Source organism: Nicotiana tabacum, chromosome 19 (assembly GCF_000715075.1).
Source record: "Nicotiana tabacum cultivar K326 chromosome 19, ASM71507v2, whole genome shotgun sequence".
NCBI classification, from domain to species: domain Eukaryota; kingdom Viridiplantae; phylum Streptophyta; class Magnoliopsida; order Solanales; family Solanaceae; genus Nicotiana; species Nicotiana tabacum.
This window is the reverse complement of record NC_134098.1, coordinates 23,880,102-24,024,280: the sequence shown is the minus strand read 5'-3', so window position 1 is coordinate 24,024,280 and position 144,179 is coordinate 23,880,102. Positions and strand designations below refer to the sequence as shown.

Below are 144,179 nucleotides of genomic sequence, written 5' to 3'. Positions count from 1 at the left end.
TGTCCCATTTTCAGTTTTTGGCGATTTGGAGCTCGGAAGTGAGGCGATTTTGGGTAATTTTTAGAGGAAACAACGGGGTAAGTGTTCTTAACTTAATATTGGTTAAATTACCCGAATCCATGGTTGTTTTTATCATTTAATTGGTGAATTGAGTTGGGAAAATTTTAAAACCCTCTTGGTTTAAATTGAAGGTTTGAGTGTCGAGTTGGGATCGGATTTTGGTAAAATTGGTATGGTTAGACTCGTGGTTGAATGAGCTTCCGAATTTTGTAAATTTTATCGAGTTCCGAGACGTGGGCCCCACGGGCAATTTTTGAGCTAATTTTCGGATTTCTATGGACTGAAACGAATTATTTATGACCAGATTCGAGGCATTTGGAGACCAATTCACGAGTAAGTGACATTGCAGAATGAGAATTTCGTGGTTTAAGGTAAGTAACGATTGTAAATCAGGTCATGAGGGTATGAAACCCCGTATTTCGTATCATTCTACTATTTTGAAGTGACGCACATGCTAGGTGACGGGCGTGTGGGTGTGCACTGTTGGGGAATTGTGACTTGGTCCGTCCCGTAGCAACTGTAAAGTTGCATACTTTGTCGAAACCATTTGATACTTATATGTTTTAGAAAGAATTTCTTTAAATTGCGCTGAATGCCATGTTTGGGCCTTGTGCCAATGCTATTTGGACCCTTAGGGGTTGTTTCGTACCATCCTCTCACTGTTTTCAATTGAAAATCTATACTCAGTCATGTTTATACTTGTTTACCACATAACTGAGTTTTATGACTCTATTTTGATGCATATAAATGTTGTTTTGGGAGAATGCCCTGTTTTACTGAAATGCCCGAGTGGCTTGAGGGGTTTATGACAGAGTGAGGCCGAGGGCCTGATTTGTGAGGATGAGTGTGGATCGGGGCTACCCGCCTGCAGCATATTTATGACTGAGTTAGGCCGAGGGGCTGATTTGTGAGGATTAGTATGGATCAGGGTAGCCCGCCTGAAACATACTTTATTATTATAGCACGTGAGTTGTCCGGGCAGATTATAGCGCTTGGGCTGAAGGAGCCCCTCCGGAGTCTATACACACCCCCAGTGAGTGTAGGTACCTAATGAGTGCGAGTGCCGAGTGCCTGGTGCTGAGTGACTGGGAGGCATGAGTGATTGTAAGGTATGCCCGAGTGGCAAGAGTTATTGTGAGGTATGCCCGAGTGGCACGAGTTATTGTGAGGTTTGCCCGATGGGCTGTTTATGAGTGATGTTTTGCCCGAGGAGCTGTTTATGATTTCATCATTTCTTTTGCTCACCTTTGCATTGAGCCGTGGTTTGAAAAACTATTGGAAAAATATCTTTAAATGATTTTTACTGGAACCGGGTTTAAATGAGATGATTTGATTCAAACACAGATTTTAAAAGCATGTTGTACTTTCTGAGATTTCATGATATGAACGTTGTATGCTTTATTGCTCGTCACTACTGCTCAGTTTTTATTTATTGTTGTTACTTATTGAGTTGGCGTACTCACGTTACTCCATGGACCTTGTTTGCAGATTCAGGTGTAGCTGGACATGGTAGCAGTTATTGAGTGTTCTGGTTGCAGATTTGTTTTGGAGATAGTAAGGTAGCTGTTTGGCGATCACAACCCCTGATCTTCTCCCTCTTATCTTCCTCTAGTTGTATTTAGCTATTTTCCAGGCTGAGTTAGCCTTGATATTGTTAGACAGATTGTAGTAGATGCTCATGACTAGTAACACCCTGATGTCGGGTTTTTCTTTTCCGCACTTCTGCTTTTCTTTGATTTGAACTCTTTAAATGGAGGTTTTATGTTAAATAACCTTGAAATTTTCCTTGAAATGAAATATTGGTTTGTTTTGGAAATGAGTCAGCTTGCCTAGTTCCACGATAGGCACCATCACGACAGAGGTTAGGTTTGGGTAGTGACAGATTGGTATCAGAGCCTAGGTTACATAGGTCTCACGAGTCATAAGCGAGTTTAGTAGAGTCTTGCGGATTGGTACGGAGACGTCTGCACTTATCTTTAGGAAACTCCACATTCTTGAATTCTTGTCATGCGAATCTATTGATTCTAGTAACTAAACATCTGTTGTTTTATTCTCTCACAGATGGTGAGGACTCGTGCTACCGGTCAGGAGGTCCAGCTACCAGTACCACCAGCCAGGGCTGCGAGAGGCCGAGGCCGTAGTAGAGGCCGTGGTAGGGGGAAGAGGTGCAACCCGTATAGCAGCTGGGGCAATACCTATAGATCCACCGGTTGTCCCATATCAAGACCAGGTTCCAGTTGTTGATGCACCAGTTCAGGCATCACCTGTGCCTATTATGATTCCAGGCCTTCAGGAGGTGCTAGCTTAGATTCTGACAGCGTGTATTGGCCTTGCTCAGGCGGTCTCTATTTCGACGGCCGCAGCCACTTCTCAGGCCAGGGGAGGCACTCAGACTCCCATCGCTCGCACACCCGAGCAGGTTATTCAGGGACTTCAGACATCGGAGGCATCACCAGCCCAGCCGGCTGCTGTTGCTCAGGATTATATGGTTCCTGCTATACCTGAGGATGATCAGCGTAGGCTGGAGAGGTTTGGGAGACATCAGCCACCACCTTTTAGTGGCACAGAGAGAGAGAGAGAAAGGATGCTCATGACTTTTTAGACAGGTGTCAGAGGATACTCTGTACTGCTGGTATTTTGGAGACTTGTGGGGTCTCATTCACAACCTTTCAGTTTTCTGGGGCTGCACTCAGATGGTGGGAGACTTACGAGAGGCGTAGGCCTGTTGGCGCAGGACCCCTTACTTGGCAGCAGTTCTCCATCGTCTTTTAGGATAAGTTCGTACCTCGATCCCGTAGAGAGAAGTTGCGCAGATAGTTTGAGCGGCTTCGCCAGGGCGATATGTCTATGACACAGTATTAGATGCGATTCTCTGAGTTGGCCCATCATGCTATATGGTTAGTTCCCATGGACAGAGAGAGGATCATGAGGTTTATTGATGGCCTCACTTATCAGCTACAGTTGCTCATTATTAGGGAGCGGGTTTCGGGTGCTACCTTTGATGAGTTTGTCGACATTGCTCTGTAGATTAAGATGGTTCGCAGACAAGAGAGGGTTGAGCAGAAGGCTAGGAGGCCTCGTGGTCAGAGTGGATTTAGCGGTGCTCCTTTTGGGGTCAGTTCCAGCACGGTAGAGGTCGTCATTTCAGATAGGCTCGGTCAGCTCGGCCATTTCATCGGGCTGCATCATCTGGCCATGGTTCTCACAGTTCTCATCAGGGCTACTCATCACTTAGTGCCCTTCCAGTTCAGAGTTCGTCCCGTGCTCCACTTGTTCAGGGCTTTTCCATACCATGTTCTTCTACCAGTCATCCCGGTGCTAGGGGTTCCTTTCAGTTTCCGCCGCTAGCACTAGGGAGTTGTTTTGAGTGTGGGGAGCTTGGGCATATGGGGAGGCAGTGTCCTCGTCATCATGGAGGTCTATCTTAGCAGAGGAGTCAGCCTACGACTATAGCACCAGTTACCTCACCACCTGCCCAGTCAGCTCGGGGTAGAGGTCAGTCAGCTAGGGGTCGCCCTAGAGGTGGAGGCAGATCAGGGGCTGGTCAGGCCCGTTTCTATGCTCTCCCTGCCAGACCAGACGCTATTGCTTCTGATTCTGTGATTACAGGTATTGTGTCAGTTTTTCACCGAGATGCCTCAGTATTATTTGACCTTGGTTCCACGTATTTATATGTTTCCTTGTATTTTGCCCATTTTTTGGATATGCCCCGTGAGTCCTTAGTTTCATCTGTACATGTATCTACTCCTGTGGGCGATACTATTATTGTGGACCGCGTATATCGGTCATGTGTGGTGACTATTGGGGGTCTGGAGACCCAAGTGGACCTTTTGCTGCTCAGTATGGTCGACTTTGATGTGATATTGGGTATGGATTGGTTATCTCCATGTCATGCTGTTCTAGATTGTCACGCTAAGACGGTGACATTGGCTATGCCGGGAATTCCGAGGGTTGAGTGAAGCGGTTTTGTAGATTATGTACCAAGTAGGGTGATTTCATATTTAAAAGCTCAACGCATGGTCGAGAAGGGTTGCCTATCTTATTTGGCTTTTGTGAGGGATGTTAGAGCAGAGACTCCTGTCATTAATTCTGTTCCGGTGGTACGTGAGTTTTCGGATGTGTTTCCTGCAGACCTGCCGGGCATGCTGCATGACAGGAATATTAACTTTGGTATTGATATGGTGCCGGGCACTCATCCCATTTCTATTCCACCGTATCGTATGGCACCGGCAGAGTTGAAGAAATTGAAAGAACAGCTTCAGGAACTCCTTGATAAGGGGTTTATTTGGCCTAGTGTGTCACCTTGGGGTGCACCGGTTCTATTTGTGAAGAAGAAGGATGCTTCCATGAGAATGTGTATTGATTACAGGTAGTTGAACAAGGTTACAGTCGAGAACAAGTATCCTTTGCCTCGTATAGATGATTTATTCGACCAACTTCAGGGAGCGAGAGTGTTCTCCAAGATTGATTTGAGGTCCGGTTATCACCAGCTGAAGATTCGGGATTCAGATATTCTCAAGACAGCTTTCAGGACCCGATATGGCCATTATGAGTTCTTGGTAATGTCTTTTGGGCTGACCAATTCCCCAGCAGCGTTCATGCATTTGATGAACAGTGTATTCCAGCCCTATTTGGACTCATTCATCATTGTATTCATTGACGACATCCTGGTGTACTCTCATATCCAGGAGGAGCACGCTCAGCATTTGAGGGTTGTATTGCAGAGATTAAGGGAGGAGAAGCTTTATGCAAAGTTCTCCAAATGTGAGTTTTGGCTTAGTTCAGTAGCATTCTTGGGGCACATGGTGTCCAGCGAGGGTATTCAGGTGGATCCGAAGAAGATAGAGGCGGTGCAGAGTTGGCCTAGACCGTCCTCAGCCACGGAGATTAGGAGCTTTCTTGGTTTGGCGAGTTACTACCTTCGCTTTGTGGAGGGATTTTCATCTATTGCATCGCCCTTGACCAAATTGACCCAAAAGGGTGCTCCATTCAGGTGGTCGGTAAGTGTGAGGAGAGCTTTCAGAAGCTCAAAATTCCTTTGACCATAGCTCCAGTGTTAGTTCTGCCATCAGCTTCAGGTTCTTACACCGTGTATTGTGATGCCTCAAGGATAGGCATTGGTTGTGTTTTGATGCAGGAGGGTAGGGTGATCGCCTATGCCTCACGCCAGTTGAAGACCTATGAGAAGAACTATCATGTCCATGATCTTGAGTTAGTAGCCATTGTTCACGCCTTGAAGATTTGGCGTCATTATTTGTATGGGGTTCATTGTGAGATCTATGCTGATCACTGGCGTCTGCAGTATCTGTTAAAGCAGAAGGATCTTAATTTGCATCAGCGGAGATGGTTGGAGCTTCTTAACGACTATGATATCACTATTTGATACCATCCGGGGAAGGCCAATGTGGTGGCCGATGCTTTGAGTTGCCGGGCAGAGAGTTTGGGGAGTTTAGCATATCTTCCAGCAGCAGAGAGACCTTTGGCATTGGATGTTTAGGCCTTAGCGGGCCAGCTTGTCATATTGGATATTTCGGTGCCTAGTCGGTCGATGCTATTTGAGTTATTGTGGTTCGGCTGACCAAGTCCGCGCACTTCATTCCAGTTGGTACTACTTACTCTTCAGAGTGGTTGGCTGAGATTTACATCCGAGAGATCGTTCTCCTACATGGTGTTCCAGTTTCCATCATTTCAGATAGGGGTACTCAGTTAACATCGCAGTTTTGGAGGGCCGTGCAGCGGGAGTTGGGTACTCAGGTTGAGTTGAGCACAACTATTCACCCTCAAACGGACGGGCAGTCCGAGCGTACTATTCAGATATTGGAGGACATGTTGCATGCTTGTGTCATTGACTTTGGGGGTTCATGGGACTAGTTTCTGCCACTTGCGGAGTTTGCATAGAACAACAGTTATCAGTCGAGTGTTCAGATGGCTCCGTACGAGGCTTTATATGGGAGGAGGTGTAGATCTCCGGTTGGATGGTTTGAGCCGGGTGAGGCTAGGCTCTTAGGTACAGACTTGGTCCAGGACGCATTAGATAAGGCGAAATTGATTCAGGAGCGGCTTCACACTGCGCAGTCTAAGCAGAAGAGCTACGCGGATAGGAAGGTCCGTGATGTGTCTTTTATGGTTAGGGAGAAGGTTTTGCTGAAGGTATCACCCATGAAGGGTTTTATGAGGTTTGGGTAGAGGGGTAAGTTGAGCCCCCAGTTCATTGGGCCCTTTGAGGTGCTTCAGAGGATAGGAGAGATGGCTTATAAGCTTGCCTTGCCACCCAGCTTGTTGAGTGTGCATCCAATGTTTCATGTTTCCATCCTCCGGAAGTATATTGGAGATCCGTCCCATGTTTTGGATTTCAGCACGATTCAGTTGGAGGGTGATATGACTTATGATGTGGAGCCGATGGCTATTTTGGATCGGCAGGTTCGAAAGTTGAGGTCAAAGGATATAGCTTCAGTGAAGGTGCAATGGAGAGGTCAGCCTGTGGAGGAGGTCACCTGGGATACCGAGCAGGAGATGCAGAGCAGATATCCACGCCTATTCGAGACTCCAGGTATGTTATAGACCCTTTCGAGGACGAACATATGTTTAAGAGGGGCCCCATTTTCCCCATTTCTACTTTTTTGTGTTATTCAACTATATTATGTTATATCGGGTTAGTTGGTTTGGGTCCGGGATGAACTCGGAGTGAAATGAGACACTTAGTCTCATAATTAAAAACAAATTGAGTTAGAAAAGTGGACTGGATAAGGACCTATGTGTAAATGATCTCGGATTCGAATTCTGATAATTCCAATAGCTCTGTATGGTGATTTTGGCTTAGGAGCTTGTCCGGAATATTATTTGGAAGTCCGTAGAGGAATTAGGCTTGAAATGCCGAAAGTTTTATTTTTGAGAAGTTTGACCGGGCGGTTGACTTTTTGATATAAGGGTCGGAATCCTATTCTGAAAATTGGAATACCTCTGTTATGTCATTTATGACTTGTGTGCAAAATTTGAGGTCAATCGGACATGATTTGATAGGTTCCGGATTTGATTGTAGAAATTAGAAATTCCAAAGTTTATTAGGCTTGAATTGGGGTGTAATTCATGGTTTTAGTGTTGTTTGACGTGATTTGAGGGTTCGACTAACTCCATATGATATTTTAGGACTTGTTGGTATAGTTGGTTGAGGTCCCGAGGGGCTCAAGTGAGTTTCGGATGGTTAACGGGTTGGATTTTTGACTTAGAACTCTGCTGGAATTTTTCTGACGCACCATCTGGTTTCCTTCATCACGTTCGCGAGTGGAGCCTCGCGTTCGCGAAGAGGAACTGAGAGGCTGGCATATTTTCTCTTCGCATTCGTGAAGAGAAGCACACGCTCGCGAAGGGTGAACTGGGTGTGCATCGCGAATGCGATAGGTGTTACACTTTCGCGAAGAAGAGAGGAAGCAACCGAAGACCCCAGGCAATTAGTCTACGCGTTCGCGTAGAGGGGTGTGGCGTTTGCGTAGTGAGAGGGAACGAAGCATCGCGTTCGCGATGGGTTGAACGCATTCGCATAGAAGGCATTGGGCAGAGGCATTTTTGTGCTTCGCGAATGTGAGGGTGATGTCGCATTTGCGAAGGAGGAATTTGGACGGGAGCCATTTATGTGCTTCGCGAACACGAGGCATTGACAGCGTTCGAGAAGAAGAAAAGTCTGGGCAGTGAGTTTAAGTTCTAAAAATGGGACTTCATCCCATTTTCAGTTTTTGGCGATTTGGAGCTTGGAAGTGAGGCTATTTTGGGTGATTTTCAGAGGAAACAACGGGGTAAGTGTTCTTAACTCAATATTGGTTAAATTACCCGAATCCATGGTCTTTTTTATCATTTAATTGGTGAATTGATTTGGGAAAATTTGAAAACCCTTTTGGTTTAAATTGAAGATTCGAGAGTCGAGTTGGGGTCGGATTTTGATAAAATTTGTATGGTTAGACTCGTGGTTGAATGGGCTTCCGGATTTTATAACTTTTGTTGAGTTTCAAGATGTGGGCCCCACGAGCAATTTTTGAGCTAATATTCTGATTTCTATGGAAAATCATTATTATCTTGTGGAATTAATTCCAATGAATTTTATTGACTGAAACGAATTATTTATGACCAGATTTGAGGCGTTTGGAGACCAATTCACGAGGAAGGGACATTGAAGAATAAGAATTTCGCGGTTTCACGTGAGTAACGATTGTAAATCTGGTCCTGAGGGTATGAAACCCCGGATTTCGTATCATTCTACTATTTTAAAGTGACGCACATACTAGGTGACGGGCGTGTGGGCGTGCACTGTTGGGGAATTGTGACTTGGTCCGTCCCGTAGCAACTGTAAAGTTGCATACTTTGTCGAAACCATTTGATACTTATATGCTTTAGAAAGAATTTCTGTAAATTGGGTTATATGCCATGTTTGGGCCTTGTGCCAATGCTATTTGGATCCTTAAGGGTTGTTTCTTACCATCCTCTCATTGTTTTCGATTGAAAATCTATACTCAGTCATGTTTATAATTGTTTACCGCATAACTCAGTTTTATGACTCTATTTTGATTCTTATAAATGTTGTTTTGGGCCAAATGCCTTGTTTTACTGAAATGACCGAGTGGCTTGAGAGGTTTATGACTGAGTGAGGCCGAGGGCCTAATTTGTGAGGATGAGTGTTGATCGGGGCTGCCCGCCTGCAGTATATTTATGACTGAGTGAGGCCGAGGGCCTGATTTCTGAGGATGAGTGTGGATTGGGGCTGCCCGCCTGCAGCATACTTTATTATTATAGCACGTGAGTTGTCCGTGCAGATTATAGCGTTTGGGCTGAAGGAGCCCCTCTGGAGTCTGTACACATCCCTAGTGAGCGCAGGTACCTACTGAGTGCGAGTGGCGAGTGCTGAGTGACTGGGAGGCATGAGTGATTGTGTGGTATGCCCGAGTGGCAAGAGTGATTGTGAGGTATTCCCGCGTGGCAAGAGTGATTACGAGGTATGCCCGAGTGGCACGAGTGACTGTGCGGTTTGCCCGAGGGGCTGTTTATGAGTGATGTTTTTCCCGAGGGGCTGTTTATGATTTCATCATTTCTTTTGCTCACCTTTGCATTGAGCCTTCGTTTGAAAAACTGTTGGAAAAATATCTTTAAATGATTTTTACTAGAACCGTGTTTAAACGTGATGATTCGAATCAAACAATGATTTTTAAAGCATGTTGTACTTTACTAAGATTTCATGATATGAACGTTATATGCTTTATTGCTCGTCACTACTGCTCAGTCTTTATTTATTGTTGTTACTTACTGAGTTGGCGTACTCACGTTACTCCGTGCACCTTGTGTGCAGAATCAGGTTTTGCTGGACACGGTAGCAGTTATTGAGTATTCTGGTTGCAGATTTTTCTTAGAGATAGTAAAGTAGCTGTTTGGCGATCACAGCCCCTTCTCTTCTCCCTCTTATCTTCCTCTAGTTGTATTTAGCTATTTTCCAGGCTGAGATAGCTTTGATATTGTTAGACAGATTGTAGTAGATGCTCATGACTAGTGACAACCCGATGTCGGACTTTTCTTTTCTGCACTTCTGTTTTACTTTGATTTGAACTCTTTAAATGGAGGTTTTATGTTAAATAACCTCGAAAATTTTCTTGAAATGAAATATCGGTTTGTTTTGGAAATGAGTCAGCTTGCCTAGTTTCATGATAGGCGCCATCACGACAGAGGTTAGTTTTGGGTCGTGACAGGAACGCTGCATTCATGCCTGTAGGTATAGATAATCAGTTTGAAGAGCCCTCATAGTAGACGAGATTGGCATTCAGCGAAGGATTGGTAAGACTCCACCTCATTCGGAGTGCATCCGAGTCTATGAGTCATCGTGTCAGATCTTTGCTACAGACTTATGGGTAGGCCGGAACCCTGTTCCATTTGATGTCAGATAATCTTAGACAGAGGTTTATTTTGTACAGTATGTTAGAGGCCTTCACGGCCCATATGTATTCACGTTTTAAGAAAAATGGTTCACCGATACAATGATGCCCACTTATAGTTATACATTATGATTTGTGGCCATGTTGGCCCATGATAGTTATAGCAGAAAAACAAATGAGTTACACAGTGGTTTGCTCGGGCCAGCACGGCACCGGGTGCCAGCCACGCCTCCCCAGGTTCGGGGCGTGACAAAGTTGTATTAGAGCGGGTCGTATCCTAGAAACTCTACAAAGTCATGCCTAGTAGAGTCTCACTTATAGGTGTGTTGTGTGCCACACTTATAATTGAGAGGCTATAGGGCATTTAGAAAATGTTACCCTTCTTTTGTTTCCCGATTGTGCCACAGCACTGAGTCATAAGAAGGCAGTATAAAGTGGTCGCGAGATTTTGTAAGCACCAGAGGTGCAAGTATTACAGTAGTTCTTTAATGCGTAATGTGGAAGTAAGGTTATGAGAGAAACAGCAGATACGATGCGAGATTGAAAAGTAAGAAAGGTAAAGTAAAGGTGAAGAAGGTTCGAGATGCTCAACTACAAAAGGTTGTGAATAGTCGACACTTCAGATATAGTTTGGGTTTTAGTTTAATTTATAGAGGAGACCCTAGTGAAATATTTTATAAATCTCTAAGAGTTAACATTCGAGGACGAATGTTCTAAACGGGGGAAGGATGTTACATCCCGTATTTTTCTACAGAGGATTTGTGACCACAAGACCCCTTAAGTTTAACAACTTTGATACAGTTAGATACATTTTGATATGATATTTATATGAGTGGAACATTTTGTAAAAAGCTTGAAAAATATGATTTTATATAGTTATTAATATTACTACTTTCGAATATATTTTAAACTATACACATGATATGAGTAAGTTTATGATATTTTCTTTATTGTAAAAGATAGAAATTATTTTCTCACAAGAAAAGAAGGTGATCTTTTTACCATTTTAAGAATTTAGCGTACGAAAATTTGTACTCTTTATATGAGATTAGGAAAATTAGAAGTTGAGAAAAATATATGCATTTTTACATGGATATTTTGATGAAATAATAGTGTATGTATTAATTTTATTTGGTACTTTAAGTTATTAATATTTTAATAGTAGTATTTTATGTAGCTTCAGATAATTCTTAATTATGCGGATACTTAGGTAATTAATAATTTTTAGTGGGAGATTAATTAAAATCTTTGGATAATTATTAGGGGAGGGAAATAATCCACGTGGGATTATGAGAAAATGGCAGCAAAGTGCCAACCATCCTTATGTTTAAGGATGTGGTGGCATCCATGCACACTTTTTGGTTGAAAGATATGATTAACAATGCATTGCAAAAGTCACAAATTAAAAGTCTTGCCAAACAATATTCTCTTGCCACTTGAGACAGGCATGGATTTTTCTCTCTTTATTATTTGTTCCCTCTAAATATTTGTTCATTCATAAGGAAACTATTAACGAAGCCTTAATAAAAGGAAACATCATCAATTTCAACTTATGTTGCTGCTTCTCTGGAACACGAGCCAGGCTATTTGGAATATTTTTTCAATCTATCTCCCTTTTATTGCCATCTTTTATGCCAGCACATTTCTATTTTGAGTTGACGTGACCAAAGTAGCAATCGAAAGTTGGGATTATAGAGCACTGTAAAGAAGTATTTTAGGGTAAATAAATATGAATAAGTAAGATAGAAACATGCATGCACCGCAAGTTTAATCCTATAAGAAGGATTAATAAAAAAGCAAGATTTAACATAAAGCAAAGGCATTTCCTGTGTAATGGTGACTATTATGTGTCGGGTGAAGCTTCAACAAGAAACTCACATGAAACTATCGCATAATACAAATGGGACGAGTAATTTTAAGAGAATCGGATCAGGTATGTTAAGGCTATCCCTTCTTTCTTTTGGCATGATCCAAGTTACAATATTTAAACGTAATGCTATTCCATAATTGGTTCTACTCTTAGTAGTTAAGGATGTATATGTTCTTCATTCACGTAAAATAATATTCAAGCATGTCTAAGTATGTATCTAGTTCCTTATTGAGGTAGTTGATAAAGATGTTAATGTTTATAATATAGTAATACATGCATCTTTATGCATATTCAGTTACCACCGGTTGGGCAGTTATGTATTATTATTTATTGTCGGTCGGGCAGTCATACAAATTTATCACCGAGCCACGGCCGGTCGGGTAGTTACCACTGATCAGTTGGACAGTCATGCATCATGCGATATGGATAATAGAAATAGTCTCAAAGGGAAGTATTATATATATAAGTATATGTATGCATATACGGTGGCACTTCAGAGATTCAAGTTGATTCTTGTATGTCGTTAATTAATGTTGACTTATGGTTATGTTTCAGTTTTGCCTTACATACTCAGTACATTATTCATACTGACGTTCTTTTGTTGGGGACGCTGCATTCATCCCTGCAGGTATAGATAATCAGTTTGACGAGACCTCATAGTAGATGAGATTGGCATTCAGTGAAGGATCGGTAAGACTCCACCTCATTCATAGTGCATCCGAGTCTATGAGTCATCGTGTCAGATCTTTGCTATAGACTTATGGTTAGGCCGGTACCCTGTCCCATTTGATGTCAAATAATCTTAGAGGCTTTGTAGACAGAGGTTCATTTTGTACAATATGTCAGAGGCCTTGACGACCCATATGTATGTATCTTTTTAAGAAAAATGGTTCACTGATACAGTGTTGCCCACTTATAGTTATACATTATGAGTTGTGGACATGTTGGCCTATGATAGTTACAGAAGAAAAACAAATGAGCTACACAGTGGTTTACTCGGGCCCGCACGACACCGAGTGCCAGCAACGCCTTTATAGGTTCGGGGCGTGACATATGTCTACAAGCCTCTACTGATAGATGTACTTTGATCGGAACAGGGCACCGACCTACCCATAACATATATACATATATACATAATATGTCCACAAAACCCTAGATCCGGCAACTCTGAAAGACGTGGAGATTACCGATCAAGCTGAACTCGGGCAACACCTACTAAGGAGGTCTACTCCTCTGTCTATCTGAACCTGCATGCATGAAATGCAGTGTCCCCAGAAAAGGGACATCAGTACAAAATAATGTACCTAGTATGTAAGACAATAAAATAACTTAATGCTGAAACTCAACTGATAATATAATAACTGAAAGTAACTGGAGTCAAAGATGATCTGGAGATATACTTACCTGCTGATACTGACTCAACACTCTCAATATAGTAATTAAAATAATATCCGGCCTTATAAGGCTCGGTACGGGTAACTGCTCGTCCAAAGTAGGCTTGCTCATAGGCGCTCGGCCATACTAGGCTAGGTATCTCGGCCATTCTGGGCTCGCTCATAGACTCTCGACCATAGTAGGCTCAGTATATAACTTGCCATCTGATCGGAGGTTGACCAATAGGGGACTGCCCACCAATTATAGCTCAGTGGAGATGAAAATACTGTAATATTGTATATATATAGACCCTATACTCTCTTGACTGAAGGAAGACAATACATAACTGAATAGAAAGTCCCAATAAGGGAGAATACTGTAACTTATGAGACTAGGATAATGTGAATAAATTCAGGAATATGAACTTCTCTTTATGTCTCCTTATCAAACACATGTACTTATGAGATCATGCCAAAATGAAGGAAACATTTAGCCTTAACATACCTTATCACAATCTTTCCAATCATAAAATTGAACTCACCTCTTTGCACCTTAATCTACAACAATGATAATATTACTATCATTAAGTTACGAAGGGTACACCTATAGCACAACTAACGACTAGCTTATTTTATATTAAAACGAGCAACATCTCCCCTATAATCCTTACTTCCTCCAAATTCAAGATAACACAAACAACACAACAACATAACAATATAAACATATATACATTATTTTTCAACCTTATATACACCACAAAATACTACAAAACAGACCAACACACCCTTATCTCTTCATACAGAAAACGACCACCGTAGTAGTGTCAAACAGCCCGAAAATGTTACGACGAACGACCAGTACACCACCTTCATTTACGTGGTGTTTCTCCACACCCTTCCTCCTCCAAATCTCAATAAAATAGTAGTAAAACATGCAATCCAACAGCAAGACATAACAGTCCACAAAACAGTCCGCTATAAGTGAATAACTCAAACTCATGGCTTCCGATCTCCGTCCCGTTAGTTCTTACAATTATAGAACGACTTTCCATACATCTCCAGTAGAAAACAAAGGATGGAAGAGAGAAGTAAACTTACCTTATTTTTTGAATAACTCAGCTCCTATCTTGGTTCTTCAAACTCTAGATTTTACCTCCAACTAGAACTTGAAAAGGAGAGAGAATCAATTAGGGTTTGTGTGCAATTGTTGGAAGGATTTTTGCAGAGGTTTAGGTCTGGTTATTGTAACCTCTTATCCGTATATTATATGAACGAAATAGACCTTGAAAATGTCTCTTCGGACGACCCGAACTTTCCCATTTTCGGACTCGCATTTAAGCAAGTAGGTGACACACCTACTTGTCACCTAGCAGATTGCGGAGTCTCGCAAAAACGCATATATCTCTCTGCTCCAATGTTGTATTGACAAAAGGTTTAATGAGTTAGAAAATAGACTCATATATATTCAATTTTATGGTTGTAACACCCTGTAACTCTAACTATATTGGGAGAAAATTGCAGTTACATTTGACCCAAATTTCAGCAAAACTTTTGAACGTAACTTGTGATGACTTTAATCGAGTTTTTTTTCACAACTCGCTTGAATTTAAAACATAGCACACGACTATCATAACTCATAACATAATATCCTTATCATGTTAAGTACCCTAGTCTCACCCCACAAGTATATGTTATAACATTCCCAACTTGTCGACTTTCGACGAAACATTTCTTCAATTCCTTTAGCTTCTGAACCTTCCAACCCTCTTTGTACATGTTGTTCGTAATCTTCAATATTTGTAGTCTCAAAGGTAACATGATTAAATTACTTCATATACTTTCAAAGATGATCTCATTTTTGGTCCTACATTAGTTTGCTTACGACGCACTTTTACGTACGAAAATATAGGGTGTAACACAATCACTCAGTCATCCGAGTCACTCAGTCCTCCCAATCACTCAATCCTCCCAGTCACTCAGTCGGCACTCGCACTCGTCACTCAGCATTGTATGGTACCTGTGCTCACTGCTGGTATGTCAGACTTCGGAGGGGCGGATCCTGCCCAAGCGCTAATATAAAGCCAATATGGCTTGAATTAATAAAGCCTGCTATGGGGTGCAGCCCAATCCCATAAATATCACTCACAATCAGGCCCTCAGCCTCACTTAGTCATCCTTCTCTCCAGTCTCTCAGCCTCACAAACCTCATGCCAATCAGCCCAATAATGATAATTGCAATTTAAGCAAATACCTCAACAACAGAAATTACCTCAGTGGGTCCCAACAGAATAAGCCTATAGCCTAAGCATCATTTCTAAAATGGATCACAACTCAATTATTGTAGAACCGAGAAATTTCATAGATAGAAACAAGGTTAGGTAACTACACAGTACCACAGAATCAACCGAGTCATAATTCACACGGTGCATGCCCACACGGCCGTCACCTAGCATTTGCGTCACCTCAACCCCAAACATGCAGCACGTATATTTAGGGGTCCATAGCCTCAATACCAAGTTTAAAAGGTTTACTTACCTTGAATAAGAAAAATCTAATATCGAACAAGCCAACAATACTCTTGAAATGCCATCCCATGTGTACCGACCTCTGAACGGCTCAAAACTATCCAAAAGCAACTCAAGAACATAAAATAGTACCAAAAGAAGCAAAGCCAATCGATAAAGGTGGAACCTTTAATCAAAAGCCCAAAGTCAACCAAAAAGTCTAACCCAAGCCCGCATCCCGGAACCTGACAAAACTCACGAAAACCGACAACCCAATAAATTACGAGTTCAACCATACTAGTTTTACACAAATCCGACTCCGAATTGATATTCAAAACTCAAAATTTCACTTTATGAAATTTAAGACAAAACCCTCCAAATTTAACTTTGAAATCATCAATCAAATGCCAAAAAGGAAGATGGGTTCATGAAATATAAACAATACCGCGTATAGAACACTTACCCCAATCCATGTTGTGAAAATCGCCTCCAAAATCGCCCAAATCCGAGCTCCATAACTCAAAATATGACCAAATGAACAAACCCTCTAGATTATATGCTTCTACACAGCTGTTCTGCCTTGTTTCATATGCCAATAGATGCCAAAATTCACATTTGATGCCTCCAATGGATTTCTCGTTAAATTCCAGACAAGTTAGGTTTTTGAATCACTCCATTTGACCTTATAATGAAAGAGATATATTGGTTTAAATATTTGGAAATAGTGACGATTTTTAAATACGAATTCAGTGGCAATTTCTTAATTAGTCTGAAAATTCTGGCAACCAAATTCTTAGTATAATGACCATAATTTCCTCATACGATGTCGAACTTGATGATTTTAGTTGCTATGGTTCCAAAATTACGATACATATATAATGGTTTAGTCGAAATACAAATCAAATGTCATTTGCTAAATATGGTAACCTCTCTCCAACAACGATGATTGTTCCACAAAACAAGCAAGAACACGGCTAGGCTCTGAAACATCCAATCGCACAAACTAATTGGCCAAGGCCTGAACATCCATGGCTAGTGGCCTCTTTACTACCAGTAAATATGCCAAACTGCCCATACTCTCAGATTTCCTACTTAATGCATCGACCACAACATTGTCCTTCACTAGATGATATAATATGATGATACCATAATCTTCCAGCAACTCTAACCATCTCCGCTGCTGCAAATTAAGATCCTTTTACTTGAACAGGTGCTGGAGACTCCGATGGTCGGGATAGACCCCACAATGAGCATCGTACAAATAGTGCCTCCAAATATTCAATGAGTGAATAATAGCTGCCAATTCTAAATCATGCATAGGTTAATTCTTCTCATGAACCTTCAACTACCGGGATGCGTAGGCAATCCCCCTACCATCTTGCATCAACATCGCACCAAGACAAATACGGGATGCGTCACAATACACGGTGTAGATGCCAAACCTGTAGGGAACACTAACACTAGGGTTGTAGTCAATACAGTCTTGAGCTTATGATAGCTCGCCTCACACTTGTCGGATCATATGAAAGGAGCACCCTTCTAGGTCAATCTAGTCAAAGGTGCAACAACAGACGAGAAGTTCTCCACAAAACAACGATAATAACCTGCCAAACCAAGAAAGCTCTGAATCTCAGTAGCTGCAGACGGTCTAGCCAACCCTGAACTACCTCAATCTTCTATAGATCTACCTTGATCCCCTCGCTAGACACCATGTGGCCCAAAAATGCTACCGAATCAAGCCAAGACATACATTTGGAGAATTTAGCATATAGCTTCTTCTCTCTACAAGTCTGGAGCACAATACTCAGATGCTGCTCATGATCCTCCTGGCAGTTTGAGTACACCAATATATCAGCGATGAATACTATGATAAATGAATCAAAATATGGTTAGAACACACTGTTCATCAGGTGCATAAAGGTTACTGGGTCATTGGTCAGCCCAAAAGACATCACAAGAAACTCATAATGACCTTAGCGGATCCTGAAAGCCATCTTCAGAATATCTGAATCTCGAATCTTTAACTGATGATACCCCGACCTCAAATTAGTCGCTGAGAACACTTTATCACCGTGAAGATGGTCAAAAAAGTCAACAATGAGCGGTGGTAGATACTTGTTCTTAATTGTAACTTTGTTCAGCTGATTGTAGTCAATATACGTCCTCATAGTACCATCCTTCTCCTTCACAAAAAGAACCGGCGTCCCCAAGGGTGACACACTAGGCCTGATGAAGCCCTTATCAAGCAACTCTTAAAGCTGCTCTTTTAATTCTTTCAACTCTGCTGATGCCATATGATACGGAGGAATAGAAATGGGCTGAGTTCCCGGCACCAAGTCAATACCAAAATCAATGTCCCTGTCGGGTGGCATGCCCGACAGGTCTGTAGGAAACACATCTGAAAAGTCCCTCACTACCACAACTGACTCAACGGTAGGATCATCGGCACTAACATACCTCAGAAAGGCCAAATATGCCAGACATCCCTTCCCAACCATCCACTGTGCCTTGAAATATGTAATCACTCTACTAGGGACATAATGCAAGGAACTTTGCCATTTAACCATAGGCAACCAGTAAGTATGAGTACATCATGGTCGGTAACCAGTAAGTATCATGACTAACCTCGGTGGACTAGTGACGAGGTACAATTCAAGACATCTACTAGTCAAAATAACCTATGTAGTATAGAAGTATAAAGCTAATAATGGAAATAGGAATCAATGAATGACAACAAGAATCAATATATGATATAAACAAACAAAGTAATAAGAACACAGTGAAAGTACCATTGAAACCAAATACGGAAAATAAATAACAACCAATTAACGAAGCCGTTCTAACACAAGTTTCGCAACGAAATTACTCCGGGATACCTCATCTAATATGTAACGACCCGACTAGTTGTTTTGAATATTTGCACTTCGCTCAGTAGTTTGAGGGCATGAGTAGCTCCGTATGATGTATTATGACTTGTATGAATTGTCGGTTTTGATTTTCAGGTGTTTCAGAATTAGTTTGGAAGAATAAATTTCATGTTTGAAGCTTTAATGTTTGAAGAGTTGATGAAGTTTCACTTTTTAGTATTTGATCTCGGTTTTGATCTACATTTGGATATTTCTAGAAGGTTTCGGCGCTAATTGGCGAAAGTTAGAAATTTGAAGGTTTGGAAGTTCATAAATCTAACCGAGAGTTGACTTTGAGGATATTAGATTCGAATTGTGGTTTCGGGAATTGGCTTAGCTTCGTTATGTCATTTGGGACTTGTGTGTAAAATTTGAGTTCATTCCGAGTTGATTTGATAAGTTGAAATTGAGGTGTGATTCGTTGTTTCGATATTATTATGTATGATTTGAGGTCTCGAGTAGGTCCGTGCTATGTTATGGGACTTTTTGGAATATTCGGGTATGGTCCCGAGGGTCTCGGGCGTGTTTCAGATTGATTTCAGACTATTTCTTCTTCATATCGCATTGCTGGTCTCTGTTAAAGTCTGATGCACCAAACGTTCTTCGCGATTGCGAAGTAGGTAATGCAATCGCATAGAGGAAAAATTGGAGCAAGGCCGTTTCTTAATTGCAGTCGCGATTGGAGGGCTGCGATCGCATAAATTATTGTTGGATATTGTACACATTCGCATAGAGGAGGCCGCATTTGCATAGAGCTGAGGTGGGAAGCTGGGAACTGGAATATTTTCAATGCGTTCGCGTAAGAGGTGACGTTTTTACAGAGTGAGGGAGCCTGTGTGTTTCGTGCTCGAATTGTTTAATTCGCGATCGCGTAATGTATTTATTGGAAGCAGTGTTGTTTGTTCTTCGCGATTCATTAATTCGTCCAGTGAATATAAGGTACTCTATTTCGGAGGTTTTGGCTATTTTATCATACCTGATGGAGATCAAATTAAAGCGAATTTTGAGGCAATTTTCACCATATGGATTAGGGTAAGTGTTCTCTACTCGGTTTTAATTATATTTCATGAATCTATCTTCATTTTTGGCATAGAGTGAATTTTAGAGTTTTGAACATCGATTCGGAGTCGGATTTGAATTAAACTTGTAATGTAGAACTCATAATTGAATGGATTGTTGGATTTTATGAGTTTTGTCGGGTTCCGAGGTGCAGACCTGGGTTTGAATTTTTTGTTTACTTTGGGATTTTGAATAAAGATTCGACCCTTATCAATTGGGTTTATTTCCTTTGGCATTATTTGATGTTCGTTAATTACTTTTGGCTAGTTTCGAGATGGTCAGATATCTGTACGCGCGGGATGGCATTTTTGGACCATCGTTTGGCTTGGTCCGTGTTGGACTTGACTTGTTCGAGGTAAGTAACTCATCTAAACTTGGTGCTGAGGGTATGAACCCCTAAATGTACATGATACATGTTTGGTGTTGAGGTGATGCACATTCTAGCCGACGGCCGTGTGGGCGTGCACCTTGTGATTTGTGACTCGGTTATTCCAGTGGTAATGTGTAGTTACCTAATCTTATTTGTATCCATCAAATCTCCACGTGCTAGAGTAATTGAGTGTGATCCATGTTAGAAATCATGTTTAGGCTATATGTTTATTCTATTGGTCCCCACTGAGGTCATATTTGTTGTTGAGCTATTTTTTTAAATTTCAGTTACATACTCAGTCATAGTCATTCATGGGCATATCATATCTTAGTCTCTGTTACAATTTATTGATATATCACATCATCATTTTTGGGTTGATTTTCATGACATTGTGAGACCGAGAGAGTGGAGAGATTGATGGCTAAGTAAGGTCGAGGGCCGAGGGCACGCCACAACATACTTTATCATTTTGTGCGACAATTGGCTTATTATAGCGCTTGGGCTGGATGTGCCCCTCTGGAGTCTACACACCCACAGTGAGCACAATTTTAATGATTTTTTGGCTGGATCTGCCCTGTGCAGTGTTGAGTGAGAGTGTTGAGTGACTGTGAGGACTGAGTGACAGTGAGGATTGAGTGATTGGAAGGACTGAGCTAGTTTGTTCACTTAGAGTATGCATATGGTTTTATCACTTCATTGTATTACAGTTGGCATACATACTTAGCGTGTAGGCATTGAGATGCATTACCTCGTGCTTTATGGTATAGTGACACTCATGAGATTCACATGTGCATTGACATGTAGGCATAAAGATGTACTTTCCTCATGTCATCTGATAATGAGACTTCTTAACTGTTGTTGAAAGTTTTTTGGGAAAATCACAGCTTTCTGACTTACTCACATTTTTTTGAAATTACGGTGAATGATTTGGTATTTACTATTATACTTGAAAAGCATGCTTATTTTCCCGTAACTGTGAACGAGTTAAGCATCATATCTCTGAGTTATTTCTTATACCACTTTTATTAAATTATTATGAAGTGTTGCTGGTTATTGGTTTTGGACTCTAACCTTTGTCCCAACTCGTCACTACTTTTAACCTAAGGATAGGTTTGTTACTTATTGAGTACATGGGGTCGGTTGTACTCATACTAAACTTCTGCACCTTGCGTGCAGATATTGGATGCAAATGTTGCTGTGTATGGATATTTGTAATCGGCTTACCTAGTAGGATGGGTTAGGTGCCATCACGACTAGTTGGATTTTGGGTCATGATAAGTTGGTATCAGAGCTATAGGTTCATAGGTTCTACGAGTCACGAGCAAGTATCTAGTAGAGTCTTGCTTATCGGTATGATGACGTCCATTCCTATCTTCGAGAGGCTACGGGGCATTTAGGATGAACCTCTCATCTTTCTTTCCTTATCGTGCGAGTTCGATTCAGCTTGAAGCGTAACACATTGAATTCCTTCCACGCACTGGTATACGCATGTGAGCACTCGATATCAGTTGTGCATCAACGGCTTATGATTCAATGGATGAGGTGCGAGATATGATTTATGTGTGCTGATGATGGGCTAATCTAAATGACTTGAGGCCGAGTTTTGGCTATAGCTTGAGCACGGGGATTTCGGTTGTGTGAGCACGTACTTTTGGACTTATAAGTTTGGTAGCTTCAGATGGTTTGAATATGACGAGAAGAGTTTGCTTATGATGTAAAAAGGACTATTGGGTGCTTGATTTTATTTTGGATGTGATGTATAGTCTCGAGTAATGAGTGTATTGAATGATCTTTCATGTTATTTAACTATGGAACAAATTAGATTCTCATGGCTTGTTGATAAGTTTGGACTCAGGAATATTGGGTGATTGCGTAGTAGCAGTGACTGTGAAAAGGTATAGAGAGATGTCACTTTGAGGCTAACCAGGCGGTTATCACCTACGGGGTAATCTACGGATGTGTGAACCTTATAATGTTGTGTGGAGGATTTCTTTTCTACTAGTGGGGTATATTTGGTCAATGTGAGTTTCGATTCGTTGTAATAGTTGACCCGACCGTCACGAGGATGAATGCGAGATTTGGAGATGATTTGAGTTATTAGATGGTTTGTGTTACATGAGCTTATGAAGGATTTAGTTGAATCTCACTGTGGTATTATGGCAGTAATAGGGTATGGTTATTGTAGGTTATCAGATATTTTATTCCATGGCTTTGAGCCAAGTGGGGGAGTATGCTATCAACGAGTTCATTACACGGTTATGTGTTGTATTGGTTTCGGTTTGAGGCATACTTGTACATCAGTTATGACTTGCAGAAGCTGGTGTTGAGGATGACTTAGGCAAGGAAATTTCTGGATCCATGATTTATTACACTTTATGGGTATATGAAAATCATGGAATGATTGAGTTGTTATTTGTGAAGGATGTAGTGCGCATGGAGTAGGAATTTGCTCGATCATTTAGAAGTGTGGATTACTTCTTTGGGTGTCGTCATAATAATGGGGCAAAGGTCGTTCGGCCCATTTGGGTGGTACAACTGAGATTCGAGTAGATTAGATGACTCTCGAGAAGGTTCTAATGGGTTCAATATTTATATGGGACAATTGAGAAATTTCCAGATTTGTATATGGGTAGAATCTGAGATTTACATTGAATGGTGTTAAGACTCATGGTATTTCTATGTCATTATGGATTATACATTTCAGTGTAAGGAAGGTGAAGGAAACGGCTTTAGACTCACAGAAGGTATTTCTCGATGATTTCTACCACGGTTCGAGGTGGGTATTTCTTACTAGTGTGAGAAACATGTTGCTTATTGGGATTTTCTCCTGGATGAGATAAAATGGAAGGTTTCCGATTGACCGGGCTTGTATTATTCTTGTGACTCGGAGTTGATTATGAGATTCTCATACTTTTCATATGATGGCATGATAGATGAGGTGTGGTTTGAGATTAGGATTTACATGTGCAAGTATATGATTCGGTTCAAAAAGGAAGATCATGAGTTTATGCAGCACATACGATTTAGGATGTTGGCACTAATTGGTATTACCTGAGTAAAGTATGCATTCTTAAGGGGCAATGTGTTTTGACTTACGGATGCTTTATTAGTATTGCGGTACTCGCATGGTTGATCGACTGCTGATATTCAGATTTTTCTTTGTGGCACGGAAGAATCATAGAAGTATTCCTTGTGAGATGATCGTGTTTGAGAGATGTGGTAGACATTTGGGCGGTGGAGTTGGGATCAGTTATGGTGATTCATCTGTTCTATGGATTTGGAGGCCGGGAGTTCTCAGAAGCAGATTGTTTCGTGGTTGTGGACTGTGAAGATGTGGCCAAAGCTAGCCAGATGATAGTATGTTTTATGGTTAGGCCGTTGCGAATTTTTGAGGGTTAATTATCTATTTGTGGATGGCCGGAGTTGATTTGGGGGCCCATTGGTAAGCCTAATAAGGATGTGTATCCTACACCGAGTTGGATTTGTTGATGCAACACATTAGCGTTGAGGGGTGAGTCATTCAGTTAGAGTTGAGCTTGTTCGTGTTTTGATGTGTTCTATGAGTTACTCTTCTATGCTATGAGGGGTTGTGATTTGATGGCTTTGGAACGACTCTAGGCACGTTCGAAGATGAACATATGCTTAAATGGGGGAGAATGTAATGACCCGGCAGGTCGTTTTAAGCATTTGCACTTCGCTCTGTAGTTTGAGGGTATGAGTAGCTCCATATTATGCATTATGAGTTGTGTGAATCATTGGTTTTGGTTTTTAGGTGTTTCTGAATTAGTTTGGAAGAATGAATTTCATGTTTGATGCATTAAAGTTAGAAGAGTTCACCAAGTTTGACTTTTTAGTATTTAACCTCGGTTCGGAGTTTTGACGGTTCTGTTAGGTCCAGATGGTGATTTTGGACTCAGGCGTATGTTCGAAATTGCATTTAGATATTTCTAGAATGTTTCTGCATTAATTAGCGAAAGTTGGAAATTTGAAGGTTTGGAAGGTCATAAGTTTGATTGAGATCTGACTTTGAGGATATCAGATTCGGATTATGGTTCTGAGAATTGGAATACGTTCGTTACGTCATTTCAAACTTGTGTGAAAATTTTGAGTTCATTCCGAGTTGATTTGATATGTTTTGGGACGAGTTTTTGAAGTTAAAAGTTAAAAGTTCATTTACGTTTGAATAAAGGTGCAATTCGTCATTTCGTTGTTGTTATGTGTGATTTGAGGTCTTGGGTAGGTCAGTGTTATATTATGGGACTTGTTGGAATGTTCGGACATGGTCCCGAGGGGCTCGGGCAAGGTTCAGATCGATTTTGGACCATTTCTTCTTCATATCGAATTGCTGGTTTCTGCTGAAATCTGGTGTACCAAATGGTCTTCACGATCGCGAAGTAGGTAATGCGATCGCATAGAAGAAAAATTGAAGCTAGGCAGTTTCTTAATCGCGGTCGCGATTGGAGGGCTATGATCGTGTAGCTTTGAGTTGGATACTGTACGCATTCGCATAGAGGAGGTAGCGTTTGCATAGAGCTGAGGTGGGAAGCTGGGAACTGGAATTTTTTCAACGCGTTCGCGTAAGAGGTAATGTGTTCGCGAAGTGTGGGAGCCTGTGTGCTTCACGTTCGCAAGGTTTAATTCGCGATCGCGTAGAGTATTTGTTGGAAGCAGTGTTGTTTGTTCTTTGCAATCGTGAAGGTTGTTCCGTGATCGCATAGAGTATTTCAAGGGCTGTGCATTTTTCTTCTTCGCGATCGTGATGGTATTTCAGCGATCGCGATTCATTAATTCGTCCGGTGAATATAAGGTACTCTATTTCGGATGTTTCGGCTATTTTATCATATATGGAGCTCTGGGGCTCGGATTGAAGCGATTGTTTAGGCGATTTTCACCATATGGATTTGGGTAAGTATTCTCGACTCGGTTTTTTATTTTATTTCATGAATCTATCTTCAATTTTGGCAATTGGTTTATTATTTCAAAAGACAAATTGGGGGGTTTTTGTCTAAAGTTTGATAGAGTGAAATTTCAAGTTTTGAATATCGATTCGTAGTCGGATTGGAATGAAACTTGTATGGTAGAACTCGTAATTGAATGGGTTGTCGGATTTTGTATGTTTTGTCGGGTTTCGAGGTACAGGCTCGTGTTTAAATTTTTGGTTGACTTTGGGATTTTGATTAATGATTCGACCTTTATCGATTACGTTTGTGTCCTTTGGCATTATTTGAAGTTCGTTAGTTACTTTTAGCTAGTTTCAAGACGTTCAGTGGTCGGTACGCACGTGATGGCATTTTTGGAGAATCGTTTGGATTGCTCGGTGTTGGATTTGTCTTGTTCGAGGTATGTAACAATTATAAACTTGGTGTTGAGGGTATAAACCACTAAATATACGTGATACATGTTTGGTGTTGAGGTGATTTACATGCTAGCCGACGGGCATGTGGGCGTGCACCATGTGAATTGTGACTCAATTATTCTAGTGGTAATGTGTAGTTACCTAATCTTATTTGTATCCATGAAATCTCTGTGTGCTAGAGTAATTGAGTTGTGATCCATGTTAGAAACCATGTTTAGGCTATATGTTTATTCTATTGGGGCCCACTGATGTCATATTTGTTGTTGAGCTATTTATTTAAATTTGAGTTGCATACTCAGTCATACTCATTCATTGGCATGTCATATCTTAGTCTCTTCTACCATTTATTGATATATCTCATCATCATTTTGCGCTAATTTTCATGACATTGTGAGCTTGAGAGACTGGAGAGAATGACTGAGTGAGGCCGAGGGCCTGATTATGAAGACGTTTATGGGATCGGGTTGCACGCCACAACATGCTTTATTGATTCATGCCATGATTGGCTTATTGTGGCGCTTGGGCTAGATTTACCCCTCCTTAGTCTGCAAACCCACAATGAGCATAGCTCCAGACACCCCCAGTGAGCGCATGTACCTATTGAGTGCGAGTGTTGAGTGACTGTGAGGACTGAGTGATTGGGAGGACTGAGCTAGTTGATACACCGAGAATATGCATATGGTTTTATCACGGCATTGTATTACATTTGGCATGCATACTTGGCGTGTAGGCATTGAGATGCATTATATCATGTTGTACGGTATAGTGACACTCATGACATTCACATATGTATTAACATGTAGGCATAGAGATGTACTTTCCTCAGGCCATCTGATAATGATACTTCTTAACTATTGTTGAAATCTTTTTGGGAAAAATGACAAATTTCTGACTTACTCACATTTTTTGAGATTACGGTGAAGGATTTGGGATTTACTGTTATACTTGAAAAGCATGCCTATTTTACCGTAACTGTATACGAGTTAAGCATCATATCTCTTAGGTATTTCTTGTACTGTTTTTATTATATTGTTATGAATTGTTGCTGGTTATTGGTGTTGGCCTCTGACCTTTGTCCCAGCTTGTCACTACTTTCAACCTAAGGTTAGGTTTGTTACTTATTGAGTACATGGGGTCGGTTGTACTCATACTACACTACTGCACCTTGCGTGCAGGTATTGGATGCTGATGTTGTTGTGTATGGATATTTGTTAATTGGCTTACCTAACGAGTTGGGTTAGGTGCCATCACAACTTGTTTGATTTTATCTCGTGACATCATAATCACAAGTCACGAGTCTCAAACCACAAATCATATGCTCGCGGCACGTTGGGCCCACAAGTCTAATCACAACGGCACAGACAATTCACGTGCCAAATATCTCAATCCGCCCTGCACGATCACAGCCTCTCAATCACAATCCACCCGGTTTGGTCACAGGCTCAATATCACCATCCGCCTGGCATGGTCACACGCTCAATATCAACATAAAAGTAGATAATACAAGAATACAAGGGCATGATCAATGAATGTTATGTTTCATACTACTAAATTAATATAAATGGCATGCTATAGTGTATGCTTGTGCGAGTGTGCTATTACAGCCCAAATCAACAAGTAATATCAAAGACATCGAGTAGCTCATTAAAAGCAACACAACAAGTCATGTAAGGTGTATGACATTCACAAGGAGGATCACACTTTCACATGAATATCGACAAGATAATGCCCCTAGGCCTTCACACATCATCCTTGACATTGCCACCATTTATCTCTCTGTATTGATAACATCATAACACAATAGTCATCCTTATCTCTCCGCCCAGACATTTAACATAAAAACAACCCGTATCACTTCGATAGCCACCCGTATCACTCCGCCCAGATAATATCATTAGCCACCCTTATCACTACACACACTCATCAACAGTGAGATGCCACCCTTATGATCCGCATAACAATAATTAATCCACACAACAAATTCACATGTGCTAACATCACAACAACACGTCATTTCAACTCGTTCCACAAGTGCCCATGGGCCACAACCTCTTAACAACAACAATAACAATATCACTAAAATGCATATCTCACGGCTCAAACACGATATGTACAAAATCTCAATAATAACGAAATGAACGGGGAAAGTAACTCAACAATGAACAACACATCATTAAACAACAACTTCAACTAAAATAGCTTACTGACTTTCAATAACTTCAACTTCAATTAATTGCTTAAGAATAAACTCAATAATAAAGGTATTTCCATGAAATGGCAAACTTCAGTTTCTAGTGTATGTAATAAGCTAACAATGAAAGAGATGGAATGAAGTAGCAACTACATCTAAATGCATGAGAATAAGCCGGCAACAAAAGGATATGACGTAACAACAATTTCAATTATGAATAACTCAATAATAAAGGGAGTCACATAATGCTAAAAGATTTAACAACTTCAAATAAAGTGTATAAGAGTAAGCTTGACAAGTAAAGGATATCACATGTGCTAACAACTTCAAATAAAGCATTTGAGAGTAAACATGACAAATAAAAGATATAACATGTGCTAAAAATTTAAAACGAATACATGAAAGAAGCATAAGAATATAAGCCCGAGTACGAACCCGTCACCTCGCATACACGACTTTCACATAACACAAATAGCACAAACAACTCAAATCCTCAGGGGTAGTTCCCCCACACAAAGATAGGCAAGATACTTACCTCAAAAAAGCCAAACCAATACTCTTAAATGATCTTCTCGTGTAAAACAACCTCCAGACCACTCAAATCTAGCCAAAATAAGTTAATATCATAAATAAGAAAACACAGGAAACAATTCTGTATATTAAAGCTTCGATCTTTAACGAAAACTAACAAGTCAACCCCGGGTCCGCACATCGTAACGCTACAAAACTCACAAAATCCAATAACCCATTCTGATACCAAAATTATCCAATTACGACTTCAAATCCTCATTTTACATTTTTGAAAGGTTTTACAAAAATCCCCAATTACTCCAATTCAAATCAATAATTTATTGATAAAAAATAGATAGAATCATGAAATATAATCAGATCCGGGTAAATAACACCTACCCCAATCCAAAGAGTGAAAATCCCCTCCAAAATCATAACCCTTACAGAAATTCCCTTGCGATCGCGAAGAATAAAACTCATCATCTACCAAATGTTCTTTGCGAATGCGACATTCAGGTCATGAGTGCGTTGACCACACAGCCAGCCACACCGTGATAGTAATCTCTCAGTCGTGAATGAGGTGAACAAATCACTGATTCCCCTTCTAGCTTCCCTTATATGCGATCGTGTAAGCCTGCATGCGACCGCGAAGACAAAGGTCCCTCGAGCTTAGCGAATACGGTCGCCTCCTCAAGACCATGAAGAAAAAAAATGCCGCCTCCATATAAATCTCTACACGAATGCGGAGGTGCAGTTTTGAACGCGAATAAGAAGACACCACATGACAGAACAACAATCTAAAACATGATAAAATGGCCCGTATCCCATCGAAACACACCCGAGGCCCCCGAGACCCCATCCAAATATACCAACAAGTTCTGTAACATAACGCGGACCTGCTTGATGCCTCAAATCACATCAAACAATATCAAAACTATGAATCACACCTCAAATCGAAGCCTAATGAGCTAATGAACTTTTAGCTTCTACAACTCACACTGAATCACATCAAATTAACCTAGATGATAGTACAAGGTGGAACCAGATCAATAAGAGCATATACATCATGATATTGGACATTCAATATACCTAGGACAATATCTGGAGAAGCCTCTACACTCTGGCGACCACTCATAGCATAGAAACGGCTGGGTCCTCCTGAACTCTGCGCACCATCCCTAGCTGCACCACGCCCTGCTGGTGCTGGAGTGCCTCGAGCTGGAGGGGGTGCTGGAGATGTAGCAGCTGCAGAACTGGATGGGTGTGCTGTGCCCCTGCCCACACCCTGGCGGGATACATGACACTCCCTCTGAATATGACCCCTCAATCCGCACCCGTAACATATAGGTAGGTCCATGTAGAAGATCCCCAAGTGCATCTTGCCACACCTGGGGCATGGGTGCCTCCGCTGCTGCTGGAATATCCCTCCGGATCGGCTCTGTTGGTAGGGTCCTCTAGTGCCCCGATTAGACCTAAAATGACTCCCCTTCTGCTGACTGTGCTCCACTGGCGGTGCACTGGCTGAAGACTGAGCAAAAGACTGGGATGGCCCTCAAAGTTGTTCGCGGACCGGGCCTGCCTGTTACCTTCTCGCTCCATTCTGTTCTTCAACTTACGATTCTCTATAGCTTGAGCAAATGCTACCACCTTCCCATAGTTCATATCTGAATTAAAGGCACCTGTGGTGGCCTCATTGATAACCAAGGGGCTAAGGCCCTGCACAAACCGGCGCACGAACACCATGTGATACTTTCACACACTCTTACCACCTTTTTCAAGGTTCTCAAACTTTGTGGCATAGGCTGCCCTAGTCTCGGCAGCCACGAAATGATCTATGAAAGGGTCAGCAAACTCTCTCCACCTTGCATAGGGCTCCCCTCCTCCCGAGAGTCCTCCCACAGCTCAAACCAAGAATAAGCCACCCCTTTCAGGCGATAGGAGGCCAACTTCACTCCCTCTGTCTCAGTAGCGCGCATAACCCGGAGAGTCTTATGCATCTCATCAATGAATTCATGTGGGTCCTCCTAGGGATTAGCACCCGTGAACACCGTAGGATCAAACTGAAGAAACCTTTTCACCCTGGAACCAATAGAATCAACTTGTTGGCTAGAAAAAGTGGGTGCAAGATTTGATCTCTGGGTTTGAGAAGCCAATATCTGTGTCAGCATCTGGATAGCTCCCCTAAGATACCCGTCGGAACTACCAGAAATAAAAGTTGGGGCTGGAGGTGGAACCAGAATATCAATTAGAGGAACCGCTGCACCCACAATAGGTGCAGAAATTGGTGTGGCATGGTCAGGTGTAGTGTAAGCAGGCAGTGTAGCAGTCGGGGGATTATCCTCGCCCCTCGGGTATTCACCCGCATCATCAAATAAATGGTCAACTACCGCTCCTGAGGAGGCATTGGCTCTTTGGCCAGTTTTTGCTCTCTTCGTAGGGGCCATGTACTGAAAGTTAAAGGAATGCACGAGTTAGAGGAGGAACAGTTTCACAATCCGTTTCATCGCACGATCTAGAATGTCAAAGAAGGGTCTTATTCCAAAATGTCCAAGTAGCCTCCAACTTATAGATGTGGTCGATAACACCGATAAGAAGGACTCTTCTAGAGACGGCTCCTAGACATCCTAGGATACTTTAAAACCTTAGGCTCTGATACCAAATTTATCACGCCCCAACTCGGGGAGCGCGACCGGTGCTCAACCGAGTGAACCCGGCCGAGCAAGCCTCCTAGATACATTCTACCCCATACTCGCTCATGGAGAAAAAGAGATGACATATATTCATTAATTAGACAGTTGGGAGATCATGAATACAATACCAAAACCTTTATATTAGTTTCTTCATCTTTAATATCTCACACTACACACCTTTTTATAGGCTAAAGTGGAATAAGTGATTCATTCAAACATAAACATGAATTGTTTTACTTCCCCCAACATCGACATACCACGCACACAATGTTAACGGAGCCTCTAAAAGATACAAAGATGTACAATGATAGTGCCGGCAACAAGGCTCCGGCTATACCTCCAAACATGATAACAAAATGTACAAAAGATACATGACCCTGGAGTGAGGTGGGGCTCACCAAGTCTTCTAGGAGGAAGGTGTACTGCTATCGCTGATCAACACTACCTGCTATGGAACCACCTGCATCCATTTAAAGATGTAGCGCCCCTGGCAAAAGGGATGTTAGTACTGTCGAATAGTACTAGTATGTAAAAACTAAACACCATCTCAATAGAATGAATAACAATACAAGGGGAACAGTCAATAACTCAACAAGAGCTTCAAACAATAATTAAACTTCAAATAAGGATCACATAAGATCTCGAGTCAATTTCACAATACCGATGTATTCTTATACGGAGTTCGGTCATGACCCGATCGGCTAGGTCGTCTCATTTGACACATCAACCATAACCATAATTTCATCATAATTTCCAGCACAATCACCACCATGTGTGCGACATGGCATCCGATCATGGCCCGATCGGCTAGGCCGTCTCATCGGAGACATTACCTTTTTCAGTCGATCATCATACATCATACTTCTTTTACATCCTTTCAATTCATTGGACTAGTGGCCACAATTATAAGGTCATTCTTGGCACTTGGCCGTATTTTATAATTCTAGTTTCCCTTTTTCACATTCAAACATCATATTGTTATCAACACCACTAAGGCTTCCCATTCAAGACATTAAATTCACATATGAGCAATTTAAGAATGTTAGGCACATAGAGGCTTTTCATACAATTTGGCATAACAACCTTTATTTCGATCTTGACATGAAGTCTTAACATTTCTAACACATATTCTACATTTTGAACACATGCTCAATGACAATATGACATGATGAAGCATTTAGAATACACATTGAACATACATCCTTCAACACAAACACATTAGGAATATAATATTCAATTTGGGACTTACACCAATTACATGAACACCGTGGGATACGATTCTAAGAAGAAAGGGGTTTAGCCAACATACCTCAATTGAGCTTCCTTTAAACTTTAAAAAGTTTCGGAATTCTTAGCAACTTCAATCTATTTTAAAAATATAACAAGTTGGACCAAAATTAGGAAGATGGTCATGATTCTAGCTCATTTAAGCACATTATCAAATACTAGGTGTGCATTAATGTTTTAAGGCCCTTTTGTGGAATCCATCATTCCCCAACCTATTCTCTACCATTTTTAGCTCACAGCCTTCCCACATTTTTTGATTACACATGCATTCAAGATAACAAACCCCATACCCAAGAATTGTCTTTCTAATTACTCCCCTTTTAGTAGATTTTCAATATTAAGAGCTATGGCATAGATTCTTACCTTTAGGATGAAGACTTCTTTGTTAATCCTCAATAATTGAGCATGAATTGATGGATAATAGGTTGAAGGTTACTCCCCCACTCTAAGAACTCCTTCTCACTCTAAGAATATCAGGAATATGCTCAAAAAAGGACTATGGCATGTGTTTTAACAAAAATGTAGTATGACATGATGGCAGAATGGATATGCGGTATGTATATCGGCCAGATAATCTAGTGCCAAAAACCGGAAAACAATCTACCAGTGTCTGCGGTAGATATGCGGCCCACATACCTATTATGCGGTCACATAATGCGTAGTAGAACCTCCCTCCGCAAAAGTCCAAGGCTGATTATGCGATCAGAGTGCGGCCCGTGAAACGGTTGTGCGGTCGCATAACTGGCCGCGAAATTGACATAAAAAATGGCCCAAATAACTGCTTAACTCTGCGGTCATTCTGCGGCCCGTTGAGTGATTATGCAGCCGCATAATGGGCCGCAGAAATGCCTATTTCTGTAAAATCTTTTCCTTCAACTCCCCAGCGCATTATTCAATCCAAAAAGTCTGAACACAACTTTTAGGAAAAATTTCACGGGGCCTTACAAATTCACATCCACACCTTGAAGCTCTACTATAATACTTGCACCTCTGGTGCATACACATTCCGGCAGGAGCTTCATATTGACTTCTTATGAGGCTGGTAGTCTTCTAACTGACTTTATCGTAGAACCATTATAGAATATGGCCATTGTACTATATCTTTTGTACATCTAATATCAAGAGTGATTTTGCAATGTTCTGAATCACGATTTCTATAATTTTCTGGATCTAATAATCAGACTCCTGATTTACTTAGCTGATGTAACTCGTTAGTTTAATATTCTCTCTAGGCCATTAAGTAAGCTTAAGCTATCTTCCAATCTACAGCTCAAGGTATTAGTTATTACTTTAGCCTTTCGTGGATGATATGGATCATCCGCGATATAATATTTTAACAATTCAAGCCTTTGTCTGTGACATGAACTCAATTCTTTCTTTTAACTTATACCAGAGTCTCCTATAGATGTTTGAATGTCATCATATATGTTGCATGGATAATACTCCAAAATCTTAAGTGCGTTCATAATGTAACTAACTCTGGGTCATTGATCGAATAATTCCTTTTGTGCTTTCTCATCTTTTCTTTAAACATAAGCAATTACTTTTCCTAGACGTTCTGCCACTTGCTGTATAAATACTTGGCTTATCTTATAACCCTTACTCACCTTGCAATAACCCTTATTATACCAGGGATAACTGAATTTCTTATGCGTGAGGGTGATGCCTAGTGTAACTAGCAAACAGTCCCTAAAGCTTAACTCTGCTCGCAGTGCTTGCTTTAGGGAAATGTCTTCCTGAATGACCTTTAAAGGTAATTCTTCTGTCGTCCATTCTATTAATGACGGAACGCGGTCTCTGAAATTCCCACGATGTTGACTATTAACAAATCCTCTAGTCCCTAATTCATGTTCAGTATTATCTTGTTTACTAGCCCATGCTGATCTTTATTACTCCAGGGGCATTACTTAGCCTTCTAGTAATCACGCTGTAGTCACCAACTCATTTCTCAAAGTGATGGTATGACTTTATGGCTTATACAGTTTTATTGTCTCACGGTCCGTCACCTCTTGTCTTTTCCTTCACTTGACTATAGACTCTATCATCCTATCATATTTTAATTTACCGTTATCACCCATTTATCTCATCTTACTCATGATGTTTCATTTACTCTCTTCTTATTCTCCTGCTAACATGTTTGTTTATCACTTTATTCTGAAAAACATCAACAAAACATTCTTTCCCTTTTTTTTCTCCCCTTGCTCCATCCAGTAGCTCCTTGGGTCGCCTAACATCTTCACTTTACTAGGAATGGGAGCCATACTAATGTAAATATTTATCCCTTCTAGGATTTCGGTTCCTGTCTTCTAAATTTTTTGAATATTCTAATATTCATATCTGACTGTACTATTTAGAGTGCACCGCCTGGGTGTCTCACAATGAGATATATTATCACATTTACAATATCCTTCGGAAATGTCATCTAAAAATCCATTCACAATTTTAGGTTACTCTAACCCCAGTTGCATCCTGATATCACATCATTCTCTTGAACTATATCTGTTAACTCCCAAAGGGTGAGATAAGTATGACCAATTGTACATACCTTTGTTACTATTGAAGGTAACTTGAATGCTTATATTTCTCTGCCTGAATTGTAAATACTGATAATCTCCACTAACTGGGTACCTCGTACCCTCCTTCACCTTGCTTTTGTTACTTGTTGAAACTTATACTTCTACCTTTTGATACTACCATGGCCTCCTATTCACGGAATGTGTTTGATATTCCTATCTTAGGGTCTTAAGACTGAAATTTGCAAATTTGGTATGCACTATCTAATAGGGCCTCAAATAGGGCCACGTCGTCAAGAACTCTCTCTCTATCAGTGCCCTTATATGTTGTCGTATAATATTGTAACTTATGAGACTAGGACAATGTACATAAATTCAGGAACATGAACTTCTCTTTATGTCTCATTATCAAACACATGTAGTTGCGGGGTCATGCCAAAACAAAAGCAAGGTTTAGTCTTAACAGACCTTAACTCTGTTGACTCCTTAATACCTTCCAAGAAATTTATCAAACAACTCAACTCAATCTACCATAGCATAAGTAGATTCGAAATGTGCTGAGTAAAGGTTAAGTCTGCAACTTAAACTAGTGGCTCGTTTGTGTAAATTTTGAAAGCATCTCCCCTGTAACAAGGGCCTCCTCCAATACCATATACCAACAAGAACAACCAGAGAAATTTAATAAGAACAACATCAACAATATGGTACAAAATATTTCATTAACAAGTCATAAACATATACGACGAGCGGCAAGCTCGAACTAAATCCCTTTAGCATCCTTCAACCCCATTATCATTTTGAAAATGTAATGAAATAAGGAGAAAGGTGCACTATTTTGAAAAGGTAAGAGTCACTTGAATTGAAAGAGAAAAAAAAAATTATTGTATTGTTGTGAAAAATATTCATTGATGAGTGGTGACTCCTGCTGTAATTATGCTTATAGAAGTGGGAGTTAATTTAAAATGATGTTAAGGTGGAGTATGGTTTGGCATAAGAGTGGGGTTTTGAATGTGAAATTGTATGTATTAAAGTGCTTAGGGAGGTGTATTCACCCTTATATCTAATTGTATCCTACCCATCCTGCAGCCTACCTTACAACCAGTTAAAGTCCTACTTGATCCTTGACTGAATGAGCTCGATTAGTTGAGTAGTACACTACGAGCAAGCCTATGGTTCATCCTTTGTGGCATATGAGTGTTATTTATGAGAGTGAGTGAATTCTTTCTTTATTGAGTTCCTGATTGTGGTTAAATTTTATGGTATGTGGAACTACTCTCTACAGTTGTGAGGTCACTTGATTCATGAATGAAAGGTAATGTCGTTGACCTCTGTGTTAGAGTAAGTGAGCGGGCTATAAATAATGCGTGGTGCTTTTGAGTCGAATCTTGAGGCGACGATGTTATGCTAATGTGCTTAGTCTATTTTAAATACTCTTGGTTTAGTGAGTTAGGGTAGTTGCTAAATAAGGTCGTGTCTATATAAAATATGGTTTGATTTCTCAAGTACAAGCAATAGTTTATGTGTGGGGTGTTGATGGTAGGATATAATCTCGTGTTTTAGTCACTTATTACACTTCAATTTACTTCACTTTAATTGAGTTTGATCTTTAATCGCTAGTGTTTTGCACTTATTGTATGTTTTATGCCTCGTAGGAGTGATTATGTGTGATTTTGATGTTATAGAGCTAATTCGAGTGATTTGGACCTTTGTAGTCTGAATAAAAGTCTAAGGGATTAAGTCGGGATCACGTTCAAAGGTCGAGGACTACATCTGGACATCAAAAATATAGGAAAAAGCTAGACTTTGAGAAGCTTCCACAATCGCGGCGTGTGGCGCGCCTCGGCTGCACAGATTTCCTGAAGTCTGTCAGAACAAGATCTATGAAGTTTCCCAGAATCGCCCCGCATGGCGCGTCGCCCCATGCGGCGCGCCTGTGCAAATTTTACAGAGTTATTATCCCAGTTCGCGCATGAAAAGTTGTTTTAGTCTGGGCCCGACCCTACTTAGTATAAATACATGTAAAAACATTATTTTATGGACTTTTGATACATCTTAGACCTAAGTAAGCCAAGTAGGAGGTGGAGAAGCAAAAGCTCAAGGATTTCATCATTCAATCCTCACTCAAGACAAGGGTTTGGATTATTTTATGTTTTCCTTTAACTTAAACATTGTTATAATGAATTACTCCATATCCTTGTAGTAGTTATCTTTAGGGTTTGATGGATTTAGTGTATTGACACTTGTTTGTGGATAATTAACTCTAGTTTTATGTATATTTTGGTGGATAATTCACTTGTTCATGTAATCGAGAGAGGCATAACTTGTGATATTGTTGCATTATATTTAATTTGTTGAAGTCATTAATTCTTCTTACTAATCGGAAGAGGCTAACTGAATTGTTGATTAAACATAGTTAGGAGGATAATCGAGAGAGGTTCTCCTAAATACCAATCCACTACGAATTCTTGCATATCTTCATGTGCATAGAGTTGGTTCATCTTGTGAGGTTGAAACTTAATCGAGAGAGGAGTTTCTACTAATCAATTAAACTAATAACCAAGTGAATTTGAGAGACTCACTTGAACTGTAGAAGTGAATTATCTAGAGTTAAATCCCAAACATTTATCTTGCACCTAACCTATCAACCCTATCTTCTCCCAATTGATAACTTCCTTTGCTTAATACTTGCGTTGATTGTCATTTGCCAATAGTATAGATTCTTAGTTAATTTTAGTTTTAATAACATACACCTAAATTGTTGATCATCTTGGATAGCAGTCTAGCCCTGTGGATACGATATTTTAATTTACTATATTCGACTAGGGAGCATATTTTAGTGTGTGTTTTGCACTCGTCAGTAGTATACGAAGGTTCATAACAAGGTTTCAGTTGACATGAGATTTGCTACAATTACCAGGTTTGTTATTGAACAACTATTGTGGTCGAAAGTTATTGCTATGTGTATCTGGGTTTACTCGGAATATCATGTGATTAAAATTGGGATATGTGTACGGCTTGATGCAATTTGATTAAGACTTATATAGTGTGTAGATGGGAGAATCGGTCTAATAATGAGTTTTGGATGTTCTACGCGAAGGGTAAAATGGGCTGGGGGAGATTTTGCTCTACGCGAATACGAAACCCTGGTCTCAAACTCTAAGCATTGGAGGGCCTGCTCTACGCGAACACGACTAGTCACACGCGAACGCGTAGCGTTAGATAGGCTGGACGAGGGAGTTGAGGTAACTCTACGAGAACGCGAGCCCAATCTCGCGAACGTGGAGGTGAGGCAGGCTAGACCTTCGCGAATGCATGGAATTAGTCATGATCGCATAAGCCAATTAGGCCATGCCCTTAGCGAATGCGTCAGGTTTCACACGAATGCGATGAACACCTAACGTTAGTGATTTAAAACAGTCCTAAAATGGGATTTCTTCCATTTTTGATAAACTCTTCAGTAGACCTCGGCCTAGAGACGATTTTAAAGAGAAAACTCAACACAATTTCATAGGTTTGTACACATTAAATCATTTTCTTCCATTTCTAACATCACCCATTAATTTCTAGTCCTAATCTTTGTTCTTCCATGGTAGAAAACTAGGGAGTTAGGGAGAATTGAGGGTTTTTGCAAATTAGCGATTTAGACCTCAAATTGAGGTCGGATTCCGAAACTTATTACATAATCGGGCACAGGGGGTGAATTGGAAAATGGATTTTGGTCTGAACCTCAGGTTTTTACCAAGCGGGACCGAGATCGATTTTTGTCTTTTTTGGGAAAAGTGTGGAAATCCTAAATTTATGCATTGTAATTAATTCCTTTAGCAATATTTGACATTGTTGAGTCAATTGTGGTTAGATACGAGTGGTTTGGAGACAAATTCTAGGGGAAAGGCTCCAGTAGAGCTTTGAGTCGACTTTTAGAGCGAGCTAAGTGTCGTGGTCAACCTTGACTCGAGGGATTAGGATTTGTTCGCCTATTTGCTACTTGTTTAAATGTTAGATACAACATATATGTGAGGTGACGAGTACTTATGCGTTATTATTCGGTTAAAGCATGCGGTTAGGACTTGTTTCTTGTCATTTATTACTTTCTTTGACAATGATATCCATGCTTAGACTAGTTAATTATTAAATTGATCATTCTTTCTGCATTTATGGGCTATCTATGATAATTGGATATTATTTCTGAAGAAGTGATCGGTGTTGTGGAACTATTGTTGACATAAGACTTGATCTTCCTTATTCTATCTCCCTGTTGTTATATGTTTATTTTTACATGGTTTGGGAGAGTGTTAATGCATGAAAGGTGATGTCGTGACGTATTTGAGAGTTAATGCACGAAGGGAGATGTCGTGCCGTATTTGAGAGTTAATGCACGAAGGGTGATGTCGTGTCGTATCTATTTTTCATGATTAAATTGAGAGTAAAAGCACGAAGGGTGATGTTATGCCGTATTTATCATCTTATGGTGAGATTGAGAGTAAAAGCACGAAGGGTGATGTCGTGCCATTATTACTATTTCATGGTGAGGCTGAGAGTAAAAGCACGAAGGGTGATGCATGCAGTTTTATTCATTATGTTTGTTCATTTTATTGATTAAAGCTTTATTGACTATTTCTTATTATCTTTCCCTGTTGTAGTTATCGTATCGTGTACCCCTTTCGCATGTCCCCTCACACTAGTACTTTTTAATTCTTTATTTTTTGTTATGTTGTACATATATTTCTGTATGTATAGGTTTATTTATGTGGGTGTCCTGTCATAGCTTCGTCACTACCTCATCGATGATAGGATCGACACTTACGAAGTGCAATGGCTCGGTTGTACTCATGCTGCGCTCTGCACTTCTTGTGAAGAATTTGGTACTGGTCCAAGCTGTACGTGAGGCGTACCAGCTCGAATTGGCATTTGGAGAGTCGAGGTAGAGCTGTTGGTGCCCGCCGAACTTGAAGTACCCTTCTATTTCCCCTATTTACTGTTCTTTTCATTCGTGACAGTTGTATTTATTTCAAACCCTATTTTATAGAGATTCTAGAAGCTCGTGAACTTGTGACTCCAGATCCCGGTTGTACATCGATATTATTTGTTATATGTCATTTGTATTCTGTTTTAATTTATTTTCGGCTTAATTGGTTTTACTTAATTGATTTGATTGAAATTCCGGATCGTGAGCACTAAGTTACTTAGGTCTCACGAGTCACGAGCAAGCTTAGTAGAGTCTGAAGGATTAGTACAGAGGCTATGAAGTTTAAGAAAAAAATTCACTTTTATTCGTTTCTGTCGTGCGGTTTCATTCTAACATTGCTGATTGAACTCTTCTATTCTTGTCCTCCTGCCGATGGTGAGAACACGTTCAACATCTTCAGCTGGACAGCAGCCAGAGCCCCTAGTGGCAGTTCCTACTAGCGGCCGAGGACGAGGCCGAGGTCGCGCCATAGGCCGAAGCAGTGGCAGAGGCAAAGCTCAGTCTAGAGCTCAAGCTGTAGGACCAGCAGTGGAGCCTCAAGTAGATTTTGATTAGGAGGTTCCAGCTCAGACTGTACCTATTGGACCAGCTCCGGTCCCGGAGGGGTTCATCGCCACCCAGTGCTTCAGGACGCTCTAGTCCGTTTGGTGGGCCTCATGGAGAGTGTGGCCCAGGCCGGTGCATTTCCTGTGGCACCAACCGTCTGTCAGATAGGGGGGTGCACAGAATCCCACTACTCACACTCCGGAGTAGATGGCTTCCCAGTATCAGTCTCCAGCAGCACTATCGGTTGGGGTAGTTCAGCAGATGTTGCGGTACAGGCAGTTGATAGGCCCGCCATGTCTTCTGAGGGCTTATTGAGATTGGGCAAGTTCACAAAGCTCTTCCCAGTTCACTTCAAGTGATGCAAAACATGGGTATAGTTGAGACCAATGGGGTCGATTTTGTTGTATTTCAGATGACGAGTTCGCTAAGAGGTGGCAGAGAGATTACATGTTGACCGGCCTAGCTGGGTCACCTACACTTACTTGGGAGCAGTTCTCACGGCTATTTCTAGAGAAGTTTCTCTCTATCACTTTGAGAGAGGAATACTGCAGGCAGTTCGAGCGTCTCCGGCAGGGCAGTATGACTGTTACTCAGTACGAGACTCATTTTGTTGATCTAGCCCGTCATGCTCTTCTTCTGTTTCCTACTGAGAGAGAGTGGGCGGGGAGGTTTATTGATGGACTCGCTCACCCTATCAGGCTACAGATGGCCAAGGAGATCGGGGGTGAGATTTCCTTTTAGACGGCTGCTAATGTTGCTAGGCGGATCGAGGTGGTTCTTGCTCGGGATAGGCGGTAGGGGTTTGATAAGAGGCCTCGTCATTCCGGTGGGTTCACTGGCGCCTCATCTGGAGACAGGGGTACTTTTGGTAGAGGCTATCCTCCAAGGCCGTATCATTCAGCGCTCCAGGCATCTCATAGTGCTTCAGGTGGTCACGGACCCTCATATGTCTCATCATGATCAGCTAGCCTACAGTACACCACCAGCTCCTATTAGTGCACCTCCGCTCCAGAGTTATCAGGGTGGTTACTCAGGTCGACCGGGTCAGTTTCAAGGTCAGCAGTCACAGCAGTCGAGGTCCTGTTATACTTGTGGGGACCCGAGGCACATTGCTAGATTTTGCCCTCGGGCACGGGGCAACTCACAGCAGCAGGGTACTCGTGCTGGTTCCGACACCAGGTGATTCACCGCCTGCTCAGCCATCTAGAAGTAGGGGTCAAGCAGCTAGAGGTCGAGGTCAGATTGTTAGAGGTGGCTTTCAGGCCGTTAGAGTTGGAGGCCAGCCAGTTAGAGGTCATCCCGGGGATGTGATTTGGAATGGTGGGGCCTAGCCCCGATGTTATGCTTTCCCATTCAGGCATAATGCTGAGTCATCTGACACTGTTATCACAGGTATTGTTTCAGTTTTCCATAGGCATGCTTCAGTTCTATTTGATTCGGGCTCTACTTATTCCTACGTCTCATCCTATTTTACTTCATATCTGGTTGTGCCTCATGATTCTTTGAGTGCTCTTGTGTATGTGTCCACACCTGTGGGGGATTCCATTATTGTAGATCGTGTCTATTGTTCGTGTGTGGTTACCATTGAGAGTCTTGAGACTAGCATAGATCTCTTACTTCTCGATATGGTAGATTTTGATGTCATCTTAGGTATGGATTGGCTGTCACCTTATCATGTTATATTGGATTGTCACGCCAAGAAAATGATCTTAGCTTTACCGGGGTTGCCTCGATTAGAGTGGAGGGGGTCTCCTGGCCATTCTCCCAGTAGGGTTATCTCTTATGTGAAGGCTCAGCATATGGTCAAGAAGGGGTGTCTAACTTATTTGGCTTATGTCCGCGATACTAGTGCGGAGGTTCCTTCCAAGGATTCAGTACTAGTTGTTCGTGAGTTTCCAGAGGTGATTCCTGCAAATCTGTCGGGGATGCCACTCGACATAGATATTGACTTCTGTATTGATTTGGCTCCGGGCACTTAGCCCATTTCTATTCTGCCATATCGTATGGCCCCGTTAGAGTTGAAAGAATTAAATGAGTAGTTGCAAGGTTTGCTTGATAAGGGCTTTATTAGACCTAGTGTATTGCCCTGAGGTGTGTCTGTGTTGTTCGTGAAGAAGAAGGATGGGTCGATGAGGATGTGCATAGATTATTCACAGTTGAACAAAGTCACCATCAAGAACAAGTATCCATTGCCGAGGATTGATGACTTATTTGATCAGCTTCAGAGTGCCAAGGTGTTTTCGAAGATTTATTTGACGTCTGGCTACCATCAGTTGAGGATTAGGATATCTGTTGTCCCTACGAGAGATTTTCGGACTCGATATGGGCATTATGCATTTCTAGTGATGTCATTTGGACTGACAAACGCCCTAGCAACATTTATGGATTTAATGAACCGGGTGTTCAAGACCTATTTAGATTCTTTCGTGATTGTGTTTATTGATGATATCTTGATCTACTCCCGCAGTTGAGAGGAGCACCAACAACATCATCAGATTGTGCTTCACACTCCGAGAGATAGCCAGTTGTATGCCATGTTTTCAAACTGCGAGTTTTGGTTGGACTCAGTCGCTTTCTTGGGGCACGTAGTATCGGCATAGGGAATTCAGGTGGATTCTAAGAAGATAGAGGCAGTTCAGAACTTGCCTAGACCCACTTCAGCTATGGAGATCTGGAGTTTCTTGGGTTTGGCGGGTTATTATTTTCGGTTTGTGGAGGGGTTTTCGTCGATAGCAACCCTATTGACGAGATAGACTCAGAAGGGTGCCCCATTCAGATGGTCAGATGAGTGTGAGGCGAGCTTCCAGAAGCTCAAGACTGCTTTGACTACATCACTAGTGTTGGTGTTGCCCATAGGTTTGGGAACTTATACGGTATATTGTGATGCATCGCATGTTGGGCTCAGAGTAGTATTGATGCAGGATGGCAGGGTTATCGTATATGCATCGCGGCAGTTGAAGGTCTACGAGAAGAATTACCCTGTTCACGATCTAGAGCTAGCAGCCATTATTCATGCGCTGAAGATCTTGAGGCATTACCTTTACGGTGTGTTGTGCGAGGTTTTCAAGGATCATCGGAGTCTACAGTATTTGTTCAAACAAAAGGATCTAAATTTGAGGTAGAGGAGGTGGTTGGAGCTATTGAAAGACTATGATATCACCATCTTCTATCACCCCGGGAAGGCCAATATGGTGGCCGACGTCTTGAGTAGAAAGGCAGCGAGTATGGGCAGGCTTGCGTACATTCCAGTCGGTGAGAGACCGCATGCATTAGATGTTTAGGCTTTGGCCAATCAGTTCGTGAGGTTGGATGTTTCAGAGCCCAGTCGTGTTCTAGCTTGTACAGTCGCTCGGTCTTCTTTGTTTGAGCTCATCAGGGAGCGGCAGTATGATGACCCTCATTTGCTTGTCCTTAGGGACATAGTTACGGTTGGAGATGATGGAGTTTTGAAGATGCAGGGTCGTATTTGTGTAGTGCCGAAGGGTAGGTTTATCTCTTACCTTAAGGCATCGAAGATGATCAACAAGGGGTGTATTTACCATTTGGCCCGGGTTACGGACATCGATGCTGAGGCACCTACATTTGAGTTCGTGCCAGTTATGAACGAATTTCCAGAGGTATTTTCTGATGAGCTCCCTTGGATCCTACCGAATAGGGAGATTGATTTTAGGATCGATGTGATGCCAGGCACACAGCCTATATCCATCCCACACTACAGAATGACGCTGACAGAGTTGAAGGAACTAAAGGAGCAATTGACTAATTTATTAGAGAATGTTTTCATCCGAACGAGCATGTCACCTTAGAGCACACTGATCGTTATTGCAAGGAAGAAGAATGGGTAACTGAGAATGTGTATTGACTATCGGCAACTCAACAAATTCACAATCAAGAAAAAGTACCCAGTTCCAAGGATAGATTACTTGTTTGATCAATTGCAGGGTGCTAAGTAATTTTCCAAGATTGACCTGAGATTGGGGTATCACCAATTGAAGATCAGGGAGCAGGATATTCCAAAAACAGCATTCAAGACCCAGTATGGGCACTTTGAATTATTGGTGATGTCTTTTGGGCTAACGAATGCATCGGCAGCTTTCAAGGACCTTATGAATTAATGGTAGGCTATAATCTTGTGTTGTAGTCACTTATTACACTCTAATTTACTGCACTTTAATTGAGATTGAGCTTTAATCGCTAGTGTTTTGCACTAATTGTGGGTTTTATACCTTGTAGGAGTGATTCCAATATATGTAGGTGTTATGGAATGAATGCAAGCTATTCTGGAGCTTTGAAGTATGAGTAAAATCCCAAGGAATAAGTTGGGATCGTGTTCAGTGATTAATGGACAATAGTGCACTTAACAAGAGAAATGAAGAATTGAGCAGGAGGCCACCCAGGTGCACGAGCGCGCATTGGGCGAGCACACCTCCATGTGCACGGCTGCACACGTCCTATTCCGGGAATTGTCGTATTTCGTGTAGGAGAAGGTGTTTCAATTTGGGCCCAGCCCTATTTGGTATATATACATGGAAAAATGTTATTTTTTGGACTTTTGACATATCTTAGACCTATGGAAGTTAAGGAGGAGGTGGAGAAGCAAAAGCACAAGGATCTTATCATTCAATCCGCACTCAAGACATGAGTTTGGATTATTTTATGTTTTCCTTTAACTTAAATATAATTGTGATGAATTGCTCAATATATATGAAGTAGTTCTCTTTAGGGTTTAATGAATTTGGTGTATTGATATTTTTTGTGAATTATAACTCTAGTTTATGTATTGAATCATTTTGAATGTTTTAATTGTTGCACCTATACTCACTGGTTCATCTAATCGAGAGAGGCATAACTTGTGATATTTTGGCATTCTTTTTTGTTGGTTGAATTCCTTAATTCTGCTTAGTAATCGAAAGAGGCTAGTTGAATTGGTGAGTAAAATTAGTTAGGAGGATAATCGAGAGAGGTTCTCCTAAAGACCAATCCACTACGAATTCTTGCATATCTTCATCGACATTAACTTAGTTCGTCTTGTGAGGTTGAGACTTAATCAAGAGAAGAGTTTCTTCTAAACGTTTGAACCAATAATTTAGTGAATTCGAGAGACTCGCTCGAACATTAGAAGTGAATCATCTAGAGTTAAATCCCAAACATTTGTCTTACACCTATCCTATCAACCCCTATTTTCTCCTATTCATATCTTCCATACTCACTTTTGTTCAAGTGTCATTCGTCAATAAGTTAGACTCTTAGATTATTTTAGTTTTAATCACATAAATCTCAATTGTTGATCATCTTTGACAGCAATCAAGCTTTAAACTATGAAAATATTATTTAACTCAAATCCTTGTGGATACGATACTATATTATACTATATTCTACTAGCGAGCTTATTTATGTGTGTTTTGTGCTCGTCAGATTTTGGCGTCGTTGCCGGAGATTAGCAATCAATAGTGTTTGAAATAGTTTGTAGTGCTAATTCAGGAGTGTTTCCTTTTATTTTATTTTTCTATTTTTACGTTTGGTGTTGTTTGACTGTGCGCAGGCTACAATTTAGATTGGTGCATGACTCGATCTTCTAGGAAAGAAGTGCTACCATACATACCAGAAATCGAGAAATAACTGCGACAGTTGAGGAAGGAAAGGAATCTCTCTGAGGATATTGAGAAGGTTGGGCAATCCTCAACCAAAGAAATTATGGCTAGAGATAATGATAATGCTGATTTGGCTGCAAGAGAGGCAGCCCAGGAAAGAGAAAAAGCTGCACGATATGCTGAGGAACCAGCTATTAGAAATGCACAACTTGTCTATGAAGAAGAGAGGGGTCGGAGAATTGCTCAGAATCAACCCTTGGGTGCAGACCATGTTGGAAATATACCTCCCGCTGCTGGGAGACCACTTGGTGATTATGCTAGACCAATCTACAACCAAGGATTATCAAGTGTGAGACCACCTCCATTTGCAGCTAATAATTTTGAGGTGAATAAAGGGTTGCTCCAAACCCTTCAAAATAGTTGTGTCTTCATAAGAATGATGAACGAAGATCCAAACAACCATCTGATGACACAAAATGCAATTTACTTAAGGGCATTCCCCTTCACACTCAAAGATGATGCTAAGCAATGGCTTTGAAGCTTGCCCCAGGGATCAATTAGAACATGGGAGGAGAACACCAGAAAATTTCTTGATAAATATTTCTCCTCAGCTAAGACGGGCAAATATAGAAGAGAAATTCATAACTTCTACCAGAACAAGACTAAAATCGTGTTTGGAGCATGGGGGAGTTTAAGGAGATAGTGTGAAAGTGTCAACATATCGCAATTGAACTCTGGATGCAACTCCATGACTTTTGGGATGTACTGACACCGACCTAATGTAGAAGATTGAGAAATGCAGCGGGAGGCCCGTTGATGAAAAAAAGTTTAGAGTAGATAGTCACAATTCTAGATGAGTTATCTGAAGATGCAAATCAGTGTCCCTCTGAGAGTGCTGAAAGAAGATGATCGATTTGTGTTCACCAAGTTGATGCTAATACATCTGTGCATGTACAACATTATGCGATGGCCAAAGAAATAAGGAGGTTGACCTTAGCCTCGAAAGAAAGCGAGCCTCATGCAGCATGTGATATTTGTGGAAAAGGATACCCTACTCATGAGTGTCAAGGCTCAATTGAGGACGTGAATGCTATGGGGAATTATAACTTCAATGCAATGGGTCAGAAGCACCCCGGTTTTTCATGGAGTGCACCTGGGGGTACCTCGAATGCGTGGCAACAAAACAATCCTAGATTTCAGGGACAAGGAGCTTTAGGTTTCCAAAATCAGTAGAGGCAACAGTTTCAGCCTCACTAGCCAATTCAATATGTGTTAGAAGATCTGATTAAGTCTTTCATTGTCAATACAGATGAGAGATTAGATGCTCACGGTGCAGCTATCAAAGAACTTAGCACTGGTTTATGAAACGTGGAGATGAAAGTGGGACAAATTGCAACTATATTGTCTGAGAGAATTTCAGGAACTCTCCCAGCCGATACTGAGAGAAATCCCAAAGAACCGGTGAATGTTGTGACCTTGAGAAGCAGGGCAAATGTTGAAGGATCCTACGTGATACTTGAAAAAGAAAGTGAGGAGAAGATGAAAAGTGAAGTTGATAAGAAGAAGAAAGGCAAAAAGGGAGTTGAGAAACAAAAGGAGGAAACTTCAAGAAGGGAGGAATCTAATGAAAAGAGCAAGTACATGCCTGCTCTACCTTTTCCCCAAAGGCTATATATAGAAAATCTGGACAAACAATTTGAGAATTTGTAGATATGCTGAGATACGTTAATGTAAATTTGCCATTCACTTAAGTTCTCTCACAAGTGCCAGCTCATGCCAAATTCTTGAAGGAGATTCTTACAAAGAAGAGGAATATAGAAGAGACCTTAGTAGTCAAGATCACATAGCATTGTAGCGCAATCTTTCAAAATAAACTCCCACAAAAGTGTGGAGATCTAGGGAGTTTTACTATACCTTGCTCTTTAGGAACTATTAACTTTGATAAATCTTTATGTGATTTTGGTGCCTCAATTAATCTAATGCATTTGTCAATTTATAGGAAGCTAGAGAATGAGGTTGGAGAGATAAGGTCTGCACCATTATCTTTGTAGATAGCAGACAAAACAACTTTGATACCTGAGGGGATAGTTGAAGATGTCTTAGTTTGGGTAGATAAGTTCGTATTTCCTATAGATTTTATAGTGGTGAAGATAGAGGAGAACAAGGAGATACCCCTAATCTTAGGATGACCATTCTTAGCAACGGACAGAGTAATATTATATATACATGATAGAAAACTCATGCTTAGAGTTCGAGATGAGACAGTGACTTTCGAGATAAATGTAGAAACGAGGGTGAAAAAAGAGAAGCCAACTACAAGTGTAGAGTGGAAAGTGAAGAGTTTGAAAGAGAAAGATCCAGTTATTGAGAAAGATAACGGTGGGATGTACCCCAAGAAGGCCGAGAAGAAGTTTTCTGCATGGATGTGCGCACTATTGCGGGCGAGAAGGATGGAGCCTGACTTTGATTCAAACCCCGACTAGAGATTCTGGGAAGTTTTCTCTACCTTATGCTTTTTAATTATGTGTCATGGGGACATGCCACAACTTAAAGTGTGGGGCGGGGGACAATAGTATGTTGTATGTATGTATATTAGTTTCCTTTCCTTTTGTTAGTTGTAGTAGTTAAAAAAAATATTGAAAAAAATGATAAAAGTTTTAAAATCTTTGATTTTTCCCGACGATGGCTATGATTCAACTGGTTTCTTGAGGGATTAAGTCAAAGGAAAAAGACCAAAAAGATTTTCTTTTGTTAGGTAGTGTAACAAGTCACCCTATGATGTGGTTCTTTTCCAAGAGTTTTTATTTGAACTAGGTTTAGTTAGTTTTTTTAGAGAGTAGGAAATCTTGTGCTATGAGTTGAATTGAAGAAATATCTCTTGAATTTGTTATGCCTTGAAAATAGTGAGTGCTTTAGTTGTGATGCTTAGGCTCAGTTTTTGACTCTTGTATAAGTACCTTAAACTGCATGATCTTAACCTTGCTTAACTGCTTTGACTAGAGTTCTTGATAATCATTCTTGAATGACTTATGTGCCATGTGTGTGTGAGGTTTGTGTCATTCTGTGCATTGGATTTGATGTCTAAAACGTGTCCCCTGTGTTTGCAAAGCCAAATAGTAGTTTTATTCAGTCTTGGAAGTGATATATGTGTTTCTTTGTTAAGTTAGTTATATGCTTTTACCTACCTAATTGTTATGTATCTTAGTTAACCCCTTTGAGTCTTCAATCTTGTTTATTTGGCAACAACATTGCAAGCCTTACCCATTTGTTTGAATTGATCATCTATTTGAATCTTGTACCTCTCTTGAGCACTTGAGATTGTTATGAACTTTGTAAAAGTTGAAGTGTGGGGTGGCTGGTTTGGCTTTTGAGTGGAACTAATAAAATAAGGAGACAGGCGCAGTAGTTTGAAAAAGTAAGAGCCACTTGAATTGAAAAAAGGAGAAAAAAAAGTTGTATTGTTGTGCAAAATATTCTGTGATAGTGGTGACTCTTGATGTAATTGTGCTTAAAGAAGTAGGGAGTTAATATATATTGATGTGAAGGTAGAGTATGGTTTGACATAACTATGGGGTTTTGAATGTTAAACTGTATGTATTAAAAGTGCTTAGGGAGGTGTAGTCACTCTTATATCTAAATGTATACTACCCGTCCCGTAGATTATATTACAACCAATTAAAATCCTACTTGATTATTGAATGAGTGAGCTTAATTAGTAGAGTAGTACACTACGGGCAAGCATATGGTTCATCTTTTGTGGCATATGAATGTTGTTTCTGAGAGTGAGTGATTTCTTTCTATCTTGAATTCCTAATTGTTCTTAAACTATATTGTGTGTGGAACTACTGTCTATTGTTGTGTGAGGGCACTTGATTCATGAAGTAAAGGTAATGCTTGACCTCTATGTTGGAGTAAGTTAGCGCGTTATAAATAATGTGTGGTACTTGCGAGTCAAATTTTGGGGTTAGGATGTTACGTTATTGTGCTTAATCTATTTAAAAGATTCTTGGTATGAAAAGTTAGTAGAGTTGTTTAAAAAGTTCGTGTCTTTATAAAGTGTAGTTTGATTGCTCGAGGACGAGCAGTGATTCAAGTGTAGGGTGTTGATGGTAGGCTATATTCTTGTGTTTTAGTCGCTTATTACACTCTAATTTACTGTGCGTTAAATGAGATTAAGCTTTAAACGCTAGTGTTTTGCACTAATTGTGTGTTTTAGGCCTTGTATGAGTGATTCCGAGATATGTAGTTGTTATGGAATAAATTCAAGCTATTTTGGAGCTTTGAAGTCTGAGTAAAATCCCAAGGATTAAGTTGGGATCGTGATCGGGGATCAACGGACAATAGTGCATTTAACAAGAGAAACGAAGAATTGAGCAAGAGGCCACCCAGGTGCGCGAGCCTACACTAGGCGCACATGTAGAGCAGAAACTGCCCAAAGTGCATGCTCATATGCGTGAACACACCACCATGTGCGTGGCCGCGCACGTCCTATTGCGAGAATTGTCCTATTTCACGTAGGAGAAGGTGTTTTCATTTGGGCTTGTCCCTGCTTGGTATATATACATGGAAAACGTTATTTTATGGACTTTTGACACATTTTAGACCTAAGGAAGTTAAGGAGGAGGTGGACAAGCAAAAGCACAAGGATTTCATCATTCATTCCTCACTCAAGACACGAGTTTGGATTGTTTTATGTTTTCCTTTAATTTAAACATATTTGTGATGAATTGCTCCATATCTATGGAGTAGATATCTTTAGGGTTTGATGGATTTGGTGTATTGATATTTGTTTGTGGATTATAACTAGAATGTCTACTATATCTTTGTCTATACTAGATGTGCGGGGGGGACCAAAAGCTGCAGTTGTGTCCCACATCATCCTCGCTTCATCGTGCGATGACTTGGTCCATGACTATTATGCTCAAACTCTTGGATTCGGTAAATGCAATGGGCATGGGGTCTTCATTGGCTCCTATCTTCCCAAAGAATGCTCCTTACGATTGACGGTCATGCTCATCTTGGACTTGGCTGTGCCCTTTGGGTCGGCCATGCTCATGCGACGCCGAGGTCAATGAGGAATGCTACATGGTTGATCCTGCCAGTAGTCATATGCATGTCTTAAAGATTAAGCCATGCATGTGTAAGTATGAACAAATTCATACTGTGAAACTGCGAATGGCTCATTAAATTAGTTATAGTTTTTTTGATGGTATCTACTACTCGGATAACCGTAGTAATTCTAGAGCTAATACATGCAACAAACCCCGACTTCTAGAAGTGATGAATTTATTAGATAAAAGGTTGATGCAGGTGACAGAGAATTAGGATAGTGGCCTACCATGGTGGTGACGGGTGATGGAGAATTAGGGTTCGATTCCGGAGAAGGAGCTTGAGAAACGGCTACCACATCCAAGGAAGGCAGCAGGCGTTCAAATTACCCAACCCTGACACGAGGAGGTAGTGACAATAAATAATAATACCGGGCTCTATGAGTCTGGCAATTGGAATGAGTACAATCTAAATCCCTTAACGAGGATCCATTAGAGGGCAAGTTTAGTGCCAGTAGCCGCAGTAATTCCAACTCCAATAATGTATATTTAAGTTGTTGCAGTTAAAAACCTCGTAGTTGGACTTTGGGATAGGCCGTCCGGTCCGCCTTATGTGTGCACCGGTTGTCTAGCCGGTCCACCTTAGGTGTGCACCGGTCGTCTCGTTCCTTCTACCGGTGATGCGCTCATGGCCTTATTTGGACGGGTCGTGCCTCCGGCGCTATTACTTTAGAGAAATTAGAGTGCTCAAAGCAAGCCTATGCTCTGTATACATTAGTGTGGGATGACATTATAAGATTTTGGTCCAATTACGTTGGCCTTCGGGAACAGTGTAATGATTAACAGGGACAGTCGGGGGCATTCGTATTTCATAGTCAGAGGTGATATTCATGGATTTATGAAAGACGAACAACTGCGAAAGCATTTACCAAGGATGTTTTCATTATTCAAGAACGAAAGTTGGGGGCTCGAAGATGATCCAATTTTGTCTTAGTTTCAACCATAAACGATGTCGACCAGGGATCGACAGATGTTTTTTTTTAACTCCGCCGGCACCTTATGAGAAATCAATATTTTTGGGTTCCGGGGGGAGTATGGTCGCAAGGCTGAAACTTAAAGGAATTGACGGAAGGGCACCATAAGGAGTGGAGCCTACGGCTCAATTTGACTCAACACGGGGAAACTTACCAGGTCCAGTCATAGTAAGGATTGATAGACTGAGAGCTCTTTCTTAATTCTATGGGTGGTGGTGCATTGTTGTTCTTAGTTGGTGGAGCGATTTGTCTGGTTAACTCCGTTAACGAACAAGACCTCAACCTACTAACTAGCTGTGGGGAGGTATCCCTTCGCGGCCAGCTTCTTAGAGGGACTACGACCTTTTAGGCCGTAGAAGTTTGATGCAATAATAGGTCTGTGATTCCCTTATATGTTCTGGGCTGCACACGCGCTACACTGATGTATTCAACAAGTTTATTGCCTTGGCCGACAGGCCCGGGTAATCTTTGAAATTTCATCGTGATGGGGATAGATCATCGCAATTGTTGGTCTTAAACGAGGAATTCCTAGTAAGTGTGAGTCATCAGCTCGCATTGACTACGTCCCTTCCCTTTGTACACACTGCCTGTTGCTCCTACCGATTGAAAGATCAGGTGAAATTTTCGAATCACGGCGACGTGGGCGGTTAGCTTGCCGCGATGTCACAAGAAGTCTATTGAACCTTATCATTTAGAGGAAGGAGAAGTCATAAAAAGGTGTCCGTAGGTGAACCTGCGGAAAGATCATAGTCGAAACTTGCAAAGCAGAACGACCCGCAAACTTGTTTAAACAATAGGGAGTGGTGCGGCCGAGGTGTTTTGACCTCCATCCACGTGGCTCTCTCCTAACCCCAGCGCGCGCACTAGCATGCGTGCCGGGTGAATAACCAACCCCGGCGCGGAAAGCGCCAAGGAATACTAAATATGAAGCTTGCCTCTCGCACCCCATTCGCAATGCGCGCGAGGGACTTGTACTTATTTTGAAACAAAAATGATTCTCGGCAATGAATATCTAGGCTCTCACATTGATGAAGAATGTAGTGAAATGTGATACTTGGTGTGAATTATATAATCCTGTGAACCATCGAATCTTTTAATGCAAGTTGCGCCCGAAGCCATTAGGCCGAGGGCACGTCTGCTTGGGCATCACGCATCGTATCGCCCCTGTATACCGCGCCCAGACTCATGGTCGTGGGTGGTGTCATGGGACGGATACTGGCATCCCGTGCGCCGCGAGCGTGCGGTTGGCCTAAATGTGAGTCCACGACGACGGACGTCATGACAAGTGGTGGTTGAAACTCAACTCTATTAATGTTGCGGGTCTAACCCGTCGCATGTTTGGGCTCCTCGATACACCACAACGGTACCTAGTATGTATCAAGCCTAACCTCGATAGAGTAGTAATGAGGATATGTCAAGACACCTACTAGGATATAAAAAAAATAATGAAAATGTACTAACAAAAAGTAATGGAAAGCGGAGCAATAAGTCATATGAAGCAAGTTAATAACATTGACTAATGAAAGGATCTTAAGCATAGAGATAAAATAAGGGAAGCAGTTGAAAAGAACCATAATGTTCATATACAGAAAATAACCGATGGAACAAGGAAAAACAAATCAACAAGAAGTGTTCCCACCAAATAACTCTCTGCAACATGAGAAAAACAATAAGAATCACAACGAGGTACCGCCTCGTATTCACATTTCTTAATTTCAATCATAATCTTTGGTTATTCTGCCGCATGATCCTTAAATTGAAATGGTTTCGAAAATATTTTTCCCGAAATAGCTACAAGCACTTTATCTCACCTTTTGACGCCGCATGTCTTCACGTAATCCCCTTACAAGAAACACACGGATAAGTCCCACCTTATACCGCCGCATGAACATTAAACCCTAATCTTATACCGCCGCATGCGCGTCAATATCACATCACAATAACAACTCGCACCACAAGTGCCCATATGTGACAACTTGCCAATAGTCAACAATATCAATGTTTCCACAACAATAGCCCATGGCTCCACCACAACGTGTACAAGAATTTCAACAATAACAATGAATGTAAATTCTTAACAAGAAAGATGTCTCAACAACTAACACTTAGCTTCAACGTGATAAGCGCTTTCTCAACTTAACCACCAATGTCTCAACACTGAGAAAGATATTGCGTAAGCACGACACTAAATAATAGAACTCACAATAAAAGAGAAAACATACACCGATGACTTCAAATAGGGATAATCAACAATGAAAGTGATAATATGTAACAATGACTTCAAGTAATGATAATCAACAATGAAAGAGATAACATGTAACAATGACTTCAAGCAATGATAAATCGACAATAGAAGAAATAATATGTAACCACAAAAGAGGCAAAAGTTCAACTAAAGCATAAGAGCCAAATAATGGGTAAGATGTGAACAAGTGTGAACAAAGTTATTTAAGGCATGTAAGGATAGACTAACACATGTAAGAATAGGTTGACTACAAAAATTTAGAACATGACATGACAATTCAACTAAAGCCTGGAAAGAGTCTAAGTAGCTTAAACCGGTCAAATACCACATATAACACGTGTACCCGCTCGTCACCTTGCGTACACACCCTTCACATAATACAAATGACACAATCAATTCCAAATCATACGGGGTAGTTCCCCCACACAAAGTTAGGCAAGATACTTACCTCAACTAGGCCAATTCAACCCTCGGAAATAGCTTTTCCACTAACATTCGCCTCCACAAGGCTCAAATCTAACGAAAATTGACTTAATATCATCAACCAATGCAAGGGAAGTCAATTACAATAGATAAATCCATGATCATTACATTTTTTCCAAAAAGTCAACAAAAGTCAATATGGGGCCCCCTGATGAAAATCTTGGTCCAATGATAGATTCAGACTACCCACGACCCCACGAGTTCATATATGGCATTTGCGAAGCCAGTCTCCATCGCAAATGGAACTGTTTTATCGCAAATACGAACTACCCCACTACTTGAGCTACTTTGAAATTGTGAGCCAGGTATCACTACCTGAGGCCCCCCTACTAAGCTCGCAATTGCAAACCTGGTGTTCGCAAATGTAACACTACATGCACTAGAATTTTCACCTTCAATTCAAAACCTTCCAAACACATGTCTGAAACTCATTCAAGCCCACAGGGCTCCAAATCAAACATCCACACAAGTCTAAAAATATCATACGAACTCCCTCGCACGATCAAAACACAAAGATAACATTTAAATCTACGAATCGAATACTAAAATGCATGAATTTCAAAGTAAAGTTCAAGAATCTATAGAATTACAACTAAACGTCTGAATCCTCCTAAATCAACTCCAAATGTAACCAAATTTTGCAGTCAAGTTCTAAATAGCATAACTGACCTATTTCAAGTCCCAAAATAAAATTATGTGCTCGATATCTAAATGTCAACATACGATCAAACTTTTCAACTTCAAATTGCCATATTTCGGCAAAACAACACAAATTAACATACGGACTTCCAAAATTAATTCGGGGCATATGCCCAAGTCCAAATTCACGATACGAAACTATCGGAGCCATCAAACACCGTTTCGAGGTCGTTTTCACAAAAGTCAAAGTTTGGTCAACATTTCTAACTTAGGCTTCTAAGTCAAGAATCAAAGGGTCCGAATCAACCTAAAAGCTTCCTGGAACAATACTAATCAACCCCGTAAGTCATAAAATCATAAACATACATGTGTGACGCATAAAAGGGGTAATGGGACGCAATTACAGAAAATGACCGGTCAGGTCATTACACTTAGCAATGAATTTGGAAAGAAAATCCTCTTCAAATATCACCTCTATGGAGCTTAGGGTTTAAAAAAGGTGTACAATGAGCTAAATCCCGATTTTCCCTCTTTTACCCAGTTGCAGATGTCGCATTTACGAACTTTTTTTCGCATTTACAAACTTTCTTTCTCAGTGTATCAGACCTAAAGAAGTCGCAAATGCGAAACCACAACCTTCGTAGATAAATTCTTCGCATCTGCAAAGCTTCCCAAAATACCAGTGGTTGCAAATGCGACCAACTTTTTTTCAAAAGCGACACCCCCTCCTTCGCGAAAGCAAACCTATCCTCGCTAATGCAAAGTCTAGACTCCAGTCCTATATTTGCAAATGCAATCAAATGACCGCAAATGCGAGAGTGACATCGCAATTGCGATATCCGCAGGGTTGCACCCGTTGTTCAAAAATCATCCAAACTTTTTCAAAACTCATCCAAAACTCACCTGAGCCCCTCAGGCACCAAATCGAACTTACACACAAGTGTGATAACATCATATAAGCTCGCGCGCTCACGCAAATCACAAAAGTAATCTCAAACAACAAGAATTGATCATCAAAATTCAAGATTTTCAAGTTTAAAATCAAATTTTCTAATTTTTCATACAATACGCCGAAATGTGCTCGGGTCACACTGGAACCTAACCAAACATACAAAAAAGTCCAAAAATACGACACGAACATACTCGAGGCCTCAAATCACACATTATAACATCAAAACCACGAATAGCACCTCAAATCGAACTTAATAAACTTTTGAACTTTCAACTTCCAAAACATCATGTAGATCATATCAAATCAACTCGGAATGACCTCAAACTTTGAACACAAGTTTCAAATGTCATAATGAACCTATTACATTTCCCGCAACCATAATCCAAAATTGATATCATCAAAGTCAACTATTGGTTAGACTCATGAATAATCCAAACCTTCAGATTGCCGACTTTTGCCAAATAGTGCTGAAACATTCTAGAAACATCCAAATGTAAATTCGAGCATATGCACTGGTCCAAAATCACCATTTGTACCTAACGGGACCATATAAACTCCGATCCGAGGTCAAATGCTCAAAAGACCAACTTGGTCAACTCTTCCATGTTAAAGCTTCGTATTTAAGAATCATTCTTCCAAATCGATTCTGAACCACTCGAAAACTAAAAGTGATGATACAATCAAGTCATAATACACTAACGCATCTTCTCATGACCTCAAACTATCGATCTGAATGCAAATATTCAAAATGACCGGTCAGGCTGAAAGTAGTTACGAGCTAGGCAAGGTCCAATATTCATTTCCAACAGCCAATAACAACAATAACGGCATAATATCGACAAAAAAAAGTAGCTCAAGTAATATCAAATTCAACCTTTTCACAATAAAAGGATAAATAAGCATGCTTTTCAAGAATAACAGATAAGGGACAAATTCTTCCACGGAAATCAATTAGAGATGGTTTTATCAGTTTAACCGTGATTCCAAATTTTACATATCATGTACCAATTAGCATGAAGGAGGAAACACAACCCTACATCTGTATGACAAGTATACAAGCCAGAATCAACAATATGGCAGCTAAATCATCCAGGATATGAAACTTAGCATTGTATGGGTGCCTGACACAAGTCCTTTACCAAGCACATATACGACACATGTGCCTGGACCCATAAGTTAATACTTGACTCTGGATGGGAGAGTTCTAGCCCAAGCACTAATCGGATTGATGTCAATGATCAATATCACTTAGCCCAATATGGGGAATGGAGTATGTGCCTCATAATCAAAACCACTCGGTATGAGGCCTGGAACACGCGTCACCTCAGTAATAGTATAAAATCTACTTTATGGCCCAGGATCAACCATCAACCACTCAAGTCTTAAATGTGCTCATCTCACAATACTCAGTTCAACCCTACGTATAAGGGCACCAAAAAGATATGAGATAACATATAAAGAATTCACATAGACAAAGATGTAATACGCAAATGTAAAATAATGATTTAGAATATGACTTCGGTTAAGGCAAAATAACTCAAAATAGGATGGATAGCCCTATCATGTCTCATATAAATAAGCACATAGCCTAGACATAATTTCTAATATGCATAATCACTTATGTAGTCATACAAGCGCAGAAAATGCGAAAATAACGATGCATGATAGCACATTATAGCCTAAGGTTTATCTGGATCATGAAAAATCCTGGTGTATGCATATACGCATGTCACATAGCACGTGCGTCACCCACAACATGTATCAAATACCATAGCCAATGGGAAAGTTACCTTCAAACCAAATTTATACAAGTTACTAACCTCGAAGCACTTGAATTAACACTATAAAAATACCTTCTCACGGAAATCAACCTCCAAACAACACGAATCTAGTTAAATAACGTAACGACCCGATCAGCTATTTTGAGAATTAACGTCCCTTTCGGTGGTTCAAGGTCTCGATAAGCTTCATATTATGTGTTATGAGTTGCGTGCATGGTAGACTTTGGTTTTCAGATGATTCAGGATCAATTTGGAAGAAGGATTCTTGTTTTATAAGCTTAAGCAAAAAGAGTTGATCGCAATTTGACTTTTATGTAGACAACTCCGAAATAGCTTTTTGATGATTCCAATAGATTTGTATGGTGATTTCCAATAGGTGTGCGTCCGGATTTGGATTAGGAGGTCCGTAGGATAATTTGAAGCATTTTGGTAAAAATTGGAAATTTGAAAGTTTGAAATATTCATAAGTTTGACCGGGAGTTAACTTTGATGATATCAAGTTAGGATTTTAGTTTTGGGAGTTTGAATAGCTTCGTTATGTCATTTTGGACTTATGTGAAAAATTTGGGTTAATTCCGAGTTGATTTGTTATGTTTCAGCACGAGTTTTAGATGTTGGAACACTTGAAAATTCATAAGTTCCATTAGAGGCGCGATTCGTAATTTTGACCTTATTTGATATGATTTGAGGCCTCGAGTAGGTCTGTGCTATGTTATATGACTTTTTGGTATATTCTAACAGGGTCCCGAGTGCGTCGGATGACAGACGAGGTTCGAATCATTTTGGGTCATTTTTGGTTAAGGCTCTTGGCAAGACTTCTGGTGTGGTCGCACCTGTGCACCATTGGGCGCAAGAACCTGGGCTGGTTGGAGAAGGCCGCAGAAGCAGATGCTAAGGCGCATCTGCGAAGCCGCAGAAGCGATGAGTTAGAGCGCAGAAGTGAGTTGGTTACGCAGAAGCGACCTGTGCCTCGCACCTGCGATTGCGCAGAAGCGGAAGAAGTTACGCATGTGTGAGGGTTGGCTGTTGAGTGGAAATCCGCTGATGTGGGAATTTTCTTGCAAATGCGAGTGCACAGGTGCACAAATCCTGTCCGCAAAAGCGAAAATCCTAGGCAGAAACATATATTCGGGGGTTTGAGGTTTTTTAACATTTTTGGATTTTGGAGTTCAATTTGGGCGACTCGGGAGAGAAATTTCACCACGTGAATTGGGGTATGCATTCTTGACTCGCTTTTGATTATATTTTATTTATTAATCTTTATTTTCGGCATTTGTTTATTGATTTTGAAAGAGAAATCGGAGGAATTGTCTATACTTTCATAAAATAAAATTTTAAGTTTTGAGCATCGATTGGATATCTGAATTTAATAATTTTTTTATGGTTGGATATCAAAATAAGTGTTTGGGTTTTGTAAATTTTATCGGGTTTCGAGGTGCATGCCCGAGGTTGGCCTTTTGGGTTGGCTTTTTAGTTTTTATTAAAGATTGAAGTTTTATTATCCGAAATTATTTCTTACGAGTTTTATTTATGATTTAAAGTTATTTTGGCTACATTTGAGCCATCTGGAAGTTGTTTCATTTGAGAAGGTCATTTTAGAATATCGGTCTAGGTTCTTTAAGGTAAGTATCTTGCATAACTTTGTGTGGGGGAACTACCCCTTAGGATTTGAGTCGTTTGTGCTAATTGTGTCATGTGAAGGCCGTGTACGCTAGGTGACGAATACGTACTCGGGCTTATTTGTGAGAATTTTACCATTTTAGGCTCCTACGTTCTTATGTCCATTAAAAAATGAAGTTGTCCTATCAGGATAAATCCCAAACATACGAAATTCACCAATATGTGTCTTATGTGAAGTTGGTCGATTCGTGTTCTACCCTTGTTGCCAATAAACTCTTATGTGCCTTAATTAAAGTTTTCGCCTCTCTTATTTCCATGCTATCCTTTCCACAATTGCTTACCCTTGATTGAACTTGTTATTATCTTTTCCGCAACTACTTACCCTTGATTAAATTTATTATTGTATTTTCTGTAATTGCATACCCTTGATTGAATTTATTATTATCTCTTATGTAATTGCTTAAACTAAATTGAAGTTATTATTATCTCTTACGTAATTGCTTAGCCTTAATTGAAGTTTTGTTATCCCTTTTTGTTGTTGACTTATCCTTATTTGGAATCGTTGATTCATGCAATCTCTTTTATCGTCGAGTTGTACATAGTTGGAATCATTGCTGCACATTATCTCTCCCCTTGCCGAGCCATTCTTGCTGAGATCGTTATTCCTTGTTGTATCTTTATTTGTGTGCTCGTTCTTCTATTTCTTTGTGTTCTGAAGTTTATATGTTGATTTAGTTGGCGTACTCTCATGTTATTGTTGTTGTTGCTGTTGTACTCAATGTTGTTGAGCCGAGGGCTTTGCGTGGTTGTGGTACTGAAATAGTTTTGAAGAAATGTTGTGGCATATGGGCACATGTTGTCAAAGTGATTTTATTGTGTTGTTATGTTTTGTCACACGTGGTATTGTTAAGAGGATTGTCATGGTGTTCGCACGTGAGTTGTCTGTGCTATTATTTTTATATATATTTTCACATGCGGCGTGACAAGGTGGGCTATATATGTGGTTTGCGCATGTGGAGAGACAAGATGTGAATATTATTATGCCCGTGCGGCGAGATAAGGCAGGTAGTCTCATTATTATTGCGCACGTGGTGCGACAAGGTGGGCGATGTCGGGGAATGATTTATGATGACTTTGGAAGTGGGGGCATTGTTATTGTTGAAATTTGTGTAGTGGTGTGCCTACCTTGTGTGAATTATACCTTGTACATTTTGTGGAGATCGTTTCTTATGGTCATTCATTGTCTCCACTCTTACTTGTTGACTTGAATTATGATAGAACACTTGCACAAGCATGCACGTAATTAATGACCCATATCAGTTTAAGAAGACGAATCCTGATGTTATTGACCATTTACATGTACTCTCGTCTACTTGCCTTCTCTGGGAGAGTTGTTATATAGGCACGTGAGTTATACGTGCGATCATGAGTCATTGTTATTGTTGGCACGTAAGTGATCCATGCGGATATTAGATATTGTCACTCTCTTGGCACGTGAGTCGTCCGTGCGGTTATTAATTGCAATGTGGGCACAAGATGCCAAGTGATTAGGGTTCATGAATTGGGACCCGTGATTTATGATTATGAGGTTAGGTACCTCGTGGAAATTCTTAAATAAATCTTGTGTGAAAGCGACTGTTCTTCTCAAGTTGTTACGCGATTTCCTTTATTTGATTTCACTGGACTTAAAATGTGTTCAGCTCACTCTAAAGCATTATTACTTGTTTGTCCCTGCTGCTAATTGTTGCTCTTAGTTTCCTATTACATAATTTTGTTTTGTTATTGTTGTCATGCTTAGCTCTATATTGGTATTGTTCCCTGTTAGTCCATATTTATACTTGTTTAGGTTGTTTAGACTAGTATGAGTGTTGACTGTCCCTCGTCACTACTCCACTGAGGTTAGTCTTGATACTTACTGGGTACTGCTGTGGTGTACTCATGCTACGCTTTCTGCGCTTTTTTGTGCACATCCAAGCACTTCAGAGTTGGTTGAATACTATCTAGCTGTTCGGGGTTACTGTGGAGACTCAAGGTAAACGTGTCATCGCATTCGCAGGCCTCGAAGTCACCTTCTGATATTGTATTGTACTGTCTATTTCTTTTTTTTTTCAGAACAATGTTGCTTAGAAGACTCTTCTAGTAAGCTTAGTAGAGCTTATGACTTATACTACCGGTTTTGGGATTATTGGTTTGTATAGAAAATGTTTGTTTCATATTTAATAGTTGTTTGTTGAGTTTGACACTACTTCAGTACGTGTTAGGCTTACCCAGTTGCTAAGACTAGGTGATATCACGACATCCTACGGAGGATAATTATGGTCGTGACAAGTTGGTATCAAAGCTCTAGGTTCATAGGTGCTACGAGTTATAAGCTAGTATAATAGTGTCTTTCGGATCGGTACGTAGACGTCTATACTTATCTTCGAGACGATACGAAACTATTAGGACAATTTCACTTATTTCATTTCTATCATGCGAGTTTATTAATCTCGGAGTTTGAGCCTTTGTCAATCTATTCTCTCACATATGGTGAGGACATGAGTTGTAGTTACCAATGACGTTTCCCCCAGAGTTAGTGTTGCTAGGGGCCGGGCAGAGGCAGATGATGAGGAGGAGCACGTGCTGCAGCTACGGCACTTGTTAGACCAGCAGTTGAGGAGCCTCCAGTAGCTCTAGTTGGGTGACAGGTACCGGAGGCGCCTGTAGTTACCCCAGGACTTCAGGAGACTTTAGCATAGTTCGTGAGCATGTTTGGCACATTAGCCCAGACGGGGTTTATTCCGGTTGCACCAGCTACTTCACATACCGGGGGAGAAGCCTAGACTCCCGCCGCCCGTACTGTTGAGGAACGAGTCCACATTGGTCGGATCCAATGTGTCATGCCGACACAACCTGTTGTTCTAGTCCAGCCCATAGTTAGGGCAATAGCATACAAGGAAGAACAACTTTGACTTGTGAGGTTCAATAAGTATCACTCTCCTACTTTTAGTGGTTTGGCTTCAGAGGATGCACATGGTTTTCTAGAGGAGTGCCACCACATTCTCCGCACTATAGGCATCGTGAAGAGAAGTGGGGTTTCTTTGAATATGTTCCAACTTAAGGGAGCAGCATATCAGTGCTGGCAAGCGTACGAGTTGGGTACACCGGCCGATACGGCTTCACTTTCATGGACTCAGTTTTCAGAGATGTTATTGAGAGAGATTGTTCCTCAGACCCTTCGGGATGCATGGCGCGTGGAGTTTGAGCCGCTACGCCAGGGCACTATGTTAATTTCAGAGTATGTTGTTATATTCAATGAATTGTCCAAGCATACACCTGCTTCGGTTTCTACAAGTAGAGAGCGAGTCTGCATGTTCATTGAGGGGCTCAGTCATGATATCTGGTTCATCATGGCTCGGGAGTTGGAGTCGGATATTCCATTTAAGCAAATAGTACAGACCGTATGCCGAGTAGAGGGCATGCGCGACCAGGAGAGAGAGAACATACGGGGTTAGTAAAGAGAGGACAGGGAGGCTAAGAGGCCTCGCAGACCGGGAAGATCTACTGGTCCCTATTTTGGAGGCAGGGTACGACATGGTAGAGCTTCTATAGGATAGCTAGTTCAGTTTGCACTTCAGGTTTCGCACGGTGTTTGAGGTATCTATGGGTCTCAGGGTACCCGAACCGGACAGCTTCCACAGCCATGCCAGTGGAGAGGTTGCTTTGAGTGTGGAGATACCAGCCACATGGTGAGATATTATCCTAGACTCCACACAGATGTGTCACAACAGGATATTCACGCAATGAGTTCTGGTCCAGTTGCTGATATCCCTACACTGCCAGCTTGGGGTGCAGGTCAGGCGAGTAGTAGTGCCCAAGAGGTAGAGGTCCGGCCCAGCCTGTTGATGTACTTTCGACGGGAGGGCTGAGGCCACTGCTCCAGATGTATGGTTTCGATTTTTATAGAGGAGCATCATTCTTATTTCGATTTGGTTATGCTTATTGGGGTGAATCCTCATACTTTGCCTCACATATGTGTGTGTTTCGTGATTTTGTACTCTGCTTATGTGTTTACCCCTATTGGGAGATTCTATAGTGGTAGCCCGTGTCTATCATTTTGTTTTTATTTATGATTGAGAGTTATGAGAATATGAGTGAATTTCTATTACTTATTACGATAGACTTTGATTTGATTTTTTATGGTTTGATTACAATTTGGGATTTAGATGCTCTACCGGTATTGGGGTTCAATATGTGTTGTGATTTTATTTAGCGAAATTGAATTGGTTGAAAGATTTTGGTTGGTACGATGTGTATACTATTTGTGATTCAGAATTGAGGATGAGATCCTTGCATTTTCATGTGGTTTGATATGTTGAACCGGGCTACGTGCCACGGTGGAAGTTATATCTGGATGAGATCCTTGTGATTAGTTCATGTGTTTTAATTCTAATTTGTGAAATTGATTCGTAGTATGGTACTGATATGGGGTTGCATTTGTCGGGCTTGTTTGATAGTTCTCTTATGTGTTTTTCTTTGCATGCTTAGCCATATTCATGTTGTGCTTATTCGGTTTTAGCTTACAAAATTTATGCCCAGGTGGCGTTGAATGTGACTTGATAATTCGGGTGAATAGTTATACGGTCTTCGTGTTTCTTGCATCGTTGTTAGTGTTGTGGAGGTCTGAAACGATGTTTTAGGTGAGATGATGTTATTCCCCGGTGCTATATTTGATTATGGGTAGCTATTATGGCCAGAGTTATTGTTATGGGCTTATGTGTGACGTGTTACTATGTGTGATTGTACCGTTTGGGTGTAGGCATGACTTGTTGTAGCTGGTTGAGGCTGATACTGTGTGTGGATGTGGGAGTTGGGTCTTTTGGAAATGATTGGATGGTGAGAAATTTGGTTCTAAGGTTTACTAGTGTGGGTGGAAGGAATAAGTTTCAATTGCAGTGGTGTTGTCGGGCCTATGTGGATTGGGGTGACATGGGATCAGCGCGAGTATATGTATGATGAGTACATTCATTGATTTGATGACTTCAGAATGGTTCTTGGCACGTTCGAGGACGAACGTTTGTTTAAGACGGGGAGAATGTAATGACTCGATCGGTCATTTTGAGAATTAGTGTCCCGTTCGATGGCTTAATGTCTCGTGCAGCTTCATATTAAGTGTTATGACTTCCGTGTGTGGTAGAGTTCGGTTTTCAGATGATTCAGGATCAATATGGAAGAAGAATTCTTATTTTATAAGCTTAAGCGGTAAGAGTTGACCGGAATAGGTCTTTTGTGTAGACGACTCAGAAATGGCATTTTGATATTTCCAATAGCTTCATGTGGTGAGTTTGGACTTAGACATGCATATGGATTTGGATTTGGAAATCCGTAGAATAATTTGAAGCATTCTTGTAAAAAATGGAAATTTGAAGGTTTGAAAAATTCATAAGTTTGACTAGTAGTTGACTTTGATGATATCGAGTTCAGATTTTGGTTCCGGGAATTTGAATAGATTCGTTGTGTCATTTGGGAGTTGTGTATAAAATTTGGGTTCATTCCGGGCTGATTTGTTATGTTTCGGCACGAGTTTTGGAAGTTGGAAGACTTGAAATCTCATAAGTTTGATTCGAGGCGTGATTCATAATTTCGACGTTATTTTATATGATTTGAGGCCTTGAGTAGGTCCACGTTATGTTATAGGACTTATTGGTATATTCGGACGGGGTCCCGCATGGCTCGGATGATTTTCGAACGAGGTTTAGATCCTTTTGGGTAATTTTTGGTTAAGGCTATTGGCAAGACTTCTGGTGTGATCGCACCTGCTGATCATTGGGCGCAAGTGTGTTGCGCTCGCAGGTGCGGAGAATGGGAATACAGAAGTGGAAGCCTGATAGGTTGGAGAAGGCCGCAAAAGGGGATGCTAGGGCGCATCTGCGAAGTCGCAGAAGTATTGACTTAGAGCGCAGAAGCGAGTTGGTTGCGCAGAAGCGGAAGAAGTTCCACATGTGCGATTGTTGGTTGTTGAGTGGAAATCCGCAGATGTAGGAATTTGCTCGCAAATGTGAGTGCGGAAATACATGCTAGAAGCTTATATTCGGGGGTTTGAGGTTTTATTCACATTTTTGGATTTGGAGCTCGGATTGGGCGACTTGGGAGAGGAATTTTACTACGTGAATTGGAGTTTGATTATATTTCATGTATTAATCTTTGTTTTTGGAGTTTGGTTATTGATTTTGAAAGAGAAATCGAAAGAATTGTCTGTAATTTCATAAAATGAATTTTTGAGTTTTGAGCATCGATTCGATATCGGATTTTGATAATTTTGTATGGTTGGACTCATATCAGAATGAGTGTTCAGAATTTGTGAATTTTATCGGGTTATGAGGTACGTCTCGCGGTTGACTTTTTGTGTTGACTTTTTAGTTTTTATTAAAGATTGAAGCTTTATTATCCTGAATTGTTTCCTACGAGTTTTATGTATGATTTATAGTTATTTTGGCTATATTTGAGTCGTTTGGATGTTATTTCACTAGAGAAGGTCATTTTAGAGTATCGGTCTAGCTTCTTTCAGGTAAGTATATTGCCTAACATTGTGTGGGGGAACTACCCCTCAGGATTTGAGTCGTTTGTGCTAATTGTGTCATGTGAAGGTCGTGTACGCTAGGTGACGAGTACGTACTTGGGCTTATTTGTGAAAATTTTACCATTTAAGGCTTATAGGTTCTTATGTCCATTAAAAATTTAAGTTGTCTTATCATGTTAAATCCTCCGCTTACTAAATTAACCCTTACGTGTTTTATTTGAAGTTGGTCGATTCATGTTCTACCCTTGTAGCTAATAAACTCTTATGTGCCTTAATTAAACTTGCCGCCTCTCTTATTGCCATGCTATCCTTTCTATAATTGCTTACCCTTGATTGAATTTATTATTATATTTTTCGTAACTGATTACCCTTGATTTAATTTATTATTATCTTTTTCGTAATTTCTTACACTCTATTGATTTTATTATTATCTCTTTCGTAATTGCTTAACCTAAATTGAAGTTATTATTATCTCTTCCATAATTGCTTAGTTTTAATTGAAGTTTTGTTATCCCTTTTCGTTGTTGACTTATCCTTATTTGGAATCAGTGATTCATGCTATCTCTCTTATCGTAGAGTTGTACATAGGTGGAATCATTGCTGCAAATTATCTCTCCCCTTGTTGAGCCATTGTTGTTGAGACCATTATTCCTTGTTGTGTCTTTCTTTGTGAGCTCGTTCTTTCGTTTCTTTGTGTTATGAAATTCTTGTGTTGATTTACTTGTCGTACTCTCGTGTTATTGTTGAGCCGAGGGCTATGCGTGGTTGTGGTATTGAAACTGTTTTGAGGAAATATTGTGGCATATGGGCACATGTTGTGAAAGTCATTTTATTGTGTTGTTATGTTTTGGCACACGTGGTATTGTTGTGATGTTGTCCGTGCTATTATTTTTATATATATTTGCACATGTGGCGTGACAAGGAGGGATATATATGTGGGTTGCGCATATGGCGAGACAGGGTGGAAATAATATTATTCGCGTGCGGCGAGACAAGGCAGGCATTTACTTTATTATTGCGCACGTGGCAAGACAAGGTGGACGATGTCGGGGAATGATTTGTGATGACTTTTGCTGGCCTGGGGGCATTGTTTTTGTTGAAATTTGTGCAGTGGAGTGCCTACCTTGTGTGAGTTATACCTTGTACATTTTGTGGTGATCGTTTCTTATGTGCCATTCATTGTCTCTACTCTTACTTGTTGACTTGAATTGTGATAGAACACTTGCACAATCATACACGTTATTAATCACCCATATCGGTTTAAGAAGATGAATCCTGATGTTATTGACCATTTGCAAGTACTCTTGTTTACTTGCCTTCTCTGGGAAAGTTGTTCTATTAGCACGTGAGTTGTCCGTGCGGTCATGAGTCATTGTTATTGTTGGCACGTGAGTTGTCCGTGCGGATATTAGAAATTTTCACTCTTTTGGCACGTGAGTCGTCCGTGCGGTTATAAATTGTAATGTGGGAAGAAGATGCCAAGTGATTAGGGTTCATGAATTGGGACCCGTGATTTATGATTATGAGGTTCTGTACCTCGTGGAAATTCATAAATAAATCTGGTGTGAAAGTGGTTGTTCTTATTGAGTTGTTACTTGATTTCCTTTATTTGGTTTCACCGGACATAAACCGTGTTCCTCTTACTCTACAACGTTATTTCATATTTGTCCCCGTTGCTAATTGTTGCTCTTAGTTTCCTATTACAAGCATTGTTTTGTTATTGTTATCATGCTTAGCTCTATATTGACATTGTCCCCTGCTAGTCCACATTTATACTTGTTCGGGTTGTTTAGTCTAGTAGGTGTCTTGACTCTCCCTCGTCACTACTCCACTGAGGTTAGTCTTGATAATTACTGGGTACCGACATGGTATACTCATACTATGCTTTCTGCACATTTTTGTGCACATCCAGGTACTTCGGAGTTGGTTGATCACTAGCTAGCTGTTCGAGTTTGCTGTGGAAACTCAAGGTAAACCTGTCGTTGCGCTCTCAGGCCTAAGAGTCGCCTTCTGATATTTTACTTGTACTGCCTATTTCTTTTTCCCGGAATAGTTGTACTTAAAAGACAATTCTCGTAAACTGAGTAGAGCTTATGACATGTACTACTAGTTTTTGGATTGTTTGTTTGTATTGAAAGTGTTTGTTTCATATTTAATAGTAATTGGTTGAGTTTTCCACAAATTCAGTAAGCATTAGGCTTACCTAGTCCCTAAGACTAGGTGCGATCATGACATCCTAGTGAGAAAAATTGAGTTCATGATAAATAACACCATACAGTGTCATATAATGCTAAAGGAAATAATACTGAAGCATAAAGACGCGATCCTTAATCAAAAATACAAAATCAATAAAAAGTCAACCCAGGCTCGCACCCTGAAACCTAACAGAAATCTTAAATCTCGATCACTAATTCCAACACGAATCCAAATGTACAAGTTTCATCCAAATCCAACTCCGATTTGGGGTTCAAATCTCGCGTATTTAGTTTTTAAAATATCTCATAAAAACCGTTATTTCTCCTTTAGATTTCGTAAATCAAAAGCTAAAATCAAGGATAGTATCGGGAATAATAATCAAATCCGAGTTAAGAGCACATACCCAATTCAAGTGGGTGATAATCGCCTAAAACATTGCTCTAAACCGAGCTCCCAATCTCAATATATGATAAAATGAAGTCAAACATTAGATTATAATATTATGCCAAATGCTGCTTCTGTTGACAAATGCTCTCACTTGCGAACTCATAAAAAGTCCGGACCATCCGCTTATGCGCACCAAGTCCTGCTTCTGCAGGGTCGCACCTGCACAAAGGGCCTCGCAGATGCACCTTCGCTTATGCATTGAATCCTCTGCAGATACGGACATCCAGCTTCCCAGCCAAACCCCACTTCTGCGGACACGTACGCAGGTGTGAAACACCAGAACACAAACTGCCATCCAACTTCAAAATGTTTCAAAACTCCTCTGAAACATACCCTGGGCCCCGTTCAATCACACCAACATGTACTATTCCTTCCCCAAACATATCCAAAGGAACAAGAAATTGAAATTAACATCAAAACCACAAATCATCGATCAAGATCAATCTCTTAAGTTCATGAACTTCCAACTTCACACCGAGAATCAAATTCAACCTTAACCAATCTGGAACGAACTCAAACATTGCACACAAGTTTCAAATGACAAAACGGACCAAAACCAATTCACGGAACGACAATCCGGAATAGATAACTTCCAAGTCGACTCCTGGTCAAACGTATAAACTTTCCAAACCTTCAAATTTCCAACTTTCGCAAACTAGAGACAAATCAATCTAGGAACCTCCAAATCCAAATCCAGACATACCCAAAATCACCATATAATCCTATTGGACCATCAAATCACCAATCCAAGGTCACTTATATAAAAGTCAAACATTGATCAACTTTCATAACTTAATCTTCCAACCATGGAACTAAGTGTTCCAATCAATTCCATAATATTTCCAAAACCAAACCAACCATCCCCGCAAGTCACAAAATAACAAACAAGTATATAATAAGCATCAAATATGGGAACGAGGCTCAAATACATAAAACGACTGGCTGAGTCGTTATAATGGTACTACATACTTTATGATCTACTTGTAGGTTTACACTCGACGAGAGGCTATATACTCCTAATATATGTATAACACTTAACTCTCATAGTATGTTGGTCGCACGGTTTAATTCCCTGTATGAGTGATTGCAGAGATTAAATGAGAAAATATTTTCCAGATTAGATGAGCACTCCAATTATGTGTGAGTGGGAGATGTAGGAAATATTGGTCTACCTATATGGGGTGATTTAAGGCATGTTAAGGTTATTAGTTAATCCTAATATTCCCTATTAAGTATACTTACAGTCTACAATAAAAATAATACTTTCTGCAATATTTTTCTATGATCTTTCTCCCTCAATTTCGCGCAGGGGTAATACTGACAACCATCACCGACCAAGGATTCCAACCGCGGTTCATCCGTCTTTCTCTTTTGCTACAAAGAACAAATAAGTTCTCTGTTTTACGTTTTACATGCTATCTTATGTATTTAGATTAAGCGTATTTTCTTTCATTCTTGCACACTGATTATGATTTGAAAGATCATTGAGTTAACCATCTTGCTTGGCAAGTTTAGGTACTTTCTAGGTGCTGGTCATGACCCTTCAAATCTGGATTTAGCCGTTTTGCTTGGCGAGCTTAGGTACTTGCTAGGTGTTGGTCATGACCCTTCAGATCTGGATCGTGACAGCATTGTTTGTTATCACTTTTTTGTAAGAATTCCATTCATGATTTTCATTATTCCCAACTATTTTAAATGATTAAATCAAGCTAAATAGACATTAAAGTACATAAAAAGAATAAAGTTTTACGGGGTGTACCACTAGCATTCAATTCAAAGTGCATTTGTTTGATTTGTTTTAAGCTTGTTTGGTCAAGCTTGTGGAAAGTAAAAAGTACTTTTTTTTGTCAAAAAAGTCTTTTTAGAAAATGTAATATGTTTGGTGACGAGCAAAAAACACCGCTTAAAATTATACTCTCTAATCAAATATAGAATAGTATAATATCGTATCCACATGGATTTGAGTTAAACAGTATTTTCATAGTTTCTAGTTTGATTGCTATCCAAGATGATCAACAATTGAGAATTATATGATTTCTAATTAAAATTAACTAAGAATCTAAACTATTGACTAGTGACGATTGAAGGAAGGAATAAGCAAAGAAGGTTATCAATGGGAAAAAATAGGGTTTTGATAGGATATGTGCAAGATAATTATTTGGGGTTTAACTCTAGATAATTCACTTCTAATATTCATGCGAGTCTCTCGAATTCACTGAATTATTAGTTCAAACATTAGTAGAAACTCCTCTCTCGATTAAGTCTCAGCCTCACAAGATGAACCAATTTAAGCTCGGTGAAGATATGCAAGAATGCGTAGTGGAATGGTCTTTAGGAGAACCTCTCTCGATTATCCTCCTAACTAGGTTTAATCTTTAATTTAGCTAGCCTCTTATGATTACTAAGAAGAATTAATGAATTCAATCAATAATATAATGCAAAGATATCACAAGTTATGCCTCTCTCGATTACATGAACAAGTGAATATAGATGCAACGATTAAATCATTCAAAAATGCTTCAATACATAAAACTAGATTTCTAATCCACAAACAAATATCAGTACACCAAATCCCTCAAACTCTAAAGGTAACTACTCCATAGACTTGGAGTAATTCATCACAATAATAATATGAAGACAGGAAAACATAAATTCAATCCAAACTCAGGGCTTAAGTGAGGAAGGAATGATGAAATCCTAGTGCTTTTGCTCTTCCAACTCCTCATTAGCTTCCTTAGGTCTAATGTGTGTCAAAAAAGTCAAGAAAATAATGTTTTTCCATGTATTTATACTAAGTAGGGTCCGGCCCAGACAAAACCGCCTTCTCCTAGCCGAAATAGGACATTGGCTCTGTAAATATTGCACGGGCGCGCGGCATGGGGCCACGCTCCATGCAGAGCATTAGTTGGGAAATCTATAGAGCTAATGTCAAGCCCCAAAAACCGAGAGCGTGACCGGCGCTCAACTGAGTGAACACGGCCGAGCAAGCCTGTTTGATTTCCTTCTACCCAACTAATCCATGATTGTAGATAATACATATTTTCATTGATTAGAAAAAACGTGATCATGTCTACAATACCAATTCATTACCAATAGTTTTCATCATTTTTAAAGTCTCAATTCCATGCATTTTTCATAATCTGAATTAGAAATAGTAATTCAAATACAACATAACGAGTTTGACTTCCCAACACCAATATACAACCCACACTAACGGAGCCTCTATAGATAAAGAAGAGTACTATGATAATGCCGGTAATAAGGCCCTATCTATATCTCAACCATAATACATAAAGGACAAAAGATACATGACCCCGGGATGAAGTTGGGCTCACCAAGTCAGTTGGGAAGAAGGTGTACTTCTATTACTGATCAATATCTCCTGCTGTGGAACCACCTTCATCCATTTAAAGATGCAGCGCCCCCGGCAAAAGGGACGTTAGTACCGTCGAATAGCACTAGTATGTATAATTAAACACCCTCTCAATAGAACAAACAATACAAACAAGAATATCATAATATAAATGAAAGCTTTAATCAACATCAAACCTCAATTTAGGATCAAGTTAGTATTCAAATTAATTTCCATATCTCACATTGGGAGATTTCTAGTGTCAATATTCCATTACTTACAATACTATTATTCACAATACCAATATTCACAAAACCAGTACCACCGTACTCTCAGCTCGGAGTCCGATCACGAACCGATCGGCTAGGCTATCTCATTAGAGAAATCAACAACAATTACTCTCAATATCAGTACCACCGTCTTTAAAACGGAGTCCAATCACGACCCGATCGGCTAGGCTATCCATTAGGGACATCAACCATAATCACAATTTCAATTACAATTTCCAGCACAATCACCACCATGTGTGCGGCATGGTGTCCGATCACGACCCGACCGACTAAGTTGTCTTATTCGAGACATCAACCTTTTTATATCAATCATCGCATTTCATATTACTTTCACATCTTTTCATTTCATTGACACTAATGGCCATAATTATAAGATCATTCTTGGCACGTTGACCATATTTAGTATTTCATGATCACCTTTTCGATTTCAATTATCATCATCATCATCAGCAATAAATATAATTCAAATCAAGGTGTGTAGTACACATGTGGGCAATTTAGAGTCTAAGGCACATAAAGATATTTCATAGAATTTGGCATAATAGCCTTCGTTTGAACTTGACTTGAAGTCGAAACATTCTTAATGCACAACCCATATTTTAACACATCCTCAGTTGATAACATAACATGAATTAAAGCATTTGGGGATACCTGTTGAACATACATCTTTCAACCCAATCTTACTCGGAATAGCCAATTTTATAATGAACCACTCGGGACTTACATAATTCACATAATTATCGTGGGATCCAATTCTAGGAGAAGAGTTTAGCCAACATACCTCAAACGAGCTTCCTTAAACTCTAAAACGTTTTGGAATTCTTATCAACTTCAATCTATTTTAGAAATATAACAAATTGAACCAAAATTAGGAAAATGACTGTGGTTGTAGCTCATTTGAGCATTTTATCAAACACTAGGTGTGCATTAAGGTTTCAGTGTCCTTTTATGGAGGATTTCATTATCCCACAACCCAATCATTACCATTTTTTAGCTCAACAATCTCCCTACGCCCTTTGATAACATATGCATGTAAATTAAACAACTCTCATGCCCAAAAATTATATTGTTAATTACCCATTTCTAGACAAAATTCGAAATTGAGGGTTAGAATGTAGAATCTTACCTCTAGGATGAAGACCTAGTGAGTTTCCCTTCTTAATCTTCCAAAACTTGAGCAAGAATTGAAGAACAATTATTGAAGAACACCGTTTAACTCTAGGCACTCTCTCTCACTCTAAAATATCAGATTATATCTCAAAAATGGCCCAAAACGTGTATTTAACGAAGTAGGGCCGGGTTTTAAAAACCCAAAAATGAAGCTCTGGAACAGGATCTGCGGTCACATATAAGTCGCATAATTGGTGTCCAAAATGACCAAAAATCTGTATGTGTCTGCGGTAACTATGCGGTCCGCATAACTGTTCTGCGGTCGCATAGTGCACCGCATAATAGTTATGCGGTCACATAGACGACCGCATAATTGCTTCCAACTGACCCAATTAACTGCCTCACTTTGCGGCCATTATGAGGTCCGCAGAGTGATTCTGCGGTCGTATAATGGACCGCAGAAACGCATTTCATTGCCAAACATTTTCCTTTACACACCGGTGCATTGTGCAACCTAAAAAGTCTGAGCCTAGTCCTGCATAATGAAATATTATTTTCTTTGCAAATTTTTTCGGGCTTTACACTTAAGTTCTTCGAAATTATCCGGGTTGTTACAGCTAAACATCTTACAGGTAGTAGGAATTGATGCATCGCACTGTGCGGCGCATCAATACAAATTTCTTAGAGTACGTATTTTTCTTGACTTTTTGATATTCAGAAATGGTTCTCGACCCCCGAACATAATCCCGGCTTAATCCCTTGGGCTTTTACTTAGAATTCAAAGCCCCAAATAGCTCGAATTAGCTCTGTAACATCTACATCACTCGGAATCACTCCTACAAGGCATAAAATACACAATAAGTGCAAAACACTACCAAATGAAACTCAAAACAAGTAAAGTGCTGTGAATTAGAGTGCAACAAGCGACTAAAATACGTAATTATAGCCTACCATCAATACCCTACACTTAAACCATTGCTCGTCCTCGAGCAATCAAACCACACTTTATAAATACACGACCTTTTTAAACAACTCTCCTAACTCATCACACAAAGGATATTTAAAATGGACTAAGTACAATAGTGTAACATTTTCACCTCAAGATTTGACTCTCAAGTACCACGCATTATTCACAACTTGCTCACTTACTCTAACACAGAGGTCAACGACATTACCTTTCCTTCGTGAATCAAGTGCCCTCACACAATAATAGAGACTAGTTCCACACACAATAAAATTTACGAACAATCAGGAACTCAATATAGAAAGAATTCACTCATTCGCAGAAAGATCATTCATATGCCACAAAAGAGGCACCATAGGCTTGCCCGTAGTGTACTACTCTACTAATTGAGCTCATTCAGTCAAGGATCAAATAGTACTTTAATTGGTTGTAATGTAGGATGCGGGACGGATATGATACATTTAGATAGAAGAGTGACTACACCTCCCTAAGCACTTTAATACATACAATTAACTATTCAAAATCCCACACTTATGTCAAACCATAACACTACCTTCACATCGACATACATTAACTCCCTACTTCTTTAAGCACAATTACATAAATAGTTACCACTCTCAAGGAAATTTTTTTAACAACAATACAAATATTTTTTTTCTTATTCAGTTCAAGTGGCTCTCACTCTTTCAACACATTGCACCTTTCTCATATTTCAATAGTTCCACTCAAAAGCCAAACCAACCACCCCACACTTTAACTTTTACAAAGTTCATCACACATTCAAGTGCTAACGAAAGGTAAAAGGTTCAAATAGATGGTCAATTCAGACAAATGGGTAAGGCTTGTAATGTGGTTGCCAAAGAATTAGGATTACATGCTCAAAGAGGTTAACTAAAACACATAGCACTTACGTGGGTAAAAGCATATAATTGGCTCAACAAAAAATTTCCTATATCACTTCCACGACTGAATAAAAGTACTATTTCGCTTTGCAAACACAAGGGCAAGTTCTAGACATGAAATGCAATGCACAGAATAATCAAAATCTCACACACACATTGTACATAACTCACTCCAGATTGAATTCATCAAGACACTCTAGTCAAAACAGTTAAGCAAAGTTAAGATCATACAATTTAAGGCACTTATACAAGAGTCAAAAACTAACCGTAAGCGTCACAACTAAAGCACTCATTATTCTCAAGGTACAACAAAGTTAAGAGATATTGCTTCCAATTCAAATTATAGCACAAGGTTTCTTACTCCTAACAAAATTAAAAACTAACTACACCTGTCTCAAACAAAACCCTTGGAAAACAACCGCGGCCCAAAGAAAAACCAAGGGAGAATTAGTACACTATCTAACAAAAGAAATATTTTTTGGTCTTTCTCCTTCGACTTTAATCCTTCAAGAAACCGGTCGACATGATATCCATCGTCGGGAAAAATCTAAATGTTTTAAATTTTTTATGTTTTTCCATTTTTTTTTCTAATTACTACAACTAACAAAAAGAAAACTAAAACTAATATACATACAACATACAAATATCCCCACCCAACACTTTAAGTTATGGCATGTCCCTATGACACACAATTAAAAAGAATAAGGTAACTGAAACTTCCCTCAATAGCTAGTTGGGGTCTGAGTCGAAGTCGGGCTCCATTCCTCAAACACGAACTAATGCACACATACATGCCGACAGCTTCTTCTCAGCCTTCTTGGGGTACACCCCACACTTATCTTTCTTAGTCACTGCAGCCTTCTCTTTCGAGCCCTTCACTTTCAACTCAACACTTGCAGCCGGCTTCTCCTTTTTCACTCCCTTTTCTACATCCATCTAAAAAGTCACAGTCTCCTCACCCACTCTAAGTATGAATTTTCTCTCTTATATATCTAATATCGCTCTACCCGTTGCTAAGAATGGTCTTCTTAGGATGAGGGGGACCTCCTTGTTCTCCGCCATCTTCACCACTATAAAATATACATGAAATACAAACTTATCCACCCGAACTAAGACATCCTCAACTATCCCCTCAGATAATAGCCAAGTGATCTCCTAGCCTTGGGAGCTATATTTCCAAACCGATCTGCAGCCAAGGGTTGACTTTGAGAAATTCTTCCAACCCTCTCCTCTTCATAGATAATCTGTGCATCTCTAGTAGCTGCTTCCTCAACATCCTTTGTAGTGTTGGACTTCCTCCCTTGCAGCCAAATCTACGTTATCATCACATCCAACCATAGTTTTTTTGGTTGAGGATTGCCCAATGTTCTCTAAAGTCTCAATGAGATTTCTTTCCTTCCTTAGCTATAGTAGTTGTTTGTCTATATCTGGTTTGTATGGTAGCACTTCTTTCCCAGAAGATCGAGTCATGCACCAATCCTAACCTGTAACCCGCGCACAGTCATAGAACACCAAACGTAAAAAGAGAAAAATAAAAGAAAGAATTCTGAATTAGCACTACAAACTATTTCAAATACTATTGTTTGCCAATCCTCGACAATGGAGCCAAAATTTAACGAGCGCAAAACACCAATTAAAATTTTGCTCGCTAATCAAATATAGTATAGTATAATATCGTATCCACATGGATTGGAGTTAAACAGTATTTTCGTCGTTTCTAGTTTGATTGCTATCCAAGATGATCAACAATTGTGAATTATATGATTTCTAACTCAAATTAACTAAGAATCTAAACTATTGACTAGTGACGATTGAAACAAGGAATAATGAAAGAAGTTTATCAATGGGAGAAGATAGGTTTTTGATAAGATAAGCACAAGATATTTGTTTGGGATTTAAGTCTAGATAATTCACCTTTAATTTTCAAGTGAGTCTCTCAATTCACTCAATTATTAGTTCAAATGTTAGTAGAAACTACTCCCGATTAAGTCGCAACTTCAAAAGATGAACCAATTTAAGCTCGGTGAAGAAATGCAAGAATGTGTAGTTGATTGGTCTTTAGGAGAACCTCTCTCGATTACTAAGTTTAATCCATAATTCAACTAGCCTCTTCCGATTGCTAAGAAGAATTAATGAATTCAATCAACAATATAATGCAAAGATATCACAAGTTATGCCTCTCTCGATTACATGAACAAGTGAATATAAAACGCTTCAATACATAAAACTAGATTTATAATCCACAAACAAATATCAGTACACCAAATCCCTCAAACCCTAAAGGGAACTACTCCATAGACATGGAGTAATTCATCACAAATATGATAAAAGTATAGGAAAACATAAATTCAATCCAAACTCGGGTCTTGAGTGAGGAAGGAATGATGAAATCCTTGTGCTTTTGCTCTTCCAACTCCTCCTTAGCTTCCTTAGGTCTAATGTGTGTCAAACATTTCCAAAAAATAACATTTTCAATGTATTTATACTAACTAGGGTCGGGCCCTAAAGAAACCACCTTCTCCTAGCCAAAATAGGACATTGGCTCTGTAAGAATTGCATATGCGCGCTGCATGGGGCGATGCGCCATGCGGGGAATTAGTGTGGAAATCCAGAGAGCTAAACATTTAACATGCAGCAAGAATTGGGCAGCCGCGGCGCCCCACGCGGGGTTTTCTCAGATTACGATTTTTTCTTGATTATTTATGTCCAAATGTGGTTATCGACCCTCGAACGCTATCCCAGCTTCATCCTTTGGGCTTTTACTCTGAATTCAAAGCAACAAATATCTCGATTTAGCTCCGTAACATTTACATCACTTGGAATCACTCCTACAAGGCATAAAAAACACAATAAGTGCAAAATACTACCAATTAAAACTCAACACAAGTAAAGTGCAGTGAATTAGAGTGCAATAATCAACAAAAATACTTAATTATAGCCTATCGTCATTTGGCCAAACAAATAAATTACTTTTGAGTAGAAACTGAAGTAGTTTTTCTGCATTTAAGGAGAAGCTACAAATTCTAGCTTCTTCCAAGAAGCAGAAGCAGAAGTAGCAAATTAATTTATTCAAGACAAAAATATTCTTACATTAAATTTATGTTTTCCAAATTATCCCTAATTAGTTTTAAATTTCTATTTTCTTTTTCTCTATTTTACCATATTATATACGGGTAAACCCGAGGCTAAGGATCACTCCAATGATCCGGTGGGGGAAACGAAGCATGGACATAACTACAAGGAATCAAAATCAATGTTGGGAACCTCCCGTATCAAAGCCCGAACAAAGCACCTGCCCTTGGAGCCATCGAAACCATGCCCCCAGACCAGATTTGAATAACGAGTCCTTGGAGAGCGTTGCCAAACGTCCGCACACGATTAACAAAGGGTCGTGATATCCGTGCACGACCAGATATCATAGCGTGAATCATAGCCCGTATTAGCAGTTGATCAGTGATTAGCGAAAAGGATGATCTTTACTTTTCTTAGAATTCTACCAAGGGTAAAACTCCCCTACTATATAAATGGGAAGTTTATTATTCAATAAGCATGTTGTAACATGCATACCAAGGCAATATTCATCTATTTTCTCTATTTTTACAAGTTATTCAAAGTTCTTGATTTTGCTAATAAGTTCATCATAAATGTTGGCTCGGAACCGAATGCAAGCTATTTGTCAAGCATTTAACTGAGCCCAGATTCAGTATCATCACTGTAGTGAAACTGTCCACATATCCTTAAAACCACGTATAAATTCAATTGTTATCCATTTTTAAGGGTAAATAGTTTGGTGCCCATGTTGGGGCTAAGGACAATAGTGGTAGTTTCATACAAATTTCCATAACACACTATATTTGTCCAAAAAAGCTAGGGGAAGCTAGGCCCAAGACCAATCCCGATATTGAAAGGCCTAGACTCCAAGAAATTTGTCCAAAACCCTTTCTCTCCGAGCGCGGCTCCGAAAACAATACAGAAGAAGTTCTGTATGCCCGATATTCCAAAGTATAATGGGACCACTGATCCAAATGAGTATGTGACCTCCTACACATGTGCCACAAAGGGAAATGACTTACAAGACGATGAAATCGAGTAGGTTTTGCTGAAAAGGTTTGGAGAAAACCTGTCAAAAGGAACAATGATATGGTATCATAACTTACCCCTAAATTCTATTAATGCATTTGGTATGCTTGCAGATACCTTTGTAAAAGCACACGCTGGGGCTATCAAGGTCGAGACCAGAAAATCAAACCCTTTCAAAGTAAAACAAAGAGATAATGAAATGCTTAGGGAATTCGTATCGAGGTTTCAAATGGAACGGATGGAGCTGCCTCTAGCTGCGGATGATTGGACTGTTTCGGCATTAAATCAAGGACTCAAAAGCTCTTTAGCTTAACAACAGTTGAAATAGAATTTCATGGAGTACCCAGCGGTAACTTGGGCCGACGTCCATAACAGGTACCAGTCGAAAATCATAGTCGAGGACGATCTGTTCGGGGACCCCTTCGGGTTCATTTATCCCATCAAAACTATTGACAGTTCTAAGAGAGTAGTCGATCATGAACTAAGACAAAACAGAGACAGTTATCAACCGTATAATAGAGATAGAAGGGGTAACGAATTGTCACGCCCCGAACCTAGGAGCGAGACAAGCACCCCGTGCCTCACCTAACCTGGCGTACCAAATTGCGACTAAGGGACTCTGAACACATAATGTCATACTTTGGCCATGGGGCCACCTTGCAAGGCAATTTGCGAAGCAAAATATAAAACTGAATGGAAACTAGCACTAACTAAATATCAATATAAAGCTAGGCCGACAAGGCCGTCATAGCTACTACAGCTGACAAACCACCAATTTATACAAACCCAACATACTGCACTAACCAACAGGATATGCCTACAAGCCTCTACTGATAGATGTACTGTGATCGGAACAGGGCCCCGACCTACCCATAACATATATACAGATATACATAAGATGTACACAAAACTCTAGTCCTGACAACTCCGAAAGACGTGGAGCTTACCGATCAGGCGGAACTCAGAAAACACCTACTGAGGAGGTCTACCCGTCTGTCTGTCTGAACCTGCACGCATGAAATGCAGCGCCCCCAAAAAAGGGACGTCAGTACGAAATAATGTACCGAGTATGTAAGGCAATAAAATAACTGAAATCTGAAACTGAACTGATAATATGATAACTGAAATTAACTGGGAGTCAAAGATGATCTGGAGATATACTTACCTGCTGATACTGACTCAACTCCTTCAATATAGTAAGTAAAATAATTGTACGGCCTTATAAGGCTCGGTATATATAACTGCTCTGCCATAGTAGGCTCGCTTATAGGCGCTCGGCCATACTAGGCTATGTATCTCGACCATGCTGGGCTCGCTCATAGGCGCTCGGCCACAGTAGGCTCGGTATATAACTTTCCATCTGATCAGAGGTTGCCCAATAGGGGCCTGCCCATCGATTATAGCTCGATGGTAATGAAAATACTGTAATACTGTATATATAGGCTTGCTGCTCTCTTGACTGAAAGAAGACAATACTAAAATTGAATATAGAGTCTCGATAAGGAATAATATTGTAACTTATGAGACTAGAATAGTGTGAATAAATTCATGAATATGAACTTCTCTTTTTGTCTCATTACTAACACATGTAGCTACGAGATCATGCCAAAATGAAGGAAGGCTTAGCCTTAACATACTGTCACGCCCCGAACCTAGGAGCGAGACAAGCACCCCGTGCCTCACCTAACCTGGCGTACCAAATTGCGACTAAGGGACTCTGAACACATAATGTCATACTTTGGCCATGGGGCCACCTTGCAAGGCAATTTGCGAAGCAAAATATAAAACTGAATGGAAACTAGCACTAACTAAATATCAATATAAAGCTAGGCCGACAAGGCCGTCATAGCTACTACAGCTGACAAACCACCAATTTATACAAACCCAACATACTGCACTAACTAACAGGATATGCCTACAAGCCTCTACTGATAGATGTACTGTGATCGGAACAGGGCCCCGACCTACCCATAACATATATACAGATATACATAAGATGTACACAAAACTCTAGTCCTGGCAACTCCGAAAGACGTGGAGCTTACCGATCAGGCGGAACTCAGAAAACACCTACTGAGGAGGTCTACCCGTCTGTCTGTCTGAACCATGACACGAATCTAGGCACAGCCCTACAAGAAATGAAATAAGGAACGATCGAATCCACAGTAGTTGGGGACTCATAAGCAAAAACGGTTTCGACATGTCATTCAGGGCCAGGGAGGCACCAAGGTTATCGCAATACAACTTCAGTGTCGATGCCGCCAGTATTGTATCTGCCATCGGGCGCATCAAAGATACCAAATGGCAGTCCGACCCTACCGAGATAGACCCTAACTTGATATGTAAGTATCATGGCACTCACGGCCATAGAACTGAAGACTGCTGACACTTACGGGAAGAAGTGGCCCGGTTATTCAATAACGGGTATCTTCAGGAATTTTTGAGTAGCCGAGCCAAAAATCACTTTAGGAACAGGGACTCCAACAAACAGGCCAAAAAAGAAGAACCTCAACACTTTATCAATATGATTATTTGAGGCGTCGATGTCCCCCAAGGGCAAATGCTAAAGCATACTAAGGTGTCCATAACAAGGGAAAATGAACCCGAGATTACATCCGGGAGGGAACCATTTCGTTCAACGATGAGGACACCGAAGGCACCGTATAATTGCATAATTATGCACTGGTAGTCCCTGTACTTATAAAACAATCTCGAGTTAAACCTGTGTTGGTTGATCCAGGTAACCCGGCCAACATCATCAGATGGTGGGTCGTAGGACAATTGGGTCTACAAGACCAAATAGTGCCTGCAGTCCGGGTTTTAAATTAATTCAACATGGATTGCGAAACTACTAAAGGGGAAATAACCCTTCCAAAAAGTACCACCGTGACAATTCAGGATACCAAATTCTACGTGATCCAGGGGGCATGAGGTATTACGCCTTATTCGAAAGCCCTTGGGTTCAAAACATGAGGGCAATACCCTCGGCACTACACCAGGAAGTGAAGTTCCCCACACCGGGAAGAATCAAGACAGTCTATGGGGAGCAGCCGGCCGCAAAAGAGATGTCTGCAGTGGATGAAGTGATTCTGATGCCCACACTTTTGACATTAAAGAACACAAAGCCGGTTAGGAGGGAATAATCAAAATAGCAATAACCGATACAGCTCATGACCAAACCGGAGAAGCAAGGAGCAAGCGAGAAAGACGATTACGGAGTCCCTAAGTCGTCCATCGCCCCTAATGATTCTGATGCCACCAAATCCACGGTCGAGAAGCTGGAGCAAGTCATATTGGTCGAACATTGCCCGATCGAAAGGTATACCGAGGCACGGGGTTAACGCCTGAGCTCAGGAAAAAACTCATTAAATTCCTTATATCTAACATAGATTATTTTGTTTGGTCCCACCATTATATGACAGGGATCCCGCTTGAGATAACCACTCACAATCTGAGTTTGGATCCGAAGTTCCACCTGGTTAAACAAAAGAGGAGGCCTCAGTACGAAATCAAGCATGCTTTCATCAAAGACGAGGTATCTAAAATCCTTAAAATAGGTTCCATTCGGAAAGTTAAATATCCGTACGGATTAGCTAACGTAGTGGTAGTGTTTAAAAGGTGAAATAAAATAAGAATGTTTGTAGATTATAAAGACGTGAATGAGGCATGCCCTATTAACTCTTTCCTTTGGCTAACACCGATCAGATGATCGATGCAATGGCCGGGCACAAGATACTCAGTTTTCTCGATGCCTACTCCGGGTACAAGCAGATCCGAATGGACCCGGGCGATCAAGAAAAAACTTCATTTATCACTATGTTTGGCAACTACTGTTACAACATAATGACGTTCGGACTAAAGAACATCGGTGCCACTTATGGTCCGTGAATATACTCACATGGACCCCATACAGATAATGACGCCAAATCTTCAATGCAAATACCACCACTACAAGTTCTAAGTCATGTGTTGGATAGTTCTTTTCATGATTCTTGAGTTGCCTAGAAGCATAAGCTATTACCTTGCCAAGTTCTATCAATACACACCCACATCTGATCCTTGAAGCATCATAATATACCACAAACCCATATGTACCCTCTGGTGGGGTTAGCACCGGTGCCGTAGTCAATCTTGATTTCAACTCTTGGAAGATTGTTTCACAAGCATCTGACCATTGGAGCTTAACCGCATTCTACGTCAATTTAGTCAAAAGAGAGGAAAGAGTAGAGAACCCCTCCACAAATTTCTTGTAATACCCTACTAATCCCAAGAAACTATGAATCTCTGTTGGAGTTGTAGGTCTAGGCCAATTCTTCATAACTGCAATATTCTGAGGATCAACCTTAATTCCTTCTCTAGAGACGACATTACCCAATAATGTGACAGATTCAAGCCAAAATTCACATTTCAAAAACTTCGCATGCAACTGGTGCTGACGTAGAGTCAGTAGAATTGCCCTAAGATGATCGAGATGGTCCTCTCGAATTCATGAATATACCAGAATATCGTCAATAAACACTATCACAAAAGAGTCGAGGAACAACTTGAAAACTTGGTTCATAAGGTCCATGAAAGCTGTTAGGGCATTTTTTAGCCCAAAAGACATTATCACATTACCAGAAATTCATAGTGCCCATAACGGGTTCTGAAAGTTATTTTCGGAATATCTTACTCCCAGATTTTCAATTGATGATACCTAGATCTCAAATCAATTCTGGAGAAATACCTAGCACCCTGCAATTGATCAAACAAGTCATTTATCCTTGGCAGTGGGTACTTATTCTTGATTGTGACCTTGTTGAGCTGCCGATAGTCAATACACATTCTCAGTGACCCATATTTCTTTCTTACAAAGATAACCAGTATGCCCCAAGGAGACACACTCGGCCGGATTAAGCCCTTTTCTAATAAGTCCTTCAACTGCTTTATTAGTTCCTTCAATTCTGTTGGTGCCATTCTGTAGGGATGAATGGATATAGGATGCGTGCCTGGCATTACATCAATCCCTAAATCAATCTCTATGTCTGGTGTGATCCAGGGAGCTCATCTGGAAAGACCTCCGGAAATTCATTCACAACAGGCACAGACTCAAGTGTAGGTGCCTTAGCATCAGTATCCATAACTCGGACCAAATGGTAAATACACCCCATGTTAATCATCTTCTTGGCCTTAAGGTAAAAAATAAACCTACCCTTCGGCACCACATCGTCCCCCTTCCATTCAATCACTGACTCATTTGAAAATTCAAACCTAACAATCCTAGTTCGGCAATCAAGCTTGTCAAAACATGAATAAATCTAGTCCATCCCCATTATTACATCAAAATCAACCATCCCCAATTGAATGAGATCGGCCATGGTGTCCCGACCACGCACCGTGATAACACAATCCCTATAACCCGTGCGTCCACAATAGACTCACCAACCAGAGTAGATACAGAGTACGACTCATAAAATTATTCTGGTTCTATCCCAAATTCATTAGCAACATAGGACAAAATGGAACTGGGATCAATAAGAGCATACACATCATGAGATTGGATAGTTAATATACCTATGAGAACATCCGGAGAAGCCTCTGAACTCTAGCGACCCTTCATAACATAGAAATGACTGGGTCCTCCTAAACTCTATGTACCACCCCTAGCTACACCATGCCCTATGGTACACATATGAGCAATTAAGTATCTTAAGAATATTGAGATTTTCTCACACAATTTGGCATCATAACCTTCTTTTGGAACACGACTCAAAGGCATAGCATTTTAATACACATATAATTCTTGAACACATTCCCAAAGGATAACATAATGTGATAGGAACATTCGGAACAATTTTTGATTACATAATTCTCGACACTTTGCTTATTCGGGACAAGCAATTTTATTGGGAACAACTCATAACATAGAATAAGGAACTTGAGACAACCATACTTGGAACTTATAGAAACATCATGGAATTCAATTCTAAGAGAGAAAGTTTAGCCAACATACCTTGATGGAGCTCTTTAGTGCAACTAAAACCACCCACTACTCTTACAACTTCAATCTACATCAACATAATTCAATTGGACCAATATTAGTAACAAATTCCATAATTTAGGCCACTTAGGCATTTTATCAAACACCTAGTAGGCATGAATCTCTGCACCTCTTAACCATAGAATTAGTTCATTCAAAGTCTAACATTTACCAACAATTTATCCCACTATCATTGTTAAATAATTCGTAACTTCTAACATCACAAATTCCATCAATTAATCACCTTTCAGTCTCTACAATGGTTATGTTTTTAAATTGGGAACTTATGGCTTCCAATCACCATACCTTAAGTTCTAATACTTAATTCATACTCATATTTCCATAATATATCCATACATGTAAGTCTAAGGGTGTAGGAATACCTTTTGGAAGAAATCTTTCAAAGCCCTCCTTTTAGTTCTTGAAGAAATTTCTAGAAGATATGGGTATTTTATATGTAGATTTCATCAATACTAGTATAGAAATGATGAAATTTCACACCAAGATAATGGGGATTTCTTACCTTGAAGAGGAGGGGAGTTGGTGGTCTTCAGAGAGTGGAGAAGAACTCCAAACTTCGTCCAAGTGAAATGGGGAAAATGAACCCCGAAATTGTAGTTATAGGCCCAGATTTCTGGGTTTCGGATGCTGCCCCGGATGCTATGGCAGCACTCCACTGCCAGCCCTTCTTTCGGATGCGGCCTCGGATGCTTCGCATCCACATTTTACTCCTCTGCTACCTTTGGTAATTTGGTCATAACTTTTTATAAACATGTCAAAATGATGAACGGTTTGAAGCGTTAGAAGCTAGACTCGGAGGGCTTTAATTTGATAGGTCATATATCACATAAATCTCTCTCTATATATAGATATGCTCGTCCAACATTTGGTCATGTGCGTACCCATTTAAAACTTGTCTATCATGAAATTTCTTACTTGACTTGGACTTAGGCCTCTCCTTAGACCCCACATCACTTATAATATGCCTCGTACACTTATTATCATATCCAATTGATATCCATCATATTAATAGTCCTCGCCCGCATACAAAATAATATAATTAGCGCAAAATTAACTTTCTTCGGAATTTTTCGGGGTGTTACATTCTCCCCACTTAAGAACATTCGTCCTCGAGTGTTTCACAAGTCACTTCTAATAATATAGTTACCATCATTTTACCTCCAGCCATTATTAATAGGCGCTTATGACTACATGGGTCTTATACTTCCTTTCCAAAATCTCAACTTACTTATGACCCTTAAAATTTGGCTATCTTTGCAAATTCTTAAAAATTTCGGCAGAGTTTCCCTTATAACTGGGCCTATCCACCTGCCAGAGAATCACCAAAAACACCCTATCAACACATCCACAACTCGACAAAGCATCACAATGTATATCAACATCACTAATCTCTACATTACAAGCACTACATTATCAAAATGATATCTTGACATGAACTGCATATTTTTAAATCATAACACCTATAAAGTAACTTTCAAATCAAAACCAATTGCTATACAATAAAGCAAAACTATTTTCTTTCCACAACACTTTCAGCCTTCAAGGTAACATTCTCGACTTACAGACTTCGCCATAATATATTAACGTAGGCAATCCCAACTTCCAGTCTTATCTACCAAGGATGATAATTAGGTATCTCTCATAAGCTAACTATCCATTAACTTCACCTTCAATAACCTTCACCGGAACGATATACAAAGGATTTCAAATTACCTCCTTAGACATAGACACATGAAACACCGTGTACATGGAGAACAATAATAGGAAAACATCATACTCATAGTTTGGCATATTTCATTCAAGATTTCATAAGGTCTAATGTGACTACTCATACTTTACCTTTATTTGAAATTCACATAACATCCTCGTGGAGAAAATGTTGAGAATAACCCATTAACTTTCTTCAATTCTAAATCTCTATGCCGAACACCCAAACTAAACCTTTGGCAACCTCCAACAATTACTCTAAGATGTACTAGCATGAATATGACCATGAAATTCTATCCAATATATTTGATCATGGAATGATGCTTCTTCTTTGACATGTTTGAACCTTCAACCCCCATAGGTTTACTATAAATAGGAACAACGATGTCCGAGATTGGGCTGGAATTTTTCAAGATTCCATCAATGTGCTGAGCAGGGCATTTCAGGGTGTTATATCCTAAGGACATGAAGATTACTACCAATAGTACTGACATGGTTAATCATTGTGATGACATTATTGGTTCGACAAATAAGGCATAGAGTTTCCTAGTAGGCATTGATAATGTAGGGACAATGTTAATGATTATGAGATTTAAAGGAAATGAGTCATTTTAGACACGTGACACACGGGAGGCATGGTCAGAGGATAAAGATATTAGCGTCAACTATTCTTGTAAGACTAAGAGTCTTTAAAAGGAGAGCAACAATTGTTTCATTCAATATGTGCCTTATTCGGCAATAGTAGGCCTCGGAGATAAATAGCCAAGTACGTGACACCAATCGTCTTCTGGAGTGTAAGGAGAATCAGTTCAACTTGAAATGAGAATATTTTGGCACCCTGAATGTGATATAGGTTTCAAAATGCATGAAATTGCATTACGGTCTTAACATTAACTGACTATAGGAATCTATGTCACAAGTTCATGGAGATGAAAAAGAAGTTGAACACTTGTGAGATTATTTTCATTCTCACAACTTAACCTTTGCCAATAGTTGATCCTATATGAGAGGACTAGAGATACGATGAATTTGTGAAAATCTCAAATTTCCCAGAAACGTTTATGTGGACAAGTGACCCCTTTCAATTGATAGTTACACATATGATAGGTGATGCGATATGCTCTTATGTTACTAAATAGAGAAAAGGATTTATGATAATATTTACAATGGAGTAAAGTGATTGTTCCAAAAATATGAGCCATATACACCGGATAGAAAAGAGTGGCCCAGGAAGGATCTCAACACTAGGCTGCTTTACATTAGATATGATACCACATAGGTAAATGTTATGATGGTGCGTGTATAGGCACAAGTGAGCAGATGTTATTCATTCGAATCAAACAATTCTGTAAGAAATCCATCAGGTATAGTCCCTTGTTGAGAAGTTAGGAAAGCAGTTGGAAAGTATTATCCGTAGAGTTATAACTCAATTTCAAGGACATAATTATAAAGCTCAATTCCACAGGTGGTTGTAAATAAGAGAATTTGTTATAGAGTGGCTTCATGAATAATGTGTCTCGTTCAGAAGGTATGCAATGTTTTGTGATTCAACATTTTGGTTAACACCATATTTATGTAGGCCTCTTCAAAATGGATGTACATATACAAAAAGGAAAATAACACAGTGTTCATAATGATGTACTAAGGAGTGACTTACTTGATGACTTTAGATTGACAGGGTTGTACCTTAATTGATGCCCGTCTATTCCACATCCAAAACATACATTAGTAACATAGTGACACACTCCCGAATGACATCTCATACACTTCACACAATGAGGACGGGGTCCGCTAAACTGACTTGCCCCACTTACCTGATATTCACCCTTTTTGCATACATCATAAGCATTCTCCTTAGTCTTTCTCCAAGCCTTCATGGCGGGAGTAACAATTTCTGGAACAGCTCATTGTATAGACCTTTGGAATTACCCAAATCTACCAACCCTAACACGCTTCTGAGCATACTCACAACATGATGCCAAATATTTATTCTCGCACATCGGGCAAATCGGGATGGGTGTATCCAACCTAGGGCATTTTCTCTTCTTGTGCCCCCCTCTTTCCACAACCATAACATATTTGAAGAATCATCCAACATAAACCCGAGTGGCTATTATTTCATATCAAACATCCCGGCTTATTGGTACAAACAACCCTCTTTCATTTCTTAGGTTCTGTCACAACATGATCTAGTGGTGTGGTGACATTAATAGGAACAAAGATATTTCCCCTAGAAACTTGTTCTTTCATTCCTTCTTGGTATCCTCGAACCTGTGGGTTACTCATATGGAAAATGAGACATGACGAGGAAATTAGCTTCCTATCTTGAGCTCTATCAGACGATATGGAGTATCAAAGAAGTGTGAAATTCCTAAATGTCCAAGTAGCCTCCTCATTATAGACGTGGTCGACAACACACCGATAAGAAGGACTATACTAGATACGGCTCCGAGACATCCTAGGACACTTTAAAACCTTAGGCTCTGATACCAAGTTTGTCACACCCCAAACTCGGGGAGCGCGACCGACGCTCAACCGATAAAACCCGGCTGAGCAAGCATGTTAGATTTCATTCTACCCAAACTCATTCATGAAATAAGAGGAGATGTACTCCATTAATCAAACACTGAGAAGATTTCATTAACAACTCTTATTTCATTCCCATTAGCAGCTTCATTCATAATTTCCAAAATATTACGAGTTTATAGAATTAATGAAAAAGATGATTTCCAAATACCAACATTTCTAATTCAATTCCTCACATCAAATACCACCCACAACCTTTCCACGGAGCGTTTAAATAAAATATGGAAAAGCCGGCAAAAAGGCCCTGACTATACCTCAACCACAAAGTACATGAGAAAGAAAAGATACATGACCTCGAAATGAAGTGGGTCTTACCAAGTCAGCTGAAGAGAGTGTACCTCTATCACTGATAAATGCCGCCTACTATAGAACAACCTGTATCCATTAAAGATGCAGCACCCCCAGCAAAAAGGAGGTTAGTACCGTCAAATAGCACTAGTATGTATAGCTAAAAGTCCTCTTTCAAAATATAATACCCATATAAGAAAAGGCAACACATAGAAATAGTAAGTCACAATCAACAATATCCAAATGTCCAGTTAAAACATAATAATTTTCAAAATACGAACATCATATACAATTTTGGTTGGGAGATCATTAGCAGCGATATACCACCGTCTTTGTTAGCACGCAGTCCGATCACCCCCGATCGTCTAGGACATCTCCCCACGAACAATGTGGGTTGACATGTGATGCGAAAGAAAGTTGTTACCAAGAGTAGTGCCACCATGTGCGCAACATAGCGTCTGATCTCCACCCGATCAGCTAGGCCGCCTTCCCACATATGTCATGCGGGTTGACTTTTCCAATTCACAATTATTACTACTTTCATCCCAATTAAAGGGAATAATCACAATTTCACAAATATTTTAATATCATCCCGAAAAAGGGGAATAACCACAATCCACCCGTACATCGGCACGTGTAGTTTCAGATGTGGGCCTTATGACCCACCCTTCCTCGGTTTTGCTAATGATGCTCCCAAAAATATTTTTGATTTGATTTGCACAAAAAGTTAACATAAATACAATTGTACTCACCTCAACATCTTTTACTATGTATAACTTCTCATTAATATTTCCAATCACTCAAAACAACAATATTCCCTTGGCTCATTTGTCCATTCACAAGATTCTTCATTCATGACACGGTGGCCGTATTTCATATTTCACACTTTCACCTCTTTCAATTTCAAAGATCACCATCAATTATCAAACATATAGAATATTTCAACAATCATATACCTCAAATTCATTAGTAATGGAATCTTTAAACACAAAAGGTTTCTTCCCAAAGAATGGGGCATACTGACCAGCAATAGAAACACACATCAAAATCATAAACAATCAATACACCATTTATTCTTGCAATACTCTTCCGGAGAAATGACAATGTACAATTTCAACACATGAGTATGTAAGAACTAGAATCACACTGGATATATTTATAACGCAAAGCGTTAGTTAAAACAGCCACTTACGGGCATGAATAGAGTACAAAAGCCTTTAGGCTCATTTCATATTCTCTATCGCATCCTCTCAATTCATTTGCACTACTAGCCACAATCATAACTTAAATTCTTGGACCATTGGCCACACTCTATATCCCCAATTCACTTATTGCATTTTCAAGCATATTTATAGATTATCAACAACAAGATATTTTGAATCAAGAATTTGGTACACATATGAGCAATTAATAGTCTTCAGAATATTGAGATTTTCTCACACAATTTGGCATCATAACCTTCATTTTGAATATGACTCAAAGACATAGCATTTTAATAAACATATCATTCTTGAACACATTCCCAAAGGATAACATAATGTGATAGGAACATTCGGAACAAGTTTTGATTATATAATTCTTGAGTGTAACGACTCGGCAGGTTGTTTTGAAAATTTATGTCCCGTTTGGCGGCATAAGGCCCTGAGCAGCTTCATATTATTTGTATTGACTTGCGTGCATGGTTGAATTCAGTTACCGGATGATTCAGAGTGATTTAGGACACTTAGTCTCTAAAATGAAAGCTTAAATCTTAGGATTTTGACCGTAGTCATAACTATATGAAGATGACTTTGGAATGGAGTTCTGTTGGTTCTGTTAGCTTCGTTGGGTGATTTTGTACTTAGGAGCATGTCCGGACTGTGAATCTGAGGTCTGTAGCTGATTTAGGCTTGAAATGGCGAAAGTCAAAATTTTAGAGATTTGGACCGGAAGTGGACTTTTTGATATCGGGGTCGGAATGTAGTTCCGAGAGTTGGAACAACTCCGTTATTCTATTTGGGACTTGCCTGCAAAATTTTACATCATTCTGGGTTGGTTTGATAGGTTTCGGCATGAGGTTTAGAAGTTAGAAGTTTTGAAAGTTCATAAGTTTGATTCGTGGTGCGATTTGTATTTTCGGCATTGTTTGATGTGATTTGAGACCCCGATCGAGTCCGTGTTAGGTTATGGAACTTGTTTGTGTGTTTAGACGGGGTCCTGGGGGCATCGGGTGTGTTTCGGATGGGCTACGGGTCATTTCCTCCTATTTTGAACTGTTGTTATTTGTCATCTTGTTTCCTTCATCGCGTTCGCTTCCTTTCCTTTGCGTTCTCTTTTTTTCCTTCGTGTTCGCATTGTGTTATTTTGGAGGGTGAAATATTTCCTCTTCGCATTTGCAGTCACCCTCTCGCATTCGCGAAGTTCTGCCACCCCCTTCTTCGCGTTTGCATTCCCTATCACGCGTTCGCGAAGTGCAAACCAGGCCCTGGGTACTGGTGATCATTTTCCTCTTCGCATTCGCTTGTCTCTTACGCGTTCACATAGCTATGCCATTTCACTCTCCGCGTTCGCGTACCACTTTACGCGTTCGCGAAGAGCAGTCATTGGGCCATAAGATTATCCCTCTCCGCGTTTGCGAATGTGTTGTCGCATTCGCGAAGCACAACTGGGCAGATCCCACTTTTCTTCTTCACAAATGCATTCCTTTCTCCGCGTTCGTGATGCACAAACATCTGGGCAGAATATAAAGTCCTCTATTCCAAGGGTTTGACATTTTCACCATTTTTGGAGTTCCAGAGCTCGGTTTTGAGCGATTCTTTGTGGGTTTTTCAAGCAAATCGATTGGGTAAGTGTTCCTCACCTAAAATTTAATATATTCCATTATTTTATGTTTATTTTTATCATTTAATTTGTGTTTTGAGTTGAGGGAAATGGAGGGTTTTGAAGAAAATTTCAAAATGAAAAATCATGTTTTAAGGGACGAATTGGTATCAGAATTTGATAATTTCAGTATGGTTGTACTCGTATCGGAACGGGTGTTCAGGTTTTGTAAAAAATTTTGGGTTTCGAGGTGCGGGCCCGGGGGTAGACTTTTGGGCCGATTTTTGATTTTGATAAAAATTGAGGCTTTATGGTCCAGAATATTTCCTTTTGAGTTTTATTTGTGTTTTGAAGTTATTTTGGTTAGATTTGAGCCGTTCGGAGGTCATTTCGCCAGAGAAGTTCATTTTTCAGTATCAGTCTGTCTACTTTGAGGTAAGTATCTTGTCCAACCTTATGTGGGGGATTTCCCCTTAGGTTTTGAGTCTTCTATGTTGATTGTACTCCATGTATGCGAGGTGACGAATGGGTACTCAGACTTATTTATGGAAAGTTGGCCTATTAGGGTTCTTAGATCCTTATATTCACTGAGTATGAAGTTGTTCTTGGTATGATTAAATTCCTATTTACTAGTTTCAGCTCTACATGCTTTAATTTGAATTAATTGCTTCAGGATTCACTCTTATTGCCTATTTGACTCTTATTTGACGTAACTCAAGATTTTTCCTCTTCTATTGTCATGCTATCTTTTCATAACTGCTTATCTTTATTTGGAATTATTATTATCTCATCCAATAATTGTTCAGTCTTAATTGAGGTTATGATTATCTTTCCGCTGCTTATCCTTAATTGAATTGTTGAATATCCTTCGTAATTTCCTCAAACTTAAAAGAAGTTTAGATATCCTATATCTTAGTCGACTTGTTTTATTTAGAATTATTTGACTCGTGTTAGCTTCCCTGTTGTTGAAGTGTATATTGTGGGATCGTTGCTACACATTAGTTTTCCCTTGTTGAGCTGTTCCATTTACGCCTAGCATTCTTTATTGTGAACAATTCATAACTTCCAACATTACATACATCACATACATGACCGTCCATCCACACCCAACCAACAAAATTCCATCAATTAATAACCTTTCAATCTCTACAATGGTTATGTATTTAAATTGGGAACTTATGGCTTTCAATCACCTGCCATAAGTTCCAATACTTAATTCATACTCATATTCCCATAATATATCCATACATGTAAGTTTAGGGTGTAGGAATATCTTTTGGAAGAAATCTTGCAAAACCCTCATTTGAGTTCTTGAAGAAATTTCTTGAAGATCTGTGTATTTTATGTGTACATTTCATCAATACTAGTATAGAAATGATGGAAGTTCACACCAAGATAATGGGGATTTCTTACCTTGAAGAGGAGGGGAGTTGGTGGTCTTGAGAGAGTGGAGAAGAGTTCCAAAATTTGTCCAAGTGAAGTGGGGAAAATGAACCCCGAAATTGTAGTTATAGGCCCAGATTTATGGATTTCGGATGCTGCCCTCGATGCTATGGCAGCACTTCACTGCGAGCCCTTCTTTCGGATGCGGCCTCGGATGCTTTGCATCCGCATTTCACTCCTCTGCTATACTTTAGTAATTTGGTGATAACTTCTTGTAGAAATGTCCAAATGATAAATGACTTGAAGCGCTAGAAACTAGACTCGGAGGGATTTAACTTGATAGGTCATCCATCACATAACTCCTTATATATATGTAGATATGCTCGTCCAAAGTTTGGTCTTGTTCGTACCCATTTGAAACTTTAGTGTATCATGAAATTTCCAACTTGACTTGGACTTAGGGCTCTCCTTAGACCCCACATAACTTATAATATGCCTCGTACACTTATTATAATATCCAATTGATATCCATCTTATTAATAGTCCTCGCTCGGACACAAAATAATATAATTAGCACACATCAACTTTCTTAATAGCGCTTAAGTACTTTGAAATTTTTCGGTGTGTTACATAGGGCATAGGGGCTTTCGCTGCTCCTGAAATCTCCCACCAGGCCGACCCTGCTGGTAAGATCCCTTGTTGACCTGGATGGGCTAAAACGACTCCACTACTGCTGACTAGCCCCCGGTCACTGTGCACTAACCAAAGGCTGAGCAAAGGACTGAGGTGGCCCTGACGACCCTCCCCTAAATACTGACCTGCCACCACCACCACCAGAAGTACCACTAATGTTGCCCGCTGACCGGGCCCTATGCCTACCCTCTCGCTCTATTATTTTCTTCAGTTTGCGTGTCTCTGTGGCTTGATCAAATGCCACCATCTTACCATACTTCATATCGCAAGTCAAAGCAGCTGTAGCGGCCACATTAATAACTAAGGGGCTAAGGCCCTGCACAAACCGGCGCACTCTAGCCTCCACAGTGGGAAACATGTAGATTGCATACTTATACAGGCGTGCGAATCTCATATGATACTCCCACACACTTATGATACCTTGTTTCATGCTCTCATACTCGGCGGGAAGGGCTGCCCTTGTCTCGACAGGCAAGAAATGGTCGATAAAGGTGTTAGCAAACTCACTCCACCTCGCCGAAGGACTCCCCTCCTCACGGGACTCATCCCACATCTCAAACCAAGAATAGGCCACCCCTTTCAAGCGGTAATAGGCAAACTCCACTCCCTCCGTCTCAGTAGCACGCATAACTCAGAGGGCCTTGTGCATCTCATCAATAAAGTTCTGGACGATCCAACTGAAGAAACCTGTTCACCCTGGAACAAGCAGAAACCCCTAGCAGACTAGAAGAGGTGGGTGCAACATTCGATCTCTGGGCTCGGAAGCCACTATCTGAGCCAACATCTCTATGGCTCCCCTAAGATCCCTATGAGACACACTACGACTGGAAGTTGGGGCTGGAGGTGGAACTGGAATATCAGTCGTGGGTGGAATAGTTGCACCCTCAGTAGGTGCAGGAACTGGTGCATTCTGGTCAGGTGTAGTAGAATCAGGTAGTGTAGTAGTCGGAGAAATATTCTTACATACATCATCAAGCAAAGAATCGACTACCACTTCTGGGGTGGCATTGGCTCCTTGGCCAGTTCTTGTTTCTCTCTAGGCGCCATGTACTGAAAGTTAGAGCAATGCGTGAGTTAAAGGAGGAACAATCTTACTGTCATCTTTTCGCACGATCTAGAATATCAAAGAAGAGTATTATTCCTAAATGCCCAAGTAGCCTCCTAATTATAGATGTGGTCGATAACACACCGATAAGAAAGACTCTACTAGACACGGCACTGAGACATCCTAGGACACTTTAAAACCTTAGGCTCTGATACCAAGCTTGTCACGCCCTAACCTTGGGGAGCACGACCAGTGCTAAACCGAGGTACCCCGGTCAAGCAAGCCTGCACAATGCCGTCTACCCAAATCACCCATGAATAAAGAGAAGATACATTTCGTCAATTAGATAGTAAGAGGTCATGTGGATAACACCAGTTTATTTCCATAAGTTACATCATTAACAAGTCTCCCAAATCGTACACTATACAATCATAGTTTGAAGTGGATCATGTGATACAATTACATCAATTTTAGATTAACTTTCCCAAAACAAGATACAAATCACACTATGTCTACGGAGCCTCTAACTGAAACAAAAGAGTGTTACGATAGTGCCAACAATAAGGCCCTGGGTATACCTCAAAATACTATGTACAAAGGACAATAGATACAGGACCCTAGAATGATGTGGGGCTCACCAAGTCAGTTGAGGAGAGGACGGGCTGCTATCACGGATCAACACCACCTGCTATGGAACCACCTGCATCCATTAAAAATGCAGCACCCCCAGCAAAAGGGAGCTAGTACATATGGAATAGTACCAGTATGTAAAACTAAACACCCTCTCAATAGAACGAGTAACAGTAAACGGAGAAGGAAACATGAAATCAATAAGACACTCAAATAGTAACAAGGCGTCAAGTTAGGGAAAGTTAAATTTTTAAGTTGGGATATCATAAACACTGATACTCCATCGTGTTTTTAGCACGAGGGCCCTATCTCAGCCCGATCGGCTAAGCCGTCTCACCCCGAGACATCCACTCACAATACCACCATGTGCGCGGCATGGCGTTCGATCTCAGCCAGATCGGCTAAGCTGTCTCACCAAAATGTCATGTGGGTCGACATCACATCACATCTTGTAATTAACTCATCCCATTTAAGGGAAAACATCTCAACATATCAATCTCATCCCATATAAGGGGAAACAACTTCATCACATTGACACAAGGATTTACCCCACAATTACTCCTACACCGGCATGTGTAGTTTTGGGGTTGGGTTATTTTAACCTACCCTTCCTCAGTAACTAACCTATCATAAACTTTTATATATCATTCATTTCATGGACACCAAAGGCCATAACACAATATCGATTTTGGCACGTTGTCGGCACATCATATTTCATGCCCTCTTCTTTCACTTTCAAATATAATTACGGATAATCAACAACAAGGCTTTTCAAATTTAAACTTTTAATTATACATGTGAGCAAATAAAGGTGATAAGCACTTGGATATTTCTTACACAATTCGACATATCAACTTTCATTTGAACTTGACTTGAAATCACAATATTTAATACATGACGAATGTTTTGAACATGCCCCCGAAGAACAACATAATATCATAAGAATATTCGAAATATTTTAGGTGAAATATACGGAGCCTTACAGACGGCCCACAAAACCCCGGGTTTTAGGTGAAATTTTACGGGGCCTTACAGACGGCTGTCAAAGATGTGCACCGATGATTCACGAACACAGAGAGTTTCTCCATTCGGCTTTGTCCCTATGGACGTTCATGAAATAGGGAATGGACAGCGTCGGTCCCCTGCCGCGGGCACCCGGTAAACATCAATTCGTATTGTTCATGATAGAGTTTTTTTTAAATGGGTCGAAGCTCAAGCGTTCAAAAAATTACCGGAAAAAGAAGTCATTGACTTCATTTGGGATGACATTGTGTGATAATGGGAAATAATTCATCAGCAGCAAGGTAACATGTTTTTTGAAGACCATACTCCACACCATGGTGTGGATAGGGTGATACTATCCACACCATATCACCCTAGTAGGAGCGGAAATGAGGAATCTACAAACAAGACCATACTCCAAAACTTGAAAAAGAGGTTGACCGATGCCAAAGGGAAGTGGAAGAAAGTTCTGCTCGAAGTCTCGACTTTGAAATCTAGTACCGGGGCCACCCCATTATCATTGGTCTATGATGCCAAAGCACTAATACCGAATGAAGTGGGAAACCCGAGCCTCAGATTACGATATGCGACCGAAGAATCAAACGATGAGGCCATGAGCACAAGCCTGGAATTATTTATTACACCCTATATTTGCTTACGTAAAAGTGCGTCGTAAGCAAACTAATGTAAGACCAAAAATGAGATCATCATTGGAAGTATATAAAGTAAGTTATCATTTTACCTCGGAGGTTACAAATGTTGAAGATCATGAACAACAAGTACAAAGAGGGTTGGAAGGTTCAGAAGCTAAAGGAATTGAAGAAAATAATGTTTCATCGAAAGTCGATAAGTTGGGAATGTTATAACATGTACTTTTGGGGTGAGACTACGGTGCTTAACATGATAAGGAGGTTACGTTAAGAGTTATGTTAGTCGTATGATAGTCGTGTGTTATGTTTTGAAGTCAGGCGAGTTGTAGAACAATAGTCGATGAAAGTCATCACAAGTTATGTTCATAAGTTTTACCCAAATTTTGGGTCAAATTTAACTGTGCTTTTCTCCCAATATACTTAGAGTTTTGGGGTGTTCCACCCATCAAGTTTAAGATCTATCAGTCTAGTGTTTAACGCATTGAATCGTTTGTCAATACGACATCGGAATATAGAGATATATGCATTTTTGTGAGATTGTGCAAGCTGCTAGTTGACAAGTAGGTGTGTCACCTACTTGCTTAAATGAAAGTCCGAAAATGGGCCAGTTCGGGTCGTTCAAAGAGGCCCTTTAAAGTCCTATTTCATTCATATATTAGACTGATAATACGGCATAATAACCAGACATAAGCTCTGCAAATATCCTCCCAAACATTGCCCACAAACCCTAATTGATTTTCTCTCCCTTTCAAGTTGTAATTGGAGGTAAAACCTAGAGTTTGAAGAACCACGATAGGAGCTGAGTTATCCAACAAATAAGGTATGTTTACTGCTCTCTTTCATCCATTTTTGTCTTCTGTAAATGCATGGTAAGTCGTTCTATACTTGCTAGAACTCACAGGCCGGTGATCGAAAACCGTGAGTTCGAGTTATTCACTTGTAGCGGACTATTTTGTGGACTGTTTTATGTTGCTGTTGGGATGCATATTTCACTACTATTTTGTGGAGTTTTGAAGGACAAAGGGTGTGGAGAAACACCACATAAATTCAGGGTGGATGGTCTGGTCGTCGTCGTAACATTTTCGAGCTGTTTGACACTACTACGGTGGTCGTTTTGTATATGAAGAGATTGGGGTGTGTTGGGCTGTTTTGTAGTGTTTTGTGGTGTATATAAGGTTGTAAAATAATATATATATGGTGATATCGTTTTGTTCTTGTGTTGTTGGTGTTATCTTGAATTTGGAGGAAGTAAGGATTATAGGGGAAATGTTGCCCGTTTTAATACGAAATAAGTTTGTCGTTCGTTGTGTGATAGTTGTACCTTTCGTAACTTAATGATAGTATTATTATCCTTGTTGTAGATTAAGGTGCGAAGAGGCGAGTTCAACTTGGTGATTGGAAAGATTGTGATAAGGTATGTTAAGGCTAAGCCCTTCCTTCATTTTGGCATGATCTCGTAACTACATGTGTTTGATAACGAGGCATAAAGAGAAGTTCATACTCCCGAATTTATGTACATTATCCTAGTCTCATAAGTTACACTATTTTCCCTTATCGAAACTTTATATTCAATTGAGTATTGTCTTCTTCCAGTCAAGAGAGCAGAGGGTCTCTCTCTATACAGTATTACAGTATTTTCACCACCATCGAGCTATAATCAGGGGGCAGGCCCCTTTTGGGCAACCTCTGATCAGATGGTAAGTTATATACCAAGCCTACTATGGCCGAGCAGCTATGACGAGCCCGGGATGGCCGAGATACAGAGCCTAATATGGTTGAGCGCCTATGAGCGAGCCTACTACGGCCGAGCAATTACATGTTCCGAGCCTTATAGGGCCACACATTTATTTTACTTACTCTATTGAAGGAGTTAAGTCTGTATAACCAGGTAAGTATATCTCTAAATCATCTTTGACTCCCAGTTACTTTTAGTTATTATATTATTAGTTTAGTTTCATCTTTCAGTTATTTTATTGCCTTACATACTCGATACATTATTTTGTACTGACGTCCTTTTTCTGGGGACGCTGTATTTCATGCGTGCATGTTCAGATAGACAGACGGGTAGACCTCCTCTGTAGGTGTTGCCCGAGTTTAGCCTGATCGGCAAACTCCACGTTCTTCGGAGTTGCTGAGTCTAGGGTTTTGTGTACATATTGTGTGTATATGTTATGGGTAGGTCGGGGCACTGTTCTGATCACAGTACATCCATCAGTAGAGGCTTGTAGATATATCTGATCAGTTAGTGCAGCATGTTGGGCTTGTAGTCTCTGTATGTATATTTTGTTGGTGTGTCAGCTGTAGTAGTTATGACATCCTTGTCGGGCCATCATTATATTGATGTTTAGTCAAAGCTAGTTTCCGTTCGGTTTTATATTTTGCTTCACAAATTGTCTTGCAATGTGGGCCAATGGCCAAAGTATGACATTGTATGTTCAGAATCCCTCAGTCGCAAGTTGGTATGCTATGTTAAGTGAGGCATCGGGTGCCAGTTTCGCCCCTAGGTTCGGGGCGTGACAAACTTAGTATCAGAGCATTCCTATCCTAAGGAGTCTACAAGCCGTGTCTAGTAGGGGCTTGTTTATAGATGTGTTGTGCACCACATTATATAAGCAAGGAACTACAGGGCATTTAGGAGTTGGTTACCCTTCTTTGAAATCTAAATCGTGCTATAGAACTGAGTTATAGGAAATTTGAATTAAACTTATGTGTTGGTGTTTGCATGCACAGATGACGGTGACTAGGAAGACTACGGCTAGCCAGAGGAGAGATACAGCAGCAGGTGAGGGGACCAGCAGGGTACCCCCAGTAGATGGGGCCTAGTCTGAGGCCCAAGGCGAGAACCCCTACCCAACCATTGCCAGCTCCTCCACCACATGAGGAGATTCCTAGGGATACCGCACATCCATATCCCCTCCACTTCCATCAGATCAGGACTTGAGGGGTGCGATGAATTTTTTGACACAGTTGGTAGCTACCCAACAACAGGCTAGGGCATCAACTAATGCAGGATCTTCTTAGGGGACTGGGAGTTCAGCGGTTCGGGAGTTTATTGCTTTGACTCCCCCAGAGTTCACGGGAACAGATCAGAGGGAGGACCCGCATGATTTCATAGAACAGCTTCACAAGATCATTCGGGTTATGCTTGCCACGGAGAAAGAAGCTATTGAGCTAGCAATTTTTCGACTCCGAGATATAGCCATCCTTTGGTATGAGGGATGGGAGGGGTATAGGGGACGTGATGTACCTCCAGCTATTTGGGAGAATTTTTAGATGCCTTCCTTGACCAGTACTTACCGCGGGAGATCCGACAGGCTCGGGTCGATCAGTTTCTAGCCCTCAAGTAGGGCAATATGAGTATTCGAGAGCATAGTCTCCGTTTTGACTCATTGGCCAGATATGCACCATCCATAGTTGCTACTATGTGGGACAGGATCCACAGGTTTACAACAGGGTTGGCCTCACAGTTGACCGAGGCATGCGCCACCACTGCATTGCAGGATAGTATGGATATCTCTTGGATTCAGGCATTCGCCCAAAATATAGAAAGGGGTAGGCATCAGTAGTAGGGTACAGAGAGGACTGAGCAAGGGCAGCGTAAGAGGATGAGATTTCCCAGGTCTCAGGAGCAGTCTTAGGGTAGTTATAGGCCCAAGTACTTGGGACGGCCACCTAGGCCTCCGCCACCTCAGTTAGAGGGTTACATGTATGACCATTATACTCACTCAGGATCAGGTGAGAGCTCATGGGCATCGGGTTTGGAGCGACAATGAGGTTCAGGGCAGACATGGTCATTTCCTCTGCGGTGTGACATATGTGGTAGAGGACACTTGGGCCAATGCTAAGAAGGTTCAGATGCCTGTTATACATGTGGGCGTCCGAGGCATATGATGTGAGATTGCCTAAATAGAGATTCTGGGGGTATGGAACAACCGGCGAGTTCAGCAATAGGATTATCTATGTCCGTGCATCCTTCAGGGCGCGAGTCTCAGTCTTCGGCTGGTAGAGGTCGAGGTAGAGGTAGAGGTTCTAGTTCAGGTGGTAATCAGAACCATATCTATGCTTTAGCGGGTTGACAGGACTAGGAGTCTTCACCAGATGTTGTGACAGGTATATTGACCATTTGCTCTCACGTTGCTTATGCTTTGATAGTTCCAGGATCTACTTTATCGTATATTACACCATTTATCGCATGAAAATTTGTAAAGTGCCTGAAATACTAAATGATCCTTTTGCGGTATCTATACGGGTCAGAGAACCGATTATTGCTGGACGGGTTTACCGAGGTTGTACAGTGACAGTTTGTAGTCGTCGGACCTCAGCTGACCTAGTTGAGCTAGAGATGACGGATTTTGATGCTATCATGGGCATGGACTGGTTGGCAGCTTGCTATGCCACTATTGATTGCCGAGTAAAGGCAGCCAGATTTCATTTCCCGGCTGAGCCAGTCCATGAATGGGTAGGTAATACAGCGACACATAGAGGTAGGTTTATTTCCTATCTAAAGGCGAGGAAAATGATCGCAAAAGGGAGCATTTATCATATTGTGCGAGTTAGAGATGCAGATGATGAGATACCTACATTTCAGTATATTCTAGTAGTCAAAGAGTTTGCAGATGTGTTTCCAAATGAGCTTCTAGGTTTTCCTCCGGAGCGAGAAATTGATTTTAGCATCGATTTGTTTCCCGGAACTCAACCAATATCTATCCCTCCGTATAGAATGGCACCTACCGAATTGAAGTAGTTGAAGGAGCAGTTAAAAGATTTGTTACAGAAAGGTTTCATCAGACCCAGTACCTCACCTTGGGGTGCACCAGTACTATTTGTGCAGTAGAAAGACGGCTCGCCGAGGATGTGTATGGATTATAGGCAGTTGAACAAGGTAACTATTAAGAATAAGTATCCACTTCCAAGGATCGATGACTTGTTTGATCAGTTGCTGTTGATACCCAATTTTGCCCTCATATTTTTCCAAATAGTATATATATTTTCAAAATGTCATTTCGCATTATTATTTAATTTACAAGAATTATACAAGTTTTTTTCTAATTTTTTGCAATTTTCAGAGCTTTAAAATCAATTTTCTTACATTTAATTTAGTTAAATATTTATTAATTATCCCTTAAATTATTCTGTGATGATTTAATTATCCAAATTTATTATTTTTCATCCACATATATGTTTTACAGTATTTTCACTCCATTTTATATAATTACATTTGCACTTTTTAGGCCAAATACGTAATTTTGCAATAATTGCCTACATTTTATAATTAATTGCATTTGCCATTTCATTTAAGGTCAAAATAATATTTTTGCATTTTTTTAATCTTCAACTATTGTTTTAAAGTATTAAGTTGCATAAATAGCATTTTATATTTTATTTAACAATTTAATTAAGTGATTTTCATTTGACACGCATGTTTCCTATCCGATCTTGGCCGTTGATCTTAAATGATCAACGGCCCCTAATAAACTAACCCCTTTCCATATATCCTTCCCCTCTAATCCTAATCCCATTTTTCACACTTCAGCCGCCTCTACTCTCTCTATTCCCCTCTTCTTCTTCACAAACCATAGCCGCCACACCCTTTAATTCTCTCTGGTTCCAACCTTGATATGGAATCCTCCTATGATTTGCCTTCCATATATGCTTCATCTCCGTGTTACTTATATGATTATGGTATCACTTAGTACTTGCCTATATTTTGCAAGTAGCAGACCTGGAATCATGTGAAATCAGCTTTAATCATTAAGATCAAGATGATATTTCGTCTATATACGTTAATAGCAAGGCTATATGGGTCTGATTCACAAATATCTTCGGCTAATCTTTGATTTCTGTCAATTAGGGTTTGTCTGGTTTTCTACTAATCGGATTCAAAATCGATTTTGCATGCTACTTTTTCCTTATTTTTGTGATTTGATTGATGTTTTCCTTTTTTGATTTTGGTTAATTGAACACTATAAAAACCCCTCCCCTAACTCCCCTAAAAGAACCGGGGGAATCACTGTTGTTCTCTTACTCTCACTTGTTCTATATTATTTTGAAACTGGCGGGTTGAAAGCCATTGCCACAAAAATCCCCTCTATCTACCTCCTGTCACGCCCCGAACCTAGGAGCGAGACAAGCACCCCGTGCCTCACCTAAACTGGCGTACCAAATTGCGACTAAGGGACTCTGAACACATAATGTCATACTTTGGCCATGGGGCCACCTTGCAAGACAATTTGCGAAGCAAAATATAAAACTGAATGGAAACTAGCACTAACTAAATATCAATATAAAGCTAGGCCGACAAGGCCGTCATAGCTACTACAGCTGACAAACCACCAATTTATACAAACCCAACATACTGCACTAACCAACAGGATATGCCTACAAGCCTCTACTGATAGATGTACTGTGATCGGAACAGGGCCCCGACCTACCCATAACATATATACAGATATACATAAGATGTACACAAAACTCTAGTCCTGGCAACTCCGAAAGACGTGGAGCTTACCGATCAGGCGGAACTCGGAAAATACCTACTGAGGAGGTCTACCCGTCTGTCTGTCTGAACCTGCACGCATGAAATGCAGCGCCCCCAAAAAAGGGACGTCAGTACGAAATAATGTACCGAGTATATAAGGCAATAAAATAACTGAATTCTGAAACTGAACTGATAATATGATTACTGAAATTAACTGGGAGTCAAAGATGATCTGGAGATATACTTACCTGCTGATACTGACTCAACTCCTTCAATATAGTAAGTAAAATAATTGTACGGCCTTATAAGGCTCGGTATATATATAACTGCTCTGCCATAGTAGGCTCGCTCATAGGCGCTCGGCCATACTAGGCTATGTATCTCGGCCATGCTGGGCTCGCTCATAGGCGCTCGGCCACAGTAGGCTCGGTATATAACTTTCCATCTGATCAGAGGTTGCCCAATAGGGGCCTGCCCATCGATTATAGCTCGATGGTAATGAAAATACTGCAATACTGTATATATAGGCTTGCTGCTCTCTTGACTGAAAGAAGACAATACTAAAATTGAATATAGAGTCTCGATAAGGAATAATATTGTAACTTATGAGACTAGAATAGTGTGAATAAATTCATGAATATGAACTTCTCTTTTTGTCTCATTACTAACACATGTAGCTACGAGATCATGCCAAAATGAAGGAAGGCTTAGCCTTAACATACCTTATCACAATCTTTTCAATCACCAAGTTGAACTCACCTCTTCACACCTTAATCTACAAGAATGATAATAATACTATCGTTAAGTTACGAAAGGTACAACTATCGCACAACGAACGACAAACCTATTTTGTATTAAAACGGGCAGCATCTCCCCTATAATATGCCCTTCCTCCAACTTCAAGATAACACCAACAATACAAGGACAGAACAATAACAACATATATACATCATTTTCCAGCCCTATATACACCATCAAATACTACAAAACAGCCCAACACACCCCAATCTCTTCGTACACAAAACGACCACCGTAGTAGTGTCAAACGATCCGAAAATGTTATGACGAACGACCAGCCAACCACCCTACATTTATATGGTGTTTATAAACCCCCTTCCTCCTCCAAAACTCCACAAAATAGTAATAAAACACGCAGCCCAACAGCAACACAAAACAGTCCACAAAACAGTCCGCTACAAGTGAATAACTCGAACTCACGGCTTCCGATCACCGTCCCGTGAGTTCTTACACGTATAGAACGACTTACCATGAATTTACAGCAGAAAAAATGGATGAAAGAGAGCAGTAAACTCACCTTATTTTTTGGATAACTCAGCTCCTATCTTGGTTCTTCAAACTCTAAGTTTTACCTCCAATTGGAACTTGAAAGGGAGAGAAAATCAATTAGGGTTTGTGGGAAATTTTTGGGAGGATTCTTTGCAGAGCTTATGTCTGGTTATTATGCTCTATTTTAAGTCTAATATATGATGAAAATAGGCCCTAAAAAGGCCTCTTTGGACGACCCGAAATGGCCCATTTTTGGGCTTTCATTTAAGCAAGTAGGTGACACACCTACTTGTCACCTAGCAGCTTGCGCAGTATCGCAAAAATGCACATATCTCTCTACTCCGATGTCGTATTGAAAAATGGTTTAATGCGTTGGAAAATAGACTCATAGATCTTTAATTTGATGGGTGGAACACACCATAACTCTAAGTATATTGGGAGAAAATTGCAGTTACATTTGACCCAAAGTTTCAGTAAAACTTATGAATGTAACTTGTGATGACTTTCATCGACTTTTGTTCCACAACTCGCTTGACTTAAAAACATAACACACGGATGTAATACGACTAATATAAATCATAACATAATCTCTTTATCATGTTAATCACCCTAGTCTCACCCCAAAGGTACATGTTATAACATTCCCAACTTGTCGACTTTCGATGAAACATTGTTTTATTTAATTGCTTTAGCTTCTGAACTGTCCAACCCTCTTTGTACTTGTTGTTCATGATCTTCAATATTTGTAACCTCAGAGGTAACATGATTAACTTACTTTATATACTTTTAAATATTATCTCATTTTTTTGTCCTACATTAGTTTACTTACGACGCATTTTTACATACGAAAATATAGGGTGTAACATCACTCCCCCTTGGGAACATTCGTCCTCGAATGTTTACTCTTGGAGACTTTGGAAACTTTTTCCAGAGTATCCTTCGTACACTAGGTTAAAACCAACCTGCACGTAGCCAGAAACATACTATGCATGCCACACATGGCCAATCTTTATAAATAGCAGCAATTTGCCTCTGACATAATCCTGTCTCGTAGCCCTGCTACATCTGGAACACACAAACGACCCTTGTATCTGAGAACCCCATCTCCCTTGAGCTCTAACAATGGCTTCTTCTGCTGCGGAACTCGCTCTCTCAACTCGACCAACTCTGGGTCCTCATACTGCCTTTCCTTGACTTCAGCTATGAGGGATGATTTTGCAGCGTTTTGGATTACAACTCCACCATCCTCAGAATCTACTAACCGAACCCCCAACGAAGCCAATTGATGAATATCTCTAGCTAATTGTCTTTTCTCGGGCTCTACATGTGCTAAGCTACCCATAGATCGGCGACTTAAGGCATCTGCTACAACATTAGCTTTCCCTGGATGGTAGAGAATGTTAACATCGTAATCTTTCAATAACTCAAGCCATCGCCTCTGTCGCAAATTCAACTCTTTCTGCTTGAAAATATATTGTAGGCTTTTATGATCAGTAAATATATCAACATGAACACCATATAAATAATGCCGCCATATCTTAAGTGCATGGACAACCGCAGCTAACTCGAGGTCGTGGGTCGGATAATTCCTCTCGTGCTTCCTCAACTGCCTTGAAGCATATGCAATTACCTTCCCATGTTGCATCAGGACACATCCTAACCCGACACCTGATGCATCACAATACACGGCATAACCCTCTAGACCCTCTGGAAGTGTTAGAACTGGAGCTGAGGTCAACTTGTTCTTAAGCTCTTGGAAACTCCGCTCACAAGCCTCTGTCCATTGAAACTTAGTTTCTTTCTGTGTCAACTTCGTCAATGGTGCCGAAAGGGAAGAAAAACCCTCTACGAACCTCCGATAGTATCCTGCTAAGCCTAGAAAGCTACGAACCTCTGTCGGAGTGGTAGGTCTAGGCCAAGATTTCACGGCCTCAATCTTCTGAGTGTCCACCTTTATCCCTTCATCTGATACAATATGCCCCAAGAATGCTACAGACTTCAACCAGAACTCACATTTAGAAAACTTAGCATACAACTTACGATCACGGAGGGTTTGGAGTACCGCTCGTAGGTGGTCCGCATGCTCATCCTCTGAACGGAAATAAACCAGAATATCATCAATAAATACTATCACGAACAGATCTAAAAATGGCCGGAATAGGCTATTCATCAAGTCCATAAATACAGCGGGTGCATTAGTCAACCCGAAGGACATGACAAGGAACTCGAAGTGGCCATATCGGGTCCTGAAGGCTGTCTTCGGAATATCTTTTCCCGAACTCTGACCTGGTGGTACCCCGACCTCAAATCAATCTTGGAAAAGCATCTAGCTCCCTGCAACTGATCAAACAAGTCATCGATCCTTGGAAGTGGATACTTATTCTTAATAGTTACCTTGTTCAACTGCCTATAATCGATACACATCCTCAGCGAGCCGTCTTTCTTCCGCACAAATAGTACCGGTGCACCCCAAGGTGAGGTACTGGGCCTAATGTAACCTTTCTCCAGCAAATCTTTTAACTGCTCCTTCAACTCCTTCAATTCGGCAGGTGCCATTCTATACGGAGGGACGGATATTGGTTGAGTTCCTGGAAGCAAATCGATGCTAAAATCAATCTCTCGCTCTGGAGGAATACCCGGAAGCTCATCTGGAAACACATCTGCATACTCTTTGACTATGGGAATAGACTGAAGTGTAGGTATCTCAGCATCTGCATCTCTAACTCGCACAATATGATAAATGCACCCTTTTGCGATCATTTTCCTCGCCTTCAGATAGGAAATAAACCTACCTCTGGGTGTTGGTGTATTACCTACCCATTCAAGGACTAGCTCACCCGAAAAATGAAATTTGGCTACCTTTGCTCGGCAATCAACTGTGGCATAGCAAGCTGCCAACCAGTCCATGCCCATGATAGCATCAAAGTCCATCATCTCTAGCTCAACTAGGTCAGCTGAGGTCTGACGACTACAAATTGTCACCGTACAACCTCGGTAAACCCGTCTAGCAATAATCGATTCTCCGACCGGTGTAGATACCGCAAAAGGATCACTTAGTATTTCAGGCACTATACCAAACTTCCTCGCGACAAATGGGGTAATATACGATAAAGTAGATCCTGGGTCTATCAAAGCATAAGCATCGTGAGAGCAAATGGTTAATATACCTGTCACAACGTCTGGTGAAGACTCCTGGTCCTGTCGACCCGCTAAAGCATAGATACGGTTCTGATTACCACATGAACTGGAACCTCTACCTCTGCCTCGACCTCTACCAGCCGAAGACTGAGACTCACGCCTTGAAGGATGCACGGACATAGACGATCCTGTTGCTGAACTCGCTGGTTGTGCCATTCCCCCAGAATCTCTATTTGGGCAATCTCGCATCATATGCCCCGGACGCCCACATGTATAACAAGCATCAGAACCTGCTCGGCATTGACCCAAGTGTCCTTTACCACAGATGTCACACCGCGGAGGAAATGACCATGTCTGCGCAGAACCTCGTTGTCGCTGCAAACCCGACGCCCGTGAGCTCTCACCTGGTCCTGACTGAGTATAGCGGTCATACCCGTAACCCTGTAACTGAGGTGGCGGAGGCCTAGGTGGCCGTTCGAAGTACTGGGTCCTATAACTACCCTGAGATTGCTCCTGAGACCTGGGAAATCTCATCCTCTTACGTTGCCCTTGCTCAGCCCTCTCTGTACCCTGCTGCCGACGCCTACCCCTTTCTATATTCTGGGCGAATGCCTGAATCCGGGAGATATCCATACTATCCTGCAATGCAGCGGTGGCACATGCCTCGGTTAACTCTGGGGCTAACCCTGCTATAAACCTGTGAATCCTGTCCCGCATAGTAGAAACTATGGATGGTGCATATCTGGCCAATGAGTCAAAACAGAGACTATACTCTCGAACACTCATATTACCCTGCTTGAGGGCTAGAAACTGATCGACTCGAGCCTGTCGGATCTCCCGCGGTAAGTACTGGTCAAGGAAAGCATCTGAAAAATTCTCCCAAATAGCTGGAGGTGTATCACGTCCCCTGGACCTCTCCCATCCCTCATACCAAAGGATGGCTATATCTCGGAGTCGAAAAGCTGCTAGCTCAACTGCCTCTTTCTCCGTGGCATGCATAACACGAAAGATCCTGTGAAGCTGATCTATGAAATCCTGCGGGTCCTCCCTCTGATCTGTCCCCGTGAACTCTGGGGGACTCAAAGCAATAAACTCTCGGACCCTTGAACTCCCAGACCCCTCAGAAGTTCCTGCACTAGCTGATGCCCTAGCATGTTGCTGGGTAGCTACCAACTGTGTCAACAAATGCACCGCACTCCTTAAGTCCTGATCTGATGGAAGTGGAGGGGGAACTGGATGTGCGGTTTCCCTAGGAATCTCCGTAGTTGGTGGAGGAGCCGGTAATGGCTGAGTAGGGGTCTCGCCTTGAGCCTCAGACTGGGCCCCATCTACTGGGGGTACCCTGCTGGTCCCCTCACCTACTACTGTATCTCTCCTCTGGCTAGCCGTAGTCTTCCTAGTCACCGTCATCTATGCATGCAAACACCAACACATAAGTTTAATTCAAATTTCCTATAACTCAGTTCTATAGCACGATTTAGATTTCAAAGAAGTGTAACCAACTCCTAAATGCCCTGTAGTTCCTTGCTTATATAATGTGGTGCACAACACATCTATAAACAAGACCCTACTAGACACGGCTTGTAGATTCCCTAGGACAGAACTGCTCTGATACCAAGTTTGTCACGCCCCGAACCTAGGAGCGAGACAAGCACCCCGTGCCTCACCTAACCTGGCGTACCAAATTGCGACTAAGGGACTCTGAACACATAATGTCATACTTTGGCCATGGGGCCACCTTGCAAGACAATTTGCGAAGCAAAATATAAAACTGAATGGAAACTAGCACTAACTAAATATCAATATAAAGCTAGGCCGACAAGGCCGTCATAGCTACTACAGCTGACAAACCACCAATTTATACAAACCCAACATACTGCACTAACCAACAGGATATGCCTACAAGCCTCTACTGATAGATGTACTGTGATCGGAACAGGGCCCCGACCTACCCATAACATATATACAGATATACATAAGATGTACACAAAACTCTAGTCCTGGCAACTCCGAAAGACGTGGAGCTTACCGATCAGGCGGAACTTGGAAAACACCTACTGAGGAGGTCTACCCGTCTGTCTGTCTGAACCTGCACGCATGAAATGCAGCGCCCCCAAAAAAGGGACGTCAGTACGAAATAATGTACCGAGTATATAAGGCAATAAAATAACTGAATTCTGAAACTGAACTGATAATATGATTACTGAAATTAACTGGGAGTCAAAGATGATCTGGAGATATACTTACCTGCTGATACTGACTCAACTCCTTCAATATAGTAAGTAAAATAATTGTACGGCCTTATAAGGCTCGGTATATATATAACTGCTCTGCCATAGTAGGCTCGCTCATAGGCGCTCGGCCATACTAGGCTATGTATCTCGGCCATGCTGGGCTCGCTCATAGGCGCTCGGCCACAGTAGGCTCGGTATATAACTTTCCATCTGATCAGAGGTTGCCCAATAGGGGCCTGCCCATCGATTATAGCTCGATGGTAATGAAAATACTGTAATACTGTATATATAGGCTTGCTGCTCTCTTGACTGAAAGAAGACAATACTAAAATTGAATATAGAGTCTCGATAAGGAATAATATTGTAACTTATGAGACTAGAATAGTGTGAATAAATTCATGAATATGAACTTCTCTTTTTGTCTCATTACTAACACATGTAGCTACGAGATCATGCCAAAATGAAGGAAGGCTTAGCCTTAACATACCTTATCACAATCTTTTCAATCACCAAGTTGAACTCACCTCTTCGCACCTTAATCTACAAGAATGATAATAATACTATCGTTAAGTTACGAAAGGTACAACTATCGCACAACGAACGACAAACCTATTTTGTATTAAAACGGGCAGCATCTCCCCTATAATATGCCCTTCCTCCAACTTCAAGATAACACCAACAATACAAGGACAGAACAATAACAACATATATACATCATTTTCCAGCCCTATATACACCATCAAATACTACAAAATAGCCCAACACACCCCAATCTCTTCGTACACAAAACGACCACCGTAGTAGTATCAAACGATCCGAAAATGTTATGACGAACGACCAGCCAACCACCCTACATTTATATGGTGTTTATAAACCCCCTTCCTCCTCCAAAACTCCACAAAATAGTAATAAAACACGCAGCCCAACAGCAACACAAAACAGTCCACAAAACAGTCCGCTACAAGTGAATAACTCGAACTCACGGCTTCCGATCACCGTCCCGTGAGTTCTTACACGTATAGAACGACTTACCATGAATTTACAGCAGAAAAAATGGATGAAAGAGAGCAGTAAACTCACCTTATTTGTTGGATAACTCAGCTCCTATCTTGGTTCTTCAAACTCTAAGTTTTACCTCCAATTGGAACTTGAAAGGGAGAGAAAATCAATTAGGGTTTGTGGGAAATTTTTGGGAGGATTCTTTGCAGAGCTTATGTTTGATTATTATGCTCTATTTTAAGTCTAATATATGAAGAAAATAGGCCCTTAAAAGGCCTCTTTGGACGACCCGAAATGGCCCATTTTTGGGCTTTCATTTAAGCAAGTAGGTGACACACCTACTTGTCACCTAGCAGCTTGCGCAGTATCGCAAAAATGCACATATCTCTCTACTCCGATGTCGTATTGACAAATGGTTTAATGCGTTGGAAAATAGACTCATAGATCTTTAATTTGATGGGTGGAACACACCATAACTCTAAGTATATTGGGAGAAAATTGCAGTTACATTTGACCCAAAGTTTCAGTAAAACTTATGAATGTAACTTGTGATGACTTTCATCGACTTTTGTTCCACAACTCGCTTGACTTAAAAACATAACACACGGATGTAATACGACTAATATAAATCATAACATAATCTCTTTATCATGTTAATCACCCTAGTCTCACCCCAAAGGTACATGTTATAACATTCCCAACTTGTCGACTTTCGATGAAACATTGTTTTATTTAATTGCTTTAGCTTCTGAACTGTCCAACCCTCTTTGTATTTGTTGTTCATGATCTTCAATATTTGTAACCTCAGAGGTAACATGATTAACTTACTTTATATACTTTTAAATATTATCTCATTTTTTTGTCCTACATTAGTTTACTTACGACGCATTTTTACATACGAAAATATAGGGTGTAACACCTCCCTAGTGCGAGCACTGCTCGGGGCACGTTCGAAGCTCCTGTGAACTCTGACGCACTAGGGTTTGGAGTTTTTGTTGTTGTTCTTACTTTGTTACTTGAACACTATAAAAACCCTCTTATTTGTTGTTAAATCGGCAAAATGGTAAGTGTTTAAACCCTCATAACTATATCTTTCCATGTTTGTGTTCATGCTTCTGAATATTTGTGTTATGTGGACCTTTCTAAGCCAATATGATCTTGTGCCGACCTTGTTTTGAATCTCTTATGCAATCCTTCATCAGAACTTGTATAAGTTTGCATGTGTTCATTCATGTTTTGTTAATTTGGAAGAATTCTAGGCTGCTATGCTTGTTTGATGTTGTCATGTTTATGTATTCCTAAATTCCTACATTGACCATTTAGTATTGAACCCTTTCTCATACATTAGTTTGAACATTTATATTGAAACACCTATGGGATTAATGCCTGCCTAGAATTTGCCTTAATAAGTCTCTCTCTCTACTGAACCATTTATATGTATTTTACTGTTACCTTGCAAATCTATCCCTGACCACCCCATGTTACAACATTGTCTTAATATCTAGCATGAATATGTTTCTCTACTATTTGTAACTCTGATGATTGTATTCCTTTCTTGTCATTCCTATAGTCTTTAGCAGTGCCTAAGACTTCTAGAATAAATATTCCACTTCTTCTCTTATGTATGATCGACTGACAAGTGTCCTGGAGTCTGCTTGTCCTGTTAAAGTATAGCTGATATGTTCTTTTACTCATCATAAGTTTCTTTGGCATCTTTGTGCTATGATCAATGCTCATCATGATAAGTTTCTTGTTCAACCAAATGATATGTTCGCCAAACTGTGCCACTAGTCTGTTGTTATGCTATTTGTATCCATGTTCTCATTAGACCATCATGTTAAAACCTTCATGTGAAATTTGTACTCTACTTGCTTCCTGCCTATGATTATGCTAGATTGTCATTTGAAGTTCTTTAGGTTGGTCCTGAATCATGCTTTACTTTGAAACTCTATGTGGAGTGGCTTGCTAGCTCATGTTGCTCAATATTGTCACTTCAAACAATTTTTTTTTGGAAATACAAACACGAACCTGCCTCATATATGTCTCGTGTGCCTTCCAATTTAATGTTGTCCTATCCATGTGTCTTAGGCTTATGACTGCTAAGAACTGAGTGCATGGACTTATCGTATTCTTAACCGATTCAGTAAGTAGTCATTTTGTTAAGTTGTTCATCTGTCACTATTGGGTGGGTGAATTTTCCACTTCTACTTTGTATGAGTCTATATATGAGTTTGGAGCTGGTAATTGGCATACTCTAATACTTGAGTGGAGTTTGGGTCCGGGTTTGTTGCTGGTGCGAAGAATGAGCTTGTTGAAGGCCCGGGCAATATTGGTGTTATCTTATTTGGGGCCTGCTGTTGAGCCTACTATTGTTCCTTGTGTAATATTCATACCTATGTTCATTAATTGGGCATGTAATAATTTGTAAACAAACAATTGGGGTGTTAGTGAAATTGGGGAAATTGGTATTTTCTGATGTTTGCATAAAAGGTTATAAAACATGCCAATAGGGTCTATGTGATCTCTTTGTTACTCTAAATAACATGCCATATCTGCTATCTGTTTTCATGTATTGTGCACTAGTAGAAATCATGCATATAGGGAATCACACACTCACTTAACCTATTTTACTATCAGAAGCATGGGTTTAAGTACTTTGCTCATTTCCGTTTTTACTGTCATGCGTTATTAGACACCATGCCTATAAGAATCAGGTGTCCACTCCTTCAATTTGTGCAACTGCAGTGTATTTACTAGATAACATGCATGAAGGATTATATTAACTTATGATCCTCATCATGATATTGTTACATCTCGGGTTTTCGTACGTTAAAGTTTCGTGTTCAGTTAATCAACGTCGACTCGGGGATGAGATTATCTTGAGGTTAACGTATTTATGCTATTTATAACAAGCGATAGGTAAGTGTCGTGAAGGATAAAGGGTAAACGAATTAAAGAAAATGAGTTTCGTTGAAGGTGGCCAATTTGGGAAATAATACGATCCGAGCCATAATACCAGGTGTTTATGGACTAGTACCATACAAGGTACCATATGACCATGATAGTATAATGTAAAAGGTGTATTAAAAATAAGTAGTATTTAATGTAATATGAGACAATTCTTAATTATGTGGGTAATTGGTTAATTGTTGGTTTAATGGGATATTAACCATGTAATTAAGGATTTGTGGATAATTGTAGGTGGGGACAATTCTGTCACACCCCGATCCTCGGAGCGAGACAAGCACCCGGTGCCTCACCTAACCTGGCGTACCAAATTGCGACGAAGGGACTCTGAACACATAATGTCATACTTTGGCCATGGGGCCACCTTGTAAGATAATTTGCGAAGCAAAATATAAAACTGAATGGAAACTAGCGCTAACTAAGCATCAATATAAAGCTAGGCTGAAAAGGCCGTCATAGCTACTACAGCTGACAAACCACCAAATTATACATACCAGGCCTACAAACCCAACATACTGCACTAACCAACAGGATATGTCTACAAGCCTCTACTGATAGATGTACTATGATCGGAATAGGGCCCCGACCTACCCATAACATATATACAGATATACATAAGATGTACACAACACTCTAGACCTGGCAACTTCGAAAGGCGTGGAGCTTACCGTTCAGGCTGAACTCGGGAAACACCTACTGAGGAGATCTACTCGTCTGTCTATCTGAACCTGCATGCATGAAATGCAGCGTCCCCGAAAAAGGGACGTCAGTACGAAATAATGTACCGAGTATGTAAGGCAATAACATAACTGAAAATCGAAACTGAACTGATAATATAATAACTGGAAGTAACTGGGAGTCAAAGATGATCTGGAGATATACTTACCTGCTGATAGTGACTAAACTCCTTCAATATAGTAAGCAAAATAAATGTCCGGCCCTATAAGGCTCGGTACGTGTAAATGCTCAGTCGTAGTAGGCTCACTCATAGGCGCTCGGCCATACTGGGCTCTGTATCTCAGCCATCTTGGGCTCGCTCATAGGCGCTCGGCCATAGTAGGCTCGGTATATAACTTTCTATCTGATCAGAGGTTGCCCAATAGGGGCCTGCCCATCGATTATAGCTCGATGGTAATGAAAATACTGTAATACTGTATATATAGGCTTGCTGCTCTCTTGACTGGAAGAAGACAATACTAAAATTGAATATAGAGTCTCGATAAGGAATAATATTGTAACTTATGAGACTAGAATAGTGTGAATAAATTCATGAATATGAACTTCTCTTTTGTCTCATTACTAACACATGTAGCTACGAGATCATGCCAAAATGAAGGAAGGCTTAGCCTTAACATACCTTATCACAATCTTTTCAATCACCAAGTTGAACTCACCTCTTTGCACCTTAATCTACAAGAATGATAATAATACTATCGTTAAGTTACGAAAGGTACAACTATCGCACAACGAACGACAAACCTATTTTGTATTAAAACGGGCAGCATCTCCCCTATAATCCTTACTTCCTCCAAATTCAAGATAACACCAACAATACAAGAACAGAACAATAACAACATATATACATCATTTTCCAGCCCTATATACACCATCAAATACTACCAAACAGCCCAACACACCCCAATCTCTTCGTACACAAAACAACCACCGTAGTAGTGTCAAACGACCCGAAAATGTTATGACGAACGACCAGCCAACCACCCTACATTTATATGGTGTTTATAAACCCCCTTCCTCCTCCAAAACTCCACAAAATAGTAGTAAAACACGCAGCCCAACAGCAACACAAAACAGTCCACAAAACAGTCCGCTACAAGTGAATAACTCGAACTCACGGCTTCCGATCACCGTCCCGTGAGTTCTTACAAGTATAGAACGACTTACCATGAATTTACAGAAGAAAAATTGGATGAAAGAGAGCAGTAAACTCACCTTATTTGTTGGATAACTCAGCTCTTATCTTGGTTCTTTAAACTCTAGGTTTTACCTCAAATTAGAACTTGAAAGGGAGAGAAAATCAATTAGGGTTTGTGGGAAATATTTGGGAGGATTCTTTGCAGAGCTTATGTCTGGTTATTATGCTATATTTTAAGTCTAATATATGAAGAAAATAGGCCCTTAAAAGGCCTCTTTGGACGACCCGAAATGGCCCATTTTTGGGCTTTCATTTAAGCAAGTAGGTGACACACCTACTTGTCACCTAGCAGCTTGCGCAGTATCGCACAAATGCCCATATCTTTCTACTGCAATGTTGTATTGATAAACGGTTTAATGCGTTGGAACATAGACTCATATATCTTTAATTTGATGGGTGGAACACCCCATAACTCTAAGTATATTGGGAGAAAATCGCAGTTACATTTGACCCAAAATTTCAGTAAAACTTATGAGTGTAACTTGTGATGACTTTCATCGACTTTTGTTCCACAACTCGCTTGACATTAAAACATAACACACGGATGTCATACGACTAATATAAATCATAACATAATCTCCTTATCATGTTAATCACCCTAGTCTCACCCCAAAGGTACATGTTATAACATTCCCAACTTGTCGACTTTCGACGAAACATTGTTTTATTTAATTGCTTTAGCTTCTGAACTGTCCAACCCTCTTTGTACTTGTTGTTCATGATCTTCAATATTTGTAACCTCTGAGGTAACATGATTAACTTACTTTATATACTTTTAAATATTATCTCATTTTTGGTCCTACATTAGTTTGCTTACGACGCATTTTTACGTACGAAAATATAGGGTGTAACATCACTCCCCCTTTGGGAACATTCGTCCTCGAATGTTTACTCTTAGAGACTTTGGAAAATTTTGCCAAAGTATCCTTCGTACACTAGGTTAAAACCAACCTGCACGTAGCCAGAAACATACTATGCATGCCATATATGGCCAATCTTTATAAATAGCAGCAATTTGCCTCACCGACCGTAAATCATAAATATTGAAAGTGAAAAATAAAAGCTTACCTGATGACCTGCTAGCCTACATAGAGCTATGTTGTAGCGTCCCTTCTCGAACCATATCTTCAGTTTGAAATAGGTGGGGGTATTTAGACTTCATTTCTTCCTCCGATTCCCACATCATCTCTTCTACATTCTTGCTCCTCCATAAAACCTTTACGGAAGCTACCTCCTTATTTCCTAGATTGCGGATTTGTCGGGATGGCAACTGGAATTTCCTCGTATGACAAGTCCTCTGTAATATGTACATCATCCGTGGGCACCACTCGGGTAGGATCGCCAATGCACTTCCGTAGCATAGATACGTGAAAAACCGGATGGACAGACTCCAATTCTGAGGGCAACTCTAACTCATAAGCTACTTGGCCCACTCTCCGAATGATCCTATAAGGCCCAATATACCGTGGGCTAAGCTTGCCTTTCTTGCCAAACCTCATCACGCCCTTCATAGGTGATACCTTTAAGAATACCCAGTCATTAATCCTGAACTCTAAGTCTCGTCGCCGCACGTCAGAATATGACTTCTGACGACTCTGAGCTGTCAACAGTCGCTCCCGGATAAGCTTTACTTTCTCTATGGCCTGTTGAACCAGGTCTGGCCCATATAACCCAGATTCCCCAACATCAAACCACCCTATAGGAGATCTGCACTTACGCCCATACAAAGCCTCGTACGGAGCCATCTGAATACTAGAGTGGTAACTGTTATTATATGCAAACTCGACAAGAGGTAGATGTTCATCCCAACTTCTTTTAAAATCCAACACACATACTCGTAACATATCCTAGAGCGTCTGAATTGTGCGCTCGGCTTGTCCATCAGTCTGTGGATGAAAAGCTGTGCTGAGATTCACCTGAGTCCCTAGACCTCTCTGAAATGACCTCCAAAAATGTGCTGTAAACTGAGCCCCACGGTCAGATATAATAGAAACTGGTACTCCGTGTAGCCGCACTATCTCCTTAATATATAACTTTGCATAATCTTCTGCTATATATGTAGATCTGACCGGTAGGAAGTGAGCTGATTTCGTGAGCCTATCGACTATCACCCATATGGAATCGAACTTACGATTAGAATGAGGTAAACCCGTGATAAAGTCCATGTTTATCGCCTCCCATTTCCATGTCGGGATCTCTATAGTCTGCATTAGCCCTCCAGGCTTCTGGTGCTCTATCTTCACTTGCTGGCAACTAGTACATTGGGCGACAAACTTAGCAATGTTCTTCTTCATATCATTCCACCAGTACACATCCTTAATGTCATGTTACATCTTCGTCGACCCAGGATGGATGGAATACCATGAATAATGTGCCTCTGACATAATCCTGTCTCGTAGCCCTGCTACATCTGGAACACACAAATGACCCCTATATCTGAGAACCCCATCTCCCTTTAGCTCTAACAGTGGTTTCTTCTGCTGCGGAACTCGCTCTCTCAGCTCGACCAACTCTGGGTCCTCGTACTGCCTTTCCTTAACTTCCGCTATGAGGGATGATTTTGTAGTGTTTTGGAGTACAACTCCACCATCCTCAGAATCTACTACCAAAACCCCCAACAAAGATAATTGATGAATCTCTCTAGCTAATTGTCTTTTCTCGGGATCTACATGTGCTTAAGCTACCCATAGATCGGCGACTTAATGCATCTGCTACAACATTAGCTTTCCCTGGATGGTAGAGAATGTTAACATCATAATCTTTCAATAACTCAAGCTATCGCCTCTGTCGCAAATTCAACTCTTTCTGCTTGAAGATATATTGCAGGCTTTTATGATCAGTAAATATATCAACATGAACACCATATAAATAATGCCGCCATATCTTAAGTGCATGGACAACCGCAGCTAACTCGAGGTCGTGGGTCGGATAATTCGTCTCGTGCTTCCTCAACTGCCTTGAAGCATACGCAATTACCTTCCCATGTTGCATCAGGACACATCCTAACCCGACACCTGATGCATCACAATACACGACATAACCCTCTAGACCCTCTGGAAGTGTTAGAACTGGAGCTGAGGTCAACCTGTTCTTAAGCTCTTGGAAACTCCGCTCACAAGCCTCTGTCCATTGAAACTTAGTTTCTTTCTGTGTCAACTTCGTCAATGGTGCCGAAAGGGAAGAAAAACCCTCTACGAACCTCCGATAGTATCCTGCTAAGCCTAGAAAGCTACGAACCTCTGTCGGAGTGGTAGGTCTAGGCCAATATTTCACGGCCTCAATCTTCTGAGTGTCCACCTTTATCCCTTCATCTGATACAATATGCCCCAAGAATGCTACAGACTTCAACCAGAACTCACATTTAGAAAACTTAGCATACAACTTACGATCACGGAGGGTTTGGAGTACCGCTCGCAGGTGGTCCGCATGCTCATCCTCTGAACGGGAATAAACCAGAATATCATCAATAAATACTATCACGAACAGATCTAAAAATGGCCGGAATAGGCTATTCATCAAGTCCATAAATACAGCGGGTGCATTAGTCAACCCGAAGGACATGACAAGGAACTCGAAGTGGCCATATCGGGTCCTGAAGGCTGTCTTCGGAATATCTTTTTCCCGAACTCTGACCTGGTGGTACCCCGACCTCAAATCTATCTTTGAAAAGCATCTAGCCCCCTGCAACTGATCAAACAAGTCATCGATCCTTGGAAGTGGATACTTATTCTTAATAGTTACCTTTTTCAGCTGCCTATAATCGATACACATCCTCAGCGAGCCATCTTTCTTCCGCACAAATAGTACTGGTGCACCCCAAGGTGAGGTACTGGGCCTGATGTAACCTTTCTCCAGCAAATCTTTTAACTGCTCCTTCAACTCATTCAATTCGCCAGGTGCCATTCTATACGGAGGGACGGATATTGGTTGAGTTCCTGGAAGCAAATCGATGCTAAAATCAATCTCTCGCTCTGGAGGAATACCTGGAAGCTCATCTGGAAACACATCTGCATACTCTTTGACTACGGGAATAGACTGAAGTGTAGGTATCTCAACATCTGCATCTCTAACTCGCACAATATGATAAATGCACCCTTTTGTGATCATTTTCCTCGCCTTCAGATAGGAAATAAACCTACCTCTGGGTGTTGGTGTATTACCTACCCATTCAAGGACTGGCTCACCCGGAAAATGAAATCTGGCTGCCTTTGCTCGGCAATCAACTATGGCATAGCAAGCTGCCAACCAGTCCATGCCCATGATAGCATCAAAATCCATCATCTCTAGCTCAACTAGGTCAGCTAAGGTCTGACGACTACAAGTTGTCACCGTACAACCTCGGTAAACCCGTCTAGCAATAATCGATTCTCCGACCGGTGTAGATACCGCAAAAGGATCACTTAGTATTTCAGGCACTATGCCAAACTTCCTCGCGACAAATGGGGTAATATACGATAAAGTAGATCCTGGGTCTATCAAAGCATAAGCATCGTGAGAGCAAATGGTTAATATACCTGTCACAACGTCTGGTGAAGACTCCTGGTCCTGTCGACCCACTAAAGCATAGATACGGTTCTGATTACCACTTGAACTGGAACCTCTACCTCTGCCCCAACCTCTACCAGCCGAAGACTGAGACTCACGCCCTGAAGGAGGCACGGACATAGATGATCCTGTTGCTGAACTCGCTGGTTGTGCCATTCCCCCCGAATCTCTATTTGGGCAATCTCGCATCATATGCCCTGGACGCCCACATGTATAACAAGCATCAGAACCTGCTCGGCATTGGCCCAAGTGTCCTCTACCACAGATGTCACACCGTGGAGAAAATGACCATGTCTGCGCAGATCCTCGCTGTCGCTGCAAACCCGACGCCCGTGAGCTCTCACCTGGTCCTGACTGATTATAGCGGTCATACCTGTAACCCTGTAACTGAGGTGGCGGAGGCCTAGGTGGCCGTCCGAAGTACTGGGTCCTATAACTACCCTGATATTGCTCCTGAGACCTGGGAAATCTCATCCTCTTACGTTGCCCTTGCTCAGCCCTTTCTGTACCCTGCTGCCGATGCCTACCCCTTTCTATATTCTGGGCGAATGCCTGAATCCGGGAGATATCCATACTATCCTGCAATGCAGCGGTGGCACATGCCTTGGTTAACTCTGGGGCTAACCCTGCTATAAACCTGTGAATCCTGTCCCGCATAGTAGCAACTATGGATGGTGCATATCTGGCCAATGAGTCAAAACGGAGACTATACTCTCGAACACTCATATTACCCTGCTTGAGGGCTAGAAACTGATCGACTCGAGCCTGTCGGATCTCCCGTGGTAAGTACTGGTCAAGGAAGGCATCTGAAAAATTCCCCCAAATAGCTGGAGGTGCATCACGTCCCCTGGACCTCTCCCATCCCTCATACCAAAGGATGGCTATATCTCGGAGTCGAAAAGCTGCTAGCTCAACTGCCTCTTTCTCCGTGGCATGCATAACATGAAAGATCCTGTGAAGCTGATCTATGAAATCCTGTGGGTCCTCCCTCTGATCTGTCCCCGTGAACACTGGGGGACTCAAAGCAATAAACTCTCGGACCCTTGAACTCCCAGACCCCTCAGAAGTTCCTGCACTAGCTGATGCCCTAGCCTGTTGCTGGGTAGCTACCAACTATGTCAACAAATGCACCGCACTCCTTAAGTCCCGATCTGATGGAAGTGGAGGGGGACTGGATGTGCGGTTTCCCTAGGAATCTCCGTAGTTGGTGGAGGAGCCGGTAATGGCTGAGTAGGGGTCTCACCTTGAGCCTCAGACTGGGCCCCATCTACTGGGGGTACCCTGCTGGTCCCCTCACCTACTGCTGTATCTCTCCTCTGGCTAGCCGTAGTCTTCCTAGTCACCGTCATCTGTGCATGCAAACACCAACACATAAGTTTAATTCAAATTTCCTATAACTCAGTTCTATAGCACGATTTAGATTTCAAAGAAGGGTAACCAACTCCTAAATGCCCTGTAGTTCCCTGCTTATATAATGTGGTGCACAACACATCTATAAACAAGACCCTACTAGACACGGCTTGTAGACTTCCTAGGACAGAACTGCTCTGATACCAAGTTTGTCACGCCCCGAACCTAGGAGCGAGACAAGCACCCGGTGCCTCACCTAACCTGGCGTACCAAATTGCGACTAAGGGACTCTGAACACATAATGTCATACTTTGGCCATGGGGCCACCTTGCAAGATAATTTGCGAAGCAAAATATAAAACTGAATGGAAACTAGCGCTAACTAAACATCAATATAAAGCTAGGCTGAAAAGGCCGTCATAGCTACTACAGCTGACAAACCACCAAATTATACATACCAGGCCTACAAACCCAACATACTGCACTAACCAACAGGATATGTCTACAAGCCTCTACTGATAGATGTACTATGATTGGAACAGGGCCCCGACCTACCCATAACATATATACAGATATACATAAGATGTACACAACACTCTAGACCTGGCAACTCCGATAGGCGTGGAGCTTACCGATCAGGCTGAACTCGGGAAACACCTACTGAGGAGATCTACTCGTCTGTCTATCTGAACATGCATGCATGAAATGCAGCGTCCCCGAAAAAGGGACGTTAATACAAAATAATGTACCGAGTATGTAAGGCAATAACATAACTGAAAATCGAAACTGAATTGATAATATAATAACTGGAAGTAACTGGGAGTCAAAGATGATCTGGAGATATACTTACCTGCTGATACTGACTCAACTCCTTCAATATAGTAAGTAAAATAATTGTACGGCCTTATAAGGCTCGGTATATATAACTGCTCTGCCATAGTAGGCTCGCTCATAGGCGCTCGGCCATACTAGGCTATGTATCTCGACCATGCTGGGCTCGCTCATAGGCACTCGGCCACAGTAGGCTCGGTATATAACTTTCCATCTGATCAGAGGTTGCCCAATAGGGGCCTGCCCATCGATTATAGCTCGATGGTAATGAAAATACTGTAATACTGTATATATAGGCTTGCTGTTCTCTTGACTGGAAGAAGACAATACTAAAATTGAATATAGAGTCTCGATAAGGAATAATATTGTAACTTATGTGACTAGAATAGTGTGAATAAATTCATGAATATGAACTTCTCTTTTGTCTCATTACTAACACATGTAGCTACGAGATCATGCCAAAATGAAGGAAGGCTTAGCCTTAACATACCTTATCACAATCTTTCCAATCACCAAGTTGAACTCACCTCTTTGCACCTTAATCTACAAGAACGATAATAATACTATCGTTAAGTTACGAAAGGTACAACTATCGCACAACGAACGACAAACTTATTTTGTATTAAAACGGGCAGCATCTCCCCTATAATCCTTACTTCCTCCAAATTCAAGATAACACCAACAATACAAGAACAGAACAATAACAACATATATACATCATTTTCCAGCCCTATATACACCATCAAATACTACCAAACTGCCCAACACACCCCAATCTCTTCGTACACAAAACGACCACCGTAGTAGTGTCAAACGACCCGAAAATGTTATGACGAACGACCAGCCAACCACCCTACATCTATATGGTGTTTATAAACCCCCTTCCTCCTCCAAAACTCCAGAAAATAGTAGTAAAATACGCAGCCCAACAGCAACACAAAACAGTCCACAAAACAGTCTGCTACAAGTGAATAACTCGAACTCACGGCTTCCGATCACCGTCCCGTGAGTTCTTACAAGTATAGAACGACTTACCATGAATTTACAGAAGAAAAATTGGATGAAAGAGAGCAGTAAACTCACCTTATTTGTTGGATAACTCAGCTCTTATCTTGGTTCTTTAAACTCTAGGTTTTACCTCCAATTAGAACTTGAAAGGGAGAGAAAATCAATTAGGGTTTGTGGGAAATATTTGGGAGGATTCTTTGCAGAGCTTATGTCTGGTTATTATGCTATATTTTAAGTCTAATATATGAAGAAAATAGGCCCTTAAAAGGCCTCTTTGGACGACCCGAAATGGCCCATTTTTGGGCTTTCATTTAAGCAAGTAGGTGACACACCTACTTGTCACCTAGCAGCTTGCGCAGTATCGCACAAATGCCCATATCTTTCTACTGCAATGTTGTATTGATAAACGGTTTAATGCGTTGGAACATAGACTCATAGATCTTTAATTTGATGGGTGGAACACCCCATAACTCTAAGTATATTGGGAGAAAATCGCAGTTACATTTGACCCAAAATTTCAGTAAAACTTATGAGTGTAACTTGTGATGACTTTCATCGACTTTTGTTCCACAACTCGCTTGATATTAAAACATAACACACGGATGTCATACGACTAATATAAATCATAACATAATCTCCTTATCATGTTAATCACCCTAGTCTCACCCCAAAGGTACATGTTATAACATTCCCAACTTGTCGACTTTCGACGAAACATTGTTTTATTTAATTGCTTTAGCTTCTGAACTGTCCAACCCTCTTTGTACTTGTTGTTCATGATCTTCAATATTTGTAACCTCAGAGGTAACATGATTAACTTACTTTATATACTTTTAAATATTATCTCATTTTTGGTCCTACATTAGTTTGCTTACGACGCATTTTTACGTACGAAAATATAGGGTGTAACATCACTCCCCCCTTGGGAACATTCGTCCTCGAATGTTTACTCTTAGAGACTTTGGAAAATTTTGCCAAAGTATCCTTCATACACTAGGTTAAAACCCTAGTCATCTCTAACTTATCTTCAAAAGATATCATTCATTTTTTTCGCAAGGTTTATACAGAAAGGAAAAACAAGGAATATAGGTAAGGGAATTTTTGAAGTTCATATGATACCTCATGCTACTATAGTAACGGCGGTCTTAGATTTATACGAAATTGCACTATGTAATAATAACGGGATTTTGAAACTCTAAGGGAGTACGGTGCAATCCTTCTCAAGAATATCATACGGATTTCCCTACTCCAGGTATGTTAAGGCTACCCCTTATTTCTTTCCGGCATGATCCATACTATACAAACGAAACGAGTAAATGCACAACTTCCATAAATGACTCTATTCATAGATGTATTCGAGGTGCTTATGTTCTTGAATTCCCATGTATCTTATAATTACATCCTCGATTCGTGGGTCTCAAAAAATTACGTAGTTGATAAAGTATATCCGAAAGGTATATTGATCTTATTAACATATTTTTATGCATTTCATTCGTTTATACATGTACATTGACCCTTGACCAGATGGAGTTATATACGCATATAAATTTATGTACTTATATGTATATGGGATACTGGAAAAGGTTACGACGTTATATATGCACCACCACCTGATCAGTTGGTATATGTTAATAATTTTGCCCACACTAGCCGAGATGATATGATGGGATGCCCTCAGAGGCTTGATGATGTTATGTACACCTATACCTATGCATAACACGACATTTACACGCAAGTGCATGACATTATAACTGTTTCAGGATTTGCAAAGTTATTTAGACTTATAGGTAGAATTCCTTATTCCATGTTTCATCTATGTCTCTTATGTACTGATTTTCATGCCTTACATACTCAATACATTATTCGTACTGATGCCCTATTTCTGGGGGCCTGCATTTCATGCTCGTATGTACAGGTAGGCAAGCTGAAGGTCCCTTTCTTAGGATTCTTGATCAGCGAGAGTTGGCGTGCTCCACTTGATTCGGAGCTGCTTTTGATTTTTGTACGATATGCTTGTATACCAATATGGGTATGACGTGGCCCAGTCCCGTCATTGTACAGTTGTATTTTCTATTAGAGGTCTGTAGATAGTTATGTACAGTTGGATAGTATGTGGCCTTGTCGGCTTCAAGTTTTAGGTATATAGTTGTCTATAGCAGCCTTGTCGGCTCGCCCTACGTATTTTGCACGTATATGTACATATTTCTTTTGGGCTGATTTCCCTCATGTATGTTATTCTCGTAATTCAACAGATGTTATTCATGTTTATATATTATACAGGTGTTTGACAGGTAGGACTTAGGCACCCATCGCGGCCCATCGGTTTGGGTCGTGACAAAAGTGGTATCGGAGTAGTTCTGTCCAAGGGTTGTCTACAGACAGTGTCTATTAGACTCTTGTTTATGGGTGTGTTGTGCACCACACTTATAAATAGGAGGCAACATGACATATAGGATGTTATCCTTTCTTCTTATATTAGATCATGCGATATAATAATTCATGTTCCTAACGATATGTTACATTTTCAGCGATGCTTCCAAAGACTACAACCGCCCAGAAGGGAAAGTCCGTGGCTGGTGAGATCACTAGTCGAGCGCCACGAGTTACCAGGGCTTGGGGAGAGTCTCATAGTGAGATTCCCTCTCCAGAAGAGCTTTTTGGGGCACCAGTTCCAACGCCCACCCCTGTACGTTTAGCTCCTCAGCCCGATACACCGGGTCAGGATATGGGACATGCTATTAAGCTATTAACTCCATTAGTAGCCTCACATGCTCGGCGTCAAGAAGTAGGTATTGGTTATGCAGATAGGTCCGTCAGTACGAGGGTTCATGATTTCATTAATTTAGACTCTCCGGTAGTCATGGGGGTAGATCCAAACGAGGACCCTCAGGTATTTATTGATAGAATGAAGAGGACGTTGAGGGTAATGAAGGCCACTGCGACTGAGTCAGTTGACCTAGCTTCCTATAGACTCCAAGATGTTGCAGTTAATTGGTATGTGTCTTGTGGATTGTCCATAGGTGAGGATGCCCCTCCTGCAGTATGGCAGGAGTTTACAGAAGCTTTTCTTCTTCATTATCTGCCAGCAGATCTTAGACGGGCCAGAGTTGATAGGTTCTTGTCCCTTCATTTATATTCGTTGGCTAGGTATGCTTCCACTATTGTATCTAAGATGAAGGATCGGGTTCACCGGTTCATGATGAGGTTAGAGCCGCACTTGCTTAATGATTGTATGTCGGTCTCACTTAAGCCAGACATGGATATTTCTCGTATTCAGGCATACACTCAAGGTGTAGAGGAGCATAAGCAGAAGTAGAGGGCCGATCGTGAGCATGATAGGTCCCAGAATAAGAGAGCGAGGTCTTCGAGTCCTTCTGGTGAGTTTCGAGGTTGTCAAAGACCACAATACCCAAGGTATCCAGCCCAGCCATCAGCTAGCGCCCCCCTCAGTTTAACGGTAAGAGATTTGATTATTCTACATATTCAGGGCCTGATTAGAATTTCAGGGCCTCGGGTTCTCAGTATAGGGGTGTGTCAAGTTAGATGAGGCCGCCCTTGCCACGATTTGCTCAGTGTGGTAAGCAGCATACCGAGCAGTGCCATATGGGGCTGGGTTTTTGTTATACTTGTGGTTATCCGAGCCACGTTATGAGGGATTATCCGACGAGAGGTGATGCAAGCATAGATCAGCTAGCGGGATCTGTAGCTTGTTCGTCATCATCAGTACGCCCCCCTAGGTAAGGTTCACAAGCACCAATGAGTCGTAGTAGAGGCAGAGGCGGAGCATCTAGCTCGAGCGGTCCTCAGAACCGCATTTATGCATTAGCAGGACAACATGATCAGGAGTCATCGCCAGATGTTGTTATAGGTATATTATCAGTCTTCTCATATGATGAGGTATCCAGCGTAAAAATGGGAATATGCTAAGAATGTGTGTATATTACAAAGACCTAAATAAAGCATGCCCTGAAGATGCTTTCCCTTTTACTAACATTGATCGACGCATTGGCCGGGCACGGGATACTCAGCTTTTTCGACGCCTACCCCGGGTACAACCAAATTCGGATGGACTCAGATGATCAAGAAAAGACTTCTTTCATTACTAAATTCGGCACCTACTATTTTAACGTAATGCCATTTGGATTCAAGAACATCGGTGTCACCTACCAATGCCTAGTTAATCGGATGTTCGAAGAACAAATAGGAAAATTAAGGGAAGTTTATATTGACGATATGTTGGTCAAGTCCATGCGAGCAGAGGACCGTTTGAAACATTTGTAGGAGACCTTCGACATACTAAAGAAATACAACATGATGCTAAACCCATAGAAGTGCGCATTCGTGGTTGGATCAGGCAAATTCCTAGGGTTCGTGGTATCCAATCGGGGAATCGAGATCAACCCTGACAAAATAAAGGCCATAGTGGACATCACCATGGTGGACAATGTCAAGGCCGTTCAAATACTGACCGGACGTATAGCCTCCTTAGGCCGGTTCATCTCTAGCTCCTAGGACAAAAGCCGTTATTTCTTCTCACTATTAAAGAAGAAGAATAACTTTTCATAGACCCCGGATAGCCAGGAAGCTTTGGAGGAACGCAAACGGTAACAATCGATTCCCCTCTGTTGCACACTCTGAAGGCAGATGAACAGCTATACCTCTACTTGGCGGTTTTTGAGGTTGCGGTAAGTTGTATCTTCGTCCGGGAGGAAGAAGGTATGCAATTTCCTATTTACTATGTTAGTAGAACTATAGATGAGGTCAAATCAAGATATCCTCGCTTGAAAATTTTGGTGTTCACTTTGCTAAGCGCTTCTAGGAAGCTAAAGCCGTACATTCAATTCCACCCCATATGTGTCGTGACCTCTTATCCGCTAAGGAATATCATGCACAAGCCCGAGCTCTCGGGCCTATTGGCCAAATGGGCCGTGGAGATTAGTGGGTACGATATCGAGTACCCCGAACAACCATAAAATCTCATATTTTGGCAGACCCTCTTCACGGACGGTATCGAGTACACCTAACCTCGAGGACTACTTCGGGAATCAGGACCCTCTTCACGGACGGTTCTTCCAACGTGAAGGGGTCCAAGCTCGGTGTCATATTAAAACCACCTACGGAAAATATAATTAGGCAGTCTATTGAACTGTGAAGTTGATTAACAATGAGACTGAGTATTAGGCCATGATTGCAAGTTTAGAATTGGCTAAAAGCCTTGGGGCCGAAGTGATCGAAGCCAAGTGACACTCCCTCCTCGTGGGAAATTAAGTTAACGGAACGTTAGAAGTAAAAGAAGAACGGATGTGAAGGTACTTGGACAAATGGCAGGTAACCCTACACTAATTAAGTGAATGGACCTTGCAGCATGTACCCTGAGATCAAAACAGTAAGGTCGATGCACTGGCTAATTTGGGGTCGTCGGTCGATGCACTGGCTAACTTGGGGTCATCGGGAGCAGTAGTGCAACTAATGAACTCGATGATAGAAGAAGGCCACTCCAAAGTGAACTCAACTAGTTTAACTTGGGATTGGATACTACTAGAAGACAGGAAAATTGCCTTCAAATCCCAAAGAATCGAGAGCCCTACGCACCAAAGCTGCCGGATTTGGCTTGGTCGATGGGGCATTGTTCAGGTGGACCATCTTTGGACCAATTTCCAGGTGCTTGGGACCAGGGGAGATCGAATACGCCATGAGAGAAATTCACGAAGGCACTTTCGGGAACCATTCGGGGGCAGAATCCTTGGTTCGGAAACTAATCAGGGCTGGCTACTACTAGACCAAAATGGAGAAGGATGCGAAGGACTTCGTACGAAAATGGAATGAGTGCCAAAGACATCCATCAACCAAGAGAAATGCACCCACTCGGTCATGTCCCCATGGCCATTTAGGAACTGGGGAATGGACATCGTCGGTCCCCTGCCATTGGCACCCGGTAAAGCTCAATTCATACTATTCATGATATATTATTTTTCCAAATGGGTTGCGGTCAAGCGTTCTAAAAGGCCTGAGAGAAAGAAGTCATTGACTTCATCTGGGACCACATTGTATGTCAATTTGGTATACCGGCCAAGATGGTTTGCGAGAATGGAAAACAATTCATCGGTAGCAAGGTGAGTAAATTTTTCGAACATCAAGAAGATACAATAAATGCCTTATCACCCTAGTGGGAATGGGCAGACGGAATCCACAAACAAGAATAATCTCCAAAACCTGAAAAATAGGTTGACTGGTTTGAAAGCGAAATGGAAGGAGATCTTGCCCGAAGTCCTGTGGGCATACCGTACGACATCAAAATCGAGCACCCGGGCCACACCGTTTTCTTTGGTCTACGGAGCTGAAGCCTTAATACCAATCGAGGTAAGAGAACCGAGCCTCCGGTTTCAGTATGCGACTGAAGAGCCAAACGATAAGGCCATGATCATGAGCCTGGAACTATTGGATGAAAGGCGGGAGGCGGCCCTAATCCGGTTGGCCGCCCAGAAGCAGCGAATAGAAAGTTATTACAACCAAAGAGCCAACCTCTGACACTTTCAACTCGGGGACTTGGTGTTGAGAAAGGTAACACTACATACCAGGAACCTGAACAAAGGGAGATTGGATCTGAATTTGTAAGGACCGTATCGGGTTGTCAGAATAACCGACAAAGACTCGTATAAACCCGTGGCGGGAAACGGTGCACAACTACCAAACAACTGGAACATGACACACTTAAAGCGGTACTACTTCTAAGGTACGGACAAAATTCCTTTTTAATGGTATTATAAATCAGACAAAAGTATGTAGGTAATCAGCCAAGGACGGATGTGGCTATTTGGTCTGAAAGCACGTGTTGCACTCTTTTTCCCTTGAATAGGTTTTGTCCCGAAGTGGGTTTTTCAGCAAGGTTTTTGACGAGGCAACAGTAAAATGTGGTACCTTAGATTTGAAGACCTGTCTTAAACCAGAATTTATGATTGTTTGCATCAGATCTACAGTATCCGAGCCCTCACGAGTTTGACCTTGAATATTGGGGGCCATTACCCCCAGAATAAGATCTTTAGCAAGGGAAAAAGAAAATTTTATGTGCTAAAATCTAAGGCTTGGTGGTTAGAATTCATTGTAATGGTCAAACGGTCATATGGACTGTACCCACATAGTCCACTCTAGCCACGACACAAGTTTTATGTGCCATCGATCATGTACTGTGCATATTAAGGAATGAAAGAAATTCTACTCCCTTACACTTTGTTACCGCGCATTTTGCTTCTTCGATCCTGGATCCTAAAGCCAACGAGCTACCCCTGCTCGAGGATTGTCAAGCCCACGAGCTACCCCTGCTCCGGGATTGTCGCTTGATGAAAATTTGGATGACCCGGGCTACCGAATCCAGAAGGCTCCAACCCACTAGGCGGTGCCCAAATATAAAAGGCTACGGTCACCCTAAAAATAGCTCGGAGACGTTCGAAATCCGTAACCAAAGAGTAAGGCCTTTACGATAAATTGAAACTTACTAAAAGGATACCCTCAGTAAAAACATCATATAAAACACTTGAGCATCTTAAAAACATTCGGTTTTACTGAGGATTCGAAGGTACAAGTAAACCGAAGTTGCATCGAAGTCAGACTCCGTTCGGATCTCCGAAAAACGTATGCTTCGGAATTACATATGATTTTATGCTAAGACATTAAAAATAATATACAAATATTCATTGGTAGGGCAATGCTTCCCGTGACCGCTTTTCCTTCCAAAAAGCTAACCTAACAAAATCCGGGTTTTTCTAGACTAGACCTTTGATAGAAAATTACAAGTAGATGCTGGAATGTTAAAGACATGGTATTGACAGGAAGGGGAAATTTTGATATAATCCAAAATATATTTACTAAGGCACGATAGAACGACCACAAAATAAATAAGAAAAATATACATAAGAAAAAACTGGAAAAGTACTAAGGCATCTACGCATGGTCTTCACCCAGGCCTCACTCGTCGCCAGAACCGTTGGAGCCCTTGGAACCTTTGACCCTTCGGGACCCTCAAGCTCGTAGAGCTACTTTTCCTCATCCTTGAGTCTCCTAGCTTCTTCAATCTCGTTCGATAGGTAAAAACCTCAGGCATGTATCTCTTCGAGGGTCTCTCTCCGGGATAGCCATTTTATGTACTCAGTCTTCGTCTTTAAGCGGGTCTCAGCCACCACCATATCGGCCTTATTGTTACAACCGAAATTTGCGTACCTTAGATCACGCCATAAGTTATTCGACATAAATCCAAGAAGAGATTATCTTTGAGATGATAAGAAGTTAATCCTATCGGTCTTAAACGATACAAGGGTGTATAAGAGTGGTTAACAAGTATTAGAGGTTAAACGAATCAAGGATGTTGTAACCCGTATTTTCGGGTAACACTATAGGTGATTAATTGTCCCAAGAAGTCATGTTTTAATGTATTTTAATCATATAATATCCGTATCATAAGTCTTGAATTCAAGCGAGTTATGAAACAAAAGTCGATAAAAGTTGTCGCAACTTACTTTTATAATTTTACTTAAACTTTAGGTCAAATGTTACTACATTTTTCTCCCAATGTACTTGGAATTATGGGGTGATATACCTATAAAATGGAATATCTATGAGTCTAGTTTCCAACGCATTAAACCGTTCGTCGATACGATCTCGGAATAGAGAGATATTCGCGTTTTCGTGAGAGTGCGCCAAGCATCTCTCTATGGGGCCCACATAGGCGGTTTAAGACATATGGATATATATAAGATACCTCAACCCCGTTTTAAGTCATTATTTTTCAGTATATTCAGACCTTAGAACCCTAAAAACACTCTCTCAAGGTTCTCTCATGATCCAAGACCCAAACAAAGGGCAAACAACACAAATCAAGTGTCGGGAATCCCGTGGCGCTAGTAAGTTTCTTGTTCTTCTTGTTGTTGCTGATTTTTGTGTTGTTCCAGCTCGTGTGGGAGGTTGTTTTAAGTGTTTTATGTTCTGTAAATACTCCTTCAAGTTTTTAATATCAACCCTAGGTGATTTCAAGTCTTCTAAAGTAATTTTAGTGCCAAAAAACCCGAATTGTTGCTAGTTTCGCTTCCTTGTTCTTGTGGCAGAATTGGAGTGATATTTCGTAGAAAATTAAGGTCAAATTGGAGTTGTTGTTTCTGTTTAAAGGAAAGGAACCTTTTACTCTATATATATTTAAGATTATCCTAGTTGCGGCTAAGTCGTTGAAGCTAGAACTTGTGAAATATATATCGAAAGGCTTGGTAGTAATGTTGTTGGTTGGTGGACTGTTTTGGGTGGCTCAATATGATTATTAATGATGTTGTTTGGGCTGTTTGGTGATTGTATTGACTTGTGGGAAGTCATATAAATAGGGAAGGTGCTGTCTGTTTCATCGTAAAATAGGTTGCAGTCGATACATAATAGTTACGACGCTTAAACGATAATGATAGTGTCATTTCTCTTATTGTAGACTAAGGAGTCGTGACATTTGTATAGCTTGAGGTTGGGCAGTATATACAAGGTATGTGAGGCTATCCCCTTCATTCTTTTGCACGACTCGGATTGTACATAATGTAATGAACGAGCTACCAAAGATACTCTACTCTAAGAAGCTAGCAGTACTTACATTGCCGCCCTTCTTATGAAACGATTGATATTGATGTTACTTCTTTTATTCTTATATAATCAATGTTGTTGGTAGTTCCTGATTCTTGTAAGATTCTTGATTAAGAGTTAATCCAAATAACGTGTACGAACGATACCGACTTTACGTCACTCCGACAGGTTCAAAATATGATTCCAATGAGTCGAGTATGCATCATATATATGTATCTATTTTACTCTACCGAGCCGCGCTATAGTTGGCCGGGTACGACACCTATTGTTCAACCACTGATCAGTTGGGTTTTACCGAGCTCCACGTGGCCGGGTACGATTCTACCGAGCCCTGTGATGGCCTGGTATATTTTACCGAGCCTATTACGGCCGGGTACGATATGGTGATGGTGATGCCTACAAAGGCGTATGTTTTAAAAGTTTATGTATATATATGTGTGTATCATGTATTTCATGTCAGTAGCCCTCAAAGGTACCCAGATGTCACAGGTTGTATATTCTTTATCTCTGTTTACATTACTGTTCTTACTTATGCTTTCCAGCCTTACATACTCAGTACTTTATTCGTACTGACGTCCTTTTTATTTATGGGCGCTGCAGGTCCTGATAGACGGGTAGACGCAGCTCCCCCACCACAGCAAGCTGTCCAGTTCACAGGTTATTGGCGAGATCCCTTCTCCGGACTTGCGGTGGTCTTGGTATGCATTTTTGTTAGAGACGTTATGGGTATGTCGGGGCCCTGTTCCGAAAAATGTTGTAGCACTTATGTTCCTTTAGAGGCTCATTGATGGGTGTCGACTCATGTATGGTTTGGAATGCCTTGTCGGCTGATTTTTTGTTGTATAGTCTTTCATGGCCGCATGGTAGTTCGTACCTTATATATAGTTTCTTGACAGTCTTGTCGCCCCATGTTATGTATGTTTATGACATTATCTTTCATTGTTGGATGTTCATATGATCCATGTCTACCATTTATATTGATCTTGTCGGCCCTTAAAGATAATAAGGAAGGTTAGATAAAATGTACGTTGGTGCTCGGCAAGTATGGCCCGGGTGCTAGTCATGACCCTCCAGTTGGGTCGTGACACTTATGATCCACCTGGATCCCCTCACATCAGAAGAGGTTGCATCAAATTTGAACCTCAATGCGGCATATTCTTGTCCGAGAGCATCCTCTTCCGTGACGGCGGAGCTCATATGTGCTCAAAGGTCATCATTTAGCCAAGACCACTTATTGGCTTTATCCTATGCCACCTAGAGTTGGTTCTCGACTGATGCCACCTCTGCTTTTGCAGCTTCCCTCTCTGAAGCCAGCAGGTCCATCCTGCCCTTCCAAACTTCGTTTGTGGCCTTGACTCATCCATCTCAGCCCGAAGCTAGTCGATCAGGTCTATTTTCTCATGGATCTGCGAAGTTGTGTTGTTAGTCACCACGACTAGCTGTTAGTTTTTATCCTCAAAGATCTTTACCTTCTCAACCAGGTCGGCGTGTTCTTGCTCTAGGGTCGAGGCCTCCTTCTGGGCATTTTCCAGCTCGTCCTAAAGAATCAGGAGGTCATTGAGGTACTCGTCCTTTTACTCACTAAGAGCCATGTATATGTCCCATGTCCGGACCTTCTCTTTGAGCTCGAACTCGAGCTAGTGAATCTCCAAGCAGTACTAGAGGTAGCTTTCATGATGAAGCAGTGAAGCCTGAAAAACAATGAAGTTAGTAGAGCACATCAAAAAGCAAAGTAAAATTCACAAAAGGGTACAAAGGGCTGACGCCTTACCCGATTCAGCGCCTGTTATGCCTCGTTGAAGAAGCTCGACGTACCCACTTTGTTCATCTTTGCCTGGTCCTCCTTGGTCACCAAACATCAAAGGTAGTTGGATATGCCCACCGGAGCAGACAGGACCCGGGCATCCTCAAGGATTGTAAGCACGTCCCTTCTCTTACGCTCGGGGTCCACTCTCGGAGTAGGAAATTGCTTCACTATTTTTGGGCTCAAACGCGGACCGCCCACTTCAGATGGAACATGCTTCTTCGGAACCTCTAGATGACCAAGCCTAGAAAAATCCTTCAATGCGGCAATATACATGCCGTTGAAAAATGTGTTGAGCGCGTCGTCTAGGCCCTGCGCCATCTCGCTTGACTTATCTTTGCCCGTTTGGGACTCTTCGAGCATGGACTCGGTATAGGAGGGTGTCTCCACATTGTCAATGACACCGGTTGTCTCCTTCAGAAAAGGAGCGGATTCTCAGGGGGCCACAGCCTCCGTCTCTCCCTCTGGTTCCCAAGATAGAGGGGGGTCGACCTCATGGTTCTCTTTCTCGGTAATCGCCTGCTCCCCCTTGTTAGTGATCTACCCATGAGCAAAAAAAAAGGTCGTCATCCTCGGGCTCAACCCTAAGCCAGTAAAGGGAATTGAGGTCCTGTATCTTGGACTTGGCGCTCTTTTTTGGCTTCCGGACCAGGATGGTCACTTTCTTCTTCTTCGCCTCAGCATCTGGGGAACACGAGGATGTTCTTTTCCTCTTATTCTTCTTCTTCTCCTCTTTCACGGCAGCTACAGGCTGTCTCGAAATGGAGGATTCGGCAAGCGAGGATGGATCCTTGTCCTCATCCAACGGCCTATGTTTGGTGGTCTTAGGCAAACTTGTAAAAAAGGAGAAAGGGATAGCACTGTGTAAGCTAAAAGCATGGTGGTAATTATTCAGGAAAGAACATCACCATGACAACGGGCCTCCTATTTTCCCTTTGAAAGCATGTGCCATGCGCGCTCGGAGTATGACATCTTCTTAAGATCCTTGCTTGCCCGACGGACTGTACTTACTCAAGAAGGAATGGCAAGAATGTACTTACGAGATGCGTTCCACTTCTCGGGGAATGGAAGGAACTCGAAAGGGATGAGGACTTCAGTTTTCACCCGAATGAACCTCCCTTGACATCCTCGATCTTGGTCCTCGTCGATGCTCGAGAACGGATCCTTGCTTGCCCGACGGACGAGCTTGATCAGCCCCTCGGAAGATTCGAGGACTGTATAGGCGAAGTAGGTGGTCGAGGGTGAACCGAGGGGCTTCGGTATTGTTCACAAAATGGCGTTAGAGGATCACGATCCTCCAAAAGGATGGGTGACTTTGCCCAAGGCACACCTCGTACCTTTTGTAGAAAGCAAGGACAATGGGGTCTATCGAGGAGAGCGTGAAGGGGTAAGTGTAAACACTTAAATACCCCTTCACATGAGTAGTGATGTCGTCATTGGGCCCGGGGATAACCACATCCTTACCCTCCCATTTACAGTCCGCTCGGACTATGGGTAGGGTTTCTTCAGTAACATAACATATGTATCTCCATGCTCCCTCGCCTCGGTCCTGTTGACTAGAGGCCTTTTTGACATTGAAGTCGCTCCCGATAGAGCAGCCCCCAGGTACGAAGCTCTTCATGGGGGCTTCCTGAGCCACTTCAGGAATGTCCGCCTTGACATCTATGGCTGGGTGGGAAGTTGAAGGAGCAGCCTGCTGAGGCACTGACTTGGAGGTTTTTTCCATCGTAATCTGGGAAATATTAAGGTTTGAAGAAAAATATCAAGATCTGAAGATGGTATGAAGGTATGAAGGTTTGGGTTGAAGATTAAAAGAAAATGCATGAGGATTGGAGATGAAGATATGAAGGTTCAAGGAGCAGTGTATGACGATTTGGAGAAGTTAAAAGTCGTTAGAGAGTTTGAGGGTAAGATATAGAATCGGAAAGTGGAAGAATTGAAAACGGTCGGAGCATTTATAGAGGAAAAACAATCAATGCGCGATGTTTTGCATTCAAAGACAGTCAATCGATGACCGACACATGTCCGAAGTCAGAACGACGCGACGAATGGGACGTTTCGATTTACCCATCAGCTGAGTTGTAACGTATGAAGGAAGGAACCGGGGTTCATCTATCATTTCCCATCATTTCGGTAAACCTTCTATCTAGAGAATGAGGGGACTAAGAATAAACTCAGGACAAGAAATAACTGTACAGTTCTTCCATCATGTCTAAGAAACAAAAATACTTCCTTCATTTTAAACAAATGATCTCTAAAACAGTAACTTACACCAATTATAAAAGAAGGCTTCCACTTCTATTATCTCTCACAAATTGCACCGAGGACGTTTGGCTTGATCGAACATAGAAATGTAAATTGTACACTGCCGAGGGTAGAACGACGCAAATCATAGATGCATCTATTAACCTGCCGAGGCGAAAGGTCCGTTCCCATGAGAGTAGTGGAAATAGTCACCCCGCTCACAGAATATACTTGCCAAGCGGTTAAATATAAATATAACGTAATTTTTCTCAATTCTTTTCAAAATATTAATTTACTTAAAATCTTTGAAATCTTGAAATCCTCAACTTAGTTCCATTCAATGCAAATAAACAATTATGTTCAGATAACGGTACCCACAAAGCATGGTGTAAGCCTAGAACTATCCAGACATAACAAGGATAGTAGCTACGTACAGACTCTCGTCACTTCATGCGTACGTAGCCCCCACAAATAATCATATATTAATTAAGTTCACCTATGGGGAAATTTTCCTCTTATAAGGTTAGAAAAGAGACTTACCTCGTCTTAAGGCCTACTTCCCAATTCAGGAATGCGCTTAAACCTCTAAATTTGACGCCAAACGACTCGAAGCTAGTCAAACATTACATAAATTAATCAATCTATGCTCAAAAGTTCATAACTCCACCCTTTAAGTGATTACCCAACTTAAATTGCAAGATTCCTAAAATTCACCCCGGGCCCACATGCTCGGATTCCGAAAATCTTTTAAAGAAAGGTATTACCCATAACCTTAGGAACATAAATATATGATTTTTATTAAATTCCATAACGAATTTCGTGGTTAAATCTCATTTTTGTCAAAAACCTAGGTTTTCATCTAAACATGTAATTTTCACTAATTTACATGTTATAACCTACCCATAAACCATGTATTTAACTCATATTTGGTTGGAATTACATACCTCAACGAGTTGATGGAAATCCTCTCTCTTACCAGCTTCAAACTCGCCCAAAGGAGAGTAAGAAGTGAGCAAAAGTGCTCAAACCCTGATTTAAAACATCACTGCCCTTTAGCGACTTCCGCACCTGCGGTCAAATTGGAGCACCTGCGATTCCGCTTCTGCGGACAACTCGCGTAGGTGCGGACCAAAGCCAGGCTGCCTCATCTCGCTTTTGTGCCTAGGTGATCGCACCTGCGGCCACGCATCAGCGACAAACGACGCGTATCTGCGGCACAACCCGCTCCTGCGATACCTGCTTTTGCACCTGCGCTTTTGCAGGTGCAGTCCTTCTTTCGCTGCTGCAATGGCTGGGCAGCCTATGCTGGGTCGCATATGCGATCATGGGGGTCGCACCTGCGAGCTCGCACCTGTGGCTGACTAAGCGGAGGTGCAATTATGACACAGCTGGATCTTCAGCTTTGGCTTCCAAATTCCCACTTGGTCCGAGCCTCGTCCGATTGGCACAGACTCGCTCGAACTCTCGGAACGCCAAAAACAACATTAAAACTAAGAATCACACCCTAAAACCAATTGAATCAAACCTAAGAACTTAAAGTTCTTCAATTTACATCCAATGCACCGAAACGTACTTACACTACTCGGAAGGACACAAAATTTTTCGTGCAAGTCTTAAATGACACTACGGAACTATTGCCGGTCTCGAAATTCTGTTTGGACCTCGATATTACCAAAACCCGCTCCAAACTAAATTTTAAAGAACTTATAAAACCTTCAAGAACCAACATTCACTATTGGGTGCCAAAACACTCCTAGGTCATCCAAAACCCGATCCGAACATACGCCCAAGTCCGAAATCAACAAACGAACCTATTGGAACAGTCAAATCCCGATTCCGAGGTCGTTCACTCAAAATGTTGACCGAAGTCAAATTTGACTATTCAAGCAAACCTTAAGGAACCAACTGTTCCGATTTCAACCCAAACTCTTCCAAATCCCGAACCAACCATCCCCGCAAGTCATAATTCAGTAAAAGTATGTACGGGAAGTCTTATTTAGGGAAACGGTACACGGAGCCCGATCACGACCCGATCGGCTAGGCTATCTCATTAGAGAATCAACCACAATTATTATCAATACCAATACAACCGTAATTTTAGCACGGAATCTGATCACGACCCGATCGGCTAGGCTGTCTTATTTGAAGACATTAACTAAAATCTCAATTTCAATTATAATTTCCAGCACAATCACAACCATGAGTGCGGCATGGTGTCCGATCACGACCTGATCGGCTAGGCTGTCTTATTTGAGACATCAACCCTTTTATATCAATCAATCTTATCCCAATTAAGAGGAATACTTTTATCACATCAATCGCATCCCAAATAAGGGGAATAATTCACAAAAATAACATAGGTGCAAATGTATTTACCTCATCATCTTCCACATTGTATAAATCTCCACTAGTATTTTCAACCAATAACAACAACAATATTTCTTTGGCTCTTTTGGCCATTCACAAGATTCTTTATTCAAGGCAAGGTGGCCATATTTGTTATTCCATACTTTTATTTCTTTCCTCTAATGTATCATCATCATAAATATCACCATACATATAATATTCCTGAAATCACAACTTTAAGTTCATTAGAAATGAACAATTTAAGCACCATAGATCTTTCCGAGAAATGGAGTAAAATGATTGGCGATTGATGCGCAAGTTAAAATCATCACCAAGTAACACACTATTTATTTTTGACATATTTTTTCCCCAAGAGGGCAATACACAATTTCCACTCAGGAATATGTAAGAACGCAAAACACATTGAAAATACTCACAAATCATAACGTCTGTTAAAACAGCCACATATGAGCATGACTTGAGTTTATAGGCTTTTAGGCAATTCTATTTTCGAAGTCAATTCAGAATAGTTGAATCAAGGCTCATTTCATAAAATTTCTCACAGCATTTCATTTTATTGGCTCCAATGACCACAAGTATAACTTTAACTTATATCAATCATCCCATTTCATACTTTTTTCACATATTTATAGGTTATCAACAATAAGACATTTCCAATCAAGGCTTTAGGTACACATCTGAGCAATTAAGAGTCTTAAGCATATTGAGTTTTCTTACACAATTTTGAATCGTAACCTTCATTTGAAACACAACTCAAAGACATAGCTTTTTAATACACGCATCATTCTTGAACACATTCCCAAAGGATATCATAATGTGTTAGGAACATTCGGAACACATTTTGAATACTTAATTCTCGACACTTTGCTTATTCAGGACAATCGAATTTATTGGGAACAACTCGGAACATAGAATAAGGAACTTCAGACAACCATACTTGAAATTTATGAGAACATCATTGAATTCAATTCTAAGAGAGTAGTTTAACCAACATACATCAATTGAGCTTTCCTTAAATTACTACAACGTTCCGGAAATTCTAGCAATCCTAATCTTTTTTGAGACATAAAAAAATTGAACCATAATTAGGAAGATATTCATGATCTCAACTTGTTTGAGCATTTTATCAAACACTAGGTGTGCAAATTTAACCACAAGGTTCTTCTACAAGATTTACTTCACTCCACAACCCAGTCCTTACTTATTTAATCTCAACAATCTTTCTACAAATATTATTGATACATGCATGTATAAATAATACTCTGATACCCAAGAATCACACTCCTAATCAACCATCATCTTCCAAAATTCGAAATTGAAAACTAGGGTATGGAACCTTCTCTTAGATGAAGAACTTGTGAGATTTCATTGTTAATCTTCCAAGATTTGAGCAAAACTTGATGAATAATTAACCTAGGGTTTCCTCTCTCTCTAAAGAACTCTCCCTTCTCTCTAAAACATCAGAATTGTTTGCTCAAACATAACCCTTTGCGTATATTTAACGAAGTTGGGTCGGGTTGTAAAAACCCAAAAATGAAGCTCCGAAATAGGTTCTGCGATTGCATATGCGATCACATAATCAATATGCGGACCGCATATTGGTCGCATAATTGCTGACCAAAACGACAAAAAATTTGTATGTGTCCGCGGTCATTATGTGGTCCGCATAACTGTTTTGCGGTCGCATAATGCACCACAAAACAGTTATGCGGTCGCATAGTCGACCGCATAATATCTTCCAGACCGACCCTCTCTTGCCTCACTTCTGCGGCCATTATGCGGCCCGCAGAGCGATTATGCGGTCGCATAATAGACCGCAAAAATGTGTTTTTCTACAAAAATGTTTCTCTTACTTTCCGTTGCATTATTCAACCCACTCCGGCACCACTAACCCATGAATTCATTTGCGAAATTTTATGGAGCTTTACACTTAAATACTTCGAAATTTTTTGGGGTTTACATTCTCCCCCGTTTAGGATCATTCGTCCTCGAATGAGGGTCAAAATCCGCCATTAGCATTCAATATGGCCCAATTATTAGTTCACACATACCAGTAGTTTCAAAATTTGGCTAACTTCCTAAATTTACAAAAATTTTGCCAGAGTCTCCCCTGTAACTGGCCCTATCTACCTGTCAGAGTAACACCAAAACAATTCCTAACAACGCATCCACAACTCAACAAAGTATCACAATGTGTATCAACAACACTAATCTCAACATTACAGGCATTATAATATCAAGAGTGATATCTGGAAATGAACTGTACATTTGTAAATCATAACACCTAGAAAGTACCTTTTAACTAAAAACCAAATGCTATACAATCAAGCAAAAATATTTTCTTTCCACAACACTTTCGGCCTTCATGGTGACCTTCTCGACTTACAGACTTCGCCATAACACAACAACGTAGGCAATCCCAACTTTCGGACTTATCTGACAAGGATGACAATTAGGTAGCTCGCATAAGCTAACTATCCATTAACTTCACCTTCAATAACCTCCACCGGAACGATATGCAAAGGATTTCCAATCACCTTCTTAGACATAGGAACATGAAACAATGGTACATGGAGGACAATAATAGGGATATATCATACTCATAGTTTGACCTATTTCCTTCAAGATTTCATAAGGCCTAATGTGACTACACATACTTTACCTTCCTTAACCATTTACCCAATATATTCATAGACAAATTCCTGAGAATAACCCGTTCACTTTCTTCAACACTAAATCACTACGCCGAATACCCAAACTAAACCTTTGGTGACCTCCAACAATTAGTCTAAGATGTGCTAGCTTGAGTATGACCATAAAACTTCCTATCCAATATATTTGATGACGGGATGATGCTTCTTCCTTGACATATTTGAACCTTCAACCCCCATAGGTTACTATAAATATGAACAACGAGGTTCGAGATTGGCTAGAATTATTCAAGAATTCATCAATGTGCTGAGCACGACATTTCAGGAGGTTATATCCTAAGAGACATGAATGTTACTACCGATAGCGCTGGCATGGTTAATCATCATGATGACATCATTGATTCGACAAACGAGGCATAGAATTTCCTAGTAGGCATTGATAATGTAGAGAAAATATTCATGATTCTAGGTTTAAAAGAAATGATTCATGAAAAGGACAACAACAATTGTTTC

The 144,179-nt window shown here is 40.7% G+C and overlaps 1 non-coding gene across 1 annotated transcript; it reads left to right on the top strand.

The window, feature by feature from the left end:
• Positions 1–52,775: 52,775 nt before the first annotated feature.
• On the top strand, positions 52,776–52,931 carry LOC142173952 (5.8S ribosomal RNA). Its single transcript, XR_012703317.1, has one exon. It is a non-coding gene; the product is annotated as a 5.8S ribosomal RNA (ribosomal RNA).
• Positions 52,932–144,179: the final 91,248 nt, after the last annotated feature.